Source organism: Leptidea sinapis, chromosome 25 (assembly GCF_905404315.1).
Source record: "Leptidea sinapis chromosome 25, ilLepSina1.1, whole genome shotgun sequence".
Classification (NCBI taxonomy): domain Eukaryota; kingdom Metazoa; phylum Arthropoda; class Insecta; order Lepidoptera; family Pieridae; genus Leptidea; species Leptidea sinapis.
The window spans coordinates 6,188,235-6,324,997 of record NC_066289.1 but is presented as its reverse complement, the minus strand read 5'-3'; the positions used below and the strand labels follow the sequence as shown (position 1 = coordinate 6,324,997).

Here is a 136,763-nt window from a genome sequence, read left to right as displayed (position 1 = left end):
AGTTTGGATAGCAATATCGAAATCGAAACCGTGTCGAACGCTTTCGCAAGGTGCAGAAAAAGTGCTACACATTTCTGTTTATCGTCAAGTTTTCTGACTATGTGATCCACTAAATTATGTACAGCATCAGCAGTGGAGCAATTCCTCCTAAAGCCATATTGGTTTGCAGACAGGAGATTATGTGACTCTAAGTACTTAGTGAGTCTAATATTAATAATTTTTTCCAGTACCTTAGACATCGCGGGCAATACAGATATATTGGTCTGTAATTTATAATTAGACTTCGATCACCTGATTTGAAGATAGGGTGGATAATAGCCCTTTTGAAAGCCGAAGGAAATATTCCCGTTTTCAGGCTCATATTACATATATATGTAAGAGGAGGGATTATGATTCTCTTGTGCTTCTTCAAGAACCCAGTAGAGATTCCGTCCCAGCCCATAGCACTATTGTTTTTTAATGATGTGACTACGCGCTCGACTTCGGATTCGTCGGTGCTGAACAGGACAAAAGATTTGGGGCATAGAATGGACGTGTGGGATCTCGCAGCAAAAGCACTATTGTGTATTTTATCTACCAGCTGCCTACCAATATTTGCATAGTAAGAGTTTACCTCATCAACGCTAAGCTGTCTGTTCTCCTTTAGGCACAATAGGTTTTCAGCCGGGGACTTCGTTTTACCGGAGTTGGTAATTGATTGTATGGTCTTCCATACTTGCTTGGAATTGTTGCCGGCTTTTTGAAATTCAAGTTTTTCAAACAATTCTGGTTTTTCGTAATAGGTTAATGCAAAAGTTACGATATCGCTTATAAGTAACTCTCAGTGTTTCGTTTGCTGGTTCTTCCCTCACACGTTTGTAAACATTTTTGAGGTAAATATTAAATGACTATAATGGAATAGGAAGTTATAGGAAACAGAATTGCCTTGATTCCAGTGCACCAAGTGGGTGTGGAGCCGTCGGTTATTTTCAAGGCACTTCAAAATCTGTTGATAGTACTACCAGTACTATGAAGGCTGTTAATGGTATAAAAGCCAGAACTCTACGAAATTCTATAAGAAAATAAAAAAATTATCGCGAGAAGAAAATTCCCACTAGGACTGTTTCGCGTATCTTCAAAGAAGATCTGAAGCGAAATCAATCTCTGCAGTAAGAGAGTCGCTCAATCAAAATACTTGGTGAAACTTAACCCGATCGCGAGTGAAAAGTATAGAATATACTTTGCACTGTTGAATAAATTTTGACAATAATTCAAGAGCATTAACTACAATAGGCAAAACCACAAAGTGTACGCTCATATCTCCAAAAAAAAGCTATACAATTGTATACGCGCGCTGTTTGTCTAAGCCGGCTGCACATGCCTCGGGCATCCAATGCGTTCGGTGAAAGAACAACAGCTTACATATTACCTAGACTGATTAATAAACTGCCACGTGACTTGACCAACTCGTTGACTGAGACAAATTTAAAACAGAATTTAAAAAAATACTTTTTAAGACTTGACTGAACACCGATCAACTTATCGTGCTTAACTATTAATTGTATCAAGTACTTTTACTTTTATTTGTAAAATTATAATGTATAGATAAGTTTCTAATAATTGTGAACTATTTTTTCTTTTATTAATTTAACTCTGTTGGTGTAGATTTAATTTAGCAATTGTACAAACCTCAGTGGTTTTTATTTCTTTGAAACCGCCATGTAAAATTTGTTTTTTATTAATACATATATAAAAAAAAATTGGTCGGGAAAGTGTAACGTGGTCATTATCCTGAGATTATCATTGTTTGATAGGGATCATAAAGCCATATAGCTTCATTTTTGAAAAAGGAGTGAAAACTCCAGCAACTTGGGCTGATCGATCGATCAAGAGACTGTTTTAGATCATGATGTGGAACTATAATTAATACGCTATTTAAAAATGTACCTTGGACTTTCTAACTAGACTAGTTTGGCGGGAAGTCAATGTTCCTGAATTTATTAGAGCTGAATACTGCCCCTCGACTATCATAGATCTAAAACTACAAGTTAAAGTCATTTTTAAAGCCGGCTGTACACATGGGGCCAAGGTGTTGGGCCAATGTGTTGGGCAAAAATGATGGAAACCAAGATTCCTGTTCACACAATGGCTTACTGATCATTCTGCATTGGCACTTCAAAGATGGACGTAGAAGTTCTTGCAGCCGCGGCAATTTATTTATACAGTGCGCTTAATTATTACGTACATGTGCACCAAAGTAGAGTGACTAAAAAGAAATGGCGCAAAAGAAGGTGGTGGATGGTGACTATTCATCGGAATAGAACGAGGTACATATATGTGTTATTAGTTATTATTGATATACAGGCTGATAATAATTTTGCAAAAAGTTAGAAGGTCAGTGTCACATTTACAATAGGTAACTTTCTCTATGGAGTCCATGTATCCACATAGAAAAATTAAACAAAATAAAAAAAAAACCCGCGACGGTAAAAATGTCATCGAAAAAGAATAAAATCTCGGTTATGTATTATGGTAAAATTGTTATCGCTACATCAAAGTTAAGTCGGGGGTTTTGAGTTATTTTATTCTTTTTCGATGAGATTTTTACCGTCGTAGGTAAAAATAGACTCGATCTGCTGATTGGATTTGTATGGAAAAACGTAATATTTTTTTGAGATTTCGACATTGATTCCATAAAGAAACTTGTTATGAATGAGACACCGACTGACTTCCTAAAATTTTGCTATGGGGTAATTATCACTGTATATGCAACTAATTAATACTATGTCCATACTAACTTTGTTAATATTTCTTTGTTTTTAGAGAGACTATGAATCAACAGCTTGCCGAGCTTCTTGCAGAACCATCTGGGGAGTTCGATAATTTCGTTCGAATGTCATGCACTGATTTTGAATACCTGCTACATAAAATTTCTCCGATGGTTTCTAAGCAAGATACTACTTGGAGGGAAGCTGTACCAAAAAAAATACGACTTGCATTGACATTGAGATTTAAAAATCTCAAGTAAGCTTACACTACCTATTTAAAATATCAAGTTCACTTATCTCACGCATAATAATAGAAGTCTGTTTGGCACTCAATGATGATTTGCAAGATATGATTAAAGTAAGTAAAACTTCATGTTATTAATGTATTATTTATTAATGTTTATAAGAAAGAGTTACAAAATAGTTCTAGAGTTTCAAAATACAACAGTCTTTATTTTACCATGTAGAGATCAATTACTTGAATTATCATGAAACAATGTTTAGCATCACATGAACTTTTCATTTGTGTGTTTTATGCGCCTCCATATGCCTGATATATTATATTTTGAGTCTCTAAAGACTGAGACTGGTCGTACGTTCTATCAGATAATTCTGGTAAATGAAGTTCAACAGGTAGTTCTGGAGATGCTGTTTGTAGCCTTTGAGCAGATGAAGACTGCATTAGTTGTGATTGTGAATATATTTTATCATTAGACAATATCCGAATACGTTGAGTTTGGGGTTCATTAAAAACATACTGCGGTGAATGGGATGGGTTATGCGGAGATTGATTGGGAATAGTAACGTAAGTTGGAAGGATGGACTGTGCTGAGTTGGGTCGGTAGTGTGGTGAAGGAGATGAGCGAGAACAGTTTGAGCGATAAGAACTTTGTGAGGAGGATGAACGATTCATATTAGTGGAATCAGTAATAGTATTTTGGCTACCTCGACGTCTTTTTATCAACATGCTATCAATCTCTAACATAATTTCTTCTCTTTCATATTCTGGAAATTTTCTTAATTTTGTGGCAAGATGTTTAGCATATAGATCACAATCATCATCATGTCTTGCAGTTTTATTATCAAGCACTCTGTTTAATGTGCCAAAAGCATTTGCCACCTCCTTGCTGGCCTCTGATAACTCTGGTGGATTTTTCGAACGGCGCTTTTGAGTTGAAACAGCAGTAATTTTTGATTTAGTACTCGTATTCCCATCTTGAGATGTGTCACTTTCAATAACGGGACGATTGAAGTCGGTTTCTGCCTCTGTTTCGTAGTCACGTGTCGATGACGAATCCTGTAGTAAAAAAGTGATATCAGTTTATTTTTTATTTATTTCAGATGCCTGAATCTGCGAGCGAATGGATGTCCGTTTCAGAAGGATTCAGCTTCCCGCATTGTTTGGGCGCTATAGATGGGAAGCATATCAATATACAATCACCTTTACACTCGGGAACTGTGAATACTTTAACTATAAAGGCCACTTTAGCATTGTTTTACTAGCACTAGTAGATAGTAATTATTGTTTTATGTTTGCCGATGTAGGTTCTCAAGGACGGATTAGTGATGGAGGAGTTTTCAATCAAAGTATCTTATATCAAAAACTATCGTCTAACAGTATGAATTTACCCCGTCCTATTCCACTTCCTAATAGTGACATAGTCATGCCTTACGTATTTTTAGGCGATGGTGCATTTGCTCTCAGTACCCATTTAATGAAACCGTTTCCCGGTCATCACGCACTAGGGTCCCCAGAAAGAGTATTCAATCAAGAATTATCCCGTTCTCGAGTAAAAGTAGAAAATACTTTCGGAATACTAACCGCCAGGTTCAGGATCTTTAAAAAAAATATACCCTTGGAACCTACCAAACCTTCTATTGTTACAATGACATGTCTATATCTACATAATTTTTTGAGAAAAAGTACTTCTTCACAAAATATTTATTCACTTCCTGGTTCATTCGATATTTATCAAAATGAAGATCTAGTGCGGCCAGGTTCATGGAGAAATAATGGAGATAGTTCGTTTTTACTATTATTAAGTGTACCGCGTAGACCGCTGCATACTGCGACACAAAGAAGATTGGATTTTATGAATTACTTTTTTAGAAATAGAGACCACTAAGATTTTGTGAAATTATAATATTGTTTACCTGTATAATCTTTTCCTCAGTGTTAATCACACTGGAGCATACATAGACATCCTTTAAAAAAGCTTCGAGAGGCTCGTAATACGGCCAAATAGGATCATATCGTTCATCTTCACCCATTCCTGATTTTATTGATTGAGTTTTCTTTTTGTGATGCATTCTGAATGTTGTCATTAATGACTCTTTTTTTCTTTTTCAATTCATTAACAGGTATATTAATTTTATCCGCTATGCGAATCCACGCATCATTAACCTGAAATATAAAATACACTGGCCTTCAAAAGTAAGTATCACACTTTTAAAATTGGGATAACGTTTTAAGTACACAAGATATACTTTCGAAATAAAAAGGACTCCAAAGAGAATTTTATTTTGTACATAAAAACTTTATAGTTGGTAACCTTCTTTTAAGAATTGGCTGAAAAAAAACTTCAAAAACAAAACCATTCCTTTTTCAAAGTGGACGTTTCCGAATTACAATTTTACCATTCACATTTTTCTTTCTGTTTTAAATTTTTTTCAAGATCGATGGGTCTTGTTTTAAAAATTTATGCTAAAAAGCATATAAAATTTATTTATCATGCCTCTTTCAGTTGAAGAATGTGCTAGGATCATGGCTTTTGTGGAACTAGGCATCAGTATGCGTCGCACTGCAAGAATGGTGGGTGTGACGGTACGAACGGTCCAGAAGGTAAAGCGAAGGTACGAAGAGACTGGACACCATCTGAGGAGACCTTGTAATGGCAGACCCAGGTGTACCAGTGCCCGAGAAGATCGTTATATTATTTCCACTGTGTTAAGAAATCGCCACCAAAATGCAGTTGAAGTCCAGCAACAGCTACTTCAGACCCGGAGTGACTATATTAGTGATAGTACAGTGAGAAGAAGACTTCTGAAGCAAATTTGACACCCCGAAGACCAGCGAGTGGCCCAAAACTCGAGAGACAGCATCGAGTAGCGAGACTGCGATACGCCCGTGAACACATGCAGTGGGATGAAGAAGAATGGTCAAGAATTTTGTTTGCAGATGAGTCTCGATTCTCCCTTTACACTTCTGATGGAAGGCGAAGTGTTTACAGGCGACCTGGTGAGCGATACCTTCAAGCTTGCATCTCAGAAAGAGTCCAATACGGTGGATGCAGTGTACATGTATGGGCTGGCATTTCTTCAGAAGGTCGCACAGAGCTAGTAGCCATAGAAAATGGCACCCTCACTGGGCAAAGATATACTCAAGAGATTCTCAATGAGTATGCAGGGTCGTATTTAGCAAATATGGGTGATGGATCGATGGTGATGCATTATCATGCATATTCAGGAGGTCGGTATCAGCGTGATGGCTTGGCCATCAAGAAGTCTCTCCCGATCTCAACCCGATTGAACACGCCTGGGATGAGCTTGGGAGGCTAGTCAGAAATCGCAGACCACCACCTACTTCAGAGCACTTAAGCAGGCCCTGGTAGAAGAATGGGAGAATATTCCCCGACATCGGCTCCGAAACCTAGTGTTCAGTATGCCAAACCGGCTCGAAGCTGTAATCAGAGCTCGAGGAGGCAATACCAGTTATTAAAAATTAAATAACATGTAATACATTTTAGTTGAATTTTTTTACACTAAACTAAAAATGTCTATTTTCATTGTTTTATCTTTATTAAGTTAAAAATGTTACTATTGTATAATTTTAGTTTCTAAGAATTAAAGCCTATAAAATTTGCAACAAAACGTTTTTAATCTTAAATCTCTATCTTCTATAGTTAAGAAAAAAAAATAATTTGAAAAGTGTGATACTTACTTTTGCAGGCCAGTGTAGTTCATTATGAATAATAGAAATTGTTTAAATGACCTGCCCCTGGGGCCCTTCCAGAAGCGAGTCGATATACAAATACAAGAAATTGCCTACAAAAAAAAACAGGCTTGTTTTGTATCCTCTGGAAGAGCCTTCAGTTCGCAATAAGTAAAATAATTTAGAAATAATTCAGCCGCTATTGACAAGTTGTAAGTTAACCACACAACTTTTACATATACCTACATTATAGAAAAAGTATAAAACATTTTTGGAAACACCACAACAAGCAGATTACATTGTACACAATACATCCAAGATTTATGTCCATCCAAGAACAAAAGCACAGGTAATTTTATACCTTTTTCTTTGAGGTGAGGCAGAAAAGCATTGCCGATGTACTGGTAGAAGCTTTCCCCGGTCATCCATCCCTTGCCTGTTTTGCCAAAGGCCCAATTCATTGGTACATTTTGCACAACTTCTGAACTCATGCATCTACATTTATAAAGGGTTAGAGGCGTAGCCACTTCTCCGTTAGCATTTACTGTAAATAATGTAGTGATATTCTCTTTCTCACTGTTTTTGGACAAGTCGTACACGTGCTCACCTTTTAGTGCTAGAACATGATCACCTTTAGGTGCTAAGAAAAAGGACGTTTCATCGCAATTCCACACGCGTTCTGTTTCTTTTAGAATCTTGCAATATTCAGGTCTTAACAAAGCTGTGACTTCATAGAACCATTTTCTGATTTTTTCTTCTGTGAGCCTTGTTAATATACTCTGCATGTTTATAACTTAAATCAGGATGCCTTAGCATAAATGCGTCAAACCATGACCTCCCACGACGATTATCTACAAACGGAGTTTTTATATTGCCCTGAATAACTAACTATTCTTTTAACGGAGTCACATATGCCCACCTTATTTATTGGAAATCCTGCCCGGAAACATTCTTTGATCCAAATTTTCAATATCCTTCCTAAGAACAGATTGTGGGCCAACATGGCCTGATGTTTCTGGTGCTCGCCCTGCTAATTTATGTCGCAACGTAGTTCTTGGTACATTAAACTCGCGACTGTTTTTATTTTCATTCCTGTACGTACAGCTTCGAGGGCCTTCGCTATTTTTGATGGTGAGTAAGTAAAAAGTATTCTTTTGGCATGGTCCAACGCCGTTTTTTTTATTAGTAGGTGCCATATTTCGAATCTAAAAAAGATAGTTACGATACTTCATGTAGAAATCATTTATTAAAAAAAAACTGCTGTTTTATGTGAGCTACTTGTGGCCACACTCATGGCCAAAACCCATACAATGTATCAAATTGCTGAGTTAGTTGTGGCCACCTAAATTTCTACATGAAATAATACAACAGGCAATGAAATAAGCTCAAATATACATTCCCAAAAGTTTCGTTTAATCTGTCGAATTGATTCTCTAACCAAGTAACGAATGATTAAAATAATATTTTCGAATACTCACTCGAGGATCCTTGGTTTTGAACAACAAATCAACAAATTTTTTACTACTTCCACTTGTATGTTCACTCAAAACCGAAAGAAAGAAAATGGCTGCACAGCTCCCACATGTTAAATTAAACCATACACAATAGTTTTTTTAGCTTAGAGAATATTGTAAGTATGTTCTCTTTTCGCTAATTACAGACGAATAAGTGTCCGAGTGGCCAAAACCGGGACAGTGGCCAAAACCGGGTCATCTACTATATTTGCCATATCATATCCAATTGTGTGCATAAAACTTTGCAAATTACGGACTTCCTTAAATTATTTTATCCCTTATTTAACTCACTTAGGAGTGTTACTTCTAACAATCCCTTTTTAGTTCTCACCTACCTTATTTATGAATTATTTGTGAAAATTTTCAAATCAATGGCCCCATCGGCTTAGGCTTTGCGTAAATAATAATTTAGCTGTCAGTCAGGACAAACAATTATTTATGTAATAGCTACGTACAGATTTGTAAAGTACCTATTTATGGACAGGTAACCAGGCAGAGTATGTTGGTCTGGTCGACCTTGAACTTCAAAGCCGTTCAAGTGCGAGGATGTGCCAAAACACAGGGGCTCTTGAATTGGCTAATCATTCAATTTGCTTCTCTTCCTTCATTCTCCATGTCAACATAAATTACATGATTTATTTGTTTTTCTCGAGTGACCAGCTCCCTTATAAGTTATTTTCTTATAATATAATAAGGCACCGCTTAAGATATTATGGACAATTTAGACAACTACGTTAAAACTCGTGCGCTATCTTTATGACTTAGTTCGATCTAGATACGAATAAAGTGTTCATTATGATTTGATGAATTTGTAAAAACCAAGTTTTGTTGATAATAATTGTTCTTTTTTTATGGAATAGGAGGACAAACGAGCGTACGGGTGCTCTCTAACGTACGGATTCTCTTGCAACACCAGAGGAATCACAAGAGCATTGCCGGCCTTTAAGGAAGGTGTACGCGCTTTTTTGAAGGTATCCATGTCGTATCGTCCTGGAAACACCGCACAAGGAAGCTCATACCACAGCGTTGTAGTACGAGGAAGAAAGCTCCTTACAAAAATGGTTGAATCATCCTTTCTTTGGCGTTGCGTAGAGTAGTGGGTTCTCTCTGCATCCTCTACTGTTCAAGATGATTCCAGTGGCTGAATTCCACCACCAGACATTACGTCAAAATGCAAAATACCACCTGTATCACGTTGCCGTCTGGCTTTTAACAACCGCGCGTTTTGCTAGAAATGTCTTGCCAAGCGCAGGCACTTTGCGGAATCATTTACTAGCTGCTGTTTTCCCAATCCGATATGACTTAGGGACCTTCAAGACAAGAGCATACTCCCACCTTAAGGTACGACAAACAGTCTCTTGATACCTGTTGTTGCTGATGTCCATGGGCGTTTCCTCACCACTCCCCATATCGTGAGCCTCTTGCCCGTTTTCCCCCTCCAATATTAAAAATAATGCATCCTATATTTTATCACAATCGAGAGCGTTAGTGAATGCTGCGTTCTACGCACATTAATGCAATGGAAATGGAATGTTGAATTCCTCCCTTACAACACTACATTACGATTACACGTAAAAGAAGGATAGTAGGTATTTAAATGCAATCATCGCAAGCGAAAAAGACTTTAAACTAATTTGCTAATAATTGCTTCGTAATTTGAATAGAAAAATACAGAATAATTCATCAAATATTATTTTTTACTGTACACCGTGATTTATGCCTTTTTGCCTAAAATACGATTCATTCATGAGTTCATTTAGTAACGTAGTTGTTGAGTTGATGTAGTTGATTATAATATACACCATGTATACAGCCACATTGTTGATATTTCTTAACGACGCGGACGGCTCCCAAAACGTTTTAAGCTTACAATTATTATTTTTTGTTTCTTATATTATTTATGAATGTTTTTGTTTACTACAATATGATAATGAGATATAGATAAGAAAATGATCCATTGATTCTTCTGAATTTAGCAAGGGATATACCGAAAGGGACAGTGTTACTGAAAATACTTCTACGTAAGCCATAATATAGTAAGCACTCACTGTCTATGTCCGCTACATACCTACCTTAAAACTTGTTTTTGTGATTTGCTGATTAAGCCACCTACATACACGCTTGTTTATTCAAAATTATAGCATTTCGTATTACATTCACTGCAACAATGCCTTTTTAAGCTATTGCATAGCTTTTATGGCGGGCCTTGAGCATGGGGACCGAATCCAGAAATTCCGTAACGAAAATAACCTAACACCCCCCCACTAGGTGTATAAAAGCATAAGAGAAATTTCGCCATGGTAGTTACAGTAAGAGCATAAGTGATTACCGCGGTTCTACCGCATCTATAACAACTATGGCGAAATATCTCTTATGCTTTTTGTGCAGAAGATCCCAGGTTCGAGCCTGGGGTACGTCTTGATTTTTTTTTTATCACGTTTTTTTAATATTTATTATTATGACAAGCATTTTATATTTAGTTTCACCTGTCTCGTTGTCTGTCTGTTATCAAATCTTACAAGTTAAATTTTACTCACTTCCCGTTTGTTTTTTTTAAATTAATTTTATCAAAAATATCCTCCATATTACTACTTTTTTATTTTCAGTGTTGTTTTTGAAATATTAATAATATGAAAATGTGTCAGTCGACAGTTGTGGTCCATTCAATGGGAAACGAGTGCCATCTTGTGTTGAAATATAAAACTACGATAAATAAATTTATCAGTTTCTTTTCAATTTTTTTGTATCACTTAGTGTATCCAAAAAATAATCCGAGCAACTGGAGTACACTGAAGAAGTTTCTTCAGTTACTTATTATTATTGTTACTTAGTATTCTTGGTACAAATGGTAATAAATTTCCACTTATTTTGGCTGGCGATTTCAACATCAACTTTGCTGATAAAAATCGGAGCGGTTGACAACTTTTCTTTCTAAAATATTGAATTCGAAAATGAATCTACAAGAATCCACAACAAAATATGGGACCACCATTAACGCGGTATTTTCCAGATATTTAGAAGATATCAAGTCTGAAACTTATGTTTCTTATTTCAGTTACCATAAACCTATAGTTTCAATGATAAATATTCCTGAATAACCTACATGTATTGTAAGATAATAAAAAAATATTTTGAACAATTAATAAGAAGTTAATACTTCTCATTTATTTTATAAAAGAAAAAAAAAACAATATCAAAATATACGTAGACCCCCCTATTGTTCCGTGATCAGCGCCATATATCAGAAACCGTTATACTCGATAGATTCAACGTTCGATTTGGACATACGAAATAGTTTATGAAAGTGACACTAGATGTCACATAATCGAATACTATTTATTTTTAAATTCAACTTAGATCGAGTTAAATTATAATTTTGTGACCATTAAGGGTGTATAACGTATAGGTATTTATCATCTATGTACAAAAGTGAATATCTGTACTCGTATAATTTGTGTACTAGTGTTTTAAATATGAATAAACAAAGTGCATTTATTAATGAAGAAAGTCACGAAAAAAGAGGGAAGAAAATGAGTGACTACTCTATATACATTCATTTTATTATTATTATCACAAATGCAGTATTATTTTTTGTTTTGTTAATTTATATATAATACTGCTATAAAGATAACCAAAATTTTTGATATTAAATAAGCGATATTAATTACATATACCTACACACACACACACATTTAAATTCTCAATATGTATGTATATATATTTTATATGTGTAAATTCATTCTTCATTATGTATATAACAGAAACCATTAAACCAAGCACGTGTACTATTTAGTACCTTTGTTTTTATTTTAAGCTATTGAATAATTTTTATCGTGGGCCTTGAGCGTGGGGACCGAATCCAGAAATTCCGTAACGAAAATAATCTAACACTTACTTACTAGATGTATATAGATATTTCGGCACGCTTTTTACAGTTGCCGTGGAACAGCGGTTATCACATAATATGCTCGTTGTGCAGAAGGTCCCACGTTCGAGCCTTTTTATCACGTTTTTTTAATTTTTATTATTATGACAAGTATTTTTATTTAGTTTCACCTGTCCCGTTGTCTGTCTGTAATCAAATCTTGCAAGTTAAATTTTACTCAGTTTCTTTATGTATATTCAGTTTATCAAAAAGATTGTAAGATATTCTGACAAACCATTTAAATAGCCTCGGAGGACGTGTTGTAAAAACAGTGCAGCAGTGGAAGAAGGTGAATGATTTTAAATATGTTAAATTTAAATATGTTAAGTCCCTATCGTATTTTTATTAGGAGGCATTATTGGGATGATCTCTTCGCAAAGTTTTTTCGCTAAGGCAACAATTGAAAACAAATTGTCCATCGGGAATTTTTTTGTTAAATAAATATTGCTGAATAATCGACTTATGGCAAAGAATATATTTTTTAACTGACTTATCACCACTAATGCTTTTGTTCTTCTCAAGGTACGATATAACAACAACATAACATAATAAAACAATAACATAATTTTCAAGTCATTTATTTTTCCTTTCATAACCTTTTGTTAGTTGTAATCATAGAATAATAACTATTCTATGGTTGTTATAATATTTATCGCATTCACTTTAAATGTATCTTCATAATTATTAGACTCCTTCTTGTTATTACACACACAACAACAAATCACATTGTAATGTAACAAACTAACTCATCAGTTAAAGGTGTAGGTAAACTGTAAAGGTACAAACAATAAAACACAGGCTTTGATCTTCCAGAAAAATCGTAAACGGCAAAACACTAGTCAGACAGTGGCATCACTGTTCACTGGCAGCCATTTGCTAATAATTGTCATGTATAAACTATAAAAGAAAGGTAGGTACTCTGTGGTTTCAATATTCAAACTTCAATCTAGAATATTCGAAACTTCAATAGGAAATATCTAAAATTCAAATAGGAAAATTAAAGGACTTTTGGCGGGAACTTCAAACGTGGCGGTCGATTTAATTATTTTTACTGTTTTTCGTTAAAATATCCTGTGTAAATATTTCTAAAACTTATTTTAGTCAGTGTAAATAATTGTACATTTTGTTAATTATTTAAATGAATGAACCGGAGGACCCAGGTGGAACCCCGAAACGCTCCAAAATTGTTCGTAAAAGAAGGTGAAGGAATGTACCTGAAGAATGCGGCGGTGAGGATGACTTTATTCCGTTTTTTTAACCAGGTTATCTGAGACTTTATTCTGAACATTGTAAAAATACGGACTTCAAAGTTTTTGTTGAAAGCCAGGACCAACAGGTTAAACTTGGAAATAAAAGCCCAGTTTACTTAAATCATATTTTTACTTCGGAGGTGAAAGGTGCGGTAGCTTTACATAGAGTTAATGCCAACAAAATTGCGGTTGTTTTTAAACAATACAACACTGCAAATAATTTCATCACAAATACAGACTTTTTAACAAAGCACAACTTGAAGGCGCATATTCCTGCAGCGCAGATAGAATAAACTGGAATCATCCGATATGTGCCTACAAACATTTCGAAAAAGGATTTATATACAAAACTGTCTTCGATCTATGAAACTATTTCAGTAAGAAGATTCACGAAAAAAGTCGGTCAAAGTACTGTAGGTCTCGAGACTGTCAGTATAACTTTCTTATCAAATGTTCTGCCCGACAACATCCAATATGAGCTATTTTCGTTCAGGGTGTTTGAATATGTCCCGCCGTTGCAGCAATGTTTCCGGTGCTTCAAGTTCAACCATCCTGCGAAAATTTGCAATGGTAAACAACGTTGCTCGATATGTGCTGGGGAGCATAATTTCAGAGACTGCGATAAAAAAGAGAACTTATGTTGTGTCAATTGCAATGGCCCTCACCGGGCCATCTCCAAATCTTGCCCAATAAAAATGAAAAAATCTTGAAAAAAAGGGTTACATTACATATGCCTGTGTTGCTAATACAATTAAGTCATCTGATTTTCCGTCTTTACCTGCACAGTCGAGCAGCATTGTTAAGAACCTACCGTCAATGGACATAAATTAAATTAAAATGTAAAAATTGTAAATAATGTAAATAAAACAGTGCCTGAAGCCAACTTGAACCAAATTCAAATTAAGGCTCAAATTGCAAACAATAAGAATATTCTGATGGCAATGGTCCAAACTTTAGTTTAATTGGGTAATAAAACAGATAATGAACCTGTGACTACTCTGTTCATTAAAGACTTGCTTTAAAAAAAATTGTCACAATGGTAAACAGTACAGTACAGAAAAAACAGCAGTTATGTATAGCTCAGTACAATATTCAAAGTATACATAGGAAAAAACCCTTATTGTCTAAATTTTTAGCTGAGCAAAATGTTGATATCTGTCTACTCAATGAAACTTGGCATAAAAAGGCATAAAAGGCATTTATTTTCTCAAAATTGATTCCTTTAGAATTCTTTTTGATGTCATTTCTTATACTACTAGATACTACTACCGCTTCGGAAACAAATGGCGCTCTGAGAGAGAAGAAGCGGCGCAAGAAACTCTCCCAGCATTCTTTTTTTTTGCGCTCTTTTCAATAAAAATATACAATATTGTACAGTTGCTATAAAATAATCACAATCTAGTCCCAGGCTGTCCGATCATTTAGATATTCAGCAGTGGAGTAATAGGATTTACGACAGAGCCATTTTTTTATAAAACATTTAAATTTATTTATAGACAATGCCTGAACAGTGGCTGGGACTTTATTGTAGAAGTGTATACATTTACCCTTAAAGCTATTATGTATCTTATGAAGCCTACTAGAATTAGTTACAAGCAATCCCTTATTTCTAGTGTTATAATAATGAAAATCACTATTAAGAGCAAAAAGGTGACGATTTTTGTGAACATATATTAAATTTTCATAAATGTACTGACAATAAACAGTCATAATATTTATTTCTTTAAATTTTTCTTTGAGAGACTGTCTATAACCAAGCTGATATATAGCACGAACAGCTCTCTTTTGCAGAGCAAACACTATATCAATGTCAGCAGCATGACCCCATAGTAATATACCGTACGTCATGATGCTGTGAAAATAACTAAAGTACACTAATCTAGCGGTCGCAACATTCGTGTACTCTCTAATCTTTCTAACTGCATATGCCGCAGAGCTGAGTCTATCTGCTAGATGGGTAATATGTGGACCCCACTGAAGCTTTTTATCTAACGTGATACCCAGGAAGACCGTAGTGTCCACAAGTTCCAATCTCTGGTCATTTATAAGTACGTTGGTTTGTACCTCCGCTGTGTTTGGTGTAATGAACCGTAAACACTTTGTTTTTTTACTGTTTAAGTGCAGATTATTCGTCTCAAACCAACGCACTATCTTTGAGAGTGCATTGCTTACCTCGTCATCAATATCCGCACGTCGCTTCACTTTAAAAATAAGTGAAGTATCATCAGCAAACAATACAATCTCATGGCTATCATCTACCACAAACGGTAGATCGTTAATATATATAAGAAACAAGAAAGGACCGAGAATAGAACCCTGTGGAACACCTATTCGCACAGGTTTACCCGAAGACCGTTTGCCATTTACATCGACTATCTGAACTCTTTCGCTTAAATATGATTTTAACAGATTTAGGGCTCTATTTTTCACTCCATAATGCTTTAGTTTTAGGAGTAAAGTTTCATGGTGGACGCAGTCAAATGCTTTTGACAAATCACAAAAAATGCCCAATGCATCCTGTGACTCTTCCCAGGCGTCAAAGATGTGCTCAATGAGTCTAGTACCCGCATTAATTGTTGATAAACCCCTAGTGAAACCAAACTGATTTTTGTTCATTAATTTACAAAAATGCATTTGTAGCTGTTGAAGCAAAAGTTTTTCAAAAATTTTACTAAAAACAGGCAGCACTGAAATAGGTCTGAAATTAGCAGGGTCAAAAGAACTGCCCGATTTAAACAAAGGTATAACTTTGCTGTATTTCATGATTTCTTGGCTGAAAGATACTCAGCATTTGAAAATTTCGGGATATAATTCCCACTCTCATAATGTCCAAAATGAGCATGGTGGAGTAGCAATTTTGATCAAACCATATTTTAAATATAATATTATTCAAACCAGATTATACCAAGACATTCAGACTGTGGCATTATTGTTATATGTATGTGGTAACCACTTAACGATTTTATGTGTATACTGCCCTCCCTCGAATGGTAACTTCAGAAAAGGTAAACTGCGTGATATAATTAGAGATTTACCTAAACCAATATATGTGGCTGGAGATTTCAACGCTCACCATGTGGCATTTGGGTGTATGACCACGAAAAGTCGGGGTCATCAGTTATACGATTTAATTGATGAATTTGATCTGTGTCTTTAACAATGGTACATATGGCAATAGTTTCACTACTATTAATTATCCTAACCGAAATCCATCGGCTACTGATGTCAGCTTTTGTAGTGCTCCAATCACTCCACTATGCGAATGGTGGGTGCATGATGATTGTATGGGGAGCTATCATTTTTGTACGCTTACTCGTGTTTTATTGTCCGCTGATAGATACCAAATTAATCCTCCTATTGAAAAATTCTTATACAACAAGACAGACTGGACGAAATAGAATGAGCTGTCTATAACTGCTTTTTATAATTTTGAAGTTAATAATGAGAATCCATTACAGTCATATTATGACGAATTTATCGAAAGGCTTGATACACTTAAAGAGGGGTATAACTGCGCTAAAGTTTGTCAAAGTAAATAATTATCGTTGCAAACCTCCAGCACCTTGGTGGAGTGACACACATGTGAACAGTGTTATTAAAACTTATGAAGCTTTAAAACTGTACAGAAGGGATCCAACCATTGATAATTACATTAATTACAAAAGACTTGATGCTGTTGAGAAAAATACAATTTCAGAACATAAACGCAATGGTTGGGCGAACATCTGTAATACTTTTAACAGAAATACACCTGTTAGTATTATTTGGAAATACATCAAGTTATTTAAGCGAATATAATGAAATAATAGAACATATAAAGATGAAATTGTCGTCCCTCTCTTAGAAAAATTATCTTAAAACGGATGTAAGGTTATTTATAATCTAGAAAGTTATTTTCAAATTAATAATAGCCTTCAGAATTCCAGTTTCCTCATAGAACCCTTTACTTCGAGTGACTTTTGTACAATTTTACAATCCAGACGAAACACAACCCCTGCTTTAGATAATTCTCCATACATTTTGATCAAAAACCTAAATCACTCCGTGCAAAAGAAAGTATTATCTGATCTTAATGCTCTTTGGCACTTAAAGAAAATTCCTGAATCTTGGAAAACACAGTGTGTAATCCCTCTTCTTAAGCTTGATAAGCCACCTGAAGATCCTAACTAATATCGTCCCATATCATTGTCATCTTGTGTTGGAAAGCTTAATGAAAACATGATAAAGATGCGTCTTGAGAAGTATGTAGAAGTGAACAACAACATTCCACATGTTCAATATGGCTTCCGGAGAGGGCGAATTTGTGCTGACAGCTTCATCTCTTTCTTGTCAGATCTGAAATATGCCAAAAATAGAAATAAGTCCAGTGTTTGTGTTTTTCTGAATGTTCAAGGTGCGTTTGTTAGTATAGACCCTGGCATTTTGGTTCACGTTCTTTCTGACATTGGTATACCAGGCATATTTTGCCATTGGTTATTTAATTTTTTAACAGATAGAACTTTGTATATAAGGCATAATAATATTCTCCATGGTCCCCGAAGAGTCTCCAAAGGTACAATGCGGGGGGCTACATTATCTCCATTGCTGTACAATGTATATTATACTAGTCAAATTCTTAATTTTGTAAATATAGAAGGTGTAAATATTTTACAATTTGCGGGTGATCTTGTAATATATTGTACAGACCATAATGAAAATAGAGCTATAACAAGTATAAATAATGCTTTAGATCAATTGTACATATATTATACTGACAGGTTGGCTCTACAGATTAATCCCAACAAAAGAAAGGGAATGATTTTTAGTAAAGATTTTCACTCTAATGGCATACTCTACAATAATCATCCAATTTCAGTTGTATCTAATCATAAATTTCTGGGTGTTGTCACTGATAAAAAACTTTGTTTTGATTTACACATTAATCACATTATAAGTAACTCTCTTAAGGGCTTAAATATTATAAGAAGTGTAGCTGGTGTGACTTGGGGTGCAGATCCAAAAGTTTTAAGTATGCTATATAAATCTATAGTCGGAAGTCACTTCAACTACAGTTGTTTACTCAAATAGTAGTTGTGTGAAAAAACTAGACATAATTCAAAACAAAGCTCTGCGAATTATTTCTGGGGCTATGTGTTCATCATACGAGCTATGGAAGTTGAAACCAAAATAATGCTACTGTGTCATAGAAGACTTCTGCTAATAGAAAGATATTTACTAAAGCTGTTATCTGGTGATGATAATGTTGTCAAAAAAATAGTACCTTTTCCTGTACAATGCTCGGCCCAGCAGACTTCGGGAGGTGAGCTTTTACGAGGTTATTTCCCAGCTCTATCTCTCATTGTACTGCAAATGAATGAAGATTTTAAAAATGTAATTTAATAATCAAAGTGGACATGCTACTTATACCCATATTTCTGTATTATATTTGAGACCAATATTGTTACTAAAAAAAATTTAATAATTGTGAATTATTAAGTTTTCATTCCGACAATAACTACTATACTTTGTATACAGATGGTAGTAAAAGTGAGCTCTTTGTGCGCAGTGCTGTTTATGATCCCCAATCCAAGTTTGGTCAAAGTTTTCTTTTGAACCCTCAATGTAGTGATTTCACTGCAGAAGTATATGCGGCCCTCGAGGCCCTGAAGAGGATCGCACATATTAATAGTTTAAATAATTTTTTAATTTTAACAGATAGTTTAAGTATGGTCCAAAGTTTAACCAATCTCAGATTTGACTTTAAAAAAAAACTATATTTGTATAATATTAAAAAATTGTTATTTAGTTATGCACAAAAGGGTATACCATCAGACCAACCATACCAGAGGGCCTACCATCAACTTTTAATAAGCGATGCGATTCCGATGCAGTTCAGTTTAGGTACCTATAAATTATAATAAACTGAATAAAAATATTCAAGACTTGGTCTAAAGGTCTAGATATCGGGCCATAAACTCCAAAAAAAAGGAAAATTAAAAAATATTGTATTGATCAGTGCTTAAATTCTCTTTGGTATTGATCAAAGAGTATAATAATATATAGGGAAAAGAGAGGGCTCATCAAACTTAGCACCCCAAAAAAAAATTTTTTTCTATTTTTGAATTTTCAATATCGCATATCGTTAGTTCGTAGTTTGTTCTTAATTCTTCGCTATAAATAATTGATTGTTCTTTTGTTGTTTATTTAAAAACAATTATTTAAAAATGGGGAGAAACGCCTACTATTTGGTTCTGGCACTCGCCGCGGCACGCTACGATCGGCTCGTGCGTTGTTTTAACTGTTCTAACATAACTTAACCAAACCAATTTTAATGAATTGCAAATTAAAAAAAAACGAGAACAAACAAATGTTTATAGAGAACAATCAAGAACAAATGGCGAACTAACGATGTAATAAAAAAAAATAAAAATAAAAATAAATCTGGGGGGCTAACTTTCTTGAGCTAAAAAAGAGCCCTCTGGAGATTGGCCCCGAAAATAACTATACATAAGCTCGAAATTTTAAAATTCATTTTTAATGTTGTGACGCAATTAAATAACTAACTCTACTTTTTAATGTGGGTATTGCAATTTTTGTTATAATAAATATTGAAATTGCGCGTAGAGTTAGTTATTTAATTTTGTCACAACATAGAACATACAGGATAGATTTAGTAGTGTAAATATGCAAAATAGAACACGAGAGCTACATACAAAAATGCAAACATTGTACATGCGCAAACTCTAGAAGTAGCTACTCAAACGTCCGGGCAACTAGAGCGGCTTTTTTCTTTAGACAGTCAAACGTCCAGGCAACCAGAGTGGCCCAGTCGACTTGCGTATTTATTTTGTGTTATAATCTGTAGTATGAGTGAATTAGCTTGTCAAATACGATTTTTAAGACTCTATGGTAAGTAATTGTAATAGGCTTATCTTTAAATATCAAGTATCCGAGCAAAAATTAAAAGAAATAATTAATTGAAAATCGGTTTGCGGGGGGTATTGTCATTTGTTTATTTTTGTAGTGTCAAGTGTTTTGTTATTGTTTTGTTTATCATGTAAGTGTAATATTTTAATTACGTATTATATTTGTTTTATATATGAAATTAATCCTCATAATATCTAGTTTCCGATTTTATCTACAAATTACATATAAAATTCTTCTTACGACATTAAATCGACAAGTTATAACAGTATGATCGATACTACTTTATCGATTTGGTTTAAATATCAAATTTTTATTGTAATCCAATTAATTAACAGTATATCATTTCTTGTAATAGGGACTAAATATCATAAATATAATGTTTATAATATTCAACAATCTGGATGTATTGAGACAACCAAGTATTTCACGTTTTACTTGTGCATTCCGCAGATAAATTGTAGGTATATACTAAGAATGGGTGCTTTATTTTAGTTTAATGCAACAATCCCGTAAGTCGAAGTAATGACATATTAATATCAAAAAATAGGTTATATAGTCTATTTCAATAATAATCAAGTTGTATTAATGTGTGCGCTAATATTTTACATAAAAACTTAATATAATGAAAATGTTATCACATTTCTACCTATAATCTCGAGCTTTAACCTTTTATTTATATATAACTTGGGTTCAAAAACATAATTTATGATTTTACACGTTGATTTTCTATACTTTTAACTACGTGAATGTATTTTTTATATAGCCATAGGTGGAGTCGTTATGTAATTATATCGCTTTTAATAATGATGAATCTCGCGCTCGCCGTCGGATAATCTTAATCGCGTCATCGGACGTTTCGCTACCTGCCAGCTGTCATTAATCGGACGTTGCAATAGGTAGCCGCCATTTTATTGACCAGTGGGCAGTGACACAACTAAAGAAAAGTTGAAAGTTTTCAAAGCGAGTGACAGATGACAAAGCTTTCAATTACAAAGGGAGTAGGAGTATTTACTTCTTGTATTGATTTATCTACCTACAGGCTACAACTTATAATATTATTATTCAATATGAGTACTTCAAGGAATATTAAAGAAGAAGATTTTGTTGGCTTTTTAAATTCTCTCGGTGTGGAAACTTATAATCAATCAATTGGATGGATGCTAAGCAATCGCAAATTTTCTGATGCTTTGCAATGGATCTATCACAATGTAGATGAAAATAATTCTCTGACTGCAATTGAAGAATACAGGTAGGTAGCCATTACTCCTTGTTTTATTATTATATTGTAAAACCCGACATTATTCAATTAAGTACGTATTTGTGATATCGTTTTGTAGAATTTTTCACAGTTCCACAATCTAAGAAGTTGCTATCAGTGGTTATTCTTATCCACAGTACTATATACTTAGGTTTTAAAGTAGATACTAATTTCTCCTGGTTCCACCATGTTGACTTTATTTGTACCAAATTAAGAATTCTACTAGGAAAATTTTACCACCTTAGTCTTAGAATACCCATTAGTACCCTAAAGTACTTATACTTTTGTTTGGTGGAATCCATAGTTGATTATGTGCTTGATAGCCATGGGCTTACTTTTAAAACATATATAGATAAATGTGATATTTCAAATTTTTCATCACCAAAAAAGTTAAAAATAATTGTAAAAATGATTACTTATAGAAAATTATTTAAAATATGTAAAGTATTGCCAGTAAGCTTTAAACATAAGTACTTATTAGCCATTAACAATCATGGCAATCAAAAACAACCCAACTATGCACAACCACAATACTCGGTTGATGTCCGCTGGTAAGTTCGAGGTTCCTAGAATCAATAACTACTACGGAGATAGAACTTTGAAAAAACGCCTACCTTATCAATTAAACAGCTTGCCCGAAGACATCTGACTAGAAACCAGTAAAAGAAAATTTTAAACTAAACTTAAGATATCTTATTGTCAACACTGCCTTAAAATTAAAATAAGATTTTTCATTATATTTTTATCAATATTTGTTAATTACACTTGTATAAAATCAATGTTCTTATAAGCATTAATGTATTACAAAAGACTTGATCCTGCAGACAAACTGTCCAACCAGTTTTGCGAAACTATGTTAACTTTTAAGATTCTTTCTGTAAATGATTAATAGTATAAATAAATAAAAATAAAAATGAGTTAACGAGTGATCTTAAGGAAAAAGACACATTTGAAACTTTTGTGATATTTTTCAAAAATATGCTTTTTGTATATAAATTTTCCAGGCAGGTAATCATTGTTTCTACAGCCCATTTAGATTTCTAAATAGTGCTCTCCACATTTTTCCTGTACATAATATGTGTTTTTAATATCTGTATTCTATACAAATGCTTGCCCCAGGTATTTGGCAGTGTCATTATATGTTAAGTATTCACCATCAAATTTAACTGGGGCACAATTATCTTTCCTCAACAAGACGTTTACATACAGAGACTTACTGGCAATCACTTTAATGAATCATTGCTGCCACCTTCATCACTTCCACCTTTAAATTTTGTTTAGGTGGTTATACAGGGTTAGTGAAGCAAAGTAAGGATCATCAGGTTTATTGTACGATATTACATTGTAATCCATATATTATATTTAAAAAAAACCCGCTGAGTTTCTTGCGCCCATTCTTCTCAGGTCTGAGGCAGTCTCTTTTGAATGGGTGGTAGTTTTTGACGTTCAATAAGTGATTTTAAATCCTATTTTGAATAAAAATATTTGAATTTGAATTTCATAGTATGGCAGTGCTATCAGCAATTGTAGCACAAAGAGTGTTGCTTGTCTGTGGTATATCTGAAATAATATATAAAGACAATAAAATGGGTCCATTACAGTTCCTTGGGGTACTCTAGCTTTTATATTGTAGAATGTTGAATGTGCATCATTTACTTTTACTTCTAAAGATCTTCTTGGTATGATTTTAGGAGTAAGTAGAAGGTATATGTAAGTTAAGTTAAACTGTCTATTTTTATAGAAGAGACCTAGAGGCCAAACCTTATTGAATGCCCGTCAAGAAACACATCAGAGCAGTTCTGATTCCTTTCTAATGCTTCTCTAATTTCCAAATAAAATTTATATAAAACCTGATTATCTTGTTCAACTGTTGAACAGCCAGTTCTGAATCGAAATTGACTAAGAGGGATACAATGGGACTGATTGAGTATGTATTTTTAATAACTAGTAATTACGAAATATATAATATAAACAAAATTTAATTGGTATACCTACCTATCAACTGTTATCAATCTTGGTATGTGTTGTATATATAAAAATGAATTGCTGTTCGTTTATCTCGCTAAAACTCAATAATGGCTATACCGTTTTGGCTAATTTTGGTCTTGAATTATTTGTGGAAGCCCAGAGAAGGTTTAAAAGGTGAATAAATATGACAATGTTCGTTATTAAATAAAAACAACAATTTTGTATTTCCTTTGATGTGGCCCCCGTCATTCAGAAATCAAATTGAAAGAATAGTTTAAAATGAAAAACTAATTAGAATCTTTGTATCTTTCTAACCTTCTCAGGAGGTAAAAAACAAACTATTTTAGCTACCTATAGTTGGTAGATTAACTACAGTTGTTAACTATGATGGCAATGCAATGTTTGCTAGGTCAGCTAGTAATAGTTATATATGCGACTGTTGTGTTAATGTCAATATTAAACTACGAATGTGGATTTATCACACGAGAAAATGAATCGCTCATTTTTTGTAAGCAAAACAATAAACATATTGAAGAAAAATGGTGGGGATTCGAAAAACCTACTTTTATTTACGCGTAAACGATAATGTTCCTTTTTTTGAAATTCATACAGATACCACACATCGAGTAATAAGAATGTGGCTGTCTGTTGAAACTCTTTGCGCATGATGGGATCGAAAAAAAAAACAGGAGTGTTGTTATGAAATTCAGTACAACATTACAACACTCTTTTGGATGATGTAATGGTTATTAGAACATTGGGTGTTTTAATGTTGGCAATAAGCTAACTGTTTCAGAATCTTTAATAGAGGATTTAAAGCATGGATGTAGATAAATAATAAAACTGAATACCTACCTATATTATGATTAAATAATAGAATTATAATAATATAATGGGGATGTTAAAAATGCCATTCATAGTCTACAAAATGATAAGAAAATAAATTGTAAAACTTAACACCTTACATCATTATAATATTTTTTAGATACTATTAATTTATTTCAGTAATTTATTTAATTATATTATATATTCTTAAGATATGCAGACATTGAAAAAAAAGGTGCACTCTTATCTACTGAAGAATTAGAAGATAGTGTATTAAAAATACAACAGGAGTATAAGGGTATAGTGCTACCAGGAGATCATGAATCATTGGAGTATGCAAAGTTAGATGTCCAATTGCAAAAGGAACGGTTAAATATGTTGCTTAAGCAGGAGGTTATTGTTAAAGAAATGATTGACAATAATAAGTAAGTGGTATTTTTTTTATGTTGCTTGTTGTTTTAACCTTTCAGAGACTTGGTATGATCTTATTACAATAGTTAGGTCATAGTAGAGAATGGTTTTATGGATTTTTCTTTGAGAAAGAGTGACTGGACAATCATTAAAAAATCAGAGAAATTACAATTGTGCTTCTTACATTGAGACACAAGATGTTAAGACCCATTAGCGCCATATTTTCACTAGTAATGGTACCCTTCAAACCTAAGCACTATAATGATTATACACAATCACTTGATGGCAGAAGCAGGTACTAAGGCATTTTATAAACATGTTGCGAATAAGAATAAAAGTCTTACCCCCTTATTCATAATGGTCCGCTAACTTAAAACAGCCGCTAAGGAGTGTTTTTTCTCATTCTGACTTAGGTCAATAGAAGAAGACAGAGTGTGAATTAGTAATTCCTTAAGTTAGCAGACTATTATGAATAAGGGGGTTACAATCAATCGTAATGATTCTATTATTCCTATTGTGGCTTCTATGGAAGGAGCTCCACAATTCAGCTAATATCACATTGAAGTGAAATCATAACAGCTAGATAACTTGGTGTTGCTTTGAGACATTGATTCTGCAGAGCTCCAAAGAGCTTGATTCTGCCGTCACACGATAGTTCACTTATCAGGTAACCTTTAGATAAAAATATTGAGTCACAACTAATCTAGTTAGTAAAAAACAAAATAAAATTGTCATTTTGTGGATATATCGGATGTTCCCCTTAATTTTTATTATTTACACTTAAGTATTTAGAGTCCACATTATTCGTGCCCCGTCCCCCGGAGGAAATACTCCATAACAAAATATTGTTCAGCTGAAAGTAATTATATTAGGTAGGTATCTATTTTTGTTAATCCGAATTTTTCAGAATAAAGTGCGATTTTAGATGAATACAACCATGAATACAACCTGTGGGAGGCTCCTTCGCATGGATGCCGGCTAGATTATGGGTACCAATGGCGCTTATTTTTCCCGTGAAGAAGTAATGTGTAAACATTGTTGTGTTTCGATCTGAAGGGCGCCGTAGCTAGTGAAATTACTGGGCAAATGAGACTTAACATCTTATGTCTTTTCGTTTCGGGTTCGTAGCAATATATCCAGCTTTCATCACCTGTGACGATGTCAAATACAGCATTTGAGTCACCGCCGTTGAACTTATCTAACATTTGGCGACACCAGTCCATGCGAAGGTGTTTCTGGTCGTCGGGTTAAGTATGGGGAAGCCATATTTGCTGATAGGTCACTCTCTTATATTCCTCTATCGTGCGTCGCACAGCACTGATGTTATCTTCAGTAGTCGCTGTTAAAGGACGTCCCTCACGCGGATCATCATTGAGATTGCTTCATCCACGCTTAAACTCGTTAAACCAATTGTAAATAGTGGCACGAGGTGGGGCTTCATTAAGAAATGCTAATGGCAGCCTATCATAGCTTTGTTAGAGTCATAATAAAACATTGACCGAAAGTTATCTCGCGTTAGGTTCATTTTCACGTGCAACAAGAGTTTTAGATTTGCTGCCAATTAACAAAAACAAATGACAAATGAATGCAATAACATAAGGTTACCAAAGAGTTCTAAAATTGAAATTCAAAAAAGTTTTCATTAGCAATGTTTCTAACTGGCCAGGTCTAAACATTTTCAGTGTTACCCACGTAGAAATCAAATGCTGAAGAGCCATTTAATTCCCACTTCCGAGAGCGCTTAATTGCACGAGTTGTTTTTACAATGTATTTAATCATTACATACGTCAAACTTCATTAATTGTATTTTAAGGTTCTTGGACTTATCGGTAAAAAGACTCCCTTCTTGGGCTACACTACACACATTCACCGCTTCTTTTTCGATATGTTATTATCGCGCAAGACGACATAATAAGTTTTCGCGGAGCTTCGTACGTTATTACAATAAGAGCGCGACTGTCGGCCTAATTTGAAAACTATATTCATGAACTCTTCCACTGAGCCAACATTTAGCCATCGTTACCACATACATCGATTCACTGAAAGTGACCAAATAGATAGTGTTATCCAAAGTAGTCAAATATATGGGGACACCATAAACGTCATAAACATAGCACTAAATATATCGCTACACAAATCGCCCAAATAAAGTAAATATATTTGGTCAATTTCGGTGAATCATTGTATATGTGGTGAAGATGGCTGACTATCTTTTTGAGGCTGATTGTACTTTGCAGGATCTGTCTTTTAATATGAGAAAACTTTCTATACTAACTTCTGCTACTCACATTTCTTTCTTCCCCTACAAGAAATTATCCTCACATGAAACCGAATCGATCCGCATTAAAATACATACTTCATTAAAATTAATCATTTTTATGGACAACGCGCGCTTTACCAGAAATATAACTACACCAAAATTGTTTTCACAAAAAAAAGAGTAGATGGTTCATCAGATAGTTTTTCTGTATCTCTTCTGGATTAGGGTTTCCCGTACTGTCCCAGATACGTGTGGTGCATTAATACTTCTTTAGAGTCATTCAATTGACTAGAATAATAATTATTATAACCATATTACAAATTGTGAAATGAACTCATAGAAAGAGCCAATATCTGAAAAAATCAAGTTCAATCTATACTAATATTATAAAGCTGCAGTGTTTGTTTGTTTGTTTGAACGCGCTAATCTCTGGTACTACTGGTCCGATTTGAATGATTCTCTCAGTGTTGGGTAGTCAATTTATCGAGGAAGGCTATAGGCTATGTTTTTTTTTTCAAAATTAGGGATCCGTAATAAAATTGCTATTTTCTAACACAAGGTGTAAAATCGATAACCTATTTTTGCGTGCGCTGCAAAAACTATTGACAATAGAACAAAATGATGTACAGGCTATAATATGGGCAATATTTTATTACTTATAAAACTATCGCGTGAATTAATCTTACAGAGCCACAAAAGATGCTTTAAATATAGAGCTCACAAAGTTATGTGCAACGGAGCGATGCCTGATGAATGATGAATCATCATTTGCCAATGAATGTGTGAAGTCAGCTGAAGAAGTGGAGACAGTCTTATATGAAACAATGGATATTGTTGCGAATACTCTTGATGCATTTGAAACTTGCAAGGACAATAAGGTTGGTATTTAAACTTGAACAAATTACTCAGAAATCGAAATAAATATGCTGGCCCACTTTTTAGCTCCAAAGCGCAGTCGGGCTGTCATTTCTGGTCCGGTGCACCCCAGTTGCAGTGACAGCTTGAACCATTCGATCGCGTGCAACTCAGAGCTTTTTTATGACGTAAGAGACGAGCAGGACGTTCATCTGATGGTTATTAATACGCCCTTCCCATTACAATGTAGTGATTGTTGAAAATTCCAAAAATTCTGATCGGCACCACAATTGCGCTCGACTCCTTGACACATAAGATGTTAAGTCTCGTTTGCCCAGTAGTTTCACTAATTGCCATTCAGACCGAAACACAATAATGCTTATACATTACTGCTTCACGGCACAAATGGCGCCATGATGGTCTAACCGGCATCCTGTGCAAAGGAGCCGCTGGTAGGGAGCTGCTCGAATTATCGAGGATCCAGTGCACTGTGAACGGTTGGATTACTTGGCGTTCCGTAGGGACGTCGCTTCATTATCATCATTATGTATCTTATAGCGCATTTATCATGGGTAGTGTTTCGACGAGCTGTTTCTTACTGCCACCGATTTTCACCTTTCCGTGACACGCCACAATCTGGATTTCGGTCGTTTCTCTACAGTGCGGTTTTCAAGGAACTTTCTTCAACGAACAACCGAGCTGTGGAATGAGCTTCCACGTACGTTCCAGGACGATACGATTTGGGTATAACGGTCTCTTTGTCAAACCCCTATTTATAAGGAATGTTAGAAGCTGTAAGGTTAGATCAAGAAGGCAAACTCAAGCGGTTAGGTAAGGTTAATAAGGTTTCACAGCACAAGCAGAAGAAAATAAATCTGAAAAATATAACAATATGTTGATAAATTAGAACGACAAAAAAGAAAGAACACTCATGAATGTCAAAGATTTTAGCACCACTTGAAAAGTTGAACTTTATTGAGAAGAAGTGGCAAGAAACTCATTGCTACTTTTTTTATTCTATATTTACATTTTACATTATATTTATTTTGTACAAATTATGCAAAGTGGTACAATAAAATGACTCAATTAGGTTTTAAGTTGTGTTTGTAAAAAAAAAATAACAAATAGTGATCAATTTTAAAAAAACTCAAAAGATTAAAAAGTGCAGTAGATATATCAATTCGCATACAGTGTAAATAAATAAAGGTATGCGGGCAATAATACATTTAAAATATAAACTTAAAATGGTATACCTATTATCAATTTTAAAATAAAAGATAAAAATCCCCGAAGACAGGTCCAACCAGGCACCACAAGTAGCACCCGTTCACGAGCATCACGCTTGGATCAGCCATCGCTTCCCTCGCACATATCTCAGGGAGTTTAATGACCCTCCCCATGAAGCCACCACGAGCAGTTCCATTTTTGAACTAAAAAAAACCTAACAGATGTATTTAATATATACACATCAAAAAAGTCTAAGCAACATGTACTAATTTTAATTTTAGGATGGTTTTTCACATTATAACGATGTATTTTATTTTGAAAATAATATTTTTAGGGTCCTATGATGTAACAATAACAGCTGTTGTCTTTATAAGTTCTTTTAATAACAGAAATTAACAATATTAGAATAAACTGCAGAAACTAAGGTACATAAGTAAATATTTTTTAACAAAATGAAATTTCTAAAGAAAATGAAGTTATTGTGAAAGAATATGATAATTTATTACAAAGTATGGCCTTCTCTGCTATTCAGAACTTGTCGGCAATGATTATTCATTGAATTAATGAGACTGTTTATGTCATCTTGCGGTATTCGCTCCCAATGGAATTGTAGCAAATCCTTCAGCTGTTGGGTTGTTGTCACTCCGACCAAGTCCTTCAAAACACGTCTCTGGAGCGTGTTCCATACGTGCTCGATGGGGTTGAGGTCTGGTGATTGTGCAGGCCAGGGCAATACCCGGACGTTCTCCGTTGCCAAGTATTGACTGGTTCGCCGGGCTGTATGTGAACGCGCATTGTCATGCATTAACGTAAAATCGGAGCCAAAGGTTTGTGAAAATGGATGGACATGAGGTCTGAGAATATCCTCAACGTAATTTTCAGCGTTCATGTTTCCATGTACAAAAACGAGCTCCGTTCGCCTGTTCTTCATAATACCCGCCCATACCATAACTGTTGAGCCGCTGTATGGATGAACTTCCTGAATGCACCTGAGCATTTCAGTATTTCCGGGCCGACGGTACACTTGCACCCTTCTTGTATCAGGCCTAAACTCGAATCCTGTTTGTTTTCGACGAATCCATTGTTCCTGGGTCCATGTTCTGCGTTCTCTACGCCATTCATTTCGACGAGCGCGATTCCCGTGACGTATCGGTGGGCACCTAATTAGGCGTCGAGCTCGTAGGCCGTACTCATGCAGTCGATTTCGCACAGTTTGGGGACTTACATCAACACAACTTGAATTTTGTAGCCTCAAACTTATCTCTCGAGCGGTTAACATCGGCTGGCATCTTGCAGTCAGTTGTATGTACTGGTCTTGCCGAGTGGTTGTACTCCTTTTACGGCCTGAATGCTGTTCAGCGGGTTCCCTTGTATTATTGTAGCGCTGCCATAGGCGACAAATAACACTTCTATGAATGCCAAAATGCCGAGATACCTGAGATTGATTACTTCCCGAATGCAACATCCCTACAGCTCTTTGCATTTCATTTGCCGTCAAATGACGTAAAGAATATGTAACAATTCAATTTTGTCGCTAACTTTATTTAAATGGTTGGTAAAATTATAAAAACAAGACTAAATCAAAGCAATAAAAACGCATTTAAATTCTACAAATTCCCTTTTATTTAATTTTATGAAAAAAAAAAAACAAAACAATCGATTTTTTTACAACCAGCTATGCACTTTGAGTGAATAAAGACTTACAAATTAATTACTATAAATGGTAAATTTGTAATATCATGCATGTTGGTGGTAAAGTAAAGTAAAGGTGGTAATTTTTATAAATTAATATAAAGTAAAATATTTATATTTTTAAATCAAGTTAAAAAAAGAATTGTAATTAATCATCATTAATGACGCCTTTTAAATTGTGATTTACCTTAAAAATTATACATTCATAGATACAATTGCAGGATCATTTAATATATTTGTATTTAAAACAACATCTTTTTTCCTGTTCTTTATATATTACTATTCTACCCTCTTTTATGTTTCAGGACTTATATAAAAAATATTATGCGTTTGGTCCATTTAAGCAATTGAAACATTCTCAAGCGCTGTTCAGATCACATTATGATTTATACTCGAAATCCAATATTAACATACATAGGCACACAGAGCAAGATATTGATGCACGTGAAGCACTTCATGAGGCTAAGCGTTTGGACAGTAGGTAAGTAATTTGATTAATGTTATGACAAGTCAACTCAGAACATCTTGGTGCAACGATCTATATATATAAAAATAAATTGCTGTTCGTTAGTCTCGCTAAAACTCGAGAACGGCTGGGCCGATTTGTCTCATTTTGGTCTTAAATTAATTGTGGAAGTCCAGAGAAGGTTTAAAAGGTGAATAAATTAAAACAACAATTTTGTTTTTCCTTTGATGTGTCGTTCAGAAATCAAATTGAAACAATAGTTTAAAATGAATTAAACTAATTAGAATTTTTATATCTTTCTAACTTTCACAGGAGGTAAAAAATAAACTTTATTTTAGTAGATTAACTACAGTTGTTAATTATCTATCAAATTATTTTTATGTAGACTGATACATCTTAAGTTTTGCCACAAATTAAATTTCTGAACCTAACCATAACATTTGACAACCAATATGTCGATCCATCGTCTATGGGTTTGTACACAAAACTGCGATGCGAATTCTCAACGCAGAAAATTACGACACGAATTGCTGCGATGCGATTTCGTGCGGCAAGGCGTCTTTCCTTCCTTCGACGACCGTTAACCGTAGGTACTAAACGTATTTTGAATTGAAAACTAGGTCGTGGCATGGATCGTAAAAAGATGTGTGCACTTTTATTATTGCTTAGAAGATACAGGAAAAGGAAACAAAGAAGATTTTGGGTTCATCAATTTATTACTATTATGAATCCCGATGCTAACTAACTATTTGCTTCAAAAATATAAAGCTTTGAAAACCGACGAAAAAATTTTTTTCGAAAAAATGTAAAATGGCGTCAACAAGTGTGAACATCGCAGGAATGCGCGATGCGAATCAATTCGCAAGTTCTTGCGATGCGTAGAGGGAGCTCGCAGATTTTTGCGATGCGAAGTCGCATCGCAGTTTTGTGTACAAGCCCTATGACGACCGATGCCTTAGACAAAGAGTGCATCCTTAATAAGGATTCCTTATATCTCTGTGAGTGAGAGTGCTTTCGCACTACGTCTGATCCGAGTCCGATTCGTACCCGTGAAACGAAGGTCCGGAGTAGTCATAGAACTATTTCTATGGTTGTTTACTTACCGGATTCCGTCATTCGATTTTTAAGGTATTGCATAGCTTCTATCGCGGGCCTTGAGCGTGGAGACCGAATCCTGAAATTCCGTAACGAAAATAACCTAACACCCCACTTACTAGATGTATATAGATCTTTCGCCACGGTCATTACAGTTGCCGTGGAACAGCGGTTATCACGTATGCTTTTTGTGCAGAAGGTCCCAGGTTCGAGCCTGGGGTACATCTTGATTTCTTTATTTTTTTATCACGTTTTTTTAATTTTTATTATTATGACAAACATTTTTATTTAGTTTCACCTGTCCCGTTGTCTGTCTGTAATCAAATCTTGCAAGTTAAATTTTACTCACTTCCCGTTTGCTTTTTTTTTTATTTATGTTATCAAAATAAAAATGCTGCTTAAATAAATAATTATAATTACATAAGTTGATAAAAAATGCTATGCAATAGCTTTACCGCGGCAGTCCCCGAGTGTCACACGTCTTTTTTTCCTTCAACAGTAACAATAATTATTATTTCTACGACTACTCCGGATTTTTGTAGTACGATACATTTTATGTACAATTTAATATTATTTGGTAGGTGTAAGAATCGGTTGTCATATATTTTTTATACCCCAAATATTTTTATTATTGATTTTTTTCTTATTACTTTATGCGGCAATACAACGTTTGCTGGGTCAGCTAGTGATAAATAAATATGTCTGTTCCCGAATCATGATTGCCACAAATACTGAAATTGGTACACTTCATTGCTACATTCCGCTACAAAACCTCTCTTTGAGATGCAACTAAATAATAATAGGAATAATCAAATATCTCAAATTGTCCAAAATGCACATTCTCAATCTCAGAAATAAATAATTACATAACTCCGAAAAGACAAATATGCACCACAGAACTTGAATCATGAATAGACCTGGGTAAGATTTGGAAAAAAGAAGGAAAGGAGTACCAGTGGGAGGCTCCCTTGTACAGGATTTCGGCTAGATTATGGGTACCACAACGGCGCCTATTTCTGCCGTGAAGCAGTAACGTGGAAGGATTAGTGTGTTTCGGTCTGAAGGGCACCGTAGCTAGTGAAGTTACTGGGCAAATGCGACTTAACATCTTATGTTTCAAGGCGACGAGCGCAATTATAGTGCCGCTCAGAATTTTTGGGGATTTTAAAAAATCCTGCGGCACTGCATTGTAATGCGCAGGGCGTAATTATTACCATCAGCTGAACGTCCTGCTCGTCTCGTCCCTTATATTCATAAAAAAGAGATCACCGTGTGCGTAAACTGATTTATCAATGTGTTATGAACCCAAAGCAATTACGAGTTGAATAAGATATACAATGGTGGGCACTTAAAGCAGCCATTTTTTTAAATGGTGCAACCAAGAAAGACTTCTGTTACTATTTCTTACTCTTGATTCTATTTTGATGCATATATTTTCGAATGAGTGTTATATTTTGATGTACAATGAGTAACTTAAAATCTGATTTCGAATAAAAATGTATGAATACGTTAGCAATAAACATTAAACAATAACCATCCGCATCACGTAGACGTCTGGCATTCCACAACCGCGCGCTTTATTCGAAATTTCTTGCCTCGCACAGCCACTTTGTGGAATCAACTACCGGCAGCGGTCTTCCCGAACAGATACGACTTAGGGACCTTCAAGAAAAAAGCATACTCCCACCTTAAAGGCCGGCAACGTATTTCTTGACACACCTGTTGTTGCGGATGTCCATGGGCGGTTGTCTCACCTCTCCCCATCCCGTGAGCCTCTTGCCCGTTTGCCCCCTCTCATATAAAAAAAAACATCCCAATATAATTTCTCCAATAAAGATGTAAATGGTAGCTCGATAGTGTACGATATAAATTTAGACCTAATGCCGCCGAATGCCACCTTCGCGCGATACGCCACAATTTAGAATATCATCCCCACCATCTGGATGTGTGGCGTTCCTCAACAAAGCGGTTTTCACGGACCTTCTTCCACGTACAACCAAGGTGTGGAATGAGCTTCCTTGTGCAGTGCTTCCGGGACGATACGACATGAGTACCTACGGTTTTCCATAAAAAAAGGCAGTAACAGCTTTTTAACAGAATCGCTCTGCTGATTGTATATCTTGCCTTATAAAAGTGTACACAGCTCTCTAAGCACACAACTCCAGCTAAATGTGAACTAGATATTTTGCAAGAAAGGATAAATTTAAAAAATATATGGAGCAGATTTCTTCTGTAAAAATTGTTATTTGACGTTGATTTAATTTGATTCATTAGGTTTACAGTGTTTTTATTACTATTTCAGATTGGTACCTACTATCGTAACTTACGTGGAAACCAAAGTTGAGTTGAGTGGTGAGCAAGCCAAGTTGAACCTTGCTACAAATTATACTAATGTTCATCCCAGTCAAATTAAGTAAGTTCTTTTTGCTAATTGACGTAACAACCCTTTCATGATATTAGACACAAATAAACAATTTGTTATTTTTCAAATGATAACCCTCACTTCTGGGATTAATTATACAAATTAAATCTGTAATCAATATCTATGAGCCATGCGGGACTCGAACCCGCGACGTCTCGGGTTCCGTCCGAGTGCTCTTCTATCTGAGCCAAGAGTTCGAGTGACTTATGGCTCGTAAATCGACCTCAAAATATAATTTTGGAAGACAGTTTGTTAAAGTGAAGGCAATCCCTTCATATCGTTTCACGAAAATGGACGTCAGAGTTATCTTTCCAGACGAACACAACTATTGATGTGCTATATTTTTTTTTATTTTATGTGTTTGTCGAGCGGAACATATTATAGTCTTAAAGTGCACTACAGTGCTCAACAAAGAAAAATGACCATTATGTATTATAATAGCAATAAAATACAAAATCTTTAACATGATTCTTACCAATATTTTAATAGAAACATAACTTAAAATAGTTATTTTTATCTTAATACAGGTATTGCTAAATAAAGGCACAGTTTTTTTTCGGTAAATTATACGAACCAATTTGTTTTACACAATCCTTTAAAAACATTATAGCCTTCTCCTCATAACTATGGGTCTGATGACAAAGCTCATGGTGGACAGATGTCCGGTGGGGCAGAAAAGTCCTCGAAAGGCAATGTGTGAAAATACATTTATAGTTATTTACTAAAATTGCCTCTATTCTTTGCAGATGACCAATGGGCTATACATTGGTTCGTGACCCTGTTTCTGCGCTAGAGGTCCTGGGTTCGAATCCCGGTAGCTTCAAACATTTATAATATGATCAATGAATGTTTGTTTCCAAGTCTTGTTTGTTTATTTGTATGTATGTTTAAGTATTGCATAGGCTATACCTAGTATCGGACAAGATAATTTGTGTAAAATTGTTGCAAAATTATTATTATTATATTCTTAGTCTGGCCATAAATTATGTTACAATTAAAAATTAGCAAAATATTACACTTGAATTTGAAATCATAATTATGTAAAATGTTTGTGTACCGGGCTATTAATAAGTACCATGAGACCTCCTCTTATTGTGACAATGTTCGTAAGAAAAAGATGTTCAAACCAGTAAGGGAAAAAATTCGAAGAAATACTGCCCGACAGCAAAAGATTTTATATCGGGAGATGAAGATAGCACCTAGAAGTAAATTAGAAGTAAACGCGGAAACTTGACTCTTCTAGGGGTTTAATTTGACAAGGTTCAATTTACCCCATTCCGCGACCTTCTCAAGAGAGGACTCGGTAGAAGACACAAGTTTCTCCCGGCACTGGTCGACGATTTCCCTAGAGAGACCTGCATGGCCCGTGCTGTCTGCATAGCAATGTATGTTGGAAGTGTCCGACATATCATTGATATGCAGAAGAAACAGTGTGGGACACACACACAGCCTTGGGGAACTCCAGCGTTCACGGGCTTGGGATTCGAGTGAGGAAGCTGGAGGTCCACTTGCATAAGCTCTCGGGAAGCCCAAATGATGGAAGTTTTGCGAGAAGCGCCTTGTGCCATACACGATCAAAGGCCTTCGCTATATCCAGGCTAACTGTCAGGCCTAACTGTCAGGCCTTCCCCCTTGCTTTCGATAGCCGCCGCCCATCTCTGTCATTTTATAGATTTATGGTCAGTTTTAGAGAGTAATGTCTTGCTCTAAACGCTGTGATAATTTGGAGTCCATAAAACAATCCGTACGATTGGCAGTGAAGAATTTTCCCATGGAAAGAGTGCGTGCTTCTATTGATAATTGGCCTCAACGTTTAAAGGACCGTATTACAGCCAATGGAGAACAAGCTTTTATATTTTAAATTGTTTTATATTTATGTATTAAACTAACACACTGTAAGAGTAATAAATGTTAGTTGCTATAGAAAATTGGTTCTTCTTTGTTTCTGTATTTATGGCAAGACTAGGCATATACTTTGAGTAAGCGAGCGGTTTGAAAGTGAATGCGAGAAAGACAAAAGTGATGGTATTTGAGAAGGATGAACGGTTGACTGAGTGTAATATTACAATTGAAGATGAAAGGGTAGAAAAAGTTACAGAATTTGTATATTTGGATAGCTTGTTTACAAGAGATGGAAGATATGAAGAAGATATTGAAAGGATTGTGACTGCGGGAAACTGTGTGAATGGAGTGCTTGTCGCCACGATAATGTACGGAAGTGAGAGTTGGGTATGGCAGAAGAAGGATAGAAGCAGAATTAACGCAGTTGAGATGCGATCACTGCGTAGTATGTGTGGGGTAAGACTGGTTGATAGAATTCAGAATGCGGTAATACGAGCGTGCTGCGCTCTAAAAGAGGATGTTGTGACAAGGACTGAGAAAGGAATGCTGAAATGGTTTGGACACGTGGAGCGAATGAGTGAAGAAAGAATGACGCATTAAATATATAAGGTAAGTGTGTGTCGGCAAGTCGGTCGCGGGAGACCTCGTAGAACATTCGTCGACCAAATTGGGGACGTTTTGAGAAAAGGAGAGGTCCGAAGCACCCGCAACCGGCGAGCATGTATGAAAAGAGTAATGAATGTAGAGGAAGCGCGTGAGGTTTGTAAGGATAGAGGCAAATGGCATTATATTGTCTCTGTGTGTAATGTAGTGTGTATGTTGCTTTATAAAATTACACATACATCTATCCATCTCTACATGACCAGTCTATCTGAACATTATCTTCTGAATAAATGTGACTATATGTTCTATATGTCATATTTGTAGAATGCGTACATTAGAAGCTCGGAGTGCTGTTGATTTATTGGAGCAGGAGGAGGCCAATATGGTACGAGAAATTTCATGTGCAGCGAGACAACGTGTGGAAATACGAAATAACCTTGCTCTTGTGAATATCGGTAAAACGTCATATTCTAAGCGACTGTAAGTACCTAATAAATTGTTTTTAAAAATAAAATCGAAAAAAAATCACTTTAATTTGTGTAGGTCAAAAGTTTTCTTTTCGTTTTATATCTACCGCCACTTCGGAAAGGGTTGAGCTTTAATGAGAAGAAGTGGCAAGAAATGCAGTGCCACTCTTTTAAATCAACATTTGCAGCTTCATCTATTTACGAATTATTTCAGTTACAATATATGTAAAGTTATGCAACAAAAATACTCATCGTCTTACACGAGTAAATTAAATAAATAAATAAAAAGAAAATGTAATAAATTAATAAGTTAATTCATAAGTGATCACTTAACAACAGGTGACCCGTACGCTCGTTTGTCCTCCTATTCCATAAAAAAAAAACTTGGGATCATAAAATAATTAAAAATCAATTTTATCATCATCAAAAAAATTTTATTCAGTGTGGTAATTACTTATTACTTCTAATCTGTTATATTTTTTACTATATTAAATATTAGAAGATATGTCTCATCTTCGATTGCTTAAGTATTAAATCAATTCTCTTTTCGCTTTCAGAGAAGCGCTAAAGGCGTTAAAATATCTGAAGACAGTAACTAGAGAAGCTTTCGTCTTGGACAATCTGATATACAGGGGATTACTGAGAGAATTTGGTTGTGTTGAGGACATGTTGCACTTCTCCACCGAATTGATGAAGTTGCTGAAGATAGAAGGTCGAGCTGTTCGCTCGAGGATTGTTAGTATATTTTATATTATTATGTTAAATCTAGTTTTTTTTTTTTTTTTTTTTTTTTTTTTTTTATTTATTCAGAAACAGACAGTCTTACAAATGAATTACTTATTTTTTTTTTTATGGAATAGGAGGACAAACGAGCGTACGGGTCACCTGTTGTTCTTCCAACACTAGAGGAATCACAGGAGCGTTGCCGGCCTTTAAGGAAGGTGTACGCGCTTGTTTTGAGGGTACCCATGTCGTATCGTCCCGGAAACACCGCACAAGGAAGTTCATTCCACAGCTTTGTAGTACGTGGAAGAAAGCTCCTTGAAAACCGCACTGTGGAGGACCGCCACACATCCAGATGGTGGGGATGATAATTAGTGTGAGTTTCCTTAATTAACTAGTTTAATAGCGAACAGTTTATTATAAAAATACAAACATATAAAAATACTTTATGTGATCATACAAATCGTATGAGAATTTAAATAAAATTATTTTAATTTGTTTTTTCAATTTTCAAAAAGTGGAACAGGAAGCCTATATCTACACTATAATCGTGGTGAAAATTATTATTGTAAAATTTACTCGCACGACGAATAAAACTATTTTCTACATAACAACTAGAACAAGAATTTACATGAAATAATTCGTTTGAAGGACATGTGCGTTTTTGAGGGCGAAGTATTTTTATACACTGCAACAACGAGGGACAATCCATATTCAAATTCAAAATAACGTCGTTTTTCAAGATCTTCAATTCTATGTCTGTTTGCCGATATGTCATAATCAGTGTTTATATTACCGGTCTTATAATCTAAGGCCTTCGTAAATTTCTTTGGATCCTTTCAATTCGATCAACATGAATTTTGAAAAACGGGTTCCAAACAGAGGATGCAAAATATTGTCAATTGAAAGTGAATTAGATCTGTTTATAAAAGTTTTTAAAGTAAAAAGAACCTTAAGTATAGCTAACGTGAGTCAAAAGTAGACGAAAATCATTTGATGAAACTATATGCACCTGAGAACAACGTCGCGTGAGTACTAGAACAAACCGACACTTGGCATCCTTTTCTACACTCGTGCTGCAAGTGTTGCCGGTGAGAGATAGATCTACGGAGCTCAAGTTTAAGTTGACGACTAAAGACGTTGACCCTTTCATACATTATTGGGCCAAGATGAAAAAGGATGAAATTGGTGTTAATAAATAGCTTATAAATTTAAAAAGCATCACTGAGAATTTGAGGATTTTTTGCAATCTGAAAGCAGAGTTATAGGAGGTTTTGTAAAATTGAGGTTATGCAATATATGGGCAACAATCTATATTAAAATAGCTGATTTTTGAAATGCGATTGTTTTTTTGTTTACGATAATGATCGTACAAGTTTAGCAATATCAGAAGTCAAATAGAAAGAAGGAAAGTATTAATAAAACAACGGGAAACACTCAAATGACAAATTGCGTAGGTACGATACAAAAGATACAACAAACGAGTGATTGACAGTTGACATTCTAGACAATTCTGTAGCTGTCACTGTCAGCACAGATAAAAAATACAGAACGAGATTCAGAGTCGACTTTTTCTTCGATCGATTTCTTTGTATGTAATATACGTTATTTTATGTTAATTATAATGTATTTTTTTAGGTACTTTTATTGAATCAATGATCACCAGATGATTCTGGTGCAAGTGGTTTTGGGTTGAATTGTATTAACTCATTCACATTAATTGATTATAGTAATCGAGATCCCATTAATCGTGAATTTTATGATAATAAAACCTTAATTTTAAGATTTCTCGTTTCCTAGATTGTGAATCACGGTAATTTTCTATATTTTGAAATAGAAAAATATGTAAATTTTTTTAAACCATATCTCAACTTCGCAAACACTCCGAAATTACCTTTGACCCTAAATGCTGTACCACACGCCGCTCAAATAGGGTATGTAATATTGATTCACGTAGAACCATTGCTGCAAGTCGCCATTACAAACACATAGGCTCTAAAATTTATAACAAAATCAACAAAAGCTTCAACATCTACCCACTGACCAAGAGGAAATGTAAAGCGAAACTTGACTCCTGGTTAAAAACATTAGATTATGAAGATACAGAGAAACTTGTGGATGTGTAAAATATTCATCACTCCCTCACACACCTAAGAAAACCACACACAGCACAAATGTAACAAACTTCACTTACTATATACGTATCTCTAACACTCACCCACACACTTCACCCAAAACTAAACACATAATATAATAATAATGATGTATATATTTCAAATCACATGTCCTGTACTATTTTTTAATGTCTTTTATTAATAACCGTACTCTGTTTACTATTTAGATCTTTGTGCATGGAACATCATTCCTTATTGTATTCGGAGAAGGGCGTTGTTAGCTGCGCTGCAGTTTATACTTTTGCAGCTATTATCGTTTTACTTGTTTGTATTATCTTTGTTAAATTGTTCCAAATAAAAGTTTAATTATTTATTATTATTATTAACTTATTACATTTTGGCCCAGAAATCTCCGTCTCCTTTATAACTGTTAACTTAGGGTATGTTCCGATATGCACTGCGAGCACTGCACAGTGCTATCACTGTAGAAAAATTCGTTCCGTTATGCACTGCCACTGAAATATATGACGTCATAAATCGCCGCCATGTTCTACTGTGAGCACTGGCGTTTTCGAGGTAAGGTAGGTACTCGCAGTACTTTGATCACGTGATCTGTCAAAACCACTCGAGTGCCTAACGTTTTATAAACAATACCTACAGTTTAATCCCAAATATTTTTAACTTGATAGTACTCCAACAACAGTTTTTTATCAATGAACTAGAAAACTTTAATACACTCATTTGAATGCTGCGTCAAAAAATGTGACTGACAGTATTCTCTGACCTACCCGATATACACACAAATTCAGAGGAGTTTGGTAACAAACACTGGGACGCGAGAATTTTATATAATATATATAAGATCATGCCAATAATAATATATATTATAATAATAAGACGCCGATGCCTCAACTATATTAATTATATTATGATCATTTCTAATCATATTATGTTATTTAATTTTCAGAGATCTATGGACGTGATCACCTTGGAGCATTTAGAAAAGGAGAAGAAGTTGTCTGCATCTAATGATCTTATGCAGTTTTTGTGTCAATTGTATGGCATTGATACTAAAGATCCGACAGATTTTGTAAAAGCAAATAATGAACTGAAATGTTGTATAAACGACTTAAATGAGACAGTTATCGAGAAGTTTTCAGCTAAGGAAGATGCAATCAGTCAAAGGTAATAAATATTCTTTCCTTATATGAATACACTATCTCACCTCAATAATTGGATGTTAGGAAATTGACTTGAGACGTCACTCTTTCAAATCTAAACAATTTGTAATTTTTTTTAAAAGATAACCCCATATAATCACTTGTGGTATTAATTACACAAATTTAGTATGTAAACAAAACGACACGCCACAAGTTAGGATATCATCCTCACCATCTGGATGTGTGGCGGTCCTCCACAGTTCGGTTTTCAAGGAGCTTTCTTCCAAGTACTACAAAGCTGTGAAATGAGCTTCCTTGTGCGGTGTTTCCGGGACGATACGACATGGGTACCTTCAAAAAAAGCGCGTATACCTTTCTTAAAGGCCGGCACCGCTCCTGTGATTCCTCTGGTGTTGCAAGAGATTGTGGGCGGCGGTGATCACTTAACAACAGGTGACCCGTATGCCCGTTTGTCCTCCTATTCCATAAGAAAAAGTTTAATTAGGAAGCGGGACTTGAAACCGCGACCTCTCGCGTTCTGTGCGAGCGTTCTTCCACTGAGCCAGCCGTTTGAGTGACGTTACAATTAATTAACTTATATATAATAATTAATGTGTGTAAATACATAAGAACTGAATTAATAGTAAGTAAGTGTACATATTATATTCACTAAACACAGACACTCACACCCATTATATATTATATTATACTCAGGATCACACACATACACATACATGCTTGCACGCACAGAAAGACAAACACACAACACACACACATTTATTTTGCACCAATAAATTAAATTAGTAGTAATGTAAACAAAGATTTGTTTGTTTTTAAATAATGTAAATAACTATATTTTTTATATTGATTTTTGATCTCAAGCTAATTTCCTAATTTGCAATTGTTTGAGTATTATTTTGATGTGGTTGAAGTTCTGGCAGTATCGTCTCAATATTTCATTTACTTTTTATTACGGTTAGCTCAGTTGGTTAGAGCACCAGGACGGAACGCCGGAGGTCGTGGGTTCGAATCCCGCATCGTTCATAAAATTTTGTTTTTCAAATTTTATTTGTGTATTAAATATTAATCCTAGAAGTGAGGGTTATCACTTTAAAAACATAACATATTGTTTACTTTTTATTTTCAGGGAAAAGGCAGCGTCACCGCTAGTCTCGTTGGTGTGGTCTGGAGCCAGTAAACAGCCAGAGAGTGTGAGCGTACCAGTATCGCTCATGCTGCACGCGCTCTCTCTGCAGATGGAGATGTGCAACCAATCGGTCTCACAGACCTCAAGCAAATTCACTACAATTAGGGTAAAAGTGGTTTTTATTAATTTATTTTGTTATGGGGCACTGCGGCCGATATTAATACCATCTTTTTGCTGCAGAAGAGGGCTATTTTTATCGCGCTATTTATAACCTAGGTCCTAAAGAATCATTTAGAGAAAAATTTCAACATCTTGACTGTTGCTTTTCAATATATTCTTGATAATGTTCTATATGTTCATAAGCATAAGGAATTTCCTAGAAACTGTAACAATCATAATGTTCACACGAGGAACAAACAAAATTGTTATGCCTACTACTCGGTTAAGTTGAGTTAGTAAGTCTTTTTTTAGGCGATGTATATGCTTGTACAATATGATCCAAGAAATTGTACAAAACAATTGTGTTACGAAATTTAAAAGAGTTGTTAAAAAACGTTTGTGTGGGAAAGGTTACTATAACATAAACAATTTTCTTTATGATACACACCACAGGCGGGGAATGAAGCGAACACTTCAGTTCGATTTTACATTGTAATACATATTTTAATAAAAAAAAAGCACGCTGAGTTTCTTGCGCCCGTTCTTCTCATGTCTGAGGCAGTCTATTTTGAATGTGTGGTAGTTTTTGACGTTCAATAAGTGATTTTGAATCCTATTTTGAATAAAAATATTTGTATTTGAATATTTAATTTTGTAAGCTTAGCCTTATCGCCTAGTCATACTTACATTATCTCCTTATGTCAAATCTCTCAAGGCAATAAATGATGGCATTTTTTTGAAAAATATTAACGTTGATATAATACATACATACATACTTACATATATAATTAAACACGATTTAATGGTTTAACAAGTTTGTAAATGATGTACAAATAATTATTGCTTGTTTCTATTTGTAATAATAATTTTTTGTTAAGGTATTGCTAAGTAAGCGACCACTGAAACTAATTGTATATGATTCCAGCCTTAGACCAAACTAAATCCAACGAATGAGATAAAGAATGTCAGAAATATTTCAGGGCTTCAAAACATTTTTATTTGAATAATCCCTTCTAATAATTGATTATTGTAATCGCTGTCGTCTGTATTAAACGAAGATTATTCTTCTTAAGAGTTCAGTATAATGAGCCATAACTTATACTATAAATAGGAAACATTTGTTCTTTTGTATGTATGTTTGTAATGATTTCACAAAAAAACTATATCGAATTTCAAAAATTCTATCACCATTAGAAAGCTGCATCTTCACTGAGTGAAAAATAGAGATCCCTACTAAAAATGCGATGATATAACTTAAGGTGTGAAATAAAAAAAAAACGTCACAAAAATCTAAACAAAAAAACATTTTTATAGAACTTATCAATGTCTTCAAAATAGTCCGCGATACCATACGTTCAACTACTGTAGTAATGCCACTATGACCACTTTTTTACATTTATAAGTTGATAAAAGTGCCGACAATAATCAAACCATATTCATACCTGTGTATGTGATTAAGACACAATTATTTAAGTCCATTTTCCTAATCGTCGTAAGTATTTTCTACTTTGCAGTACACAACTTAAAGCTTACCAATAAAGTAAAATTAGGTATATAATAATCACAAGCCGTTCCCGCCCGCTACGATGGGCGAATTTTAAAAGGAAATTGAAAAAAAAAAATACATTTTATTAATCTTTAGAAATACAATAAAAAAATAAGTAGTAAATAAAGAAGAGTTTCATGTCGATACGATCAGTGGTTTAGGCGTGATTGAGCCTCAAACAAAAACCATTCTCATTATATATATTATCATATACAACTTATTATACATATAAAAAAGCTAAATAATAATAAGCAAAAATAATAGCAAAAAGCAAAATATTTAAAATATACTTAAGAAATTGAGTTCAATTTCTTTAACATAATATAATCCTTATCCCATTAAACGATATTTTATTAAAGACCGTTTCAATTGCTGTAAAATACTTTTTTTTTATATTTTATACTTTTACATTAGCTCCACGTCATTGTATAATAATAAAATTCTAACATTACAGCACATAATATTTCATTGTTACATCATATTAACATCTACACAAAATAAACATGTCATTTACATATGTACCTAGTCAAAGTTAAACACAAGATTCTGAAAAAGAAAATCACAAATTTAAAGTCAGACAGCATAGAAATTGTAATTATTTAGCTATTCATATAATTGAGTTTTAAATGGACCGATATTGAACATTTTAATAGCATCGGGAAGTTTATTAAATATTTGAATACACATGGCATGATAATTTTTAGTAAACAAAGTAGTCCTCCTAGTATCTCCTCTCGTTGGCCTTAATATAGTCTTATTATCTTATATATTATTGATTTTATAGAATAAAATAAAAAAGAGCTAAAGGGTCACTTGATGGTAAGTGAAGACCGATGCACATACACACGGCTCTACAGGTGTAACTCGAGCGTTTCCGGTCTTCTAGGTGAGGGTACTCTTTTAGGGGGTCTTATTCTGAGGGTAGGCTTATGTATGTCGGCTAACACATGTCTCCTATAAATAACTGATAACTTAAGTGGTTATTGAATCGGACTGAGTTGAATCTGACTGTCATGGTCGGCTATGTATGTAATATATTAGTGTACACCAGTACGAGAGTACAGGATGCCGTCTAGAATATGGGTACCACAACGTCGCTTATTTCTGCCGTGAAGCAGTAATGTGTAAGCATTGTTGTGTTTCAGCTTGAAGGGCCGCCGTAGCTAGTGTAATTACTGGGCAAATGAGACTTGACATCTTATGTCTTAAAGTGACAAGCGCAGTTGTTGTGTCTTCTGAATTTTTGGTTTTCTCAAGAATCCTGAGCGGCACTGCATTGTAATGGGCAGGGTGTATCAATTTCCATCTGCTGAACGTCCTGCTCGTCTCGTGCAGACAGTAATGTCATAACAAAAATTAATAACATTTACAATACACATAATTGTAATGTCTACAAATTACCCTAGTGTTTTTTTCACTTTACGAAATAAACTAGCGTACGGGTCACCTGGTGTTAAGTGATCACCGCCCTCCACATTCTCTTGCCAATACCAGTGGAATAACAGGAGCGTTCCCGGTCTTTAAGGAAGATGTTTTTCTTACCGAAACACAATAATGCAATAATAATTATGAATGTTGTAGAACAAATAAAAGTAGTGTTTCGTATTATTTGCCTCGCTTTAGTGACTGTTAGTTGAAATTGCTTTAATTTTAAAACTAATGCCCATGTTTTTTTCAGTCGGGAGATAAGAATAACGATCGTAAGCGGTGGCAATGGTTCCTGACAGACCCGCAAGGTGTCGCGCGCCATCAGACCAAGAAGGTTCAATTAATCGCTTCCTAATTATATATTCAAGTTTTGATATAATCTTTAATTATTATATGTAAGTGTCGTGTAGTGTGTCATTTTTGTCATAATATTGCATTTATTCGATTGTGAATGTGTCTTTCCAATATATTCTTGGGGATATTTCGGCGTATTATTTTAATAATGTAAATGCCTTGATAATTAATACATCTAGATGGAGCCTCTTGCTGCTAGACAACTGATGAAAACAGGCCAGGTTTATTACTTTAGTGTGCGTGACAAGCTACGTGTTACACTCGCGATTTGTATGTCACTTTGTGTAAGGTACGTGCATTGCTCAAAATAGAGCTTAACTGCTAAGCTCAATTTTTTTCGACGTTATCACAGCTGTCACAGCCTATGTGGATGTATAAATGATCTAAGTAAGAATGATACACCTACTGTACTAAATTACTTTTGTGTTTTTATTTGTTACTAGTTGGCTCGGAAAACGTTGTTTTGCGATACGATTTATCAATGAGATTCTTGCCACTTCTTCTCATTTATTCTCAACCTTTCCAGAAGTGGTGGTAAATGGTAAAAAGTATAATTTTCAATATTCACAAGTGTCATTCCTAGACAACACATATTAGTTCTTTTTTTAAATAAATATTTTATGTAATATTAGCTGACCCGACAGGCGTTGTTCTGTATATAATAATTAAAATAATATTTTTTTATGAAGACCTAGTAGTAGTTTTTCTAAATATACTTGGAAACGTGCCCAAATCTTTTTAACAAATTTACTGCTAAATTAAGAACCTAGGTATGTATATATATATATATATATATACTAGCGGACCCGACAGACGTTGCTCTGTACCTAACAAAATATAATATACGGTTTTTATGAATTTGTGAATAATATTTCAAAACATCAAGCATTATTTCATAAAATATGCTCCCTGTTGTTATAATGAAATTGTTTGTCACCTGGTGGCTCTTGCAACACCAGAGGAATCACTGGAGCGTTGCTGGCCTTTAAGGAACGTTTACGTGAAGGTACCCCTGTCGTATCATCCCGGAAAGACCGCACAAGGAACCTTAAACATCAACTTTGTTGTATGTGGAAGAAAGTGCCTTGAAAACCGTGATCAAAAAACATGCGACCCGCAAACTCTTAACTTAAATTATTAAATTCTCATTACAAATACACTGATCTACTTTGTAAATCTAATAGTGAACACAAAATAATACGCCATAGTTAATTTTATTATTTATTTAAAGTATAGTAAAGTATAAACAAGTGTATAATTTAAATCACAACTATAAGTCCAAACTCTTGACTATTTTTGGTACACACAACCGCAAAACACCAACGTTTTTCATATCGATTGGGTGTTAATAAGATCCTACTGCGACAATGTCATCATTTAACGGACCTACATACTTTCATTATAATACCATTTTTCTTTTACGTGGTAAAGCAGAAAAGATGAGATACTTCATTCTTATAAAATCTTTAACTTCAATAAGAAAATACGTCATTCCTAACGAATATACACACAGCTATTAAAAATGTGCTCGTAGTGATAATAAATTTTGTAACAGTTTGTTTATGTACACTTACAATAGTATAAAAATTGCAATACTTGATATTAAATAGAAACAATAAATTCGTTATAATTATCTTGACGGACTTAAAATTACACGTCAGTCAAGAAGTATATAAGAGACTATTCACATAAAAGGCGGGAGCGATGCGGATTCACCAATCAACAGCGTACGTTTGTAGATTTCAACATAAAATTTTATTGAAATGGTGCACAATATCTACCAGTTACAATTATCATTTTTACAGTTCAGTACTAACAGCTTTAATACTATTAAGTGTGACTTGAAAAATATTTGGGTTGAATACGTAACGTTTTCCAAATTACAAATAGATTTTATATTTATGTATGTTAGAACGAGCAGCTTTCAAATCCCCGCAATGTATGCTTTCAAAATGATGGTGCAACGTACCGCCTATCATATTGCTCTGGGTCCTTCACCAAGAATAGGTGTGATTTTCCAGTAAGATCAAGTCGTGTTCAGTCCCAGGTAGGTCTTGGTATCTTATCGATGAGAGTGTCGCTTGGTGCGATATGAATCGGGTTTGAGAAGTCCAAGTGTATGGTATCCGGTATCCTCTCTACGTACGCTGTATGCACGTTAATGTCATCTGAAATACGTCAAAATATTATTTGACACATGTCTAAAAATCTCAATCAGACAATGGGTTTCTAGAAGAAGACAGAGCTGGTCTTAAAACTATATACCCGTCATAGAATAACTAATAACCCCTTAAAACCTGAAAGCGGTGTTTTCACTCTCCACGTACTACTATAATTTTGTACATTTTTGAAACAAATTACATGCATCATGCTAATTATATAGCTCGATAGGATAAATAATTTTATAAATTAGCCAAGTAATTTCAAATAACCAACAGTGGGACAGGATGCCGGCTAAATTATGAGTACCACAATGGCGCCTATTTCAGCCGTGAAGCAGTAATGTATAAGCATTATTGTGGTTCGGTTTGAAGGGCGCCGTAGCTAGTGAAATTACTGGGCAAATGAGACTTATGTCTCTTATCTTATGTCTCAAGATGACGAGCACAGTTGTAGTGCCGCTCAGATTTTTTGGGCTTATCATCCTGAGTGGCACTGTATTGTAATGGACAGGACGTATCAATTACCACCAGCTGAAAGTCGTGTTCGTCTCGTCCTTATTTTCATAAAAATTGAGGTAAACCAATACAAAAAAATATAATATAAACATATTTTATTTTATTTATAATAACAGTTTAGATAAGTTGCTAACACTGAATATAATTTATAACGTTATTATACGCTATAGTTTAATTATTATTTACGTGCTAAGAAAGTGCTCACCATTTTGTACGTAGGTATGTACTTACTGGTCAAGTTCAGCCTGGCAATGATTTCGTCCAAATCCTGCCTGTCGAGTGACGCCTTAACAGTCACTCTGTCCCTATGTAGACTGCGCTTGTGCCGCGAGGATTGCCGCACGTCTACGTTGATGTGTCTGGAGTTGCCATTATCTTCGCGCGGCAATAGTGGTAGTGTGAATACCGACTCCGAGAGAGGGGTTAGGTCTTCTCCAAACTCCTGATTGATAAATTAATATAATATTTTAATCATACAAATTTATTAAGTACTATTCGCTCGCCCCGACTTTTGCTTTGCTCGTTTTATAGGTAACAATCTTAAATAATATATAAGTCTAGATAGAGCCTCTTGCTACTAGACAACCGATGAAAAAAGGCCAGGTTTATTTTTTTAGTGTGCGTGACAACAACCGATTTTTACTTCATGTTGTGTTAGTGTGCGTGTATTCCACAAAATAGGGGTTAGTGTCAAGCTCAATTTTTTTCGACGTTTTCACAGCTTTGAGTCTTTCTAGGTTATATAAATGATCTAAGGTTGCAATGTTGCAAAACAACATTGGATACGATGCTAACTTATTTTTAAATTATTGACCTTTACGTAAAATCTTTTTATTTAGCCCCTGTAACCCGTGACTAATAAAGCTTCTCCCTGGTGAATTAACTATTCAAATCACTCACGTATGCTTTAAGTGTATTCATTAAAAACAACAATGCATACGAAAACACAAACCTTTATTCTTAATTATCTAATCTTTATATATATATTTCTTGTGTGCGTGTGTGTCACTGAACTCCTCCTAGACGGCTGGACCGATTTTGAAGAAATTTTTTGTGTGAGTTCAAGGGGATTCGAGGATGGTTAAGATTCACAATTGCACTACCTCCTAAACGGCTGGACCGATTTTGATGATATTTTTATGTGTCAGTGAATTTGAGATTGGTGTGTGTCTTCAGGTGGATTCGAGAATGGTTTAGATTCATAATTAAACTACCTCCTAAACGGCTGGACCGATTTTGATGATATTTTTGTTTGTTTCAGTGAATTTGAGATTGGTTTAGATTCTCAATTCCGTCCATATAATATAATTCTCCTGCTCATGTGTATGTTAGTTAACTCCACCTAACGGCTGGACCGATTTTTCAAATTTAAGACGTGTGTACAGGACAACGTCTGTTGGGTCCACAAGTAATATATAAAATTCTCATGTCACGGTGTACGTAATTGAACTCCTCCGAAACGGCTAGACCGATTTTCGTGAATCTTAGCGTGCATATCGGCTAGGTTGGAGAATCGGACAACATCTATTTTTCATCCCTCTAAATGTTAAGGGTCCACCCCAAATTTTTTTTTTATAATATAAAAAACATACAAGTCTAAATTTTCAACCCTTTACGATCAACACCATTTTTTGTATCGCGAGTTTTATAATATTCTATTCCATCCACAGATCCGCAATAGAGTTGCGAGATGGCAATCGAATACAATAATTGTAGTACGATATATTTGGTAGGTCTGAGAATCGGTTGCATCCCTAAAATTATTTTTAATTACTTTATATGGCAATACAACGTTTGCTGGGTCAGCTAGTATTATTATAAAAAAGGACGAAGCCTTGTAATAATTTCTTTAACCGAGCGTATGCTACTAAAGTGGCAACTAATGTGCATCTATGTTGATAATTATTCGACTTCGTGCATAATAACCGGTGAATTTTGTAACCTTGGGGAAGGCTTATTAAGTAATCAAAGTAGAACACTGTGGTGTAGTTATATTACAAAAAACGTTTTCAACAATGTACTTAAAAATAATTTACTAACAAATAATACTAAATTGAAGTTCATTTAATAATTAAACATCGGAAATACCAGTAGAATATGATATAATAAATAAAAGGTTTTTATTAAAAAAATAAAAATGCGCATCCCGCTTTATGCGCGAAAAGTTTTTTAAAAAGATTGGGTTTGGATGTAAGGTCATTCACTTGTGCACGGATCGTACGATCGTCACCTGTTGACTAAACCTCCTTGTCTATCTACTCGCTGTGTACAAATAGAATAGGGCGTAGTTTGTAAATAAATGTCAAGAAATTTATGTATGACTTCCCAGGAATTCCAAAAAAAAAAAGATCTATACCGATTGCGCCTGTTTCCTCATATTTTTATAAATTATTAAGGTTGTCAATATTTTGGCATAACTTTGTGGTGCCGCTGATCAAAGACCCATAATTCTTAGATATTTTACCTAGAAACAAGATACCAAGTCTCAGTATCCCAGTCATTTTACTGTCATTTTAAGGTCACTACCTTCAAACTAAAGAAAAAAGTATGCTACTGCTATCTACGATAAACTATTGTGTAAAATCCAGTAGAACACCCACCAGACATTTGCCACTGACGCAGTAGGAAGCGTTCCTCTTCCCGCATGCAGTTCCCAACGGAAACCATCCCTCCTGGCCGTTCACCAGGTAGAACCGGTGTGACACGTGCTCGTCTTGACATGCCACGCGACACGGCCGGTCAGGCTCCTCTGTCATAATAATAAAAAAAAAATATTGGCACACTGTCTCCACCTTCAAAAAAACGCGTACAACTTCGTAAAAGGCGGGCATCGCTCCCGTGATTACTCTGTTGTTGCGTTAGAATGTGGGCGGCGGTGATTTCTTAACATCAGTTGACCCGCTGTCGTCCTCTTACAATATCATCTATGAGTCGCAGCGGTTCAAATGTTAAAGCTACAATTCCGAATTATAGAAATTTAGCAAATTTTGACATATCAAAAATTGGGAGTGGGAGGCTCCCTTGCACAGGCTGCCCGCTAGATTATGGGTACGACAAAGGCGCCTATTTCTGCCGTGAAGCAATAATGTATTAACATTATTGTGTTTTGGTCTGAATGGCGCTTTCTTTTATGAGAAAAATGGGCGAGACGAGCATGACGTTCACCCAATGGCAAGTGATACGCCCCGCCATTATTACAATGGAGTGCCGCTCAGGATTCTCTATTGAACCATAAATTATGAGCGGTATCACAATTACGCTCATCACTTTAAACGTGTTGATAAAGCTAGCCGGCATCTTGTGCGAAGAAGCCTTCCATTGGAATACCCCATTTCCTTTTCTTTAACAGTCAGTAAGACGTTTTTAACTCCAATTTGCCCACAAAATTTCAAAATTAATAACGCCTAAAATTGCAATAACATGCGGAATTCTGTTAACGTCAAGGAGATACAAACTTTTGAATTCACAGTAATTGAGGATTCTTAAAGACTGGCAATGCTTTTGTGATTTTAGTGTTTCAAGAGATCCTGTTTGGCGGTGATCGCTTAACAAGATCACTTGACCCGTGAGCTATTTTGTTCTCCTTGTCCATGAGAAGTCAGGAATTAATAACGTACCAACTGAAGGAGATATCTGCATTCCCAGACCAGATAGTCTTCTCACTCTGTCTTTATACTTGCTGCAGACCATCGTGGCATACTGGTATGGAGACATCCTTTGGCTACAACCCTGAAAGTTTAGCAAACTTTAGACGCAGTGACTAAGTACAAGAAAATCGATCAGCGAGACTTGATGACTTTAGGTGTCACGTGGGGTATCAGTTGACTCCAGTTCGATCTTCGCCCGCCACATCGACAAAATTGATTCATGATCCATGATAATTCTTTTAAAATCATAAAAATAGGTAGGTTTATATTTGCACGGAAAATATTGCAAGACAATTGCTCCAACCAGTGGCTCATTTGCACAGGCATGCCTGCTAGATTATGGGTACCACAACGGCGCCTATTTCTGCCGAAGCAGTAATGTGGAAGCGTTATTGTGTTTCGGTCTGAAGGGCACCGAAGCTAGTGAAGTTACTGGGCAAATCACACTTAACATCTTATGTCTCATGGTGAAGAGCGCTGTTGTAGTGCCGCTCAGAATTTTTGGGTTTGTCAAGATTTCCGGCCCCAATTCCCCGTCGATCTCCTAGGGATGACATGCGCCGTGTTATTTCTTTCCTGTGAGTATAGATAGTGTATACTAACAAGGTCAGGCAGTCGTTGATCCGGACTGCACAGTTGGATAGTGTGCGCCCGCGAAGAACGGACCAATCGTACGCCGGTGCCAGGCGTGACGCAGCGGTAATGGCAGCCGCTGATTGGTCGCCAAGCTGAGCCCACCGCACGCCGCCATGTTCCCGACGATTTGCGACTCGTCCTGTTCATTAAAATCATCAACGATAAACCATACTATATATGTATAATAGATGATATTGAACATTAGTTTAATTTTAGGGCATGTGGTTTATTTTGTTTTTACAACTTAGTTTTTTATTTCTTACTTCATATCTAATTGACATAATCTATCGATTGGATTGTACAACGAAATTCAAAATATTTTGGAGAATAATTATTATTTCCTTGAAATAAGTTATTTACTTACGACACAGTTTGCGTTGAGGCGCTCTGCAACTGTAAAGCCTCCCATTCGCAGTCAGACGGTCGCAAAGAGAACTCTGCGTCCAATCCGTTGGTGCACGTGAATTTCTGAAGAAATTAATATAATTAGTGGATATAAAATTGCCTTAAAACAAAACTATTTTTCAATTTCATTCAATGGTGGCGGTTTGCGAAGCGATCCTTTAAGAACTTTACTAGTTTAGAGCATCAACTGCAACTTATCAAAATTGGCTTCATATTTATTTTATTACACTTTGAGCGTTTGAATTTTAGCGTTAGAAAGTAAGTGTATTTCAACCTCATGATTTACTGAATCTACGGATTAATTGTACACCTTTCCCTTTTTTATTTCAATCAATCAAATTCCTTATTTGCGTATTAATATTTATACGCAAATAAGGAATTAATTAATTTAATACTAATAATAATAAATTAATTTAATACAATAAATGGTAAGTAATTAAAGACATGGTCAAAGTCGATGGACTAAGAAGACAAGAACATGGGCAGGTCCACTAGGACATAGAAAAAGAGGAAGACCAAACACACGCTGGGCAGACGACATAATAAAAGTAGCAGGTATTCAATGGCCGCGAACGGCAGATAATAGAGAGCACTGGTCATCTCTGGAGGAGGCCTTTACCTTTCATTGAGAGGGTTCTTGCCAAATATATCAGTAAAATATATATTATATTAATATTTTTAATTTAAATTCATCTAAGTATCTATATATCACGTTATTTATATATTATTTTTTATACTAAGTTGTGTTACGTAGGTACCTTACTAATATTTTTAAAACACACTTCACACCAAGACCTTAACCTTATTATTTTTTAACGTTCTTTTTAAATGCATTAAAATAAGCTAAATAAATTGTATCTACTAACAACTATGCATGCACATTGTTTTTTGAAAAATTGTACTAGATTTAAGCAAGAAATAAAAGGATTTTTTTTTATTATTTATTTATAATTAAAGACATAACTAAATTAAATATGTCTGCATGTCAGTAGCAATTAAATATTAATTAATATGTGATAATTAATTATTATTTATGTTTAAATGTGGTAGCGGATCAAAAAGGTTCTTTAGAATACGCTAAGTGTGAAGTATAGTTGTGAAGATCTTCCAAGCTTTTATCACGCAGGCCCAATGAGCAAGGACTACGCAACGCATAGCGATCGATCCGTTCATGAAATATCGGATTTCTCGCGTTGAATTTGAAGGTGGTTCGAATAAAACCCTGAACAACAATTTTGTATGTAAATTATGGAAGGGGTATTACTGAGTGTAATGTGCTTCAGAGGTCTAATCTAATATATACAATTCTCGTGTCATGGTGTTAAACTTTGAATTCCTCCGAAACGGCTTGACCGATTCTCATGAAATTTTGAGTGAATATTGGGTAGGTCTGAGAATCGGACAACATCTATTTTTTATCCCCCTAAATGTTAAGGGTGGTCCACACGATTTTTTTTTGACATTTTTTTTTAAATTTGATTATGAGTCAGCATTAAAAATACATACAACTTCAAATTTTCACCCATCTACGATCAACAGTTACTTTTGTATCGCGATTTTAATATCGGCAATACAACGTTTGCTGGGTCAGCTAGTTGTCATATAAAGAACATCTACGAGAACGATGGCATAGGCCTTAAAATATTGTAGCGTTAATATTCTAAGTCATAGGCGGCCCCTCTTATCAAAGTATTTTGTTTCAACTTTTAACTTCATCCTTCAGATTTTTTGAAGTTAACACTCTTTAGCCGGGTTGGGCACTTTTTGGTAGGGAAAAACAGAATTACGGGTTCGCATAAAATAAATAAATAATAAAAAAAATAAACATATAATATACTTTTTGGATGGGTGAAATCTACTGAGTTCGCGTCACCGAAATGCTTAAAGCAGTATATCTGTAGCTATACAGCTGGACGTATTATGCAACATTAGTGCTGTGTATAGGTATCTTATAAAGTTAAATTGAATGGATTTAGTGAATTATTCGATGTTTATATACTGTGCATTTTCGAAATATTCTTTAGTTTAGTTTGATTAATATATTATTGAAAATATGTTTTAAAAATCAATTGAAATTAATATTTTTTAAACATTATTTACTTTCAAATTTTAATACTAAAAGTTCTTAGTTTCACTGCTATTGGCAGTCTCTAAAACTGCCAATTTTTTTTACAATTTCAAGTAATACTACCGATGGCGCTTTAAGCAATATATAATAAATAATAATTATAATAATGAAACACTCTTACATAAATTATCTTGCCCCAAACTAGGCATAGCCTGACTATGGGTACAAAACAACGATATATTTAATACAATATCCTTGCATAAACATACATAAATTAAAATAAACTTCTATGACTCGGAAACAAACAATCATATTCATCATATAAATGATTGCACCTACCGGGATCTTAAGCTCAGTAGGCAGGGTCACTAACCACTGGGCTATAGCGGTCGTCTCCTAGTCCTCCGTCCGTCCATTATGAAACGGTGCAAGAATTTCTGTCTGCAGTATCCTGTTTGCATTCCTCTAAGAGTACTCACTCTACACACGCCAGAGATACAGAACATGGGCGCCACCCTGGAGCACGCGGTACCATCGGGCAGGCTCCAGCCGCGCGACTTGTAACCGCCGCCGCGCGTGTCGCACCACACCGCGCATGCGCTGCTCACGTCTGAAGAGGCTTTAATAAAAACACCAAAGTATTAGTTATTTATGCAACTGTTGTGTAATAAGGGGTATTAAAACACGAATGTGGATAATAGTATCACATGAGTGTTTTAATACCTAATTATCAACAGTTGCATACAAGACTTTATCTACACCCAGAATATGAATCCTCTAAAAGATTCTGGAACAGTTAGCTTACTGCTAACATTAAAACACCAGTCCTAGTAGTAACCTAATATCATTAATTACTGATTAAAACAAAAACAAATAAACCAAGTATTATTGATACAATTATTTATTTTAGTAGTAATTTACATTTTGTATAGTGTAAAAATCACTCGAATATAATGTTCTTTTGCAGCGTTTAAAATGATTGGCTCATTTTTTATAAACAAAACAATAAAAATATCGAAGAAAAACGGCGGGGATTCGAATAACCTACTTTTTTTTACGGCGCGCGACGTTCTGGTAGTGTGGAACGCGCGTAAACGAAAATGTTCTTTTTTTGAAATTCATTCAGATACCACGCATCGAGCAATAAGAATGTGGCTGTCTGTTGAAACTCTTTGCGCATGAAGGAATCGAAAAAAAAACATAGGAGAGTTGTTATGAAATTCAGTACAACATTACAACACTCGTTTGGATGATGTAATGGTTATTAAAACATTGGGTGTTTTCATGTTGGCAATAAGCTAACTGTTTCAGAATCTTTAATAGAGGATTTAAAGCATGGGTGTAGATAAAAATATTTACAGCCTCGGTCGCGTAATGATTGCTTAAAGCTCGAAGGATTTTTTCTAAATGACAATAAGGGACGAGCAGGGCGTTCAGCTGATGGTAATTGATTCGCCCTGCCCATTACTATACAGTGTTGAGGGTTCTTGAAAAACCCAAAGATTCTGAGCGGCACTACAACTGCGGTCGTCACCTTGAGATATAAGATGTCAAGTCTCATTTGCCCAGTAATTTCACTAGCTACGGCGCGCTTCAGACCGAAACACAGTAATGCTTCACGGGAGAAATAGGCGCCGTTGTGGTACCCACTATCTAGCCGGGATCCTGTGCAAAGGAGCCTCCCACAGGTGTCTGTCTGAGTCTTGACTCTATCAACGTTTTAGCTATCTCACTGTTGTGATTTAAGAGGTACAGCTTTGTTTAGGGGGAGACTTAGACGACGAGCGAGTGATTCATTTCAATTAAATTAAATTTATTATTAAATTTAGCATTAACTACGAAAACTCTTCCACAACTTGCATCTAGTGTAGTCTTTTTGAACTACACTGCTTTTATTTTAATAAAACATAGAATTTCATCATTTTCATTATGAACCGGTCTTGTACAGCATATAGGAATTTAATTTCATTAAAAAAACAATACAGAGTTAATAGATTAAAGAAATAATAATATTACGCACAATTTTGTAAATACTAACTTATGAAATAGATAACATTACAAGTTTAAGTTTAATATACACATTGAGGTAGTCCGAATTAAGTTAAATTACTGCTGTTTGCGACTGAATCTTTAAGCGCTACGTAACAATTAAATTGATTAGTAAGTTAGTAATTCTAACTTAACTATGTCGTTTCTTAGATTTTATTATCGAATTAATTTAATTAGCCCTATTTTATGTATATTATAGAGTAAATTGAAATATGTCTAAATTAACAAAAACGTTGTGTGGAAACAAATATGTAAGTATAACAATGTTATTACAAAATTTATCTACTCATAATACAAAAATATTTCTCACCATCAGCATCTATTCTTTGTAAGCCAGTTCCGATCAAATCCGGGTCAACTTCCCGAGCTCTGGAACAAATTTCGTCCGCAAATTCCCGCACTGTCATTCGTGGAACATTGTTGCACTGCAAAATAATTTGCCGGTCTTAATTAACATAATAATAAAAAAAAATCTTTTTTGTACACAATCATTTACAATCAAAATCAAATCAAATCAAAATCACTTTATTCATGTAGGCCACGGATATGACACTTATGAATGTCATATTTTTTTTTTCATATCTCATAATCGCTTGATTACTTTCAAAGGATATTTTACACGGATATCTTATTTTTTTATTGAGCATAAGGTTTGCTCGACATGCTCGCATATCAATTTATTAGTTTCTTTTATTAAAAAATAGAAGTACCATTAAAATTTTTCACAAATGCTAACACGTTTTCTCAATAAAGTCTTGGTAGAAGAAGTAATTGTATGGTAACTTCCTTAGTTAAAACCTTTCCTACTATTTACTTACTATATTATCTAATTTACAGTTTTTTTAACTCATTAAATTAAGAATTCACGTTTACCAAGAGTTATCTTTACTCCATCATAAACTCGCTCGGACACATTTAAAAAATTTTTATGCACTGCATTAACTTGGCCAAGTTTTGTTCCATTTATCAAAATATTTTATTTAAAACTAGCTGACCCGGCAAACGTTGTTTTGCCATATAAATTATTTTTAGAGTTAAACCGTTTCTTGGACATTGCAACATTAGTTTATTTCTCTAAAATAAATGTAAATAAATGTAGCCTAAGTTTATTACATCAGTTTCCTGCCAATAAAAATCCCGTTAAAATCGGCCCAGCCATTTCAGAGATTAGCCGGAACAAACAGAGAGACAAAAATTGTAAAAAATGTTATTTTGGTGTATACATATTGATATACATGTAGTAAAAAACGGTTATTTCAACATTACAAACATACACTCCAATTTGTGCGATGCGTGTAAGGTATTTATTTAGTTACTCAAAATGTAAAAACTCCTTTTTTTATAATGACACTTGGCGAAAGAGGGAATAAACCAACAATTTACTACCTAATTTATTAATACGGCTTTACTCACGATTTATCGGTGTGGGTACCGAGTAGTTTCGGACCATTCGGAGGTCCTTCATCAGGGTGAGTGTAGTGGGTTCGCGATAACGTCCCGTTTCTTACTGCGGACTTGTGCTCACGATCCCAGAATGAGTTAACAATGTCTCACGAAAGTTTTAATAATTTAATTTATTACCTGGTGTGCGTGACATGACTGATATTTCTTGTCGCTTCCTGAACAATAGTTTTTGCCGTTGTCGTGCCTGAAATAATATACTTTGTAAGATATACGTATTACAGCTTATATTTTCATTACCTATTTAAGTTATATCTTGTTTCTATTGGTACCTAGTCAGGTTATTAAAATCTCTGATAAATTCGCCATCTTCGCCACCTTCGCACGAGACGCCACAAGTTAGGATATCATCCACACCATCTGGATGTGTGGCGGTCCTCCACAGTGCGGTTTTCAAGGAGCTTTCTTCCTCGTACTACGAAGCTGTGGAAAGAGCTTCCCTGTGCGGTGTTTCCGGGACGATACGACATGGGTACCTTCAAAAAAGCGCGTACACCTTCCTTAAAGGCCGGCAACGCTCTTGTGATTCCTCTGGTGTTACAGGAGAGTGTGACCGGCGGTGATCACTTAACACCAGGTGACCCGTACGCTCGTTTGTCCTCCTATTCCATAAAAAAAATCATAAATATTCATACTAGGCAACAATTTTGTCAACACTGAAGAGTTAAATCCGGTGACTTTTATTTATATTAAAGACTAGCTGCTGCCCGCGACGTCGTAAGCGTGGACGCGTCGCGATAGTATAAGAGCCTTGATGAAAACAGGCCTGGTTTATTACTTTTATGTACGTGACAAGATACGTCTTACACTCGCGATTTGTATGTCACTTTGTGTTAGTGTGCGTGCATCGCTCAAAACAGAGGAGTTACTGTCAAACTCGAAATATTTTCGAAATTTTCACAGCTGTCACAGTCCATCTAGAGTCTAGACGAATAAATGACTAAGCTTAATAAGCTATCGGTCAGAAAGTAATTGACATAGTATAATAATATATGGTATTTCTGCGATGGCCTAAGACTCCGTCACGATATAACATATTATGTCATACTGACAGCTCGCCATTTCCCCGCTATTGTCGCGTGGCTCACATATTCTATAGCGTTGTTTCATTCGAAAATAGTTTGAGAACAGTCGTCGCGACTGATGACGTATTCCCAGCTCGATCACGTGACCCGGCTGTCACGGTAAGAGAATACCAAGCGGAGTATATTATTATACTACTAGTAGTTACCCGTTGCATTCGCAACTAAAGGTTGTATTTTAAAATGTTTAAGTAGGGATGACAGAGAGAGTTGTCATACTGAAACATGCGGGGCAAACCTGCACCCATTAAGTTGGCATAGCGACATCCCATTCTGCATGGACGCACGCCAAGAATGGGAAGATATTAGCAGGGTGGTAAATGACGTCAATATACCTGGCTCTGCTACATCGGCGAGTGGAAACGGCGACCCCGGCCGCGGCGGGCGCATGCGCATCGTCGACCAGACATGCGGAGGCGCACTCCGACCAATGAGACCAGCGACCCCAGTGACCACCGGCCGCCATGTTGCTGCTCCATCGCTCCACACACTCACCACCGCGACAATACTAACAACAAACCAATTTAATATTATTTACTGCAAAGTTTAATAAGTTCTTAATATCTATCAGACTATAGAGACCATGGAAGACTTGGGCTATAATATGCTCGATAGCCTCAATACAGCTTCCCAAGGAGTAGGTCTCAAAATGAACATGGACAAGACGAAGATCATGTCAAATGTCCATGTCGCACCTACCGTAACAATTGGGAACTGTACTTCGAAATTGTCGACGAGTACGTCTACCTCGGTAATAAATCTCGAAACGATCCAGTTAGGCAGGTCCAATTTCACGAAAGAGGTTACTCGTCGAATCCAACTCGCATGGGCAGCGTTCGGGAAGCTCCATAATATCTTCTCGTCCCAAATACTACAGTGTCTGAAGACGAAGGTTTTCAACCAGTGTGTGTTGCCAGTGATGACTTACAGTACGCAGAAGTGGTCGCTAACTATGGGCCTTATGAGAAAGCTCATGCTCGCTCAGAGGGCGATAGAGAGAGCTATGCTCGGAGTTTCCCTGCGAGATCGAATCAGAAATGAAGAGATCTGTAGGAGAACCAAAGTTACTGACATAGTCCAAATGATTGCGAAACTGAAGTAGCAGTGGGCAGGGCACATATTTCGACGGACAGATGGCCGTTAGGGCAGTCCTCGAAAAGCGACCACGTACCGGAAGACGCAGTGTTGGTAGTCCCACAAGATGGACCGACGATCTGGTCAAGATCGCCGGAATACGTTGGATGAGGGCAGCGCAAGACCGATCGTCATGAAAATCTTTGGGGGATGCCTTTGTCCAGCAGTGGACGTCTTCCGGCTGATGATGATCTATCAGCCTAGCGAAACTCTCTAAGAAAAAAGCGATTGTATTAAAATGTCATTGATACCTTGACAGATGTCCGACTCTAAAAACGTAGTATTTACATCGTCTTTGGTCATAATCTTCTTGAAAGCATAATAGACGGCTTACGATATTTGAGTAAGTATATAAAACTTTAAATACATTGTCAGGAATTTCAATAAACATATATAAAAGATAAAGAAAATTCGCTCTTTCGTATTTGCACGTGTAACTACCTCACTGCTGTAGGATTCGTAACCTTTGTAAACTCTCAAAAATGAAACATCCATTAATTCCTCAAAGATTATAATAAATATTAGTGAAACGTCAAGAACCACGTGGAAACGAGATATCTTCATCTCCATGTCTGAGTGGGATCTCAGCACCAGCAGCCAAGGTACGTGGGCTTATATTGCTGTGGTATAATTGTTTAATGTTGGTGTTTTTTGAGGATTCATCTTTAGGAACATAATATATACATAATAAAGCCGCCATTACTTTAACCATATAAATTTTTGGTACTTCATTTGCTTTAAAGAACAATGGTAGGTAAAGGTGTAGGCTATTTACACGCCTTATCTCAGAAATGTGTTTCGAAGAGTAGATCATCGTTAAGAATCACTTGCTTACACTTTCAGCCGTAATTGAAACAAGGAATTGTATTTTACCATATCCTCCCCACACTTGGTTCCTTCGAGCGCGGGGTGTGAGGTCCAGGTATATCTTTCTCGCTGGCAGTGAAGGTCTCTACATATGTCTTCCAGGTTCTGAACTGCTGAATGCCGGCTTCCTCTTCCATATTTTAACATACCTTAAAAAGAAACACATTTATTTTTCTAACTTTTATATTTTATTTAATGCCAGGCCAAATTCATGTCCTTTGAGACGTTTCCAAATATAAGAATAAAATGATTTCCGTTGTACCGAATTCTCTAAATTAAAATTAAAATTCTACAATTAATTATAAATATTTTTTTATGACAGTAAGGGACGAGACGGGCAGGACATCAGTTGATGGTAATTGATACGCCCTGCCCAGTAAAATTTAGTGCCACTCAGGATACTTATAAAACCTAAACATTCTGAGCGGCGCTATAATTGCGCTTGTCTTCTTGAGAAATACGATCTTAAATCCCATTTGCCCAGTAATTTCACTATCTACGGCGCTCTTCAGACCGAAACACAATAATGCTAACACATTGCTTCGCGGCAGAAAAAGCCGCCATTGTGGTACCCATAATCTAGTCGGAATCCTGTTCAAAGCAGCCTCCTACTGGTAAATAAAAGAGTATTGGAAGAATAATTGTTCAGAATAGATACTGCACCATAATGGAGAGTGATGCTTAGGTGGTAACACGTTCTAATGGCCATATTTTGAAATTTTTAACCACAAATTATGTTTTTTACGTGACACTATTCTAGCAGCAGACTTCGTTAAAATTAAACATGTGATATGATACTTACATTGTTGGTTCGCATCGAATCGTTCACCAGGCAGAGTTCCTTCTGCACTGTGATCCAGCTGACCAGCCGAGTTGCCGTGGTCGAGCAGACAGCGTGCTTGTGATGTGCTGAAAAATTTAGATTAGTGTTGATATATCCAATATAGGTAATGTATGGCACGGTAAGAATATAAGTATCCTTAGCAATATTTATAGAAAATTTTCTCAAATATGCATGGAAATATTGTTATTATTTTCGAAAAAAGAATACGCGAAGTATCGAATTTACGGACAAAGAAAATCCATTGCAGGAGCGTTTTTTTAATTTGGAACATTACAATGCTTCTGCAATGTTGTATTATTGTGTAAAGTAAACGGCGTGCTGGGGTTATTAAATACTCCTTGATCGGATCTCTTTTGTCATCCTTGGCATACCATAGTCTCTTTGCTTAGTACAAATTGCGTTTATGTGGCTGTATAGCCATAAATGCGTTTGCCTGTCGGCACAGATGATAAAAAAAACATATTTTATTAGTTTACAGTTATTTACATACCTAATTAATAACTATAATTTTAATAATAATTAAAATGAGTTCCAATGGTTCAGAGAGTGAAATAGAGATTGATTGTAGTCAGTCAGAAGCGGTGCGCTCGTACGCTACGGACGTCTCGTTTCGGTTTCTTAACAGATTTTATTCAATATTTTAAAGTGAAGGTCAATTAAATTTCTGCTTTAAGCTGTTACAATAAGTCACAAAATTGTGTAATATAGTTTGCAATTTGAATCTCACGCTCGCCCAGTATCTCTTGGCACTGTGATCACAGAACAACGGAAAATACACAGAATCAACATGTCGACGATGCGATCACCGCCTCATCATTATAACTCAGATTCAGATCTGTCGAAAGTGAAAACGGATGATCCTGTGTGCAGTTTAATGAGAAAGCGAAAACACGGGGATGACTTCACAGTAATTTTCAAGCAGTTCAGTGTGGAATTAATGAATAATTTCAAAGTCTTCAAGCAGGAAATACAAAAAGAAATCTCAGAAATTAACAACAATCTTAACTCTGTCATCAAAACTGACTTACAGAATTTAAGCTCTAACATCACAGAAATGAAAAAAGAATGTAAAGGTCTGTCAGTCTCTATACGTCAGCATCGATCAATGCAGTCCAAGATAGATGAAATTCAAAATTCAGTGCAGTTTACGTGCAATAAAGTTGATGATTTTGAGATTAAAATACAAAACTTAAGTAAAGAATCTAAGAAAATCATCAACTTGGAAAAAGAAATATCGGATATAAAAGAGCAAAACCGACACCTGAGAAACGACATTAATAATAAAGAACAACAAGACAGGAACTGAAATTTAGAAATAGTCGGATTACCCGAATTTGATGAACATCTTTCTGAAAATAGCTGCGGTCACTGGAGTCGCTCTCGACGAGAAAAATATCGTTCATATAAACCGAGTTACACCCAAAGTTAAAATACAAGGACGACACAACAACATCGTAGCAAAGGTCAGTTCCCGCTTACTACGAGATGTATTATTATCGAAACTCAGGAAACTTCGACTGACAACCAAGGACATAGACCTGCCTATAGACCCAAAACCGATTTTCTTTAACGAACACCTAACCCCGTATAATAAACAACTATACAAGAAATGCAGAGATTTAGCGAAACAGAGGCTGTATCAATTTGTTTGGACAAAAAACGGAAGGATTTATACCAGAAAAAACGACACCACTCATGCTATACAAATAGTGGACGAAGAGGACCTGAAGAAAATTGTAAATTCCTAATGCATAATAACAGGGTCACCCAGGTTATTTTTTCACTTTGTATAGGTCGTTTTTATAATTCAAACATATACTTTTATTTTATACATTTATATGTTATCAAACTTATCTCTCTATTATCCATACACCTTTATACAATTTATCTGTTTCGATGTACAACTAACCACTCAAAATTCTGTCGCCTCTCTATTTATAATTACTACTCTTTGACGCCACTGACCAAAAGGTATTGTATTAAGTGCATAAACAAGTTATGGTTCACGCGCTTTGTATTGGTGCGATCTTTGATTTTACACAATAATTATTGCAGCACCAGATTTCTTGTGACATGGCATATTTCTCACATGGTTATATTGGTACATAGGATAATTATTTGGAATATAGTTTATATTGTTTATTTTCTCCTTCTTAATATGCAACAAAATTTTCAATTGAACTGTTTATCAAAGTCTATTTTTATGAAATCAACTATTTATAACTACTTAAAAAATACATTAAATATTTTTAAACACAAATTACTACCTACAACACATAACAATCTCGCACCATTATTTAGTGAGCGGAGTATAATACTATTAATTTATTCACTAAATATATTTCTGACTATTTTGTTGTTCTACCTACCTGATTCTGCTAAAACATTGCGATCATCTGTATACTCTTTTGATTATTATAGTAACACACGTAAATACTATTATCGTTTACGTGCCTTTGTATATATCTTTGTAGGTATTTCGAATTTTTGTCGCATACCACTTGCGTATATTGTGGAGAATTATTTGAGTATGTACTGTTTAAAAAGTTTAATGAACTTGACTTTATTGTATGTAGTAAATTACACACTCCTGTTGTTTCCGGGCCTGGTTGAAGTTACTATGAATGCATTAAGATTAATAATTATAGAATTTGGTATTATACAAGACCAAATATTACATATAATTATTACTATATTAATTATGTTTATCTTGAAAAACTGCCTAATATTACAAAGCTATCTGACTTTATTTTATGAATCTGTTGCAGATCAAATTATGAAAAATCTCTCACTTAAGCGTATGTTAAAAAAATATATGAAATTGTTTATTAACATTAACCAAAACGGAAACATGATTCATAGATATATTTTAGAAATCGGTATATATGCTTTTTACAGACACGTCTATCCTTTAACGTTTTCAAAAATTGTAATAGTTATACAATTTAGTCGTTTTACGTCGTCATAATGAACAATAAGGACTTAACCGTGTACTACCAAAACGTATGCGGACTTAGGACGAAGTGCTTAGAACTGCGGCAAAGTATTTTATGTAACGATTTCGACATTATCATAGTTACAGAGACATGGCTGCATGACGGAATATTTGACGCCGAGACGACCGGTACGACGTGTTCCGAGCGGACCGCGACCTAGCTTCTACTGGCAAGAGCACTGGGGGCGGCGTCATGATATTAACGCGAAGAACTTTAGGTGTCACACTGTTGGAACTCGACTCGAGCGCGTCTATTAAGCCTATCGCTGTCGAGTTAATATGGGTTTCGTTGTCTATGCGTGTTTGCGGTTCTCATTCGGATTTAATTATTTGCGCTGTTTATATACCACCTGAACCACGATTAATGTCCGATAATATAAATGCTTTAGTAGAACAAGTCTTGTTTGTTAATAATTTACATACTAATTCTAATTATCTAGTCATTGGAGATTTTAATTTAAGCTGTATTTCCTGGGAAAACGATTGTCCTTTATTCTTAAAAAAAGGCCCCAAAGAAGTGCAGGCTGCTGGCATGCACTTACTGGAGGAGTTAGAATTTATAAATTTAAAACAATTTAACTTTCTTAAAAACTACGCAGGCAATACTTTAGATTTATGTTTTTCAAACCTACCACTTCTAATATGTCATAACCATACTCCGCTGGTTAACGTAGATCGTACTCATCCTCCTTTTACAATTAACATAACAGACTTAAACATACAGCCACTACGTGAATCTTTTATTCCTAGGAGAAATTTTTATAAAGCTGATTACGCCAGTATTAGTGAAAATTTGAGCGCACATGACTGGCCTAGCTTATTGCGAACAGGCACTATCGATGAGGCGGTTGATGTTTTTATGATATTTTGTATATTTGTGTAGATAAGTACGTCCCTTTACGTAAATTAAAACCGAGTAGATCGTACCCAAAGTGGTACAGTTCTTCTCTTATAAAAATTGTCAGGGAGAAGTACAAAGCTCACCAAAGATGGAAGAAATACGGTAACCCAACAGACTATGACGAATTCACATTGCTTCGCTGTAGGGAGCGACGTGTACAAAAACAATGTTTCAATAACTTTACTTTAAACTGCCAGGTCAATATCAAATCGAATCCTTAATATTTTAAAATTTTCCAAAAATAATTAAATTTTGGACTTTTGCTAAAGCTCTTCGAGGGGGTTCCAGTTACCCTAAGTCTTTAAGTATGGGCAACGACAAATTTGTGGATGGGAAAGAGATTTGCGATGGTTTTAACTCATTTTTTAAAAACGCTTTCGTTAATCACCATAAGACGGATCAGTTTCCAGAAAACGTCTCTCATGGGCTAGACGCATACTCATGTGTACGAACAAATCCCACCATTATTCTTAAGATGCTCCAAAACCTTAACACTAAGAAAGGCGTTGGTTGCGACGGTATTCCTTCCACATTCTGGCACTTGTGTGCAAAAAGTCTTGCCCTGCCCTTATCAATCATATTCAATCGCTCTCTAAGTGAAGGTATCTTTCCACACAGATGGAAAACAGCATACATCGTGCCTGTTCACAAAAAAGGTAGCAGGACAATGATTGAGAACTATAGGGGTATCTCAATGCTATGCACTGTAGCTAAGTTACTCGAACTTATCGTATACAATTCAATTTATCATATAATTGCTAAATCCATTCCTCATGAACAGCACGGTTTTCTCAGGAGGCGATCGACTTCCACGAACCTGGCGTGCTTCACCGATTATGTACTTTCTAACATGCAACGTGGTGGTCAGGTTGACGTGATCTACACTGATTTTGAAAAAGCTTTCAATCGTGTGGATCATATCATCCTTCTCCACAAACTGCAGCTCCTTGGAATTCATGGAGATTTACTTCGTTGGGTACAGTCGTATCTTTCAAATAGATCTCAAGCGGTTGTAATTGGTGGTTACAGGTTTGATCTCGTTGATATTCCCTGCGGTGTACCACAGGGTTCGCATTTAGGGCCATTGTTTTATAATGCATATCTCTATGATATCGGTTCCTGCTTAGGTAACTCTGAATATCTTATGTATGCTGACGATAAGAAGATATATCGTAGTATAAAATCTATAAATGATTGTCAGTTGATGCAAAAGGATCTCGACTGTCTTTTTGAATATTATAAAAGAAACAACATTACAGTCAACATACTCAAATGCGTGCAAATCAGTTATACGCGTAAATCAAAGCCCTTTGTCTATAACTACACCTTAAATGGCACACTTTTACAGAAATCCAAACTTGTTCGCGACCTCGGAGTATATTTTGATCACAAAATGTTACTCTGCGACCACATTAACAACATAGCAAAAAAAAGCATAAGAAATCTGGGCTTTGTCTTGCGCACGTGCAAACCTTTTTCTGATATAGAACCTATTAAAGTTATCTACTATGCATATGTCAGGAGTATTCTGGAATATGCTTGTCCAATATGGTCTCCACAATATATAATTTACAATGAACGCTTGGACGTATACAGAAGAAATTCTTAAACCACCTAAACTACCGTAAAAAATTACACACCGGCTCTTATTATGACAGTTGTAAGGCGCACAAACTATTAACGTTGGAGCAGAGACGCATTTTACTTGATATGAGCCTACTATTTGATATTGTGAACAGCTTTGTTGACTGTGATAAATTGACCTCTAAAATATCATACTGTACACCGTCAACCCGCACGAGGCACACGAATCTACTATATGAACCACTACACTATACAAACTATTCCAAAAACACTTTCATATCACGGGCAATACATACTTACAACACAACCTTCAGTCACGTAGATCTTTTCAGCATAAATAAATCTAAATTCAAATCAGAACTCATAGCTACTTTCAATGACACATCTAAGTAACTGATGCACTAACATAATATATTAATATGTTTATTTATTTTACCACACATAGTATACATATTTATGTATTACCTTTTATGTATATATTTAGTAACAGTTTTTTTTTTATGTAATGAAACGACCTATATAATCTCAAGATAAATCTCATTTTTGTTTAGTAGGTATCGCACCATGTTGAAATTTTTCGGAAACCGTAATTTAATATAATATAATATAAGGGAAACCTGTTATTGGCATTATTATTGTAAAATATTATTAGTTATTTATCTAATCTGTAATATGCTGTTGGTTTTCTTAATAAAATAAAATAAAATTGTACGCCACCAGATTTAATCAGAACCCAAATTGGCAATGGAAAACCTGCTTCCAGCTAAGTCAAAAATTAAATTTAATGTATAATATAAAAAGTGTGCTTTATTTCCCTTCATCCCTTCGAGAAAAGCACTATATTATACGAATATACTTCGGCGGGAATTGGCAATTGTCTGTCCTGTATTTTGTGAATTCCTCGCCTATGGCTCGGCCTTCAAACTTATACTCGACCTGCAATTGCCTATTTTCCGGCCTTTGCAATGTACGAGTACTAATAAATGTTAAAACACAGATAATAGTATAACCTGTTTTGGTAGACTCACTTTTTATTATTTTTTTAGGTTTTTTTTCTGTTTATATTATTGCTTATTTTGTTTAGTTGAGAATTTTGTTTCTCTTTTGTTTCAGTGTTTTATACTTAGATTATAATGGGGCTGACATATACATAGAATAAAAAAATGACCCATTTGACCGCCGCCATTTCACGGGCCTTGATGACGTCATAAGCTGTTACAATAGTGATACGTTTCACAAATTTGTATTTCTCACTTATCTTGCACACTCTTTTATTTAATAATATTCGCAATTAAAAACTAGCTAAGTTTGAAAAAAATAATAAACTTGTAGCACCTATAAACTATCAAATTTTTACTCGATATGACAGGGTAGGTTCCTTATATGTGAGCGCTACTGCTCACCCCCGACGTAAAAGGCCGGCTTCGAGATCTTGTAATGGAACATGAACGGCAGTAAGTACTTACCATCAGGTGACATCATCTCTTTTATATTTTCCTGTAATGTTAGAGATACCGTTCCAGTGTTTTCTTCCATTTAACATTTATTGGCACTTGCAATGAAAGCAAAGGGCTCTCTGGGTAGCTGAATTTTAATACTTCTATCTATACAAAAATCGAGTATAGATCCATTGCTTTCAAGTCTGCAATAAAACACGATCGGGTAAATTCAGAGCGTACTTACTCTAAAAATTTCTGCAAGTAATTCCTGCTGCATTGGGACCAGGTTATTTTTCCACTTCCTAACGTGGGACTCATTAAATATGCACTGGGGTCACAGCCATTGTCTGCTAAAGGCCCGTCGTGACGCATACCTAGGCTGAAAATTTATTGATTGTTCAAAATTTAAGAATAATCTCTAAATTAATGACTAATTTGGCTACAACAAAAACATATTTTTTGTACCAAAGATTTAAAAAAGTTTCAAAGTTTTTTATTGAATTAGGCGTTATTTTGCGGAAATCCATAATTATTCAAATGTTGTGATTTTTAGTGTTGACTTCTCCTGAGGATGCCTCGTGTGGAGGCGAAACATGAAATTAGCTCTTAATAAAAATCATAACGTCATTTGGATAATTTAAGAGGCCTCCCATAAAATTTTCACAATACTCTTTTCCTTGCCGAACTCCACTATAAATTAATTCTGAATGGCCTTACAATATAGTTTTATACTCAAATATTGCTTGTAAAGGAGCTCATCTCTCGGCTCTTTTGCACAGGATGCCGGCTAGATTATGAGTACCACATGGGCGCCCTATTTCTGCCGTGAAGCAGTAATGTGTAAGCAATATTGTGTTTCGGTCTGAAGGGTGCTGTAGCTAGTGAAATTACTGGGTAATGAGATTTGACATTTTATGTCTTAAGGTGACGAGCGCAATTATAGTGCCGCTCAGAATTTTATGTTTTCAAGAATCCTGAGCGGCACTGCATTGTAATGGGCAGGCCGTATCCATTACATCCAGCTGAACGTCCTGCTCGTCTCGTCTCTTAATATCATAAAAAAATGAAGACATACCTACTTATTTCTTGTATAAGAGGCACTTAGATGTTAGTAGTCGTATACAACGAATTGGTTATACTTACTTGTGACCAATTTCATGTGCAACAACATAGACACTTTCGAAATGTCTCCCCTCGTTAACTGTACAGCTACTGGTAACCGTACACATACCAGCAACTGGCGCTAGTCCTGGAATAAAATCATTATAAAGTTTTGAAACAGTGAAAATTATCTACAAATAAATTAATGCAACTGTATCCAATAGATTTAGTTACAGCTCGTCAACTCTCAGAGAGCGATGATAATGTAAAATATTATTTCAATGATTCGGATCGCCTTTCTTCTAATTATGTTAAGAAATTCCGTTAAATCGGCGCAATAAATAAAAAATCATGTAATTTTGTAATTGTTAGACTGTATCAAGATCAAAGAGTTAAATGATGTAGGTAAGTGATATTTTGAGAACTATTTCCATGTGATGATAATATTTGTTATTAGATTTTCTGTTTTTATCACGGGGAGTGTTCGGAAGAGCTGTTTAACCTCATTCCTGCCGCCGAATTCCACCTTCGCACGCCACGCAACAAGTTAGGATATCATCCTCACCATCTGGATGTGTGGCGGTCCTCCACAGTACGGTTTTCAAGGAGCTTTCTTCCACGTACTACAAAGCTGTGGAATGAGTTTCCTTTTGGGGTGTTTCTGGGACGATACGATATGGGTACCTTCAAAAAAAGCTCGTACACCTTCCTTAAAAGCCGGCAACGCTCCTGTGATTCCTCTGATGTTACAAGAGATTGTGAGCGGCGGTGCTCACTTAACACCAGGTGACCCGTACGCTCGTTTGTCCTCCTATTCCATAAAAATAAAAAAAATATACCTGCCATTTAGTTTAAATTTTATTTTACATTTTCATTGATTATTTACTTACCGACTACTTGACTGCTCACTTTCCCGTTCTTGTTAACCACATATAAGTCTAGTCCAGTTAGTATCAATGCGTGATCCCAATGTAATGGATCGTTATCACCCAGAGGATTCTCCAATCTTTGCCAGGTACAAAAGTTACTTAAAAACCTATCTATATCGTGTGGCCGCTTCAGATTAGCAGGGTCTTCGTGTAGTATTTCAAGTCTTTTTAATATGAAATTTACTGGCCTGCCTAAACTAGGGTCATGGTATAATAATTGTACTGCATTTATCATAGCTAATACGAATCTCACTAGTTCACTCTCCGTATCTTTAGGAAAGTTTATTGTCATATGTTTGTACAAATCTCTGTCGACGAACACTGCTGTTTCAACAAATATTGCTGGCAGAATTGCTCTCTTTCGCCTAACTTCATCTGGTTTTATTTTATCTATTAAAGCACCTATGGTTTTGTTTCTATGGACTAAACTTAATTTAAAATTTTCTAAGCTATCTTGATCAGGATAAGATTTTACATCCCGTTTTCGTCTATGCTTTGTCCAAGTTCGGGGAGGATTGGGTTCTGTAAAATTCAGACTATCCCTTTCCACGCAAGGAGTTATCTCATCATTAACTTCACCCTTAACTAGATTTCTATTATGTTTAACTAAGACGTGTGGCTTTAAATCTTCATGGTGAAATCTTTGTGGTAATGGATGGATAAAATAAAAACTCTCGTTAGATTTTATCAGTCCTCTCTGAAATGGAAATAGATCGGAAAACATTATTGTCTTTTGAAAAAGGAATTATAATTGCTTCTGCTTCTGTAACTTAAATATTATAATCTTTACTTACAACATCATCACAGATAAAAAGTGCAGCATTATCGCTTTTATAATAACAACGATCTAGTTCTTCATCGTGTTGATTTATTACGTCAGTGCCGTTTGACCACCGCTTTAACAATAGGAACTGTGGGTCTAGCAATCTATTTCTCGGTATGTGTTTCATGTTGAAATTATTTTTCAATCTGATTAGTTCTTCATTATCGTGTAATACGGAACGCTTTTGCCGTTTCCGGTGTCTTAGATTTGCTATCTCGAATTGAGCGTCTGCAATAAGATATTGTGAGAAATTAGTAATGATTTAGGCCAGGTACTAACAGTGCACTTGTATCCAGCGATGGCGACGGCATTTACACCAAAAGCAATACCGTAAGCCGTATCCACATATAGCAAACGATGACGAAAGATAATTGTGTGGCGAGTGTCAGAGAATGCAGACATTTATCTGGTTTCGTACATTATTGTATCTGGATTAGACGTCCTGTACCGCAAGTGGCATTAAAACAGTAGAAATAGTCAGTAAAAATCTTTGAGATAAGATATAAAAGAATAAAAATTTTGAAAACTGAGCATCTGGAGTCTTGAGAACCTGCCTTCGAATCGAATCAAATAGAATTTTAGTTTGAATTAATTATTGTGTTTATTGCTCCAAAAGTAATAGGCACAAATTTTTTAAATTTTCAGCGGTTCTTAAAATACCGTACAATCGAATATTTATATAGATTACCAGCGCAGTCTTAGTAATCGAATTTCCGTGGGTTAGTTATTCTTTGATTATGGAACCTTCAAAATGGTATGGGAGTGTTTTTTCTGCAGGTATATTATAACATAATGAGGTTATTGTTAAAACAATCTCCTTCAAGGAAGCAAGTGTGATCCATAAATTAATTTCAGGGGTAAGTATGACTTTGAGAAATTTTATTATTTAAATATGCAAGGATTTATTGACATAAGAAGGTTATAATTTGGATTTAATCGCCACATGAATGGATGGAGTGATATTTAATATACGTTCACAAAAATCGTCACCTTTTTGCTCTTGATAGTGATTTTCATTATAATAACACTAGAAATAAGGGATTGCTTGTAACTAATTGTAGGAGGCTTCGTTAGATACATAATTGCTATAAGGGTAAATGTGTACACTTTTATAAAAAAGTCCCAGCCACTGTTCAGGCATTATTTATAAATAAATTTAAATATTTTATTAAAAATTTCGTAAATCCTAATACTCCACAGCTGACTATACACACTCTAAGTGATCCGACAGTCTGGGACTAGATTATGATTATTTTATAGCAATGCAAGCAATGACAATAGAATATTGTATATTTGATTAAAAAGAGCGCAAAAAATGTTGAGAGAGTTTCTTGGGCCGCTTGTCAGAGCGCCATCTATTTCCGAAGCGGTAGTAGTGTCTAGTATAGTATATTAGAAATGACATCAAAAAGATTTCTAAGGGAATAAATTTTGAGAATTTTGCCTTTTATGGCTTTATTGAAGTGCGTTACTTACTCTCAGGTTTGGCACCAAAAAGGAACAGTTTCTCTGATTCTGACAAATGACTAAGTAGTTGCTGTTTATGTACCTGAAACAAAATAATTTGCAAATACAGAAAATATATTTATTATTTTATTTTTATTATTATTTTTAGCTTTTATTTAAACATTAAATAGTTTAAGCCAATTAATTACATATTCACAAAATATGCTTAAGAGTCACGTAAGAGGTTTCTCCAATTTTATCATATAAATACGTATAACACAATTACTAAGCCTTCTTAAAGCAGCCTAACGTAAGTCACTAACGTACTGTATAAATTAAGTTAAAAACAATATAAAGCCGTTAGCTTGTAACGTTTTTATTTATGAAAGTCAATCAATTAGAAAAAATATAGAAAGCATTTGCCAGTGATATTGTTTGCATATTAAGGATGTGTTATTAAAAGTCTGCGGGTAAATTTTTTTATATGAAGATAAACATGAATGTCAATCTAGGTCATGCCTATACTAACAATGTCATCGAAAATAAGCTAAGATCATAGAATATTGACTCTACCAAGACTAGGTTGCACCAAGAAACTTTAGCAAAAACAAACATGTTAAAGTACCGGTTAAGCCAACAATGATTTTTAACCAATTGACAATATTTAGATGTCATACCGTTAACCGTTGCCTTCCAATCTTCGCTGGTTAAATCTATTGTTAATGTTAAAAAGCTAAATAACGACCTGTCAAAAGTTTAAAATAGATATGCGATATTAACTTGATATTTAAATTTTTACTTTAACTATGCGAATACGATGATGCAATACATTCCGCAGTCTATGTTAAAGTCAGCGTTACAGTTACCGTTAAATGTGACTTAAACCTTAACTATAACTACTAATATGACGCAAACCACCCTATAATTCTAAGGATAACATAATAAAACATTTTAATAGAGCATAACAGACTCCAAACCAAATTGCAAGATATTACACCCGTACAAACAAATTTAAAAACATTGCAAAGCATGTAAAACAGTTAACTATCTGGTGAATGAAATAATATACATAATAACATTTCTATGTTTATCAATATCAAATTATTACGTCTACGCGTTGCTGAGGGAAAGAGTGTTGACAGATTAACGGATTGACAACGAACTAATAGTGGTAAATGTCTAATAACCCTTTTTCGGAACGGAACATTTAAGAAAATGAGAAATTCATATAATTTAAGGAATAGGACTTGATTGACATTAAATTTACAATGCGGTCTTTGATTGTTAAACGAGCACTTTATAGAGATTCAAATTATATATAATATAAATATATATATATATTTAATCTGAATCTCGGAAACGAACGATTTTCATAAAATTTAGTATACAGGGGATTTCGGGAGCGATAAATTGATCTAGGTAGGTTTCAATTTAAAAAAATGTAGTTTTATCTGTGTTTTTATGAGAAACAGCTACAGTAACATAAGAATACAAAGGTATATTTCGCCACTATATACAAGACTGTACTAGCTCAGATTCGATCCAATCGGACATTGGGATGATTCGGAAAGCAGAAGACCCCGGTTCGAATCCAGATGTTCTATTAGTTTTTTTTGTTTAAGTTTTGTACATTCTTAAAATTCTTAAAAGTCGTCCGGATATTTATATATTATGTACTGTGTCAAAGCAGACGTAATTTAACCATTAGCCTCGAATGGTTGCCATAAATGACGTATTGTTCTTGCATCGTGTTCTATAAAGTAGCCTCGGATGTTTGGACAATAGCAACTTTTCACACGAATACCTGTTCCTAATCGATCGCCTTTGAGATCTTAACTAGAATCGGAAGCCATTTATCACAAAATATCGCTAATATGCCTAACTTTTCCGCGGTTTTTACTGTACAAGTATTTCCTTGAATTTAAAAAAAAACGTCGTGTTGTGTGTAATACCACAGGACAGAAGTGAGAACTTTGAGGATATTAATACGAAATACAGTCTTATTGTTCTCCGTACTTAATATTATAAATGTGAAAGTGAGTGTGTTTGGTACACTTTCACGCCTTAACCACTGAAATGAATCTGATGAAATTTGGTACAGAGTTAGACTAGAGCTTGGAAAAGGACACAGGCTACCATATTTTCGAAAAAGGGCATAAACAGGTTGAAATAAGGGTAGAAAGTCTGCATGGGAATTCTGCATTTTCGAATATAAAACCATGAATCTTTGTTTTTAGGCACTTGGTAAGAAGTAATTTATAAACATAGGTGCGATTTCCGAAACTTTGACCTACATGGGGATAAAATAGGAGATTGAAATTCACAGGGAAATACTATTAAAAAGACTGTCAACAGTGACATAGAAGAGCGCCGTCAGCAGCGAACAGTTTGTATGTATATTATTTGAAAAGCATCGTAAAAAAATGCTGCCCAAATTAAGTATTCCACGCGGACGAAGTTGCGGGTAAAAGTTAGTATCATAAAGTAAATTTTGGTGTGACTGATCGCGGACTCAATCCGTAGTCGAGTCGAGCCGACTAAATCCGGACTAGGGTCGCACAAAAGGGTTATGATAAAGGTTCACTTTAAAATATGTTTTAGAATAAATCTAGCTTTCATATTTTCGCAAACCGAACCCTGCCGAGTTGTGATGTCACAACGTGCGGCCAATTAACTGATGAAAAATCTATTTATGTTCTGTTACGTTAGTATCGCTACTTCCACTAATCGCTGTTTAACATTAAGTACACCGATATTAATTCTTTAGTCATAACCGACCAGTTACACTTTCAAACCTGGGGTTACTTAACTAGCAATTACGCAGATTTAGCTAATTTCAAAGTGAAAGTCGTAACTTGAAATGAAAATTACCTCGTCATAATGTGACTGTGTATCATTAGAATTTCACATTTCGTTTTAACTTTTTCAATTGTATTCTCACTTTTACTTTGATATTATGGCTATTTTAGATTTGTGACAATTCTCCATAGAAACAATTCCTTATAAAAAGTAGTTAATTTGAAAGACATCGTTTTATTAACATTAAATATATATATAATATGGCCTTATGAGAAAGCTCGTGGTCGCTCAGAGGGCAATGGAGAGGGCTATGCTGGGAGTTTCCCGGCGAGATCGAATCAGAAATGAGGAGATCCGTAGGAGAACCATAGTAACCGACATAGTCCAAACGATTACGAAACTGAAGTGGCAGTGGGCAGGGAACATAGTTCGACGGACAGATGGCCGTTGGGGCAGCAAAGGCGACCATGTACCGGAAGACGGAGTGTTGGTGGGCCCCCCACAAGATGGACCGACGATCTGCTTATGATCGCCGGAATTCGTTGGATGTGGGCAGCGCAAGACCGATCATTGTGGAAATCTTCGGGGGAGGCCTTTGTCCAGCAGTGGACGTCTTCCGGCTGATGATGATGATGATAATGTATAACTAGTGAGATACATTGTATTTTAATGTTAAAAACATAGTCTCATGCAAAGGCCAAGACAATCTATTTATTTGAAGCATAAAGGATTGTTAATATTGATATGGTCATTAAATGAAGTTGTTAGCTAATTACGTAATAACTTAATACAGAAAGACCCTTAAGTAGGTAGTAAATAAATTGACCGACTTGGTATTACATGGATCTCCCAATTTTAACGAGTTTTCCGTTCCTTATATTTGTACGTAATAAATGAAGCACTTTCGGCCAGGTTGCTACATCAATACGAAGGCTCTCTCCAAGGTGTAGCGTAATACTAGATTGCTAAACAGGGATTGACAGGAATCAATTTCAATAAAATAATGATTTCCACTAATATTACATAATTATGGTTAAATAATAGTAACTTGACAGTTAGCCTGGATATACCGAAGGCCTTTGATCATGTACGGCACAAGGCACTTCTCTCAAAACTTCGATCATTTTGGGCTTCCCGAGAGTTTATGCAAGTAAACCTTCAGCTTCCTCACTAGGAAGCATACAGGTCGTTATCGACGGTTATTGCTCCGATCCGAGGCCCGTGAACGCTGGAGTGCCCCAAGGCTGTGTGCTATCCCCTAAACTGTTTATTCTGCGTATCAACGGAACGGCATATATGATACCATACAGTAACTGTGCTATGCTAAAAGTTTCTTATGAAATGCGTGGCTTAGGAATGCCAAACAACAATAATATGATAATTGACGTGAGTATCATAGTTAAATAAAATGCTTTTTGAATGATTAAAACGCGTATAATTTCAAACTAAGTTAAAATTTAAGTCTATACAAAATCAGAGTGTTGATAACTGACCTCTTTAGTACCTAGATATTTCGTTACAATTCTATTACGTAATTAAAATCAGCTGAGCATAACAAACACTTTCATTGATAATATCACTCGTGGCCTAAATCAAACCATTTTAAACTGTTCTTCGTTTAACTAATATCATCTTGGGTCGGAACTCGAGCAAAATATATTTAATAGTAATTTTGTTTAATTCAATATTAAGTATCTGGCAGTTGAAGTTCTCTTATTTAGAAAAATAGAATGTTTTTGAAAATATTTTGAATCTCATATATTATAACAAATGTTGAATTGAAAGAAAAAAATAAACAGTACTTAGAAAAATTAAAAAACATGCTTACGATAGAAAACCGAACTAATATTTGAAAATCTATTTTGAAATTTAATATTAACATCAATTCCTGTCTTAAATACGATTTATGAAAATCTATACTAATATTATAAAGCAACAGTGTTTGTTTGTTTGTTTGAACGCGCTAATCTCTGGTACTACTGGTCCGATTTGAATGATTCTTTCAGTGTTGGGTAGTCCATTTATCGAGGAAGGCTATAGGCTATGTTTTTTCAAAATTAGGGATCCGTAATAAAATTGCTATTTTGTAACACAAGGTGTAAAATCGAAAACCTATTTTTGCGTGCGCTGCAAAAGCTATTGACAATAGAACAAAATGATGTACAGGCTATAATATAGGCAATATTTTATTATTTATAAAACTATCGCGTGAATTATACTTTATATGGCAAAACAACGTTTGCCGGGTCAGCTAGTTATATATAAATTAACAAAGATCTTATTTTGCAAATTTAAAATTGGAATAATTTCATCAAATTAATGTTTTGTCCTCGATAAATGTACGACGTTTGAACTAAATCTGGCCGTTTAAAGTGGGTCAAAATCGTGCCCAAATGGACTCATTTGAGATATGAGAGCATTCATTCATTCATGAGACCGACTGGTTACAAACAAACATACATACAGTATATTCCGTATTATGAACCTTGCCTTGATGACGTTTCGACTTTGGACATGTAGTTTTAAGCACACACTATTTTTATAATATTAATTATATGTGTACTACGAGTAGTGTAGTTTCTCAATTTCAGAGCTCTCGTTAAAGAAGTTTCTCGAAATGATTTAAGCACAGCAGACACTTACGGACGAGTAAAAAAGAAGGACTCCGCGCCGTGATCGAGCCGACTAAATCCGGACTAGCGTCGCACAAAAGGGTTGTGATAAAGGTTCACTTTAAAATGTGTTTTAGAATAAATATAGCTTTCATATTTTAATAAGCGAAGCACCGTTATGCTAGTGTGTGTGCGGTTACGGGGGATACTAGTTACACAATTTTTTCTCCCTTAAATAATCATATATAGCCTCAAATACTTATATAGTATCGTTTTTACAGTTTTTCACATCGCACGACGGCATTTTAAAAATATTTTATTGAGACGCAAACTGATCTGTCACAGACGATGACAATTCTCATAATGGCCGCCTATCGGCCTGTAGTATTGTAAGTGTGTGCGTGGGGCTATGTATGTACACGTTAATCGGATTGTTGTGACTCGGAGTCCCTATTTTTTTACTAGTCCGTGCAGACATTATGTAATTTGAATCTATAAGTATTTAGTCACACTTGAATGCATCTTAAATTCATAGTCCTTGCCAGTCACGATTTATTGTGATAGGTCATAAGTCAAAATAAAACTTGATCGAATAAGGAGTAACCTATGATAATTTATACATCTAGATAGACTTGCTGCTAGACAACCGATGAAAATAGGCCAGCTTTATTACTTTAGTGTGCGTGACAAGCATCGTCTTACACTCGCGATGTGTATGTCACTTTGTGTTAGTACCTATTCGTATATTGCTCAAAATAGAGGTTAAATATCAATTTCTTTCGACGTTTTCACAACTGTCACAGTCCATTTAGACGTATAAGAGATCTAAGGGAGTTTGTACCTTTGGTACTAATCGTTCGCATACTTTTGAGGTTAAATACGTTCTAGAGAAGACATTTCGAACATATTAATACTTCATCACAGCGGGTGACAGCGGGCCCAGCATTTCGACATTCACATTCTCCCAATGTTTATACATATTATACAGCGTGGCGCTACAATGGTAAAATTAAATAAACACACGGGTCGAACTACTTAACCGTAATATAAAAAAATAAATTCAAAAAAAAACAAAACATAACTCACCTAAACAAATCAATTTTCCATAATATCATTTCGGAGCAACCTGTAAGAAATCTAGTAGCCGCGCGCTAACGTAAGCACTGACACCTACTTCGTGCCGTCATAAGCGACCACGGAAGATTAAAAATTTGTTTCCTAAATTTATAATTTGTTTGTTTGAAAATCTCAAAATTTCAACTTCAAATTTTGGAGTTACTTTTTTACGATTAAGGGTAGATATAGCTACCCGTGTGTTCATCTAATTATAATAAAAAAAATAGCGCAAAAAAAAAAGAATGCTGGGAGGCCCTTGCGCCGCTTCTTCTCTCCCAGCGCGCCATTTGTTTCCGAAGCCATAATAGTATCTAGTATATTAGAAATGACATCAAAAAGAATTCTAAAGGAATTAATTTTGAGAAAATAAATGCCTTTTAGCGCTACGCTGTATAAGTTTCGAGTTGGCATCGCGATAATGTCGGCAAGTATATAGGCATATAATAAAATTAAGGGTGTTTTAAATATATGTGGAACATAGTTAGTGAAAGGTAACTCCTTAACTTTTACTTCTGTTTTGAGATTTATAAAAACAGTATCAACACAGCATATTTAAATTTCAAGAAATTGCACTCGTTACTAGAAAGTGCCACTCAAAATTTTTGGGTTTTTCTTGAATTCTGAGCGGCACTGCATTGCATCACTTACCATAGGACGAATGTCTCGCTCGTCATTTTTATTTCATTTATATCTAGCGTTTAGAAAACATGTCTTAACAAACATTTAACACACACCGAGTCTGTCCAAAGACGATTCCTGCGAAGACTTTTATTTAAATTTAAGACATAACTTCTCAATTTCTCTTATGAAGACAAACTTAAATATTTTAAACTTTATCCTCTATGCTTGCGTCGTGTGCTGCTTGACACGATGCCACTTCATAAAATAGTTTATAATCAAACGGATACTTCATTATTACCAAAAATAACTTTCAATTGTAAAATCCCTAAACATACAGTTTGTACCAACAACATATTTAAAGATAATCGTAGCCGTACTAACCTAGCATATTATCACTCCTTCATCAATCGTATTTGTCGCCAATTTAATCAGCAACTCAATTTATTTAATTCCACATCAACCGGCTTTCGTCATAATGTCATTGACTCCCTGCGTAAGGGAGCTAATTTGTAGAAATTACTATTATTTTTGTTACACTACTTTAAATAATCTGTATGTCTCTAAATCTTTTGTACGTGCCAGTTATTGATATTTTTGCTATGTATCTTTTCGTTTTAAGTCTCCTTGTTGATATTTTTAAATTTGTGCATAAATATTGTTGGTTTGTCGAATAAAATAAAATTTCAAGTAAAAAGAAAAGTGTAGGTAAACTTATTATTAATGAGATCTAAACCATTATGTCTCAAAATACATCCTGTAATTATGTACATGATACTGAACTTAAATTTTTATAATTAATTTGAATTAAGAATAAAAATCTTACACAAATATTGTAATTGAGTATCATTGTGTATTCAGTGTTCCTTATAGTTGTTACACTATTATAATATGTGTGGCCTTACAATACGATAATTCTTTTGTTTTAGACATTTACAAGTTCCGCATTATTCTCTAGGTGAGCGTTTGGTGCATAACGTGGAACATGTTATTTCTAAATTTTTGAGGTGTCAGTCGTTTTACTTTTTTTATGAAAATAAGGGACGAGACGAGCAGGACATTCAGCTGATAGTAATTGATACGCCCTGCCCATTACAATGCAGTGCCGATCAGGATTCTTGAAAGACCTAAAAATTCTGAGCAGCAATACAACTGCGCTCGTCACCTTGATACATAAAATGTTAAGTCTCATTTGCCCAGTAACTTCACTAGCTACGGCGCCCTTCAGACCGATATACAGTAATGCTTACATATTACTGCACGGCAGAAATAGGCGCCGTTATGGTACTCATAATCTAGCCGGCATCCTGTGCAAAGGAACCTCCCACTGGTTCTATATTAAGTCTATGGCTAAGATCTATAGAATGTACTTAGACTTTGCTGAGACGTTACTCACATAAAACTTAGCTGAGTGTATTTCATATTTAATTTTGTTTTTATAGTCGTTTCACAGCTGAAATTATTCTAAGCTTAAGCTAAGACAGCCTAATGCAAAAGACAAGTTCGCGATGTTATCACTCTCAGCTAAGTTTTATCTAAGTAAAGTCTGAGAAAAGTCTAAGTGCGCACTATAGATCTGATGGTCGCAGTTCGTGTTCGGGGTTGAACCACGGTAACACCATAAGCGTTTTGGAATGCGTTACGTATAAGCTACTACTATAACTGTTCAATGCTTAAAAATACTCTGCGACATCAGTTGCATCTATTTTAATTAAAAATGTAATTTTGTCCTCTAGGCAAATTCACAATGTGAGCCAATTTTACATAAGTGAACAGTGATCTGGTTTCCGGTTGGAATTTATTTAGTAAATTCTTACAATTGAGTAAATTTCGCCCACCAACAGAATGAAATGATCATATAACAAACTGCATGCTAATAATAGCACTATCGATATCTTCCGATATAATAAAGGGTCCAAGTTTATAGGTGAACTAAAAAAGCTGATGTCATAAACTAACTTAATGTTTTTTTTTATTTAATTTTCAATACTTTTTGTTTTTATTAACGTGTTGCTGTTTTTGTTTTGTGAATGCTGTATATATTTTAATAGATGTTACACTTAGAACAATAGTTATAAGTTATGAATAATTATTGGAGTTTACTCCTTTAGAATCGATTTGTATATAAGGCGCCCGGTATGCGATATGGATAGTAAAACCTACTCATCAAATGGGATAGTAACGTTTTTGGTGCGCATCATTTCTCGCGCACCTTTCACTTTTCAGTTGGCTTGACAGTCTAGACGCTCGTTTATTGGTTGGATAGCAAACATCATTTTTCTTTTCTTGTATTTTGAAACTTTATTATATTATTGAAGTTGATTTATTATTATACTATCATAAAGTTTAGTGAAATTTCTATAAATTATGGAAGAAAGTGGTGTAAATAATAGTGCCGGTAAATCTGATACGTACGTGGGTACTAAGTAAGTTATAATTCATACATTAATATGACATGTATTGTATATAAAAAAATGTGTGCTTTGTATTTAGTAATATTGAATTATCAATATAAATAGTTCATACAAATTTATATGAGCTATGCACATAATTAAATTATTAATTTAATATGGAGAGTATATATAGCGCATTTCACGTCAAATAGACAATTTTTAACCTAACCTATTATTTAATTTTTAATATCTATATTATTTTTTATTAATACGCTTTTATTAGCTTCTGCTGTATGTCTGTTTGTAACCGACTCCATTGGACTTGATTTTGTTTAGTACCTGTTCAAAGACAATCGTTCTTGAGGAGTAAACTCCAGTCGAGCCTCGGAGCTGACACACACACTTTTTTTATTATCACTACATAATACAAAACAAAGTCGCTTTCACTTTCCCTATATCCGTATGTATGCTTAAATCTTTAAAACTACGCAACGGATTTTGATGCAGTTTTTTTTAATAGACAGTGATTGAAGAGGAAGGTTTATATGTATAATAACATCCATTAAATAGTTGAGGTATACTGTTATTTTTTAGGTTTCTAATGTGATGTCGTAAATAATTACATTATTTCCGATTACATTGCAAACACAGGCTGAAGCCTACGAGATTTATCAAAATAATGTACTAAGTATTGTACACACTGAAAAGGTCTACAGAAAACTCCGCTATGGTGTATGTCTATCTCTTATGGATATCCCACAATAACAGTTTTGAGTCATTTACTTTTTACGACAAATAATGGCTAATTTTCGAAAAGATTTTAACCAATACAGCATTTATACTTATCTTATTAAATACCTTAAATAAAAAAGGATTCCTTTTATTTGTTTTAAGTTTATTTTATATAAATATTTAGGTATTTTATTTATCGATTGAGGCAGTACGAAGTCTGCCGGGTCAGATAGTAAATAGTTTTTTATTTGAATAATTATTAATGCTTAGTGGAAGATCAATAGTGTATCATAATAATAATTAATAAATAAATAGTAGTTAAGTAATAATATAACTAGATAACGAATAACCAGGTAATTTTAAGCGTCATATATCGTAAATAATTTTCCTGGCGAGGAAACGAAACTGCGACAGTAAGCCGCTTAAAATTCAATTCCCACTTGCTTTGTTATGATTCCATAATATTCGCAATCAATTGGGTATTGCATCGTGTATCAGGTTAATTAACCTTATATGCAATTTTCCACATTCCCATGCACTATTCACACGTGATAAACAAAAAACGTAATCTATTTTTCGTTACAAATTAAACTTTACGATACTGTCTTAGATTTCGTTATGACTGCAACGAAACTAACAAAAAAATAAAACTGAAAAGAGTTTTATGGGCGCTTTCGACATTTTAGTTGAGAAAAAAATTAAACCCTAGAAGCGCTTTCTAGCGCTGCATTTTTAGAAGTAACTAATGCTCTAGCACTGCAGCGAACTGTTGTTTTAATTCTTACCAAAATGGAGCAAGACTTACGATAGCTTCTCTAGTACTTAGTAACGAATTAGTAGTAGTTACCTCGTATGTCAAAAAGCTAACTTATTGATAATACATACAATATAACTTATCGATACTAATATTATAAAGCTGCAGTGTTTGTTTGTTTGTTTGAACGCGCTAATCTCTGGTACTACTGTTCCGATTTGAATGATTATTTCGGTGTTGGGTAGTCCATTTATCGAGGAAGGCTATAGGCTATGTTTTTTTTTTCAAAATTAGGGATCCGTAATAAAATTGCGATTTTGTAACACAAGGTGTAAAATCGAAAACCTATTTTTGCGTGCGCTGCAAAAACTATTGACAATAGAACAAAATGATGTACAGGCTATAATATAGGCAATATTTTATTACTTATAAAACTATCGCGTGAATTATACTTTATATGGCAAAACAACGTTTGCCAGGTCAGCAAGTTGATAATAAATAGGTAAAATTTAAATAACACTCTTATTCTATAACCATGATTCAGATAAAAACTAAAAAGATATTTGCAAAATACCAATCCCTCATTTTGTAAAGTGTTTATAATTTTTGTAACTTATTATTTTTTTTCTACTACATTATTTTTTCAAAACTCGTCAAGACGCGCTTTCGAATCGAATGACATCTCATTCATATTTTCTGAGACTGCTGAAAAAAGTTAAACAAACAATCACTTGTTGACTAGACTAATACGTTTCTTCGCCGTTATTGGCTATATATAAAACCCGTCCCAATTCGCATCGCACACTTCTCTCTCTAAGCCTACAGGATTAAATAAAGTTATAAAACATAAATGACTTTTTTAATAACCACAGATTGGTAATGGAGCGACCGCCGTCAGGCTATTTAAATTGTAATTTTGATTACATCGAAATTATCAAGTAAAAAGAAATAAAATATTATTATCAAGTAAAAGTTTCGATTAAATTACTAATTAATAAGATTTTACTAACATATTCCTATTATTTTTATTATCTATTTTTTTTTTAAATGTTGATTTGCCCTTGAAATGCATCACAATATATTGTCTACGTGTATATTGTATAATTATTTTGCAATGAGACTTTTTTTTATGAAAATAAGGGACGAGACAAGCAGGACGTTAAGCTGATGGTAATTGATACGCCCTACCCAACAATCACCACTCAGAATTCTTGAAAAACACAAAAATTCTGAGCGGTACTACAATTGCGCTCGTCATCCTGAGACTTGAGATGTTAAGTCTCATTTGCCCAGTAATTTCACTAGCTACGGCGCCCTTCAGACCGAAACACAGTAATGCTTACACATTACTACATCACGGCAGAAATAGGCGCCGTTGTGGTACCCATAATCTAGCCGGCTTCCTGTGCAAAGGAGCCTCCCACTGGTGACTAGCAATAAAATGATTTTGATTTGTATACAGAACCGTTGGAATGTTTTTAAAACGTACTCTTAGACATACATGATATTCGCACTGTGCGTAATATAATTGCGTATCGTTGCAGCAATGCAGTCGTTACAGCTTTATAATATTGTTCTGTACCTATGTTCAATTATTTCCACTCTAAATTCGAAATAAAATTAGCATTCACCAATTAATAATTTGATAGTATTGAGCCAGGCTAGCTTAGGCGCGGCAGGGCCAAATACCGCTCTAAATAACTGCTTTTGTAGCGCGTTTTGTAATATTATGTATAAAGTTGTATCAATACTTCAAATATGAAACCCGTCCTTCTCTCAATACTAGTAAATGAGACAACACAATACTCCAGGAAAATAAGTGATAGTTAAATTTCAAAACTCACTTTTTTTCTTTTTTTATGATTATAAGGGACGAGACGAGCAGGACGTTCAGCTGATGGTAATTGATTCGCCCTGCCCATTACAATGAAGTGCCGCTCAAGATTCTTGGCAAACCCAAAAATTCTGCGCGGCACTACAATAGCGACAAGTCTCATTTGCCCAGTAATTTCACTAGCTACGGCGCCGTTCAGACCGAAACACAGTAATGCTTACACATTACTGCTTCACGGCAGAAATAGGCGACATAGTGGTACCCATAATCTAGTGCGCGGCACTACAATAGCGACAAGTCTCATTTGCCCAGTAATTTCACTAGCTACGGCGCCGTTCAGACCGAAACACAGTAATGCTTACACATAACTGTTTCACGGCAGAAATAGGCGTCGTTGTGGTGCCCATCATCTAGCCAGCAACCTGTGCAAAGGATCCTCCCACTGGTAAATTTTTGTGTATTATTATTATTATAAAAAGTATATACTGCTTTTGTTGTGACTTCTAAAATATGTAGAAATAACTACGATACTTCCAACGATCCTTAACGATCACATTAAAAAATTTAATAATGTTTCGGACAGATTATTAAAAATTAATTCTCATATGGCCTTAACTATTATTCGGTCTTGTTTATTTGTTCCAAAATTTACGTACCTCTTAAGGTCTAGCCCGTTATGGAAATTTCCAAATTTGCTTGATGTGATTGATATTTCACTTAAAAATATTTTAGAAACCGTTTTGAATTGCGCGTTTACAGATCGTGCATGGTCTCAAGCCTCTTTACCGATACGGTTTGGTGGTTTGGGTACTCGCAAAATTTCGGGCGTTGCCTTACCAGCATTTCTATCTTCAGTTCATAGTGCGCAGCCTTTGGTTACTAGAATTGTAAATCATGTACCAGGTAACTCAGAGATTGTGTATTTGAACGAAGCTAACAATGCTTGGCTAAATATTGCAAACATTCAAAATTTTCCAGACGATTTAAAGTGTCAAAAAGCATGGGACGCACTTCTTTGTAAGCCAGCCTTTGATGATCTATTGATCTCATCTACTGACATAACAGAGCGTGCTCGTCTTTTGGCCGTGACACAAAATGAGTCGGGCTTTTGGTTACAAGCCTTGCCTTCTGCGCCGATTGGAACGCTACTTGACAATATGACATTGTCAATATGCGTATCACTCCGGCTAGGTATAAAACTGAATGAACCACATCAATGTAGATGTGGCGTTCAGGTAGATGCTCTTGGACGCCACGGGTTATCCTGCCTAAAATCGGCAGGCCGTATCAGTCGTCACGCCAGCATTAATGAAGTCATCCGCAGGGCATTTGTCGCTCTTAATATACCAGCTGTTTTAGAGCCAAATGGTATTACCCGCCGCGATGGCAAGCGTCCTGATGGAATGACGCTGGTGGCTTGGGCACGGGGAAGGGCGCTGGTGTGGGACGCTACTTGCGTCGACACTCTGGCTCCTTCTCATGTCCATGTTACGTCAGTTGGTGCTGGGGCTGCTGCTTCGACTGCCGAAGACAGCAAGCGTCGCAAATATGTTGGTCTCAGTGAGTCATACATCTTTGTGCCGTTTGGTGTCGAGACACTTGGCCCGTGGGGCCCAGAGGCGCGGAGAATGTTCAAAATACTATCTTCGCGCCTCAATAAGGCTACTGGAAACCCAAGCGCTGGCAGCTATTTCGGTCAACGGATCAGCCTTGCTATCCAACGGGGTAATGCTGCCAGTATTCTTGGTACGCTTCCACGTAATGATAGTTTTAATTTTATGTAGTTGTAGTATTGTAAATATAGTTATAAGATTTGTTTTGATTAAATAAATATTCTATTTGTAGAAATACATTATGTATTTGAGCGTCTGTGGTAATCCTATAAATATTCAATCGTACGACCTAGAACTAACCTAGAACAAACTATTTAAAAGTAAAAACGATTGCAAGTGCATAATCATGTCTATTTATATATTTATGTCATTTATATTTTAATGATAATTTTAAATTTTATGGTAATTTTGGCAAGAATCACGATTAACTTACATTAATATATATCAAACACAGCCTTCTACATTTTATTCAAACAAAACAAATCTTATAACTATATTTACAATACTATGACTACATAAAATAAAAACTATCATTACGGGAAAGTGTACCAAGAATACTGGCAGCATTTCCGCGTTGGATATATAGGCTGATCCGTTGACCGAAATAGCTGCCAGCGCTTGGGTTGCCAGTAGCCTTATTGAGGAGAGAAGATAGTACTTTGTACATTCTCCGCGCTTCTGGGCCACATGGGCCAAGGATCTCGACACAACAACTCGAACAAAGATATAAGACTCATTGAGACATTATTAATATATTAATTTTTTTTTATGGAAAAGGAGGACCTGGTGTTAAGTTATTACCGCTGCCCGCATTCTCTTGCAACACCGGAGGAATCACAGGAGCGTTGCCGGCCTTTAAGAAAGGTGTATGCGCTTTTTTGAAGGTACCGATGTCGTATCGTCCCCGAAACACCGCACAAGGAAGCTCATTCCACAGCTTTGTAGTACATGGAAGAAAGCTTCTTGAAAACCGCACTGGGAGGACCGCCACACATCCAGATGGTGTGGATGATATCCTAACTTGTGGCGTGTCGTGCGACGGTAGAAATCAACGACAGGAATCAGGTGAAACAGTTTTACAATTCAAAATATTACAATAATTGACAAAGTTTAATTCTGTGGCAATATTTGTTCATAGACAGATTTTCATTTGTTGCTTATGTAATTAAATGAAGAGGGTTATTTGCGCAGTTGCAACACCGGCCAAGGCTGCCGTGGTTCCGTAGATTACGATCGAATACAATTTAAATACATATAATTTTGTTAGTAGGTACGGTAATTAAAAATATTAAGAAACTTCGTAGATTTATTAATACCTTCTTATTTATAATTTCTGCTTTATCCATTTTTTCGAAGCAACTGATCCGCAAAATAAATAAGATGTCTGAAGGGAAACTTTTTTAATGAATATAAGGGACGAGACGAGCAGGACGTACAGCTTATGGTAATAGATACACCCTACCCATTAAATATAGTGCCGCTTAGGATTCTTCAAAAACCCGAAAATTCTGAGCGTCACTACAATTGCGCTCGTCACCTTGAGACAAAAGAAGTAAAGTCTCATTTGCCCAGTAGTTTCACTAGCTACGGCACCCTTCAGACCGAAACACAGTAATGTTTACACATAACTGTTTCAAGGCAGAAATAGGCACCGTTGTGGTACCCATAATGTAGCCGGCTTCCTGTGCAAAGGAGCCTCCCACTGGTAAAACTGTAATTAGACTTTGAATAGCAGATCAAACGCCTAAAAGGGTGGTTAGGCTAAACAGAGTGCGCAGAGGCGTTGTTCAAGGCCAATTTTACCACCAGACAATGCATCCAAATTAGTAATTAGTATCACTTTGATGTTTGGTGTTCCAAAAACGCGCGTTTCAGTAGAAAATATATTACCTCTGAAATCGTTACTTGTTATTGCATTTGCATTTTTAATTGGGGATAAATTATAATTGACAGTTGACATAACAAGCAACAAACAGATATTACCTTTTTATTTACATGCGGTCACTGAGTATACGAGTACAGCGTTCTAACTCATTTATTGCCCACCGTTAATTATATGTTCGAAACAGTAAAGAAATTAATTTTAATTTTGGTTACGTTTGGAGAAAAGGAGAGGTCCGAAGCACCCGCAACCGGCGAGCATGTATGAAAAGAGAAATGAATGTACAGGAAGCGCGTGAGGTTTGTAAGGATAGAAGCAAATGGCATTCTATTGTCTCTGCCTACCCCGACGGGAACAAGGCGTGAGTGTGTGTGTGTGTGTTACATTATGTAAGTTCATAAGATTTAGTTTTTATAGTAAGTTACTTTTAGTTTCCTACCATTAAAAAGTTTTGCTTTATTTTCTATCTAAATATTTTTCATGACGTCACCAAATGACCGAACGGAAGATCAGTGTTGGTTTTCAAACCGGCTGCTGAGTTGGGACCATTTTTTGAATCGTATATAGTAGAAATGTTCCAGTGTTTTAGTTTTGTTGCTTGTTTATTTTTAGCTTATATCTTTTGTATTTGTACAAACTATATAAAGATATGACTCAGGCTTAGATCTATATAGTGTACTTAGACTTTGCTCAGACTCACCAGTGGGAGGCTCCTATGCAGAGGATGCCGGCTAGATTATGGGTACCACAACGGTGCCTCTTTCTCCCGTGAAGGACTAATCTGTAAGCATGACTATGTTTCGGTCTGAAGGGCGCAGTAACTAGTGAAACTACTGGGCAAATGAGACTTAACATCTTTTATCTCAAGGTGACGAGCGCAATTGTAGTGCGGATCAGTTTTTGGGTTTTTCAAAAATTCTGAGCGGTACTGCATTGTTATGGGTAGGGCTTCTCAATTACCAGTACGTCCTACTCGTCTCGTCGTTTATTTTCATAAAAAATGGCTGATCTCCGCGAGCAACCGGTTTTCCTACTTTCAGGTGAGCCAATTACACGTTTGTCCCCTTTAATAAATATATATACCGAAGCATTGAGAACTGGAAGCAGACTATTAAATACTCGCTTTTTAATGTACCTTTTTTATTTATGGAAAAGGAGGAAAAACTAGCGTACGGGTCATCATGAAATCACCGCCGCCCACATTCATTTGAAACACCAGAAAAATCACAGGGGCGTTGCTGGTCTTTAAGGAACGTGTACGCGCTTTTTTCGAAGGTAGCCATGTCGTATCGTCCCGGAAACACCGCACAAAGAAGCTTATTCCACAGATTAGTTGTACGTGGAAGAAAGTTCTAGGAAAACCGCACTTTGGAAGAACGCGACACATCCAGATGGTGGGATGATATCCTAACTTGTGAAATTCGGCGGCTTCAGGTCGAACAGCTTTCGGAACACACCTCATGATAGATGCGGTAGAAGACACACAATGTAGCGACGACGTCTCTACATAACGCCAAGTGATCGAGTCATTCACAGAGCACTGGATTCCCGACAATTCGAGCAGCTCTAGCTATACTTGTGTATTTCATCAATCTAATCGATAACAATCGAGAAGCAGAGAAAACTATACAAGAACATATTTTGCAAAAGCATTTCTGATCGATTTGGCTTCGGCGCCATTTTAGAAACGGTAAGGCCTGATACGAACTAAAGAAATATAACGATAGAAATAGTTCAATTAGGTATTCCTTGAGATTGAGCATTGCTGACGTGGACCTTGACTGGAAGTAAACATGCTATAAGCAAGCTAATAAAATGCATATAATATACAAAAAATCATGTTTATGTTAAAGGCATAAAAAAGGCCAAAAACGGCATTTATTTTCTCAAAATTGATTCCTTTAGAATTCTTTTTGATGTCATTTCTAATATACTAGATACTACTACCGCTTCGGAAACAAATGGCGCTCTGAGTGAGAAGAAGCTGCGCAAGAAACTCTCGCAGCATTCTTTTTTGCGCTCTTTTAAAAAAAATATACAATATTGTACAGTCATTTCTATCGCTATAAAATAATCAGAATTTAGTTCCAGGCTGTCCGATCACTTAGATTATCAGCTGTGGAGTAATAGGATTTACGACAGAGCCATTTTTTTTTTTACAAAACATTTAAATTTATTTTTAGATAAGGCCTGAACTGTAGCTGGGACTTTATTGTAAATGTGTATACATTTACCCTTAAAGCTATTATGTATCTTATGTTGTTAAGTGTATTAGACTTGCAAAGTTTCTTGCACAAGTTTAAAAAATGTTGAAAATATTTTGCATTGAAGGCGAAACTTTATTTATTACTAGCTGACCCGCCAAACGTTGTTTTGCCATATAGATTATTTTAAGAGTTAGACCGTTTCTTAGACATTGTAACATTACTTTATTTTTCTAAAATAAATGAATTTTTCTAAAATAAACGTAGCCTAAGTTACTCCTTATTACATCAGCTACCTGCCAATAAAATCCGGTCAAAATCGGTCCAGCCATTTGAGAGATTAGCCGGAAACAAACAGACATACAAAAATTTTAAAATGTGTTTTTTTGGTATATATATATTCATATACAGTAGTAAAAAATTGTTATTTCAATATTACAAACAGACACTCCAATTTTATTTATATGTATAGATGCATAGATTTTATGCAATGAAAATGCGTAATGCCGAAGGTTGAGATATGCGATACCAGCCTTTGGAGTAGCACTATCCTGTACTTACTTTGCGGTCCCAATGTGGTATTGGTTTGGGAATACAAGCTCCTAGAACAGCCCTTAAAAAAGTAGTTTCTAGGTTCTAGTTTTCTTTCCTTTTCATGAAATTCGCGGCTGTGGAATGCAATGCAATGATTTTCATGTGGTATATTAATTTACTTTATATCTAAGGGTGTCATTCTATATATTTTTTATGACAATAAGGAACGAGCTGATGGTAATTGATACGTCCTGCCCATTACAATGCAGTGCCGCTCAGGATTATTGAAAAACCGAAAAATTCTGAGCGGCACCACAACTGCGCTCGTCACCTTGCGACATAAGATGTTAAATCTCATTTGCCCAATTATTTCAATAGCTACAGCGCCCTTCAGACCGAAACACAATGATGCTTACACATTATTGCTGCAGAAATGGGCGCCGTTGTGGTACCCATAATCCAGCCACTGGTATATATATATATATATATTTTGAATTTATGCTGTGTGAGTGATATAAAATTTAAACTATGTAGCGATACTATAGTGTGTGTCAACCCTAACTGTGCAAGACGATGTTTGGAACTATAATAAGTTACATCACATGTTTTACACATTAAACTCGAGCTTAACATGACAATATGTCACACACCGGTTTCAGAACAATGTTTAATCGTGACGAGTTTATAACTTACACAAAAACTTTAGCAGTTATCTCGCTGTTATCTAAGAATGCTCTATTGTCTTAATGTCGCGTCGTTACAACAACAGAATTTGTTATTTGAATCTAGTTGGTGAAACCACGAGGACAATATTTAACTGAAGATTTGTAACTTCTACTAATACTCTATAAGGAACTATAGAATATATTATACTCTGATAAAATTTAAAAAAAAAAAAATATGAACGATGCGGGATTCGAACCCACGATCTCCGGCGTTCCGTGCCGGTGCTCTAACCAACTGAACTAACCATTCGAGTACCGTCTCGTTATAAAATTCTGTTTGCTTTGTTCAATTCTCAGGTTGTGGCTTCATCTACAGGATCTACTTTACAGTTGATAACCTGCTCAACCCCAATATTTGCATATCAGGAAATTGACTTGAGATGTTACTCTTGTAACCCTCACTTCTAGGATTAATACATAAATAAAATTTGAAAAACAAAATTTTATGAACGATGCGGGATTCGAACCCACGACCTCCGGCGTTCCGTGCCGGTGCTCTAACCAACTGAGCTAACCGTTCGAGTACCGCCTCGTTATAAAATTCTGTTTGCTTTGCTCAACTCTCAGGTTGTGGCTTCAATTTTATTTGAGTCCTAGAAGTGAGGGTTATCTCTTTAAAAACATAACATACTGTTTATATTATACTCTATTCGACCCTGGTGGCTTGGGCACGGGGAAGGGCGCTGGTGTGGGACGCAACTTACGTCGACACTCTGGCTCCTTTGTCATGTCCAAGTTACGTCAGTTGGTGCTGGGGCTGCTTCTTCGACTGCCGAAGACAGCAATCGTCGCAAATATGTCGGTCTCAGTGAGTCTTACGTCTTTGTGCCGTTTGCTGTCGAGACACTTGGCCCGTGGGGCCCAGAGGCGCGGAGAATCTACAAAGTACTATCTTCTCGACTCAATAAGGCTACTGGCAACCCAAGCGCTGGCAGCTATTTCGGTCAACGGATCAGCCTGGCTATCCAACGTGGAAATGCTGCCAGTATTCTTGGTACGCTTCCTCGTAATAGTTTTAATTTAATGAACTCATAGTATTGTAAATAATAAAGATATAAGATTTTTTTACTCTATAGAACGAATATAGATTGAACTGTATTCGTGTATCGAAACTGGCATATCCAGTTTTAAGTTTGTTTTATTATTTTATTACAATAGTAAGGTGAAAATAAATGGATTCTGTAAAAATACTGAAGCTAAACAATTTGTTATTTCTTTTAAAGTGATAACCCTGACTTCTGGGATTAATTACACAAATTAAATTTGAAAACAAAATTAATGAACGACGTGAAACTCGAACCCGCAACCTCTCGCGTTCTGTGCAAGCGCTCTTCCACTGAGCCAACCGTTCGCGTCGTCGTTCTTTCAAATGTTAGCATTTTTTTGTTCAACGACACCTAGCAACAGACACAAACTAAACGCACTACTTATTTGCCTCTAAAGTTTCAATTCAGCGCTTCCGAAAATTACTTTTGACGAAATTCTCTCAACACTTCGACTTGAGCCGTTTCGTAAGTCCATTGTTGGTACTTGCTTACATGCGAAATAAACGTTAGCCGGAATTCTAATGAATTTCGGTCGATAATTGTGTAACAATATCTGCAATTGTTTGATGAATCTAAATTGAATGTATCCAGACTGTGCACGCAATAATAACACGAAATGAATTCTGTAAAAGCAATTCGAAATAATTGGATATACAGTCGCTGTGTCTGTTAGACCAATTATGTACATACAAATTGTTATATTTTAGTGTATTGGCAATTTATATGGAACCCATAATAAAGATAATGTATTAGACTCATAAAGCAATATAGTAGGCAATGTAGCAATATTGTTTTATGGTTCAATATCCGATGGCTAAATGAGACACATCATCATCACGTCCACTGCTGGTTAAAGGCTCTCCCAAAGATTTCCACAATGATTGGTACTGCGCTGCCTCATCCAACGTATCCCGGCGATCTTGACCAGATCGTCGGTCCATCTTGTGGGGGGCCTACCAACACTGCGTCTTCCGGTACGTCGTCGCCATTCGAGGAATTATCAGCCCCACCGGCTATCTGTCCATTGAACTATGTGCCCAACATTTACATATACGAGACACATACAAACGCAATATGAAAATACATATTTTAAAAATGTGTCTTCTATTTTCAGTATGTTAATTATCTGTATAGTATTTTCATTTGATTTCAAATTTGCCTTCAAAACTTAATTAGACATTGGTTGGTTTAATTAGCTGTGAGTTTTCCGGAAATTGTGAAAATAAAATAAATTACTAACGAGAGCCCTTTGACTCGGACTGAAAAAGTTCAATAAGACAATAAAAAAATTCTGTATCTGCAGACATAGACTTATTCTTGCCCATTCAATTAACAATATCTAATATGTAAAATTCTCGTGTCATGGTGTTAAACTTTGAACTCCTCCGAAACGGCTTGACTGATTCTCATGAATATTTGAGTGCATATTGGGTAGGTCTGAGAATCGGACAACATCTATTTTTCATCCCCCTAAATGTGAAGGGTGGTCCACATGTTTTTTTTAAATTTATATTGACATTTTTTTTAAATTTGTTTAATTATGAGTCAGCATTAAAAAATACATACAACTTCAAATTTTCACCCATCTACGATCAACAGTTACTTTTGTATCGCGATTTTAATATTGGCAATACAACGTTTGCTGGGTCACCTATTGTTTATATTATATCTATATCTGTACTGAATCTATTTTGTTTAGCTAGTTTTTTGTAAGTTTTTAATAAGCGTAAGTACTCACAAAACAATACCTAAAATCATGATATTGTACAAAGTAGAATCTACGTACATGGGTTCACTGTAGTTATTAACCATTGGATTTTTTCTAGTATCCGAGCAAAACATTTTGTGGACTAAAGTATTTTGTAACTTACAATCAAGTCACTATTCACAGGAAACAAGTTCTTATAATGCTTGTAGATTTATTACAAGTTCAAGTTAATGAAATGAAGCCAATTATAAACACGCTCTCATTATAATTATTACTTTCACTCCAGTCATAATATTAGAAGTCATGGACTTTGAGTTTTGTTATTAAAAAAAAATGGTAAATTTCTATATGTTATACAAATGATTTGAGTTTTCTTTAGTGTTAATTCCGCCAATATTTGTCTCTAAACAATTCGACACGTATTTCGCCTGGCACCAGACTCATTTTGGTGAGACAACACGTCCTGAGGATGCCTCGTGCATTTTGGCGAGACAACAAGTCCTGAGGATGCCTCGTGTAGAGGCGAAACACGTGTCGAATTGTTTAGAGACAAATATTGGCGGAATTAACACTAAAGAAAACTCAAATCATTTGTATAATTATGGATTTCCGCAAAGTAACGCCTACTTCAATAAATTTTCTATATGTTTATGAATTTACGGAATATATGGAAAATGTTTCTTATCGCTCGGCATGGGCTTGGTGAATGGTGAATTTGGTAAGAAAATGTGTCAGATTTTTAGTAGTACAAGTGAAATTGAGTCTTAATTTAAATTGTTTCTTTTAACTCAGCTTGGAGGAGTAGTCTAGGGCCTTTAAAAAAGCCAGCCTAAAATTATACCGGCGGGAAAAGCAGCAGTTGGCAGTAGCCAGGAAAAGGGCAAGCGAAGTTAGCCAAGAGATTTATGATAATGTAAATACATCAAAAGGCCTAAAGTAACAGTAATTGTTTTTCAATGATTTGCCATTTTTGTATGATATTTCTTTCTAATTTATTTTTCCTTAATATATTATGTTCAGTAATAGTAATAATATATAAATAATAATTGAAACGCCACATTTTGGATAATTTTAAAATAGTGTTGTATAAACTTGTTGTTACTACTAGCCCAATAGTAAGCACTATTGGGCTTCAATAGTATAATAACATCAACACAATGCAAGTTATATGAAAGTACTAGCTGAGGCTGTGAACTCCTTTTTTTTGAAAATAAAGGACGAGACTACGCCCTACCCATTACAATGCAGTGCCGCACAGGATTCTTGAAAACCACAAACATTCTGAGCGGCACTACAATTGCGCTCGTCACCTTGAGACATAAGATGTTAAGTCTCAATTGCCCAGTAATTTCACTAGCTGCGGCGCCCTTCAGACCAAAAAATATTACTGTTTCACGGCAGAAATAGGCGCCGTTGTGGTACCCATAATCTTGCCGGCTTCCTGTGCAAAGGGGCCTCCCACTGGTAAATCACATCGTTCCGCCTAATAGTCGATTTTTTAACTAAACGTAGCCTAAATTACACCTTATTACATCAGCTACCTGCCAATAACAGTCCCGTCAAAATCGGTCCAGCCATTTCAGATGAGCTGGAACAAACAGACAGATAGACAGACAAAAATTGTAAAAAAAAATATTTTGGCGTATATATATATTCATATACATGTAGTAAAATGGTTATTTCAATATTACAAACAGACACTCCAATTTTATTTATATTGTATAGATTAGATTAAGAATCTACGTTTGATAGCTAGGCCGATCCACATCTCTTGGGTTTCCAGTAACTATTGCGTAGTGTTTTAAATTTTAAAACAATTAGGTTAGTGTCTCAACACCAAACGGCACTTCAACATTGAAAAACTGACTTCAAACGACGTAACTGAATACTTTAAAGTTAATATCATTATAATCATAAACTTAGTATAGGTACTACCGTAATAGACCAACCCCGTGTGAAAGTGAAAACCTAGGTGTGAGAAAAAGTCGGAATAGATGAAGACCATGAAACTGTTTAGAAATTTAGTGTCCATTAGTCTCCTGTCTGTCTTTTTATCGTTATTGTTCTGTGTTTTAAGTAGAGATGTAACGGATATCCGGTTACTATCCGGTATCCGGCCTATCCGGCGGCCTTAATACTATCCGGCTGAATACCGGATAACTACCTACTATTCGGCCGGATAGGCATCAGACCGAATTAATAAAAATCTGTATAAAAAAATACATTTTTAAGTAATTATTTGGTTTATTTAGTTAGTTTTAGTATCACTTAAGAATTATAATTAGTTTTATTTATAAATTTTTAATCACACCATAGTAAATGAATGTAATAGAAAAAAATTAATTAATTAGTACTCATACTGCACTAAAGGCAAATTATGGTGGATAAATACTAATTTCTCTGCATTGAATCTGCAATAAATATCTGTTAAAACTTTTAACAGATATTTATTTATTTATTAGGCACTTCAACAGAATACATATCTGTTGAATACATATTAATACTTTTACATATAAACTTAACATAATTTACAATTCTAATATGCACACCTATAAAAGAAATGCACAGCATTGACTAATAATAATTTAAAGTAGGTGTTTTAAAATTAATTACATATAAAAGTTAATGTGAAAATTAAATTTAAATTACTAGGTTAGTTTATAGAATGACTTAAAAGTATGTTAGTATTTTATTCTTAAGTGAGCCATGAGAGTCATTGAATATATCTACATTTGGGTGTTTTCTAACATATTTATTAAAAAATGTAATGGTGTCATGTTCTGTATTAGTTTGTGTTCTTACTTATACAATTTAACAGCTAAAGTATCATTTCACAGGTAGATACTGAATCTTCAATACTACTTACTTTGGTGATGTTTACTTTCGTTATAGAACATATGCACTAAAGTACTAAATATTACATTTTATACACGCAGTAAACACACTATTCTCTAAAGATTTTATATTTTTTTTTCTATGAAAAAGGAGGACAAACGAGCATACGGGTCACCTGGTGTTAAGTGATCACCGCCGCCCACATTCTCTTGCAACACGAGCGTTGCCGGCCTATATTAATTTATAAAAACATTATGTGTTACAAAATAAAATATTGTATACGTTAATATGACGCCATTTATCAATATTTGTCATAGGGATTGCCCAAAAGCAAAGTACTTTATTTTAATGGAAATAAGGGACGAGACGAGCACGACGTTCAGCTGATAGTAATTGATACGCCCATTACAATGCAGTGCCGCACAGGATTCTTGTAAAACCCCGAAAATTCTTAGCGGCACTGCAATTACTGCGCTCGTCACCTTGAGACATAAGATGTTAAGTCTCAATTGGCCACACATTTTAATAACTAAAACATCTGTAAAACTAGCACACATGAACATTTTAAATTTAGTCTCGCCGTAATGACAAGACTGTCTGTCTATTATCATCATACATGATACCACAATTATGGTTGATTTTATTTTAGATTTAGTATTGTTATATAGTATGTATTTTTTGTCAATTTTATTTTAGTGTATTAAGCTGTGTGATCAAATAAAATTATTTTCTTTCTTTCTTTCTTTCTATTACTCTACTATACTAAGTTTATGATTATAATTGAAGCAATACCGTTTGTCACGTGACAGCTGCTCTGCCAAGCATGCTGTTGTGGTCGGAAGAGCGAGGAAACGAGACATTCCTCCATTGAGATAAGCGAGATAATTCTCAACAGCTATAACGGGGTCATTGCGGCACCGACATGCGCACGCATTTTGTTTATTAAACATTATATTCATAAAATTTTGTTTTCAAATTTTATTTGTGTAATTAATCCCAGAAGATTTATCACTTTAAACTGGGACTAGAGTATGGTTATTTTATAGCAATAGCAATGACAATACAATATTATGTATTTGATTAAAAAGAGCGCAAAGAAAATGCTGGGAGAGTTTCTTGCGCCGCATCTTCTCTCTTAGAGCGCCATATGTTTCCGAGGCAGTAGTAGTGTCTAGTATATCAGAAATGACATCGAAAAGAATTCTAAAGGAATCAGTTTTGAGAAAAAAAATGCCTTTTTGCCTTTTTATGCCATCAAAACATAACAAATTGTTTAAATTTGCAAGAGTGACATCTCGAGTCAATTTCCTAATATGTTAAATAAATATTGGGGTTGAGCAGGTTTTCAACTGTAAAGTAGATCCTGTAGATGAAGCCACAACCTGAGAGTTGCATACAAGTAATAAAGCATACAAGATTTTATCAACGATACGTCACTCGAACGGTTGGCTCAGTTGGAAGAGCGCTGGCACGGAACGCGAGAGGTCACGGCTTCGAGTCCCGCATCGTTCTTGAAAGAAAGTGCTTTTTTTTTGTTTTTTATATAAATACGGGATGATACGAGCAGGACGTTTGGCTGATGGTAATTAATACGCCCTGCCTACTACGCTAATTCGACACGTATTTCGCCTGGCACCAGACTCATTTTGGTGAGACAACACGTCCTGAGGATGCCTCGTGCATTTTGGCGAGACAACAAGTCCTGAGGATGCCTCGTGTAGAGGCGAAACACGTGTCGAATTGTTTAGAGACAAATATTGGCGGAATTAACACTAAAGAAAACTCAAATCATTTGTATAATTATGGATTTCCGCAAAGTAACGCCTACTTCAATAAATTTTCTATATGTTTATGAATTTACGGAATATATGGCAAATGTTTCTTATCGCCCGGTACGTGGCTTAGTGGATGGGGTTAGGTAAGAAAATATGCCAGATTTTTAGTAGTACAGGTGAAATTAAGTCTTAATTTCAATTATTTCTCTTAAGGCGAAGAGTAAGCAGAAAACACGCAAACATGGTGTTTTTAGACAAGTTTTCTGGTGAAAGTATAGCATTTCGAGCTATGAACACTACTTAATCCTGTTACACATATATTTGTAGATATTTCTTTCTAATTTATTTTTCCTAAATATATGTTCAGTAATAGTAATAATATATAAATAATAATTAATACACCACAATTGTGGTAATTTTAAAATAGTGTTGTATAAACTTGTTATGCTTACTATTGGGCTTCAACAGTATAATTACATCAACACAATGTAGGTTATATGAAAGTACTAGCCGACTCGGCGAACATCTTTTTTTTTATGAAAATAAAGGACGAGACGAGCAGGACGTTCAGCTGATGGTAATTGATACGCCCTACCTACAATGCAGTGCCGCTCAGGATTCTTGAAAAACACAAAAATTCTGAGCGGTGCTACAATTGCGCTCGTCACCTTGTGACATAAGATGTTAAGTCTCATTTGCCCAGTAATTTCAGTCCTTCAGACCGAAAAATGTTACTGTTTCACAGCAGAAGTAGGCGCCGTGGTGGTACCCATAATCTTGCCGGCTTCCTGTGCAAAGGGGCCTCCCACTGGTAAATCACTTCGTTCCGCCTAATAGTCGATTTTTTATCTAAACGTATCCTAAATTACACCTTATTACATCAGCTACCTGCCAATAAAAGTCCCGTCAAAATCGGTCCAGCCATTTCAGATGAGCTGGAACAAACAGACAGATAGACAGACAAAAATTGTAAAAATTGTTATTTTGGTGTATGTACCGTATATATATTCATATACATGTAGTAAAAATGGTTATATCAATATTACAAACAGACACTCCAATTTTATTTATATTGTATAGATTAGATTAAGAATCTACGTTTGATAGCTAGGCTGATCCACATCTCTTGGGTTTCCGGTAACTATTGCGTAGTGTTTTTAAAACAATTAGGTTAGTGTCTCAACACCAAACGGCACTTCAACATTGAAAAACTGACTTCAAACGACGTAACTGAATACTTTAAAGTTAATATCATTATAATCATAAACTTAGTATAGGTACTACCGTAATAGACCAACCCCGTGTGAAAGTGAAAACCTAGGTGTGAGAAAAAGTCGGAATAGATGAAGACCATGAAACTGTTTAGAAATTTAGTGTCCATTAGTCTCCTGTCTGTCTTTTTATCGTTATTGTTCTGTGTTTTAAGTAGAGATGTAACGGATATCCGGTTACTATCCGGTATCCGGCCTATCCGGCGGCCTTAATACTATCCGGCTGAATACCGGATAACTACCTACTATTCGGCCGGATAGGCATCAGACCGAATTAATAAAAATCTGTATAAAAAAATACATTTTTAAGTAATTATTTGCTTTATTTAGTTAGTTTTAGTATCACTTAAGAATAATAATTAGTTTTATTTATAAATTTTTAATCACACCATAGTAAATGAATGTAATAGAAAAAAATTAATTAATTAGTACTCATACTGCACTAAAGGCAAATTATGGTGGATAAATACTAATTTCTCTGCATTGAATCTGCAATAAATATCTGTTAAAACTTTTAACAGATATTTATTTATTTATTTATTTATTAGGCACTTCAACAGAATACATATTAATACTTTTACATATAAACTTAACATAATTTACAATTCTAATATGCACACCTATAAAAGAAATGCACAGCATTGACTAATAATAATTTAAAGTAGGTGTTTTAAAATTAATTACATATAAAAGTTAATGTGAAAATTAAATTTAAATTACTAGGTTAGTTTATAGAATGACTTAAAAGTATGTTAGTATTTTATTCTTAAGTGAGCCATGAGAGTCATTGAATATATCTACATTTGGGTGTTTTCTAACATATTTATTAAAAAATGTAATGGTGTCATGTTCTGTATTAGTTTGTGTTCTTACTTATACAATTTAACAGCTAAAGTATCATTTCACAGGTAGATACTGAATCTTCAATACTACTACTTTGGTGATGTTTACTTTCGTTATAGAACATATGCACTAAAGTACTAAATATTACATTTTATACACGCAGTAAACACACTATTTTCTAAAGATTTTATATTTTTTTTTTGTATGAAACAGGAGGACAAACGAGCATACCTGGTGTTAAGTGATCACCGCCGCCCACATTCTCTTGCAACACGAGCGTTGCCGGCCTATATTAATTTATAAAAACATTATGAGTTACAAAATAAAATATAGTATACGTTAATATGACGCCATTTATCAATATTTGTCATAGGGATTGCCCAAAAGCAAAGTACTTTATTTTAATGGAAATAAGGGACGAGACGAGCACGACGTTCAGCTGATAGTAATTGATACGCCCATTACAATGCAGTGCCGCACAGGATTCTTGTAAAACCCCGAAAATTCTTAGCGGCACTGCAATTACTGCGCTCGTCACCTTGAGACATAAGATGTTAAGTCTCAATTGGCCACACATTTTAATAACTAACACATCTGTAAAACTAGCACACATGAACATTTTAAATTTAGTCTCGCCGTAATGACAAGACTGTCTGTCTATTATCATCATACATGATACCACAATTATGGTTGATTTTATTTTAGATTTAGTATTGTTATATAGTATGTATTTTTTGTCAATTTTATTTTAGTGTATTAAGCTGTGTGATCAAATAAAATAATTTTCTTTCTTTCTTTCTTTCTATTACTCTACTATACTAAGTTTATGATTATAATTGAAGCAATACCGTTTGTCACGTGACAGCTGCTCTGCCAAGCATGCTGTTGTGGTCGGAAGAGCGAGGAAACGAGGAATTCCTCCATTGAGATAAGCGAGATAATTCTCAACAGCTATAACGGGGTCATTGCGGCACCGACATGCGCACGCATTTTGTTTATTAAACATTATATTCATAAAATTTTGTTTTCAAATTTTATTTGTGTAATTAATCCCAGAAGATTTATCACTTTAAATTGGGACTAGATTATGATTATTTTATAGCAATAGCAATGACAATACAATATTGTACGTTTGATTAAAAAAAAAAACAAAAAAAATGCTGGGAGAGTTTCTTGCGCCCCATCTTCTCTCTCAGAGCGCCATTTGTTTCCGAGGCGGTAGTAGTGTCTAGTATATCAGAAATGACATCGAAAAGAATTCTAAAGGAATCAGTTTTGAGAAAATAAATGCCTTTTTGCCTTTTTATGCCATCAAAACATAACAAATTGTTTAAATTTGCAAGAGTGACATCTCGAGTCAATTTCCTAATATGTTAAATAAATATTGGGGTTGAGCAGGTTTTCAACTGTAAAGTAGATTCGAGTCCCGCATCGTTCTTGAAAGATAGTGCTTTTTTTTTGTTTTTTATATAAATACGGGATGATACGAGCAGGACGTTTGGCTGATGGTAATTAATACGCCCTGCCCAATACAATGCAGTGTCGCAAATTCTGAGCAGCACTACATTTGCGCTCGTTACCTTGAGACGTAAGAAGTTAAGTCTCATTTGTCAGTAATTTCTACGGCGCCCTTCAGAGCGAAACACAATAATGTTTACACATTACTGCTTCATGGCAGAAATAGGCGCCGTTGTGGTACCTATAATCTAGCCGGCATCCTGTGCATAGGAGCATGGTGTTTGTCCTGACTTTAATTTTTTTTTTTAATGAGAATATGGATATTTTATGAAACAATCAGATAACGCATTCTGATGGCAAAATGCTTTATCTGACCAAGGCGTAGCATATTCGTGATCCGACATCTGAAACTTCGAACTGTCGAACCGGAAAACAACAGTATAAATCCCCTTCCTATTTTACGCGGAAATCTGTAGTAGTATAGTTAATGTAGAGGCAGTACTGAACTACCAGAAAATTTTATTACTCATATTTTCTAAAAAAGGATATAGGTCTTTAATTACCAATAGGTACAAACATCTCGAAGTTTGCGGGAACGAAAACTGGGATTCAGACTAAGATGTCAAAACTAGAACTGAAATTTCACGAGCCATTTAAAAAAAAAAAGAGATAATTAGTATTTTTTGTTGACAATTGCATAAAACGCTCTAAGTAAGGTTGCTTATTTGTTGCGTTGGTGACTGGACATAAAAGCTCAAAATATAGAAAAATAATTATTACTACTAAGAAGCGCATGATAGAGTATAACAGCTACTCTCTTATGTGCTCAGAAACTATTAAAAATATAATCTGCTTCAGCTCATTATGACGGGAAAGGTTGAAGGAAAGAGAGGAGCTGGGTGCAGAAGGTAATCCTGGCTACGGAACATCCGGGAGTGGACCACGATCACCGGTTCCGTTCCGTCTCCCGGTGATAGGGATGAATCGAAAAATCTAACCACCAACCTTTAAGATCAAAGAGAATAGAAGAAGAAGATGTTAATTTAATAAGCTTTCTCAAACTTTCTTGGAAATTTCAGCATTATTTCTATAACCTTATACGAGATTATTCGAAATTGTTATACTGGCCAAATGCGAGCAGCGGCCGGCAAAAGTTGTATGAAAATCCATGTTCGGTGGTGAAACATGGCAACCAAACAGGTAAAATATCAAAGGTTTTATTTAAATTTCGGAGTGGCTTGCAGATACAAACTTATTTATTGAAAAAAAAAAATTAGGAAAACGGTTGACTCTAAAGGCCATCCCTGCAACTTCCCGCTTATTCCATACTTAAACGCTTCAAAATATGATAATAATTTGTATTGTTTTGAGCTCTTCGAGCTCAGAAGTCTGGTAAAAATTTAAAAGAAATCTGGAAACTCTATTTTTTGAATTTTGAAAACTTTTGAATGAATGAACCGATTTTCACGCGGTTCGTCAACGATAACTCACGAACTAATCAACCGATTTTGACCGGCTTGGTGGTGACCTATATAGTACAACTAGGCGTTGATAGACTTACGTTTGTGTGCCTTGGTTTTTTTTTATGGAATAGGAGGACAAACGAGCGTACGGGTCACCAGGTGTTAAGTGATCACCGCCCGCCGCAGCCCACACTCTCCTGCAACACCAGAGGAATCACAAGAGCATTGCCGGCCTTTAAGGAAGGTGTACGCTAACTTGACATTATTATTAAATAATTAGTTTTGAGGTGGGAGTTCAAATATGTTGAGCTTCACCTAAGAGCCCACATTTACGCGTTCGTCCATCAATGTTACTGCTTCTATTGAGCATCTTATAGTTTAGTTTCTGGTTTGGAATATGTTCCAAATTATTTAAATTAGTCAATAAGACAATAGGGGACTCCTCTAGCAATATAAATACACAATGTACAAGTAATAATAAACATAATAATTGTAAAGTTATAAACCTGATGCACCAAAATATGCAAGGATTGTTAGGTAAAGAACTGGAACTGGAGTTACTAATGAACCATGAAAATATTGATATCTTATGTCTTACTGAACACTGGCTTAGAAAATATGAGCTCATTTTTAACTCCAGTGGTCATCGGGTGGCAAGTGTGTTTAGCAGAGAAAAGGCAACACGTGGCGGCTCTTTTATACTTATAAGTAAATCATTTAAATTCAAAGACCGTAAAGATATTGTGGGCCTCTCTGTTGAACGTACCATTGAAATAGCCTGTGCAGAGCTTGAGTGTGCCATTGTTGTAAGTATATACAGACCCCCCGATGCATTATATGAGTTATTTGAGAGTGTATTGGAGGAGGTTCTATCAAAATTATCAGAATCTAAGAAATATATTATGATTTGCGGTGACTTTAATATTAACTTATTAGAAAAATCCACCACAAGTATTAGATTCAAATCTTTGTTTAAATCATATAATATATCAAATATTTTCTTAGAACCTACTAGAGTAACCAGCACCTCTAAAAGCTGTATTGATAATATTTTTACTAATTATAAATCTATTTATCAATCAATAATTAGTAAACTGAGGTCAGACCACTTTGGTCAATTAGCCTCTTTTAATATTGAAGGGAACAAATGTACTTCAACTAAAAAGTTTATGTTTCCGGTAAACAATAGGCGAATGGAGATAATATAAAATATAGAGGCAATGTTTCAGAAAAACTCTCAAACTTGTATTTGAATTATAACAGTACTCCAAATGAGATGTATGGTAAGTTATTTAAAATAATTAAAACAGAGTTTGCTTCTATATTTACTTCAAAGACAGTCAACTCGGGTGGTCTCTTGTCATTTAACAACTGGGCAACAGCTGGTATTCATAAGAGCAGACAACGGTTATATGAACTATATAGTGAGAGATCATCATGTAATCATGATGCATCTTTCCTTGTATATGTGAAAAATTATTCAAAATTATTTAAGAAAGTATGTACTATTGCTAAGTCAATGCATATTAGAGAAATAATTAAAAATGCTTCAAATAAAATAAAAATGACTTGGAAAGTTATTAACTGGGAATCTGGAAGAGCGAAAGACTGCAAGTTTGAATATAATCTAATAATAAACAATACAAAAATCCACTCTGAGCAGGAAGTAGCATCTGCTTTTGAGAATTTTTTTTCTGACATTCCAGTTTCCATCTCAAGCACCCTTGTCTCCTCCACCAGTGTTGCCGAGTCACTTCTTTTGGAAAATGTTAAGGAATGTAAACAAAATTTCAAATTCAGTGTTGTTAGCCCAGCAGAAATAATTAAAACTTTCAGATCCTTAGAAATGAAAAAAACTGCTGATATATCTGGGGGCATATCTGTAAAAATAATAAGTTCTTTATTGATGTCATTGCAGTGTACTAGTTTTCAATAGCTGTATTGAACATGGCGTGTTTCCTGACCTTCTGAAGTATAGTAAAATTACACCAATATTTAAATCGGGACTCCCTTCTGACCCGAATAACTATCGCCCTGTTTCGGTATTGCAGACCCTTAGTAAAATTTTTGAAAAAAATATTTTAAGCCAAATGCTTACTCACTTTAACACTTATAAGTTACTTCATATAAAACAATTTGGCTTTACTAGGGGACGCTCGACTACGGATGCAAGTGTTGAACTCATCAGGAATATTTTTGAGGCCTGGGAGGAATCACAGAATGCACTTGGTATCTTCTGTGATTTATTTAAGGCTTTTGATTGTGTTCAACATTCAACACTGGTCAGGAAGCTATGCCACTATGGTATAAGAGGATCTGCACTCGCTCTTCTGATCTCATATTTAAATAATAGGATTCAGAGGGTCGAGGTTACTGGCAGGAGATCTCCTGGGACTCCTCTCGGTATGGGAGTACCACAAGGGTCTATTCTTGGACCCTTCCTCTTCCTAATTTATATAAACTATCTACCTAACCTTGTAGAAAAAAAACACAAGGTGGTATTGTTTGCGGATGACACTTTACTTATATTCACTGTGAAACGAAGCCAAGTTTTATATGACGAAGTAAACAATGCTCTATCTGACATCGTGTACTCGTTTAGCGCCAATAACTTCTTGTTAAATAATCATAAAACCAAATATATTAAATTCACCGCGCCAAATGTCAAAAATGTAGATGCGAATATTTTATTAAATGGAGAGGTGGTAAAACCAGTGGAATCTGCTTTATTTCTTGGCATTACTCTTGATTCCAAATTGCAGTGGGGCCCCCATATTGAAGGATTGGCGAATAGGCTTAGTTCTGCAGCATATGCGGTTAAGAAAATCAGACGGTTAACTGACATAGATACGGCGAGATTAGTATACTTTAGTTATTTTCATAGTATTATGTCCTATAGTATATTTTTATGGGGCAGTGCAGCCGATATTAATACTATCTTTGTGCTGCAGAAGAGGGCTATTCGCACGATTTATAACCTAGGTCCTAAAGAATCATTAAGAGAAAAATTTAAAGAAATAAACATTTTGACTGTTGCTTCTCATAACATTTTTGATAATGTTTTGTATGTTCATAAGCACATTGAGGAATTTTCTAGAAACTGTGACATTCATTATGTTAACACGAGGAACAAACATAAACTTGTTATGCCTACTACTCGGTTGGGTCGAGTTAGTAAGTCTTTTGTTGGGCGATGTATATGCTTCTACAATATGATCCCAGAAAATGTACAAAACAAATGTGTTACGAAATTTAAAAGAATTGTTAAAAAACGTTTGTGTGGGAAAGGTTATTATAGCATAAACGATTTTCTTAATGACACCACGGACTGGGATTAAAGCGAACACCCTCAGGCTCTTTAATTATAAATGTTTATTGTATGATATTTCATTGTAATCCATATTTTATATAAAAAAAGAGCCCGCTCAGTTTCTTGCGCCCATTCTTCTCAGGTCTGAGGCAGTCTCTTTTGAATGGGTGGTAGATTTTGACGTTCAATAAGTGATTATAAATCCTATTTTGAATAAAAATATTTGAATTTGAATTTGAATTTGAATGTCTCATTTGCATGACCTCTGCAGTAATGCACTATAACCTTCGAATAAAGGGTTATATGTATTTTGGAATCTGGGCTTCAATTTGATTTTTTCAACGCGAAGCGATACCTAGCCTTAAATTTTCTATTTTAGCTGACATTTAAAGGACAAGCAAAATTATCAGATTCTCTCGACTCGATTGCGGAAAAACAGAATTCCGACTGAGTCGAGTTCTACACGTGAAATGTTAAACTTGTTATTATTTTATTAGCAAGCATAATATTTTAGTATTTTTGGCATGTAAACATATTTCAGCCATAATATTTAATCTTAAAATGTAATAAAATTATTTTCTAATACCAGTTATTGTTTGTCTGTATTTAATTAGTTTGCAAGCCTTGCTTAACCTGGCGAAACATGTATTGTACCATTCTAATATATCGTGATTATACCCAAAAAAATTATCGATTAATTAATTGAGTGGATTGTACTCAAATGATTTGTTTTTTGTGTATGTATTTAGAATAGACTATTAATTTTTTTATGTATAATATGTGATTAGTGATTACCATTATCCACACTCTTCTAACACCAGAGGAATCATAGGAGCGTTGACGACGACACTATAAAGCATCGAAAAAACGCACATTTGAATTGAACCGGGGGCTTTGTGGTGAGAGACAACGGTTCAACCTATTGCACCACCGAAGTATGAAGTTCAAATATATACATTAGTGAATCTCTAAAACGAACGCATAGTACGCGTAAGGATTCTAGAATATCTAGGTGTCAGTGACCGCAAAAAGTTGTCCGGATAACTTTGTAACATATAAGTTATGCAACACGTAATAATTAGTCATTATCGGAACCTTGCACTTAGTGAGGATTCCGTTACTTCAAGCACTGAGATAACTTGACATTATTACATAATTAGTTTTGAGGTGGGAGTTCAAATATGTTGAGGTTAACTGTATATTGATTATTACTCGTATAAAGCTCAGCATGCTTATAGCGGCGATATTTCTAGACTTGTAACTTTTTACGACACTAATAGTTATTATCAAATGATTGAGTTTGTTTTACTGTTTCCTGTGTTACAAAATATAAAAGTAGTTAACTGGTTTTATAACATCTAATGTATCGATGTTTTATTCTGAATGATCTATAATTACAAATAAAATATCGTAAATGTGCCATTACAAAATGATTTTTTTGAAAACAATTTATTTATTTATGGATGCGAGGATAAATAAAAAAATCTCTGAACTTAATTTTTTTCAGCTACGCCGTCTGAACTGATTTGATACCGTTTTGACTATTGTTTTGTGGTAAGATTCCCATAACATTAACGGTCGTAGAAATTAGCTTGATATAAAGTTACAATTGAGAATAAACCAAGAATATACAGAAAAATACTATATCGCTGACAACACTGTCAATACAATGATAATTCTAAAGTTTTCCGAATGTCAAGCAGCCTTGCAAATAAACGCGGGAAACGTTATACGTCCGAATAAACCAATCATAATGCAAAATGTCTATTTATAAACATTTTCCCCCTTATTCATAATGGTCCGCTAACTTTAAACAGCCACTTAGGAGTGTTTTTTTTCATTCTGTCTTAGGTCAATAGAAGAAGACAGAGTGAGAATTAGCAATGCTTTAAGTTAGCAGACTATTATGAATAAGGGGTTTGTATATTTTTTTTGTGAGGCCGTTAGTGTTTGAGTATTGCGCTTACTTATATTATATTAATAGCTTGTATTAGTTATGAATTTAGAATAAAGAATAAAAACTTAAGCAACACCGACTTTATATTAACATTTAACCCAAGTCAACTTATTATTAATTTTTTTTTGAGAGCAGGAAAATATAGTTACTTCTTTAGACCCCGAAACGGGGACCATATGTTGACACATATGGGCCCCGTCAGCTTGATGTGTTTACTAGCGCTACCAACGTCATGAACTGTCATAAGACTTTGACATGATTTGACATATTTAAGTTCACGATATATGCTTTATTAGATTAGACATCCCAATTAATTATAATATTTATTTAACTACTTACTGTGTTAGTATTGTTTTATATAATTATAAATATAATTTTAGAATTACTATTATTTACTATAATTATTTAAATTGTAGTCAATTCTTCGGTTAACTTAATTCGTCAACTGTTAGTTGTCCCTGCAGTAGTGACAACTAACAGTTGGTAGCATCCTCACTGTGACGGTCGTGTCCTATATAAGCCAGAGCGTTCAGTTCGACAGAACATTAATTATTGTTAATTGTAAGGGGTAACTCTGCCCAAATTGTATTGAGTCATTTATTATAATAATTATTATTAGTGGAAATAGTAAAATACAGATTTTCTATTTTAAGTGCGTTTAAATTACCAACCCCTTCTACATATGTCAGGGCCCAACCGACTAAAAACCTCCCCTATACTGGTGGCTTCAAAACTTTTCCAGCAACATAGGACGTGGGCCGTGGAGGCCGCAAATATTATGCAACAACAATCGCGGGTTATCTCTTAAGGAGACTCGAACCTCGGAACCGCTGTGTGCTTGTGGGTGGCAGATAAATTCGATCCAATTTGATCTGATAGTCCGATGGACTTTTGATCATCATAGTCATAATTTCAGCGGGAAGACGTCTACTGCTGGACAAAGGCCTCCCCCAAAGATCGCTATGACGATCAGTGTCTGTTTTCATATTTGAAAACAATTCATAACTTGTTCATTTACAATGATATAACGTTTTGATAATTTTGGTAAGAATGATGATATATTGACTCATGACAAAGCCAGTGAATATGTAACAGCCGATATTCATATTCAACCACTTAGATAATTTATACGTCTAGATAGTCTCTTGCTTGTTAGACAACTGATGAAAACAGACAAGGTTTAATATTTTAGTGTGCCTGACAAGCTATGTCTTACACTCGCGATTTGTATGAAGTGGCATTAAGTGTTATGTTACTGTGCGAGAATTGCTCAAAATAGACGTAAGTTCTAATTTTTTTTCGACATTTTCTCAGCTGTCATAGTCTATCCAGACATATAAAATATGATCTAAGGAATGCTTATTGGAATGACTGAAGTTCTTAAATTTTCTTAATTGACAAAGAAATATATTGATATATTATGCATTTTTTATATTTATTGTACCTGGTCTTGTCATAAATACTGAAACAGAGAAAAAAAAATCTATTGCAAATACCATTTATTACTTTACAGTATGTTAGTTTAATACATAAATATAAAACAATTTAATATATAAAAAGCTTATTCGAAGTGTAAACTCAATTTTTCCGACGTTTTCACAGTTGTCGTAGTCTATCTATGAATGATCTAAGCCCAATCGTTTTCTGCCGTAATCGCTACGCTTGGCAGGCGTGTTGGCGATCGCAGTGGATGTTGGTGCTTCTCGGAAGGATGCTGCTGCCCATCTCCGTTCTTTGGAACCCTTAGTCGCCTCTTACGACACCCACGGGAGGAGATGTGGTGGTGCTATTCTGGTGTGACACCACAGGGACTTTTGATATATTATATTGAAATAGCCAAGCTTAGAGCTAGCAATAGGTGTTTCTGTAACTTCGTTTGTTTATTTTTGTGATAAAATGCGATATGACTACACAGAAAAAGGTTTTATGCATGGTCGGTTACTACTGACAAGCAACAACCGCATCGGACATAAACTAATTGTGCCAATAAGCGTTGAACCGTGCAACTAACATTGCGATTATATTTGGAGCTGTTTTCATTTCACAACACTATTCTAAACTTGATTTATTTCTGACTGCCTCATTTGGCTGTGCATTTATTTTAAGGCTGTGCTTTTTCAACATCAAAGACTTCTATTATTGTTTCAGTTAGTAACTTAGGAAATATATGTAATTATCTTTGTACTTTTTTAAGGACAGAGCCTTAAATGTTGTTATAGTAATATTACTCAATGGTCAAGACTGTTTCTTTTTTTTAATTAAAATAAGGGACAAGACGTGCAGGACATTCATCTGGTGATAATTCGCTCAAAGTGCTTGAAAAAATCCAAAAATTCTGAGCGTCACTACAATAGTGTTCATCTCCTTGCGTCAAAAGAAGTTAAGTCTCATTTGCCCAGTAATTCCATTAGCTACATCGCCCTTCTGACCGAAACACAATAATGCTTACACATTACGGCTTCACTGCAGAAATAGGCGTCGTTGTGGTACCCATAATCTAGCCGGCATCCTGTGTAAAGGAGCCTCCCACTGGTAAGATAGATAGTAAACTTACGAAAAAGTAAATGGATTGGGAAATCAATTGTCCAGTGCTAGAAGTAATTGTTCTAAAAACCTCACAAAATATTTTATAAGTATTTGAACTCATCCTCTCCAAATAGCTGAATATTGATTTTTAAATGATTCTCATTATGAATTATGCTCTAACTCTACCAAAAATCTCTTCTTCTTTTATAAGCTGATACACATATTAACAATATACCAACTTCGTATGTTTGTCTCTATACGAAATAGTTCAATGTGATTTAAAGCCACTTTAAAAAGTACGATCGAAATGAAGACTTAATTTATTAAGCTTGTGTGGTGGATCTAAAGATATTTTAATGTGACTCTACTTTGAAGGAATTAATGAGTGATTTTTTTATTCAACTGTTTTAGTCTGACGAGCCTTATACATTTTAGGAGTGTAACTGGTGTATGAATATTACATTGAATTAAATTAAACAAAAAAAGAAAGATGTACGTTTAACCACTATCTGTTAATAAAACATTTATAGCAAATGATATCAAACATCCCATGCTTTTTTATATCATAGTACATTCCACCTTCGCACGACACGCCACAAGTTAGGATATCATCCCCACCATCTGAATGTGTGGCAGTCCTCCACAGTACGGTTTTCAAGGAGCTTTCTTCCTCGTACTACAAAGCTGTGGAATGAGCTTCCTTGTGCGGTGTTTCCGGGACGATACGACATGGGTACCTTCATAAAAAGCGCGTACACCTTCCTTAAAGGCCGGCAATGCTCTTGTGATTCCTCTGGTGTTGCAGGAGAGTGTGGCCGGCGGTGATCACTTAACACAAGGTGACCCGTACGCTCGTTTGGCCTCCTATTCCATTAAAAAAAGTACATTTTTCTTTGTTAATCACACTATTCTTAACCATCTTGTATATTATTCTCGTCGCAGAACTATTTATGAAGTAAGACAATTGTCTGTACACTGTCTATTAGATATTTCTACAACATTTCGATTGAAATACTTCGTTAATGAAAACAATTTATAACTTGTACATTTACAATGATATAACGTTTTGATAACTTTAGTAAAAATGATGATATATTGACTTATGACAAAGCCAGTGAATTTGTAACAGCCGATATTCATATTCAACCACTTAGATAATATAAATTATCTATCTATAGAGACTTTATAGTCTCTTGCTGTTAGATAACCGATAAAAACAGGCCAGGAATATTAGTTTACTGTGCGTGACAAGCTAAGTCTTACACTCGCGATTTTACGACACTTTGAGTTAGTGTGCATGCACTAACTGAAGCTCAATTTTATGAAAAAGTGATTCACTCGATTGTATGAAAAGTGCAGTCATTTATAGATTGACAGATGACGGCTATAATCTTGTAAAACCCGGAGATAGCTGAAATCCACTACGTTTTAAGCAACTGTTCGCTTTAAAACTTTGCCGGATTATACTTCGTCGCCAATCGCAATACTTTAATTCAATAATTGATGTATAGAACGTTTTGATAATCCATTTTTCAATCTATCTATGGGATGACGTATTGTTTTTTTTAGTTATAGATTTTCATAGGTCATAAGTGTGTTAAAGCCCTTGTATTTATAGCCAAATATCAATGGCACATATTATTTCGTATTAAAATATCGTAGGGTAAAATTTCCGTAAAGGAACCAGTGAACCTTTCCCTAAACAATTTCAACATACTCATGATGTCATAAATCATTTACGCCTGCTTAGAGGTAATTTTAAGCTCACGTTTCGTCAAGTGAAACCGTAAGACAATTATGTCGAATTATCGTGACTTCTAATGTGAATGCCTCCTACTAGCTACAAATACGCAAATCACTGAGGCGCACTTAAAGGTTACATTGAGCATTAATATTTGCTTGAATATTAAAAATTAAACGTTCCACTATTCATCTTGTCCAAAATACCAGTGTCTGAATACGCAGGTTTTAACCAGTGTGTGTTGCCAGTGATGACATACGGACCGCAGACGTGGTCGCTAATTATGGGTCTTATGAGGAAGCTTATTGTCGCTCAGAGGGCAATGGAGAGGGCTATGCACGGAGTTTCACTCCGAGATCGAATCAGAAATGAGGGGATCTGGAGAAGAACCAAAATCACAGACATAACCGAAGATCGCCGGAATAGGTTGGTTGAGGACAGTGCAGTACCGATCGTCATGTGGTGATCTTTGGTGGAGGCTTTTGTCCAGCAGTGGACATCTTCCGGCTGAAATGATGATGAAGTACTACGAATTAAGAGATGATATCACGGTGTATAAATTTTCGCATATTGTGCAGGTCCAATCAAAGATTTAATATATTTATCACTCACTTCATATCATACTGATACACAAATACTCGTATTGGCTTAACCAATAACTAATAATCATTGCTAAATTATATGGCTAATTACAATTATTGTCGGCTGAGGAGACCGAGTCTTAAGCTATTAAAAAAGGGTTACAGGGCGAGTCTAAATCTGGTAAAAAGGGGGTTGTGTACTGGTAAGTACGTAAAAAGTTCTGCGGCATGGCAAAACTTTCATATTATATAGATGATACCACCAATTAGTCTACACTTATCGCAATAAGGCCAAGAGCTTTGTCCAATTGGATAAGGCCACAAGTTAAAAAAAATAAAAATCTCAGTATTTCGGGTTATTATAGTTACCTGTCATTAGTATCTTGCTTAATAAATACTTATAATATAGATAGTACTACACACTACACTAGAGGCTCACTTCACGACGGAGTTTAAAAACATGTCACTGTACCCTCGAAACGTAAAAAAATCACGAATATTTACACCAAATACGCCATAAGTTATATTTTTTTTAAACATAGAGTATTCGCTCTCATCCACCTCAAGTTGGCCCTTTTAGGAAGGTGTACAAACTTTTTTTAAGGTACCCATGTCAATTATTTTCATTAAATAACTTGAATAAAGAAGATTTGTCCAACCTGATTGCGCCGCCGCTATAAATCTAAACCTTACAGACATCTATTACCAATAATATATTATACAAAACAGAGGCTCATTCCAACCCAAAATGCATCAACATTTATCTCACTCCTTAGGTTAGTTCGGTGAGAAACATAAGTACAGAATATTTATTTATGGCACAGATATACATTTAGATATTATTTTTAGAGTTTAACATCACAAGAGCAAGATAAACTTAAAAAATAATTATGGAACACTCCAAATAACAAATATAGTTATAGAAATGGGCCAGCTAACTCAGAGAGAAAGGATAAAAATAATGTGGTATTCCAGAGAAGAGGTATTCAACAAATTCGTGGATGCTACACTGTACACAAGATAGACTTCTGAATTAAAACTGAGTATTATACATAAAATCAATTTTTCGATTTGTTCCTGTTTCGTCCCACGTTGTTTTTTATTCCTGTTACGTATCACTTTTAAAAATGTTATTTTAGAACTGCCAGAAAAAAAATGTGAATTACAACAATATTCTAGATAGATATAGAGATATATATATAAGAGCAATAGTTTACTCGAAACCAAACGATGGCATGAAAGGAGTTCATAAACCTACTACAGGATATTATGTTCTTGCTGATTGCGGCACAGCTATCTTAGGTTTTCTTAAAAGTAGAACAATAAAACTTGGCACAAAAATATCATAAACGGACCATGTACATAGTAAAATTATCTTGATTCCGAAGTCCATGCATCAAGATGAAGGTGGAGAAAGCATATAATAAAATTATTGTTATGATCTAAGACATAAGTAATAATTAGTATTCACAACAAAGCAACTGGTGTCGTAATTTCAATAGATTCATGGCTTTGCTTCACTCACGACTTAGCTACTCAACCTTTCGCATTCCTACACCAAACTCAGGTGAAGTACAAAGCTTCTATATAACCTATGTACATGGTACAGGTACTGTACAATGACGGTAATATATTTTATCTACACCCATGCTTTAAATCCTCTATTAAAGATTCTGAAACAGTTAGCTTATTGCCAACATTAAAACACCCAATGTTCTAATAACCATTACATCATCCAAACGAGTGTTGTAATGTTGTACTGAATTTCATAACAACACTCCTATGTTTTTTTTTCGATCAACAGACATCCACATTCTTATTGCTCGATGCGTGGTATCTGTATGAATTTCAAAAAAAGAACATTTTCGTTTACGCGCGTTCCACACTACCAGAACGTCGCGCGCCGTAAAAAAAAGTAGGCTATTCGAATCCCCGCCATTTTTCTTCGATATTTTTATTGTTTTGTTTACAAATAATGAGCGATTCATTTTAAATGCTGCATAAGAACATTATATTCGAGTGAATTTAAATAAATAATTGTTTCATGAGTACATAGTTTATTTGTATATTATAATCAGTAATGAATGATATTAGGTTACTACTATGACTGGTGTTTTAATTTTAGCAGTAAGCTAACTGTTCCAGAATCTTTTAGAGGATTCATATTCTGGGTGTAGATAAAGTCTTGTATGCAACTGTTGATAATTAGGTATTAAAACACTCATGTGATACTATTATCACATTGGTGTTTTAATACCCCTTATTACACAACAGTTGCATAAATAACTATGAAGACATACCAATTTACCTACAAATCGATTTTATCATTGAGGCGTCTGAGTAATCTTTAATTTTGATAAATACTTTTTAAATACTAAAATTTTAACTGCCCAGTGCTGTTCCCAGTCAAAACATTCGACAGCAAAAGCATAAATGAAAAACGCGTTGGTTGGTAAATTGGTTTCCATACAAGCTTTATCCCCACATATTTGTATGTAATTAATGACTTACTTTCGGTCTGGTTGTCATGAAAAATGAACCCACTTTTCTATAAGCTGTAGTAAGCTTTATTCTGCGGTGTTTCCAGGACGATACTACTTCTGTACCTTCAATAAAAGTGCATATGCCTTTCTAAGAGACAGGCAACGCACCTGTGGTTACCATGGTGTAGCAAGAAAAAGTGTGCGGCAGTCGTTTGTCCTCCTCTTCCATATAAAAAAAATGTTTTAACGTTATAATATTATATTTTATTACTATATAGATATTTTAAAATATAATATGTTAAATTTCTGTTTTAGTTTTTTTTATGAAAATACGGGACGAAACGTTCAGCTGATGGTAATTGATGCGCCCTGCCTATCACAATGCAGTGCCGCTCCGGATTCTTGAAAGGCACTACAATTGCGCTCGTCACCTTGAGACATAAGATGTCAAGTCTCAATTTGCCCAGTAATTTCACAAGCTACGGCGCCCTTCAGACCGAAACACAGTAATGTTTACACATTACTGCTTCACGGCAGAAATAGGCGCCGTTGTCGTACACATAATCTAGCCATTATCCTGTGCAAAGGAGAATCCCACTGGTAAATTCCACAGCTTATAATTACATCACACCTGTAACACCCAATAGGAATAATTGTGCTATATTTACATACGAACTCGAATTCCAACTTAGTTTTTCGAATAGGCCCATTTGAACCGTTATTATTCCATTTAATTTACCGAATTAATGATATGCTTGGAGAAAGTACAGTTCGTGAGATTAACACAGTTTCGCCACTCTTTCAACCAAAAAGTTTACTACAATTGTAGTATTTTATACATGGCGAAGGGTAAACAGAAAACACGCATTCAAGGTGTTTTTCGACAAGTTTTGTGGTGAAAATATAGCATTTGCAGTTATGAACACTACTTTATCCTGTTATACATACCCTTAAGTCTTACTTGTAGGATGCTAAAGCTTGCTGTTGGTTAAAGTTAACATTCCAGAACTATTATAAACTACCAGTTTTCTTTGCAGTTAAATAAGTTATTTCTCGGCATGATGCATTTGCTTAGTATACTACTCTCATAGCTTTTACTTTTTTCGTGTAGGTATATTAATTCAGATTAGTAATCAATAATAAGGATTGTAAGTTACATTTTCGACGCAAGAATTTTTAAAATATTGGCTTTGTCACATAGGAGCCGTGAACTCATATCGCTCAAGGTCGACGGCATTTATTGTCGCCTTAATACACACAATCAATATTAAATCTGTATCTTCTTCTTCACGAGCCTCTCAGACTAGCGAAGGTTGGCGGTCTGCTTTGTAAATACAACTTTTTGTTCTTCGCAAAGTGAAATAGTTCTGCGCACTCGCGATTCCTGTCCACTCTCGGATGTTGCGCAGCCAAGACTTTTTTCTGCGACCTACGCCTCTTCTTCCGGTAACTTTTCCCATCATGATGCGTTGTAGAAGTTCGTACCTCTCGTGCCTTAGTGACTTTCCTGATCTTGATTTTTAATATGATATTGACACACTTTTACAAAAAATATTATCTTGCCCAAAAATAGGCATATAGCCCGTGTTATGGGTTGAAAGACAACGATATATTTAATAAAATACGAGTATATTTACTTAAATATACATAAATACATATAAACATCCATGACACGGAAACAAACATCCATATTCATCATATAAATGCTTGCACCTACCGGGATTCGAACCCGGGACCTCTAGCTTAGTAGGTAGGATCCCCTCGGCTATACAGGTCATCAAATTTTCCATGAGTTCGCGTTTTTGATTGACGCGGCGCAGAACTTCCACAATTGTGAACTTGTGAGTCCAAGTAATGTTCAACATACGTCTATATACCCCCATTTCGAAAATTATACGTTTCCTGAGGTCTTCTTTAATAGTCCACGACTCACATCCGTACAGAAGTATGGGTCAGATGTATGAGCGTAGTAAACGAGTTAGCAAGGAAATATTAAATCTGTATATTAAAAATGATCACATAGTGGCAAGATCAATCTTATATATTCAACTAAGTTACTGTTAAAACATTTCCAAAGACTCTGTGTATGAACACAATTCAACAATTAAAACTAAAAAGTATAATTGGAATGTTGTTATGATGCTTTACGTCCAAATATAAGACAATAGCCAGACAGACTTGAAGCGTGGGACGGTAACATAAGTTCATGAAAAAGTTATGTTTTAGTGATGTTTTCAGAACCGTGTATAATATAGGGTGACAAGCGAGGACTAGCGATTTATAAAAAAATATGAATATTTGCTTTATTGTTTTGTTTTTTTTTTATCAAATAAAAAAACGGGTTTTAACCAGTAGATAGTAGATGACAATAAGTAACGTATTTAAATTTTTTTAACGACACCGGCCGCTGTGCCTGCACGTGTAAGCGGTAATGTACTTGCCGCCCGTCCCTCACCTCCACCCCTCTCGGAGGTGTCGCCTGCTGTCGTTACGTCAAGACCTCAACGTGACTATGCTGCTGCCATCCGCCAGAAACCCAGAAAGCGGACAGTGCTGAGGACAGAAATTGGAAACGGGCACGCCCGCAACGAACCCGCTTGTAGAACTGTGTCGAAGGGTCTGACCGACAAGGATGGCTTCATTAAGGTGGAGCAGAAGAAGAGGAGACCTCCTAGTCATAACCAATGTGGCACAGCACCGATAGGACAGAACCAGCTCCTGCGTCCCGTAATCCCAGCGACGTATATCTACGTCTCTCGCTTTTACCACACCACCAAGGCATCCGATATTGTTCAGTACTTGGTGGAGAAGACAAGGTTCCGGTTGGGAGTCGAAAAGTTGGTGGCGCGTCACGCAGTAGACTTCAACTCTTTTGTTGTTCGCGTCCTGACAGAACATATATCAACCTTCCTGGACGTGCAGCTGTGGCCGAAGGGGGTCGTTTTTCGCAAATATCGCCGACGTCGCCGACCGCCAGAAGCTAAAGAACCCGCGCCTCACATCGCCGCGAAAATGTGACGTAGATTTAAGTTATCTATGTATGTTAGACTAAAGGTATTTATTTTATGGGCCTTGTAGCCTGATGATGATATAATATGATAATAGTGTGACTTTATTAAAAATAACAGTGCTTGTTTCTGTAGTAAACAAGATTATTTTACTTTTGAAATTTGAAATGAAGCACTCACACAGTGCCATGCACTGAATTGAATTACAGATTTGTTAATTTGCTAATGCATAAGTAACACAGACACTCTTACTAATAATATTTCAACTAATTTATATAATATATACCTATAGTACAAAAATAAAGATGATACTGAGAGTTTGTAACAATTTTAAATTATTTAATTCAGTGTTCAAGCGTCTCATGCCTAGCGTGATATTCGCTTGCGTGTAGCAACCTTAAAGCACGCGCGACATTTGAACCTGCTCTGTTCAAGGTCTGCCATTGCCAGGCAATCTGAACGCCCTGAGCAATTCCTCGCATTGTAATAGTAATGGACCCTGACACTTAGATTGACAGGAACTGGCCTACTCTTTATCTCATTGTGAACTCACTTCCCAAGTGATTGCTTTTAGTTTTATTGAATTAGAGACGGCTGCGTGTTAAGGCGAAGAGTAAGCAGAAAACACGCAAACATGGTGATTTTAGACAAGTTTTGTGGAGAAAGTATAGCATTTCGAGCTATTAACACTACTTAATCCTGTTACACATATCCTTAAGTCTTATTTGTAGGTTGCTTATGCTTGCTGTTGGTTATAGTTAGCACTGCCGAGCCTTTTTGAACTACCACTTTTCTTTGAAGTTAAACAAGTTTTTTGGCGTGGCGTGACGCACTTTTTTTGGTACTTTTCTCAGAAAAGTTCTTCTTATAGCTTGTACTTTTTTGTGTAGGTTAACTTATTCAGATTAGTAGTGAATAACGAGAATTGTAAGCATATAAACTGTTTTTCACGCAAGAATTTTGAAAATATTGGCTTTGTTACATAGATGGCGGGCCGGCAGCCGTGAACATATATCGCTCAAGGTCGCTGGCATTTAGTGTCGCCTTAAGTGATATAAAATACGTAAAGTATTTCGTACGGTGATGAGACTCCTCACCCAGATCACTTCGTACTGCGCTCGTGACGACAGAATAGACTGTTATTCGAACAAATTTAAAATGGTGTCAATTTCAATGACATGTTGTACGGTCGGCATACATAGTGCTACTCTTGCATCAAATAATTATTGTAGAATCCAGACTGAGTGTGACCAGGTTTTAAAATATTTATTAAAAGTTAGAAGACCACTGGTGAATTTTTATTTTAGATAGTTAAGATAGGGCTAACGACTACAGGGTGATGAGTCCTAATTTAATAAGCCATAAAACTCTTTTATAAATGAAAGTAGAAAATCGATGTCTTTCTTCTTTCTCTTTCTTTTATGAAAATAAGGGACGAAACGAGTAGGACGTTCAGCTGATGGAAATTGATACGCCCTGCCCATTACAATGCAGTGCCGCTCAAAATTATTGAAAAACCCAAAAATTCTGAGCGGCACTGCGCTGGTCATGTTCAGAGAAATCTACAAGTTTTGAGTATTTCTTGTCCCATTTCCAAGAGCGCCATTTGTTTCTAAAACGATGATTAGGATTAACAATAAATAAATCTCAAATAACTAGTTAATTTGAAAAAAACCTTTTTGGCCCTTTATTTATTAAGAGTCCAAGATTTATATGGCGTTATACATTATGGTATAATTTCTGTCTTCGGTCGCTTGGTATGCTATAGGTTATAATATGTAGCTTGGTAGTATGTGATGGCCTTAACAACTTAACCCCCCAAACTGCCAGCATTTTAATGCATCTGATATAGCTACGTATTTTTTAACCGACTTCGAAGAGGAGGAGGTTCTCAATTCGATTGGTATTTTCTTTTATGTATTTTATGTACCGATTACGCTGAGTTTTATAATCTGATTGTCGTGATTCTTCTTTAGTTTGAAGCGGAATGTTTTCTATATATAGCCCCATAAAAAATTGACATAGTTTGGGCCAGCACTTTTCATTTTATGACCATTTTTGTGAATATTTTTGTTTACGTGGATGATGTTATTATAGTTTCTGTACTGCTTTTTTAGGAGTTTTCATTTAGATACACAATATATTATTATTATTAACCTGTTTGCCGATAAGTGGGTCTTACGCTACCTGTCATTCATAAACCAGACCTAAGCCCTATCAATAAGTAGCACATACCAGTTATTTATGCAACGTGATAAAAGTATCACATGAGTGTATTAATACCTAATTATCAACAGTTGCATACAAGACTTTATCTACACCCAGAATTTGAATCCTCTAAAAGATTCTGAAACTGAAATATCTCAATTTTTGTAAACAAAACAATAAAAATATCGAAGAAAAATGGCGGGGATTCGAATAACCTACTTTTTTTTACGGCGCGCGACGTTCTGGTAGTGTGAAACGCGCGTAAACGTAAATGTTTTTTTTTTTTGAAATTCATACAAATACCTCGCATCGAGCAATAAGAATGTGGCTGTCTGTTAAAACTCTTTGAGCATGAAGGGATTGAAAAAAATAGGAGTGTTGTTATGAAATTCAGTACAACATTCCAACACTCTTTTGGATGATGTAATGGTTATTAGAACATTGGGTGTTTTAATGTTGGCAATAAGCTAACTGTTTCAGATTCTTTAATAGAGGATTTAAAGCATGGGTGTAGATAAAAGTATTTTATTCATATTAAAGGTATACGATTAGCATAAGAGGTATATTAAATTAAATCTTTATTAAGTTATTTTATACTTTTCAGTTTTAAGACGGTTTTTTTAATAGTAGTAGTAGTTTTTTTACTGTTTATTTTTTGACGAGAAGAAATACAAAAAATAATTGTTTCGATTCAAGTTCAAAACAAATTGATTTATTTACTGAGTTATATAGGTATTACATTTGGCAGAACTTTGGCAAAGTTGAGCTTTAAGGAGATCTTCTATATATTATAATTTATGCACATTGATTATACGAAACTAGATGAATACAGAAGATTACAGATTGATACATTCCATACACATATACTGTATATTGTACAGGGTTGCCATCCATCTGGGTTTCCCCGGATTTGTCTAAGTTTAGAAGGCGTCCGGATAGCGTCCGGGTATTCAATTGTAGTCAGGGCTTAAAAGTTGTTAAGTCAGGCAGGCGCGATCCGTGATTTCCACTGACAAAACAGTTGACTAAAGATAGAAATATTTTATTTAAGAAAAAACAGTCTCGTCAGTTATTTAATAAAAAATAGATTTCATAGATTATAAGTGTATTGATGTTTTTCAATTTATTTTATAATGTGTTTTATTTTTAAAGTGATAACCCTCACTTCTAGGATTAACACACAAATTAAATTTGAAAAAAAAATATGAATGATGCGGGACTTTAAAGTCCTATAACTAACTAATAAATAACCTAACCTAACCTATCCAACGACCTCCGGCGTTCCGTGCCGGTGCTCTAACCATCTGAGCTAACCTAACTGAGTTGGTTAAAGTGTGTCAATATTATTATTATAAGTTTCGTTTAACTTAAACAAAAACTGTTTTGTTTCTCATTAAGACTAAATCTAGTTTCAAATTGTATGAAAATAAATAAAATGTTGATTTACAACAATTAACAATATTTTTTTGCGGAATAAGTTTAAAAATGCAGTTGTCATGTCCGGGTTTTAAGGTCCAAAATCCTTGGTTATCACGCTTCTTGTCCAGGTTGCCAGATTTCAGAGATGGCAACCCTATATGTATATGTATATACATACTTCATATATAAAAAGCAGCACGTTTTTATCGATCATTTCGATTTATGATTAAATTCTTTAGTTTATAATCTACCCCAGCATCTCACATTCAACTTCTAACCTTGACTCCACAAGGTAAACAAATCATTAAATTAAAAGCAAAGAAACTGGATTTTTCTACTCGCCATTCTGTCTTTAATGGGTTTATTGGTCTGTATTCAGCGTTAGCTAAGTTACGCTATTATATACGATCTACAATGTTTATTGCTGTATTTTAAGAATTTGAGAATTAGGTATTTGTACGAGAAATATTATGAAGCCACTGGCACCGGTATCAGATATATATTATCGGAAAAAGTGTATATATATATATAAGGTAAAATTATTTATTCCTCGTGCTATTCTACGTTTGTAGAAAGAACAATATTGTAAAAATCTTGCAACGATGGCTTTAACAATTAATTATTAAAAAACCAATACGGCTGTATGGGCTTTAACCCTTTGCCTATCCTAATAATGGACGAAGAAACCAAAAAAAAAAATAACGAATGTCACAAACGTCAAAAAATTTTAGGAACCAACTTCACCTGTTACTTTGTGTTACAATGATGCGCGCGCATCTTATAATTTCACTCTCATCATATTTTCATGACGTGCCTAAAGAAGTATAACTTCAAAAAGTTGCATACTTACAATAGTAAAACTAAGAAACTGCAAAATCCTACAACCTCTCATACAGGAGTACCATATTTGTATGTACAGTCTATATAATATACACTTATAAGAAAACCCTTAAAAATAGAAAACCTCTAGTTAGTAACTCTAAGCTGATTTTACCTACAATTACAACATGTTGGTAAAAATAATCAAGTTAATCAAGGCTTGTAGATTATAGAGCTTGGTTCCACTAGACATCTCATAGCTTTTTAATAGTATGAACTTGTGAGTTTTCTCTACTAATTTATTTAAAATTTACATCAAATGAAATTATAGTTTGGTGAGATTTCTATGAAAACATTTCGGCATAATTCCTACCTACTTACACATTATTAAGGGCCCAACTAGTTTTTTTTTCATTTTTCATGATTTTGATATCAAAAGAACGTCTGTAAAAGTATGTAAAAATAAAGTTTAAATCTTAAAAATATAGATTTTTCAGAATGTGAGGTGATAAAATAATATTTTTACGATTGGAAGACAAAAATTATAAATTTAAATAATATGAACTTATAATATGTACTTACATCTTCCAAAAAATCTTGATTGCACATAGAACAGTCCAGCATGATGAATACTATCACTGTTGTGAGAATTTTTATCAAAGCCATCATATTAACACTTATCCAGCATAAAAAAAATAACAAAACACAATTAAATATTCATATTTTCTTTTTTGTTCTTTGACGAGTTCCAAATTTGAATTATCTCTTAGAACTTAAACAACTATAGGAACAGCTAGACATCAGTGATGTTTACATTTCCCGCCAAAACTTTTCGTGTTAAATAATTATTATGTTTGTACAGACGTTGTCGCGGCAGCTGATCGCGTTGTTTCGCCGCAAGCGACTGCGCGGTTTCCGATTTTGTGCAAATGGATTAGAACGTTCATAAGCTGCGGATTGCAATAGAGTTGGTAGGGTTGTGTTTATCTCCATTGAATTGAGACTCTTGGGGCTTCAAGAAAGTAAAAACTTATTGATTTAGATTGATACGGATAGTATAAAAAATACCTACTTCATCCATAATTGTCATGTGACCACAACATCACACGAGAGAAGTAAAAACTAATGCGAGACATAACTAGCCGGAATTAGTCGCACGAGCGTCACATAGCCAAGAGTGATGCCTCAGTCTTATATAATTATAATACCAACAGAATAACCTGCTCAGCGTGCCTTAAGAAGTTTAAACTTTTTTAAATAAAAGAAATCTTAATTATATTTTAATTAAATGATTATAAATAATATATTAACACACTTTTACACAAATTATCTTGCGCTAAACTAGGCATAGTCTGTTATATGGGTGCAAGAAAACGATATACGACGACCTGTATAGCCGAGCGGCTAGCGATCCTACCTACTAAGCTAGAGGTCCCGGGTTCGAATCCCGATAGGTGCAAGCATTTATATGATGAATATGGATGTTTGTTTCCGAGTCATGGATGTTTAAATGTATTTATGTATGTTTATACGTAAGTTTATATGAATTTATGTATGTTTAAGTAAGTATATTGTATTAAATATACATTGTCTTGTAACCCATATCACAGGCTATATATGCTTAACTTGGGGCAAGATAATTTGTGTAGAAGTGTGTCAATATTTTTGTTATATACATATTAAAACATACATAAATACATATAAACATCCATTACTCGGAAACAAACATCGTTAATAATCAATAATCATATCGATATAATCGACAAACCAGGATTCGAACCCGGGATCTATAGCCCAGGCAGGGTCACAAACCACTGGGTTATATGGGTCGTCAGTCAGTAGTAACAAAAAGATACGATGTAAAAAAATGAACATTAAATAAAAACTGATTTTGAGATAATACATATATTTTGGGGTTATTTCTTAAAATCTTATTTGTGTACACGTAACAAACCAAGTCATTTCAATAAAATAAAGTCACGTATAACGTTAAGTCACCAAGCTAACAAAGAAGCCAACAAGAAAAATAACCGATTTAAATTCGAATCAATTTCTTATTCCAATGTTAGGAAATAAAGAGTTAATTTGTATGGAAACAGCGAGTGAAAATCACTACGAGTTCCAGTTCGATTCATACATTGTGTTCGCGTGTCGCATAACAACTACATGGAGACGTATTATATATAAATTTATTAGCAAATAAATTATAACATTGCCGGGCTTAGCTAGTTCATATTTTATTTTTTTGGTTAAAAATTTATATAGGAATAATATGGTTGCTTTGCAGCAATTACTTTTGACATTAGTAAGTTTAGTTATGTTATAAACTTTATACAGTATTCTAGAAGCATAAATAATAGTGCTATGAAGTTCGGATTGCATGTTTTTATTACATTTTTATAAATATAAACGATCTATCAATTTCTATTTTTATTTTTCAAGTCGAATTCATATCAACCAAAACTATATATTATACTATTATAATTATTCTAATATCTTGGAAATATTGTCTAGATCTTTTATAAAAATAGCAACTTACCAAATATTGTGTAAAAAAAAATAATAAAACATTCTGCGCACTTCACTATCACGTCGGCAGCCGATTAAGACTGCAGTCCAAGCACCCTTTTTCCGCTAACTATTATATGCCAACATCTCATTGTCTTGGCTCTTATTTGAACAGCTTAACGAACTTTTATTCTATTATAATTTCCTAGGAACAAAAGCACTTCCTAATAACAAAATAAAGCGAGAAATCGAATAAGGTCATATGGATTTCGTCGTTGGGTCACATGTACCGGTGGTGTCATATTACGTTCCTCGAATTGGTATTGGAGTGTACATATTGGAGTGCTAAAAGTTAAGTGGATATAATTTGATGTATTTACTCATTCTTAATAATTTGATTTAGTTCTAATGATCGCTTTAATAGCGTCACCTACCAACAAGTCACCGGGTTTGTTGACTACTGATGTTAAAAATAATTGCTTAATCAATTACTTATTTGTGATTTTTTAAGCTATTGCATAGCTTCTAACACGGGCCTTGAGCGTGGAGACCGAATCCAGAAATTGCGTACCGAAAATAACCTAACACTTACTTACTAGATCTATATAGATATTTCGCCACGGTCATTACAGTTGCTGTGGAACAGAGGTTACACGTATTCTTTTTGTGCAGAAGGTCCCAGGTTCGAGCCTGGGGTACGTCTTGATTTTTTTTAAATTTCTTTATTTTTTTTTACCACGTTTTTTTAATTTTTATTATTATGACAAGCATTTTTATTTAGTTTTACCTGTCCCGTTGTCTGTCTGTAATCAAATCTTGCAAGTAAAATTTTACTCACTTCCCGTTTGCTTTTTTTTAAATTAATTTTATCAAAAAAAAAATACTGCACAAATAAAATAAATAAATAATTATAATTGCATAAGTTGATAAAAAATGCTATGCAATAGCTTTACTGCGGCAGTCCCCGAGTGCCACACGTCTTTTTATTGTTATGTTTTTTTTAATGTTCAGTTGAAACAGTCATAATAACCGAATTTAAAGTGCACGAAATAAACTCGTATTATTTATATAATAATTAAATTAATCCACTCCATAACCTTCTCTATTCTAATAAATAACACAGATCACACCGATATGTCCCACATGAACCCATTGTTACCTTTCTCTCCGATATTTTGCCGTCATTCGTATTGTTTCGTACAATCTCGGAAAGTTAAGAGAAAGCCTTATTTCAACTCTATTAAACACGTAATTATGCGCTGAAATTGTAATGAGTCTGTCTTCAAAATATTTTCTTAAATTTTTAAAAATTAATCCTAATTAGATGATTGTGACTAGTCACTGAGGGAGAGCAGATCTTATTACGGTTATATTAAATTGGCTTTTTGGTGGTAAATAAAATTTAATCTCGGGAAAGCAATCTTTGTATAGTTGTCCTGCATACTATACTATCGCTAATAGAATACGATCGCTCTAACCTACGTCACATACGGTCGCACTATCGTCACGTATCGTTATGAATGTGAATGTACATGAAAATATATGACGAGTTTAAGGGACCTACTCGGACCTATAATGATATACCTAGTATGTGATAAGTTACCTAATCTTTTCACACACACACATACACACACATTCTTAGAAGTTATACTTTTATTTTATTTTATCAGATTTTGATAATTTGATTGACTATGTAATGTGAGAAGAAGAAAATGTGAGAAGTCTCTGACAGCTGAAACACAGTTCATACTAGTTTAGTTGTCTATGCTCCCTGTTTTGTATGTAAATAATTAATAATATAATTTAGAACTATTTGTAACTTGTAACTTGTAACTTGTAACTTGTAACTACTAACTATTATTCATTATTTTAATGTTTGGGAAATAAAGTTATTATTATTATTATTCTATATTTAGACTCATAAATGGAGAGCCGTTTTTTGGTTCGGTTGTACTGAGAAATCTACTGAACTAATCTGAATAATACTTATACCATAAGATGTAGTGCGTTTCGGAGAAGGTTTTAATGTACCTAGTCTTGCCATAAATACTAAACTACTAAACAATTCGATACTACTAAACAATTCTTTCGATTCTAATGAAAGTTTACGTTTATCAAAGTGTTTTCTATTTTGTATCTTTCAACTGACATAAATCGGATTTGAGTCTGTGGGACTGTCAGTAAGTGTACCCTAACCGAACCTGGAGTTTCTGTCCAATATCCGTCTTTAACCTTTGATCACATCTTGTAGACAACTTGAGCTTCTCTATACACAAGTGCTTACCCGGCAAACCTTGTTTTGCGATATAAATTAAGTACCCCGCTCAATGTATGAACTATCATATATAATGAAATGTCATTGACTGAATTATTTTTATTGTGAACATGAAGTATTTTCTTAGTTAAAAACTAGAGGTTCCAGATAAGTATTCACCATAAATTATACTTAGTCTGGCCATCGATAGCGTAACAATTAAAAATAGACAAAATATCACATTTGAATTTGGAATCTGTCATTTTTATATGATTGTTTATTGATTTTTATCATTTTGGCGCCAATACATTGAACAATATTTTGCGATATTAAAATGGAGTGGGGTGATAAAGAAAACCGAATCACTGTGATTGCATTACACAAAGTAGGTATGGAGCCAATTGGTCAAACTAGTAAGGGAAAGAATACGAAGAAATCCTGTCCGAGTCAAAGCAAAAGATTTTATCTCGGGAGATGAAGATGGCATGGTAGGTACCATGTCGCGTATTTTAAAAGATGACTTAGGACTTGCAGCCTATAAGAAACGTATTACAGGTCATATCTTAACTGATAATTTAAAAAAGAATAGGGTGGTGGTAATCGAATGTTTCAGTATTTATGGCAAGACTATTATATTGGCATTATTATGGCAAGACTGGTATATTAAAACCTTCTTCGAAATGCGCTACACCTTATGGTATAAGTGTTATTCAGATTTATTCAGTAGTTTTCGCAGTACAACCGAACCAAAAAACGGCTGTCCATTTATTATATATATAGAATATTAAAGATATATAATATATTAACTTATCACATACTGGGTATATAATTATAGGCGTCGGTAGGCCCCTTAAACTCTTCATATATTACTTTCATGTACATTGAAACCCTGACGATACTGCGACCGTATGTGACGTAGGTTAAGGCGAGCGTATATTAGCAATATAATAGTCATTTATTAGTGAGATAATCACAGTAGGTATTTTTCTATAACTCGCCATAATATCGCTTTATACGAATGAACAACCGAGAGACGTTGTTGGGCTTAGTATAAAACATTTGTATTAAATACGTTGTTCCGACTTTCTTTAAGTATTTATTACACTTTTGAGACCACATTAACAAAATATAACATAATACCTAGGTAACACTAGAATGTTTAGAAAATGTAAAACGTCTGTTACTCAAAATATAGAAAGTTGCCAATACTTTTATTGTTTTTCTAAGTAATCACCGTTCCCTTCGACACGTCGTCGCATTCGATGGAACCACTGAAAAAAGCAGTGGGCTCATTCTTCCTTAGGGTTTAAAGACAAATATTGGCGGAATTAACACTAAAGAAAACTCAAAACATTTGGATAATTATGGATTACCGCAAAGTAACGTAAAAGTTACCGCAAAGCAAGTAAAAATAATAATTTGTTTATAATATTAGTTATTTTATCGCATTATGTTCACGATTAGTAAAGAACAACCAACATTTTGCAACACCGCTCTGCCAACATAAGTATTCTTGAGATAAGCGCGCTGGGAAACTTTCCTACATTCAAGTAAGGATTAAGAAACTTGTCACCACAACTTAATTACTGTGGGAAGAACTAAGATTATGGATCTGTACAGTGTAGATGGCACGAAGATGAGAAGAAGAGAGTAATAAATCTTCAGGCTATTGTGTACCTAAAATAATCTCCGATCGTTGGTATATGTAACACTTAAGATTATATTTATTCCCATATAAATGCATGTGGGTACTTAGCTAATATATTAAATTTTTGACGGCCATTTTGACACTCTCCATCTTTGTGTATATTATTTATTGATAAAGAACTACCTGTAATTTTAAATAAAATAATTAATAACAATTTTCAGCCAGACACAAACATATTCAAATTCAAATATTTTTATTCAAAATAGGATGTGAAATCACTTATTGAAAGTCAAAATAATACCACCCATTCCGAAATGAATGCCTCAGGCCTGAGAAGAATGGGCGCAACAAACTCAGCGGGCTTTTTTTTTTCATCAAAAATATGTTTTACTATTAAAGTAACATTTACAAAGTAACATTGTACAATTAAACTTATCATTTAATAGCCTTAACAATTCTTTTGAATAACGTAATACTTTTGTTTTGAACATTTTCTGCGATCTTGTTGTAAAAGCATATACATCGCCCCACAAAAGACTTACTAACTCGACTTAGCCGAGTAGTAGGCATCATCAATTTATGTCTGTTCCTGGTGTTAACATTATGGTTATGACAGTTTCTGGCAAATTCATTTATGTGCCTATGAACATACATCACATTATCAAACAAACGGACCGCCGGACAAAGAGGACTTAGTATCAGAGTTACCGTTGGCAACCCTTCGGCCAATGAAGTTTGGCAAGAATTGTTGAGAAACATGAATGAAAAAATTTAACAAAAACAAGTTCTTGCTTGCCTCTTCAGATGGTCATTATCATGTACAGAATTGATAAACGCTTTGTCATTCTGTTCCCCAATTTAGTTTAATACAATAGCTGCAAATAATTTTTCTATTAAAAATATTTGAGTAAATTGTGTTTGCGTAAAAGAATACAATATATAATAGTCGTGGTGTAGTATGTGAAGGCACAAGAATATTACATTTTTGATTGAAGTAACATATTGCAAGTCATTAACTCGATCCACGAGATAGTGGAAAGTGCAGCAACTTTCATTGCCAACTATATTAACCAGATGACTCACAATTTTGCGCTATGAGCCTTCTTGTGACAGAGTTCTGTCTCTATCTTCTATTATAATTGGTATCAAAAGTGCCATTGTTTGACCTGATTTCTGCTTCAACACGCCACAAATTCAAATCAACATCTTTTCATTTTGTTTTTTTGAGGGACGAGACGAGCAATTACAATACAGTGCCGCTCAGGATTATTGAAAAGCCCAAAAATTCTGAGCGGCACTTGAACTGTGCTCATCACCTTGAGACATAAGTTGTCAAGTCTCATTTGCCCAGTAATTTCACTAGCTACGGCGCCCTTCAGACCGAAAGACAGTAACGGTAGTAGTTACACATTACTGCTTCACGGCAGAAATAGGCACCGTTGTAGTAGATTTGTATGTATGTGGTATTTGGATGTATTGCCTTCTACCACAATATTCTTTTTATGGAACTTTTATCCGCGTAGAACGAAACCGTGGAATCTCAAAAGACGTGCATCCTAACCTAAACCTTCCGAAATCGGCAGTACCCCAGGGCACTAGATGCTTCAAATACACCAAAACCGAAAGTGTCGTATGGCACCCTACTCTCTCATCAATAATTTAAAAAAGGATTGTGTGGTTTGAGTGAAACTTTTTTCCACATTATAGACATTTAACTAAAAAATTTTGGAATATATAAAAATCGCTTTAACAATCTTAATTTTATACTAGGAAAATTGGAATAATAATGGGAAATAATAAAAGTAGACTAAGTCTCCAACTAATATTTTTATTGAACTCTATCTTAGCCCCGTGTAAAAATATTTATTGATAAGTATTAAAAATTATGAAATTTGAATACTTTTAATTCTTTTTCATGTATATATAGATATACAGTTTACATGGGGTGACTGATTCCCAATACTTTTCAATCAATATTTTTAATCAAGGAGAGTACTACAGACATAATACTTAACAATTATTTAGATTATATACACATATTTAAACCGCCAAAGCCCAACCGTCACGCGACATGCAACACACAGACGTAAAAGTTTGAGACGATGTAATAAAAGTTTCACTTTAATAATAATTTCAATAGCTTTCTGATACATTCATTCAAATGATCCTAATAATAAGCAATCTATAGCTATACGTAATACGCATAGGCAGAACGCTGCGCGAGCGCTAAATTCGCGCCGATCTGAGGCATACCGCGCGATCAGAGTTTCCCGGAACGGATAGGTAATAGGCAACGCTTTTGTTATTCTTGGGGTACAGCAAGAGATTATGAGACGGTATTTTAGTAGGCGTATCAATATGTAATCCAGGATCAATTCAGGACGTAGTTCGTGAAAAACGTTCTAAGCCACAAACTTCACATTTTAAGGAAATTGTGTTTAAAGTTTTATAAATATTAGTGTATTCCATACATGTGGGTTGGGCTACTAAGTCATAATGTCAAAGAGTGACAGTAGGGCTGCCATTTTTTGTCATTCCGTTAATATGAGTCACATGACCAGTTTTGTGTTCTTAACTCAATTTCGACATGATTGTGGTTTGGAAAGTTTTTCTGGAATAACGTCCAATTGTATTTTCACTTTTTATGATTTGAAGTGAAGTGAACATTATGATACGAACATAGCAATCCTGTAGCTGTTATCTACGCATAATATTTGCTTAGAAATTTTACAAAAAAACTAAGATTGATCCAAAATATAAGTAAAATATCTGTGTAAGAATGAAAATTCTAATTATGTATAATTGTTATAATTTCTTTTCGCAGTTAGAGGCGAAGCGACGTAGCCTGTTTAACTATAATTTGTCACTTGTTTTTATCGTCACCACGATTATAAAGGCTGCATCACACAGACGTTGGTAGTTTTAGAAAATATCATGACCATACTTGACGGGATTAATTAAAAAAATAAGGTCTCCAAGTAAAGTCTGTAATTTATGTTTTATGTCGATTAGATCTTTGAGCCCAGCTGCACACCTGATATATAATTGTTAAACCAATTTTTTTTTCGCCAAATGTTTCGGTACCATATTATAATACCTGAATTTTAATCTGTATATCGTACATACATGTATGTAGCGATGGTAGCTCGGGTGTGTCTGTGTCAATTCAAATTTTACGCCACAATAATTAGTGTGAGTCTAAACTTGAAATATTTAGAAATTTTACCCCTTAGGTAATAAAATAAATGATGCATATAAGTCAACCGTCGTCACTTAGGCACAGTAATTCATGCACCTGCTTCAGTTTATAAAGGAATGTACACGTATATCAAGCATGAAAATATAAATTTTATCACATATACGGCTAACACTAGCCTAAATTAGTTCGGTAACTTTGAAAGAAGAAGCCACATGAAACGTGGTTGGCTTAGCTATTGTCTAATATACTTAACTATGGGATTTCAGATAAAATTAAATTTTAAGTTAAATGGTAATAAGCCAACTAATCAAATCATTTTTATTATTCAATATGGGCGGCAATGAAAATCATATTTTTAAAATGACGATAGAGTAATAATATTAGGGCCGGATAAAACGTTAAAATAAAATAATTTTCATTAGTAAATATATATATAAAAGAGAATCTATGTTTGTATATTCCCTAATAACTCCTAAACTATTCGACCGATCTCAATGAAATCT

The 136,763-nt window shown here is 34.9% G+C and overlaps 3 protein-coding genes across 3 annotated transcripts; 1 reads left to right on the top strand and 2 right to left on the bottom strand.

The window, feature by feature from the left end:
• Positions 1-3,279: 3,279 nt before the first annotated feature.
• On the bottom strand, positions 3,280-5,079 carry LOC126972097 (uncharacterized). The gene is made up of 2 exons (XM_050818685.1): positions 4,902-5,079; positions 3,280-4,044 (listed from the first exon to the last, which is right to left on the bottom strand). Exons 1-2 carry the CDS (start codon positions 5,070-5,072, stop codon positions 3,280-3,282), a joined length of 936 nt encoding a protein of 311 aa, XP_050674642.1. The 5' UTR covers positions 5,073-5,079.
• A 16,186-nt stretch (positions 5,080-21,265) lies between these two features.
• On the top strand, positions 21,266-46,422 carry LOC126972076 (uncharacterized). The gene is made up of 10 exons (XM_050818656.1): positions 21,266-21,522; positions 24,537-24,749; positions 27,684-27,873; positions 31,075-31,250; positions 34,633-34,743; positions 37,522-37,677; positions 38,222-38,399; positions 41,469-41,686; positions 42,809-42,974; positions 46,192-46,422. The coding sequence occupies exons 1-10, from the start codon at positions 21,341-21,343 to the stop codon at positions 46,294-46,296; spliced, it is 1,695 nt and encodes a 564-aa protein (XP_050674613.1). The 5' UTR covers positions 21,266-21,340; the 3' UTR covers positions 46,297-46,422.
• Positions 46,423-47,503: 1,081 nt separating this feature from the next.
• Positions 47,504-127,541, bottom strand: LOC126972056 (A disintegrin and metalloproteinase with thrombospondin motifs 16-like). The gene is made up of 18 exons (XM_050818634.1): positions 127,234-127,541; positions 74,415-74,487; positions 72,910-73,166; positions 72,077-72,812; positions 71,229-71,334; positions 70,330-70,464; positions 63,125-63,231; positions 62,329-62,471; positions 60,657-60,829; positions 59,360-59,426; positions 58,089-58,203; positions 56,209-56,348; positions 53,621-53,724; positions 53,224-53,395; positions 52,591-52,702; positions 51,574-51,722; positions 49,205-49,415; positions 47,504-48,463 (listed from the first exon to the last, which is right to left on the bottom strand). Exons 1-18 carry the CDS (start codon positions 127,318-127,320, stop codon positions 48,333-48,335), a joined length of 3,018 nt encoding a protein of 1,005 aa, XP_050674591.1. The 5' UTR covers positions 127,321-127,541; the 3' UTR covers positions 47,504-48,332.
• Between the last annotated feature and the right edge of the window lie 9,222 nt (positions 127,542-136,763).

Excerpts from the sequence above, each read along its gene's own strand:
- LOC126972097 (XM_050818685.1), bottom strand. The coding sequence starts at position 5,072 with ATGACAACATTCAGAATGCATCACAAAAAGAAAACTCAATCAATAAAA. Across the intron at positions 4,045-4,901 it reads CTGAGGAAAAGATTATACAG|GATTCGTCATCGACACGTGA; the intron begins GTAAACAATATT and ends TTTTTACTACAG.
- LOC126972076 (XM_050818656.1), top strand. The coding sequence starts at position 21,341 with ATGAGTACTTCAAGGAATATTAAAGAAGAAGATTTTGTTGGCTTTTTA. Across the intron at positions 41,687-42,808 it reads GAAGATGCAATCAGTCAAAG|GGAAAAGGCAGCGTCACCGC; the intron begins GTAATAAATATT and ends TTTTATTTTCAG. Across the intron at positions 42,975-46,191 it reads GCAAATTCACTACAATTAGG|TCGGGAGATAAGAATAACGA; the intron begins GTAAAAGTGGTT and ends TGTTTTTTTCAG.
- LOC126972056 (XM_050818634.1), bottom strand. The coding sequence starts at position 127,320 with ATGATGGCTTTGATAAAAATTCTCACAACAGTGATAGTATTCATCATG. Across the intron at positions 71,335-72,076 it reads AGTGAGCAGTCAAGTAGTCG|GACTAGCGCCAGTTGCTGGT; the intron begins GTAAGTAAATAA and ends ATTTTATTCCAG. Across the intron at positions 48,464-49,204 it reads TGCCAGGCTGAACTTGACCA|ATGACATTAACGTGCATACA; the intron begins GTAAGTACATAC and ends GACGTATTTCAG.